Raw genomic sequence first — 143,725 nt, 5'->3', positions numbered from 1 at the left:
CACGCACAAAAATATGGCGCGATTTGATTACCTTACTATTGTGTCCAAATTCTAGAATTCCTTCTGTCTACAATCTTATAGCATGTACTCATGCAGTACGTACTTGAGTACAACTTTAGTTTGCAGTATGTAGTAGGCAGTTTTGGACGCACCCTCTGTTTTCCCTGTATACATATCAAACCTGAAAACTGGTTTTCTGAACATCTTCACCTTGGAAGAAATTTCGCAAAAGGTCCATGACCAAAAACGCAGTTTGTGTGTGGATGAAAGGCCAAAACACACAGAAAAAACTACGTTTTAAAATGCGCGTGTACGTGTGGACATGGCCTTACACCATTGATTGTGAGCAGCCACCTTGAGAAGCAGCCACCTTTTCCTGTCTGTTTTCCAAACGTTTCGTATGACGGAGTATTAGGGCCACATTGAGTGAAAAAAAAATTCTGAGATTTCAAGAATAAAGTCATTGTTTAACGAGAATAAAACTGTAGATTAATGAGAATAAAGTCGTCAATTAACGAGAATAAATTCATTAATTAATGAGAAAAAAGTCATTAATTAACGAGAATACAGTCATTATTTAACGAGAAAAAAAACATAATATTTGGGAAAATATATTACCAGCAACCAACAAAGTGGCCCAGAAGCAACTGCTGTTTCAAGATTCAAGAGCTTTATTGTCACTGTGCAAGCACAACATCATGCCGTGCCACACACATCAAAGTCCTGATATGATAATATGGCACTCGTGCCAAAAGATTAAGTATTTCGTTATTTGTGAAACCTATACTAAAGTATGATTTCACAAGATGCTCCACGTTCCTCATTTTAACGCAGGCAGCAGGCTACTCCTCTGATATTTCCCCTCTAAAAATACATGTGGCCTAAAATTACGACTTTATTTTCCTTAAATAACGCCTTTATTCTCATTAAATTATGACTTTATTCTCATTAAATAATGAGTTTATTCTTGTTAAATAATGACTTTACTCATAATACCTTTATTTTCTTTATATAACGACTTTATTCGTTAAATTGTCCAGGCTTAGGTTAAACTGGCTTTTGCATCTGATATATTTTTCTGTCTCCATCTCTCATGTATTTGTGAGCTTGCAACTCTCTGCAACTGCATTGCATATAGAATCACAGCTACATCTGTTGTCAGACTTGCTGCTGTGTCAGTTGACCTCCACTCATCTGTGGCACTGTGATACACTCTTCTGTCTCCTCACAGGTAGGACTTGATAGTTCACAGGACTTGTGAACTATCTGAAAGGCACAAGGAGTTTTTTTTCTATTCAGATTGTGGTCAACACCAACTTGGGGCTTTTCGCATTTATGCATCTGAGCTGCTCATTTTCAAATAATTTTGAGCACTTACAAAACAATTAGCAGAACCCTCTTTCGTCCCAATTTATACTAAGGCTCCTCAGTGTGTTCCATGGGTCTGGCACTTTCACACTACTTTTCTGAGACATGTTAAAGTTCAAGAGCGTGTTGTCTGTGTTTCCTTGACAAACACCTAACCAGTGGAATAGCCCTAACAGTTTAAAAGAACTGATACTTTTAGCTACGTTGGTTTCACATTCTCTGTGAGGAGCTAAGCCATTGTTGTGGCATTTTACTGCCTTGGATCATAAGCTAATAAAATTTTTTGAGATCAAAATCTATTTTTTCCTGACCAACACACAGCTGGTGGACCATTTTTCACTGTTACAAGCCTCCGAGAGTGGATAGTCTAACTCAGCTGTAAAGGGTTATTGAAAAATGAAAGCCTCTGGTGTTTTCAGTGACCAAATGACCCAAATCTAGCTGCCTTATGCGACTAAACTAGTTTTCCAATCAAATTAAGTCCCTCACCAAGTTCCACAGGTAGTCCCACAAATCACTGGTGTAAAGCTGCCATGAGTTAGCATAAAGATGAAGTAGCTTTATGCTATCTACCTCACCTTCACAGCAGGAACTCTCAGTTATGTTGTAGGCAGTGCGCTCACAGCAGTAAACCCCAGGCTCCATGACAGTGCCACCAAAACATGTGTTCACGGTGTTGTCCTTGCACACGCCCACACATTGTTGCCTAATAGTAAATAAATAGAAATAGTGAATAGTGTGAGGGAACACATTAAAACACACACAGAAATATGAAATTATTCATGGACCAATTTCAGGTATTTTTTTAAAGAATCTCCCAGTCTTATGAAACCACAGTTTGTATTCATTTTTTGCAAAATTAATTATTATTGCCTCTTAGTAGTCTACTATCTTGTGTTGAATGGTACCATGATAGTGAGAAAAAGCACACTTCTCATTTAATAATGTAAAGTTTCCTTAGAAGCTGGTCCTGATCTGTGAGAGATAAGATATTTGTGAGACCTTTGATATGTTTCTTTACAAGAAGCAACAGTATTTAAATTCACCACATACTTTATAACATGGGAACTGTATAATATGGGATATCCACTTTTTGACTGTTTTTATTATTTATTCATTCATTTAAAAAACAGCTCTGAAGAAGAATTTCTGCTCTGTACCACATCCAGTTCAAGTCAAGAATGTGAATGGAATGTGAACCAGAAAAGATAGAAAAACCAGAGGTCTATAGAGATTATGATGTTGAACAGCAAGTTGTAATGAAACCCACGGACAGTAAGAAAAGAGCATCCTGCTAAATATTGGCATTTAGTGTACTTGTGTACGTGACAGGAAGAGATTGATCACGCCCGAAGTCTGTTTTTACAAACTTAGCACGTTCCACAAAGGAGACTTCAAATGTTCTCTCACCCCCCATTGACCAACAGAACATGTAGACTTAAAATGTATGTAAGTATGCAAGTATGTAGATTTGCAGAACACATTGCTTTGGTTCTGACGTGTAGCGCTAAGAAATGGGTACACTTGCTGAAGTTCCTCATTGAAGGCACATTTTCTTTGGGGTACTGTTACATTTTAGCTAAGCTGGCTGCCTTGTTGCCCAGCTCCTTCCCGCGATTGAGAGGAAAATGGGGAGCAAGTGTGGTGTGCTATGCGCAAGGGTGGAAAAAGTAACAGTAGAAGTACTCTTGCTAAAAAAAAGGTACTGTAAGTAAACTGACAGCCGTTTTTGTAAATTGTAAATGAGTGACTATTTTAGTCTTACTTAAGTATTTTTCAGGAGAAATACTTTAACTATGCTTAGAGTACATTTTTTTAGGAAGAGTACTTCTACTGTTACTTTTTCCACCCCTGGCTATGTGTCTTTGTCATGGCAACAGTAAATAGGCACAAGTGCATGGTGAACAGTTGTCACACACTGGTTCTCTCTGTCTCCCTCTGCTGGCCATTTTGTTAGATTTGCATGCACTTCCTGACTCCTTGGTTAACTCTGGAAATTGAATCATTGGTTGCACCTGTTTTGGGGTAGTCCAGTCTAGTTCTGTTCTGTTCTATATAAATACTCCTAGTTTCCCTTGTCTGGAGTGTGAAATTGCATTGTCAATGTTTTGTGTATGCCCAAAGTCTGCATCCTGAACCTGTAATTTGCTTGACATCCTTTGTTTAATCCTGCCTTGTTTCAAATAAAACTGAGGAACCTGCACATGCATCCAGAATCTCCTTCAGTCCATGACAGTAGTGTTGAGTCTATTCGTTAAGAACCAGACAATGTGACAGCAAAATTGTCGTGTTGAGGGAAGTAGTGGTAGGATTGTATAGTTCTGGTTCCAACAATCCAAGATGCACTGTTGGACAGCATGGTGTAGTATAGATTGAGACATGTAGGCAATGAGCCAAACTGTGCTGTGGTGAAAATTTTCCATTGGCAATTCTAATAAGACTGTGTGTAATATTGTTGAATACCTGATTCAATACAACCTACTTTGTTGTTGAGCACTTAAATTAATTGGAATGTTTAATTAATTAATAGAGAAAGCTGATATGATTTAATTGTTAATAAAAATAACTTTAGGATGAATAACAAACTCTGACAGAACTAATCTAGTTCAGATGTAGCAATACATACAGCCATAACTTTAACAGTTGCCTTTGTAACTAGCCACATTACTTAATTATCGTATAAGTGTGTAGTATTAACTAGTGCATTCATGTGTCATTACATAGTATTAATATGGTGCATGCTGGCCACTTACCATTGCTCTCCATTAGGACATATCACACCTGGGAAGAAGGTAAAGTTCAATCAGTACTTCATTCAACCAACCAAACAATAACATTCACGTCAGAAAATTCAACATGTTTTAATATTGTTATGACTTGGTTATAAAGCAACTGCAACTGACCTGTGTCAAGCTCAGTGACTGATTATTTTTTTATCATGAGTGTGTAAGATTACAGTAACATCTGAACAGACATGGTTCAGAATAAGAGAACTGTTGAACCTCCTGTTAATCTTATTATCATAGTTACACAGAAAGCTTCACACTTCTGGCACCACGTTACAGTTGGAGCCAAGAGCAATTAATTAAGGCAAAATACAACCGGTAATGGGCACATGGTAACCACAGACAAACCTATTGTCTGTTGCCATTTGTTTCATTGTATAACAGGCTGATCACCGTAACAGTTCTCAAAAGAAAAAGCTGAGTTTAAATCGGTGCAGACAGAGATGCTGCCGGATTCCATCTCCACCAAATAAAGCTTTTCTCCAAGCATGCTTCTGGTCTGGTTTGTTTACTTTTAAAATCACAAATCACAAGATCCAACAAGGGCAATATTAACATTCCCAAACTAACAGCAATAGACTATCTGTCCAATGTTTGGATGTTTGGATATTAACAGAAGCAAAAAAAAAAAAAAGAAAATCTAGTTTGTTTCTGCAATTGTTTGAACAGCTGAGAGATCAGCTCTTCTTTTTGTATTGATTTTTTTTTTAATGTTCAGTCCAGTACTTCCAATAATCGGCCACAGTGATCTGATTCATACTGGATAATTATGTGCTCCTTCCTACGGAGGCGGCATGCTCAAGTTACTCACAGCTATGACTGACTTTCATCATCTAATAAAACCACATGCTGACATTAGGCATTTTTAAGCTTTCACAGGTTTTCTGCCCGACACATGATGCTGGTGATATCTAACTCACATGCTGGTGATACTTAACGCACATTATCTCATCTAAACTAGGATCAATGAGACATCTGTTGTAGGGACATGTTATTTTCAGGAATTGGAGTTATGTGCAACTTTCCTTGGTCATACGGTGCGGTCATCATGTCAGAATTTTAAATTTGACAGAAAAGTATCTGTTACAGATGAATTGGCTTGTTGTAATGAACATCTACATTTACATGACTGTATTATGAGTACCCTACATGATGAATCCCCCAGTTTACTGAATGTGGTGATCCAGGAACTTAGTTATCTTGGAGAAAAGAATTCGAACAGTATAATTGTAGTGGTTACAGCTGTAAACAGAATTTTCAGAGTAACTGTATATTAATTGGTTTCAGGGGATGAAGTAAGGTTGTGGTTATAGCTGAGTGATATTGGGATTCAGTCTAATACTCATTATTCATGGTGAACCATTAACTGTAACTTATGTACATCACTGGCACAATGGATCTGGAGGTCCCACTGAGGTATTCTTCTAATGGAACTGCTATCATCCTGTTAAAGTTGTTTGCATTATAATTGTTATAATTTTGAATACAGGTACAGTAAAAAAGTAGACAAAACAGAACATTTGTGTTAGGGAATTTAGGTTTGAAAAGACAAAGTCCTTTCTAGTGGATTCATTATCTGTTTTCCTGTCAGGAGACCTTGTTGAGATGCTCATAATATATGTGTGCAATAACAGAGTAAGCCTTGATTTTGTGACTTATGTGGTGTTTTCACATGTATAAAAAAAGGAACCAAAGCTATCCCTCTGCTCTGAGAGAGCCAAGTGTTGAAAAACAGCAAGGGACCATGTTCACTGTGTATTCATATAGTCCTTTATAGTGTAAGCCATGAGGGTCAAAAAGGTTATCACAAAAGGAGAGCTGGGAGCAGGTGAACTGAGAGAGTTTCAAACTATCTTCACAGTATACATGTAAATAGAACAAAACCATCATCCAGTCTTTTATCACTTTGCCTTCAGAGTAGTCTCAGAGTCTTCAGAGTTCCCTTTGAAGCATACACATGTGCTGAGTCACTGTCTCAAATTCTTTAAGAAGAATCATGTCTGACCACAAGTAGACAGCAGTCAAACTAGCATCAATTTCTTATGTGCCCACCTTGTGATTTCACAGACTGAAAGGGTGTAGAACCTTTAGGAAGCAATGTCTCTTGGAATTTAAGAGCTATGTACTTAATGGTTGTTATGACTGACAACAGTAAAGGATCAAAACATGTTTACCATGTTGACAATTTTTTTAGTCTGGAGAGAATCAGCTTTTATTTATTTATGCTGAATAATGATTGTCTTTTCATGTATTTTCAGTCACTGTCTAATTATATAATGAATTGGATTCTCAACTCACACCCAAGTAATACCTCACACATCTTCCCTCTCTCCAAGGCAAAACACTCAACCATCACTCATCTCACTGCCATATAGTCAGTCCATTCAGCATTATCTCTGTGCATAGGTCTCATTACCAATGCAGTAGCCTTGAAACTACATTAAAATGGTACCAGAACCAATATCATACACAACTAAGACTAAAAACTAAATAGCCATTTTCCTTTCTCTCTCTCATACCTACACACATCACATATAGAAACATCTACATGTTGTAAAATCCAACAATACCTGTAATTGACTAAAACTTCTTATAAATATACACATAACAGAACTTTGACACTTACCTTGTGTGTAGATTCTAATGAACATGAGTGAAAAGGTGCACAAGACTGTAAACAAAGAGATGTAAGTTAGGAGAATTATTAATTTACACCAGTTTTTAATCCCTTTAATCTCTTTAACCTCTCTCTCTCATCTCTAATCATCTTGATTAAGTCTGATGCAAACATACCAGTCAATTCATTTAAGGCAACCATTGTGACTTCCTTGTCCTAGGATCACAGAAATGAGTGTATGCACCAGGGCATGGATAAGAAGACATGAATATAACCCCTCCCCTTCATTCAAATATGAGCCTCTGATCAGATTTTAAAGACTGTATCACCAATGTAGTTTTGAACTCACCACTGTTCCTTACAGAATTCCAGATATTTTCTGGGGTGGATCCATGGGTGAATCAGATGCTAAGTATAGAACAAAGTGAACACAACTTTTTTCCATGTCATGTGCTCACCAGACTAGTTTTGATGGTTGATATGTTAAATTGTCACACCCATGTACAAATATTCAACAAGTTTTTTTATATAAATATAATTATGTACCACTTTTTGCTAAATTTACGTGAAAACATAAGGAATTAAACAACTTAACAAATTAAACAATTTTCACTCTCCTGTACATTTCACAGATGTTGCTTTTGATAAAGATCTCCACAAATCGTCAGCAACCCATTATGTGGATAATTACTAAATATTCTTGTGTACAACTACTGTGAGTAAATAAAGAAATTAACACATCTACCTGACAAATGAATTAGAGAAACTAAAAAACGAAGCAGGACACTCAGAAAATGTACCTCCGTTAGCAAAAATGACCTTTTATAGAGGTGCGTTTGAGTCAAGCCATAGTCAAATCTAGTTGGGTGCTTCCTTCAGCAGTGATGGATAAAGATAAAAATTACGTTCTTTTTTCTTCAGTAGTATTTTGCCATTTCAGCTAAAAATGGGCTTCCAGGAGAGGGCATCATGAAAGTCAAGGCAGTTAGCTGCAACCTAGTCTTGAGGATCTAGGTGATATTTTCTCTGAACTCACATCATCCCCAAAAGTGCTAAACAGACCATCTCTGTCTTACTATTCAACATAACTTTCAGTTTTTTTCTTCTGATGAGTCATTATCACCTAAACATGGTCTAAGATCTTGGATGGGATTTAGACTGTGATATGTTATTAGATGTGTAGACATACATATTTAATGGTGCCATGCAGCTGTAGAATAACTATCAAGCCGATGTGGAGGCAATATGAATAATGCCCAACTTAGATGTCAGGGTAACAGCCTGGATCTGTCAAGACTAGCTACAACCTCTCAGCATGGCCAACAAAAAACGTATGCCTTAAGTAATTTTTTGTCATCCACTAGCAACATTTGGCCCTTCTAACTGAAAAAAACCAAACAGTTACTGTACTATAAAACTGAAAGGTGTGTAAAAAATTTATAGGGAGGTATAGACCAAAGATGTGGATTGACATGTGCCGGAACTCCAGCTCTGTTTTAAAGTACCTCTTCTCAACTTGAGTTTGTTCATTCCCCTCAGTGCAGCCACTGTATGTTTTGTGTGCTCCTTGTCATTTGGGCCAGACTCATGGTCATTTGGATGCCTACTCTTGACACAGGTGCCATGAACTGTAAATTTATAGCCAATAGGTTAACACTTCATGTTAAAACTTACATAGAGTGCTATCCATTCTTTCTGTTTACTTTTATCAGGTAAGTAATGATTTTAAGGCAGTGTAGCCTATTTAGAATGGGAGGTTCCTTTGGACAGAGAATAAGAACTAAAATTATGTGTACATGGGTAGTGGTGATAGGGTGAGCTTATGTGTCTCTCTGAGGCATATGGCATAAAATTTTGTTTCAGAAAACGATTACTTTCACCCCTTGTATTTTTAAGTGATCTAAATCAAAGTTAATAATATATTACCACCTCCCAGTCTAGAATTTCTAGAATAAGCACTGTCTAGGATTTGTTGATGTCTGTTCAAATAAATGTAATTCACGTCATCAGCAGGTGAAAACATGTACCTAGAAGCCCAATACACTGACAAATAAGAACAGATTCCTTGTTCTTACTCCCCAATTATCTCAGCTATATACCCAGAAAAGATGATGAAATCGCTTTTGAAATTGTATGTTGAAATCTTACCGCCCCCAGGTTGTTTAATAATAGTAATAAAAACTGTCTTGTTTCACAATCAGATGGTGACACACATCTTTGGCAAATTGTCCAAAGTAATCCAACCAATTTTGAGCAGTTCTTTTGTTACAGGCACATATGAAGCATATATCTTAAAGATATTGTGGTGGTATCCCATATTAGCCTGTATTGACATTTTCTTCTCTATCCTGTGGAAACATCACAGGTATGACATCCAAAGAACAAGTTATGGAAAAAACATGGATTGTATCAGTTATTAAAGTTATGTGGAACAATCATTGAGGTCTTAAGGCCATACCTGTACTGTTAGAGCATAACAGGGTCAGCAGATATGCTTGTGTTCTGGTTGTTTTGCTACAATTGTGGTTAATTAAACCATGGGATTAAACTGTAAATTGAATTCTTAGCTGATATTTAAGTTTGAAATTAAAGTCATGGAGCATTAATCTACAGTGTAAACCTAATTTAAAGCAGATTTGCTTTCCATCAGGTTTTGCATTTCATGCAGCAAGATTACCAGATAAAACTTTTTAACTTTTTGATTTAATTTTGGCTAAAGGTTAACTTAATGAAAACTGTTAATGAACAGACTCGTTGTAACCTTTATCCAGAAATTTGTTGACACCTCAGTCAATTTTGCGGGTGAAACTGTTACACTTTTTTTTTTTAACATTTATCAAAAATGTACATTTTCTGTGACAACTTACAGTACACTCAAAACTACACTGATTTATTGTATTTTGATGGTTGAGATAATCAGTACATTTCCAAGTCACCTGACACTTTTATCATTCATTCTCACCCGAGGCAAGATGACCCACTAACACAGCACAAATATTGATTTCCTTCCTTCCTTATGAAAAGAAGCTGTCGTCACAGATGTGCCCATACATAAATTTTAATTTTAACTTTCCCTTACAGCTGTTAGTTTTCACTCATCATGAGCTCCATACGCAATCCATTGGTTTCCACAGCTGTGAAATGAGTCACCGGTACTAAGTGCATTACTATTTTGAGCCAAACAAATCCATATATAATTGAAGTAGCAGATATAAGTAAATGTGTTTCACGTGTTTTTCCCAAACAAACTCAATAAGTCACTTTCAAACACATTTTCTAATTTTAAAAATAGCGTGGGTGTGTGCGGAACTATGTGCTAACACCATTCTCCCATGAGAAAATTCTATCGACTGGAGTTCTACTGCTGGCTGTGGGACGTGTTAACACCACTCCACAGTATCCGCTTCCCACGTGTTTTCAATAGACACGCCTAGACATACGTCTCCGTTTGACAGCGCGTTTTTTTTTTTTTTAGCTAAACGAGTCACAAACGTCAGTTCCGTTTCATGCTTCCCAGGTTACAGTTATAGTGACCTACTATCCGCTTGTGGTTTTAAAACAATGTTCTTTGTCTGACACCTGAAGGATATAATATAAGTCCGAGAACATATGGTAAATTCATTATCAATATCTAAATCGATATGCGATTGGTTGATCTTAACTTGGGCTTGAAAAGCGTGTTTCAATGGCTACGCTAGCAAGTTTGCCAATTTAGCTAGCTAGCTAACAAAACTCAAATTGGCACGGTAAGTGTATTTGGATTGCTACAGTCTGTTTATATTGATTGTGTTCTGTTGGGAAATTCTCGTCTTATTGAACCACACCATGTGCACAGGTTACTTATCAATTTGGTTCAGAAAAATCAGCATCCATGGTTACAGTGTGGATACGTAATCCTTTCACTGGAATACGCGTTAAGTTAAAGTAAGAAAACGTCTCCGAGTAGTCGTCTATGTAATACAGATACACAATCATTCAGATAAATGTGATGTATCCTTTACTTAAGAGGGTGGTATTCACGGCTATAGATGCTTAGCCATACATCACTGGCATGTTGTTTTGAGGGTTGAACTACGTTCAGTTTTCAGGTTCCTGACGTGCCGTGTTTTACTAATTTAAGAAGTCTTCCAAGGAGGCTACCTGGCTTCAATATGAAAACCCCAGTGAGCGTGTCGCGCCTGCCCAGAGGACCTGACCCGAACAGTCGTGGTTTTGACCCCAGCTCCCCCCGCTATATCGCGCTGTGTCATACAACAGGAACGGATGCCGTCCACGTTGAGGAGGAGCAGCGATTGCGCACGGAGCTGAGAGAGCGATTTCTTCGGAGTCTTATTTTGATGAGCAACAAGGAGGTTTACTTCAGCATGTACGAAAGAGTCCAAGTTCAGGCGAAATTTGGAGCCTCTGACATAGATATACTGAATTTTCAGGTGTCAGATTTGCAGACTCCGCTTGGTGTGCAAAAAGAAGCAATACTCAGGTGCCAGGATATAATCTCTTACTCTTTTGACTTATGATATGACTATATATATTTTGCGTCATCTAGTTCGTTCTTTATGTATGTTGTTGGTTTTCATGCAATAATTGTTCCGTTAGGGAGATATGCCCAAGTGTAGCAAATTAGGTATGCCACAAGGGGGCGGTAGAACCACGAAAAATACTGCAAAGTGACTGGAGTTTGTCACTGTTTACTTTGAAAGAGAGAGGTGCAGAGAAAAAGGCAAGGAAACATGTGCAGGTGGATCTCCAACAGAACTGTCTGGGAATATTTCACTCTTGGTCTGCAGTATGATTAATAGTCTCACTTGGATTGTTTGCTACTGGTTGTTTTTCATGTAATCTGTTTTTCACTGTTTGCACCGAATGTTGTCCCAAGATTTTCTTGTTAAATTTTGAAATAAAAATTGTAACTTCTTGGAAGTCATACAACATAAATACACATCATAAGAGCAGATTTTTTGTAAGCATGAAGTCATATGGTAACTCCACAGTCCACAACACTGAACCCACTTTACAGAAAATAGTGCACCAAAGTTGTAAACACACACACTACAAATTTTGAGTTTGAGCACACTGCTTTGCAAATGAATCTGCCATCTGAATGTTCTTCCTAATCAGCTGTCTACAAATGGATTCAGTCATGACAAAAATGGTGAGTGATGCTGGGCAATATAAAGTTTCCATTTTTATTTTGAACTTTGCATGTTTTAAGTAGAATTACATCAAAACTAAAGAGTAGAGTACCAGTTTTTTAGTTTATAAGAATTCTCAGGTTGATAAATTTGTTTAGGCACTTGAAATATTAGATAGAAATTTTTGAAGTACACTTTGGTGATGGTCTAACTCTTGTAACAAAGGGATACGTCATTTATTGCCTGCTTTAGGAGCAGAAAGTAATTGTGTACAAAGGTCTCTTTTTACACTAAGAGAAGACTTCCTGAAATGAATATGTAAAATGACATATGAGCAATAACATGCTGTACCTGCATATTTTATTTGATAGAGTATTTATTTGTTTTCCTGTTTCTTTAGGCGCAATGATGCTCCCCATCTGAACAGGAAAGTTGTTTTCACTGTGTAGAAGGTGTGTACAAATCCACAATCAATTATTAGGCATTACAAATTCACGTCGATCAAGTTAAAACGATTAGTTTTAAATCACTTTTTACAGCCCTTTAGGCTGTTGTTTGGATATGTTGCCCATGTTCTGGGCCACAGTGGAAAATGTCTTCCCTGATAGCACGCCGTGAGATGACTCTCTGATGCTCGCGACCCCATGGTGAATGTGTCCATAATATATAAATGCCGCGTGCTTATTGACACCATGCTGCCGAGACATCATTGCTGATGCTCAGCAGCTCTTAAAATGATCGAGTAAGCCTGGCTATGCTTTATATTTATGTACAAAAAGAATTGAAAAACCAAGAATCTAGGAAATAAAGATTCTGTCCCCTGAAGTGACTAATATTACATGCACAGCAAATTGTCATTGTTCATGTTACAGTAGGTGAAGTACTCTAAAATATCGTGAAGATATAAGACATCTATTTCTGTTCTCGTGATATTTTAATAAATATGATAAAAAAAATGGTCCAAAATTGGCTCGGTAGCTTACAGGAGCGCCTGAGGTTCAAACAACCATGTCTTAGTGACGTTGTTCTAAGGAGCAAACAGTATCATAAATGCGTTCTGGCAGGCATCGCGTAGACGTCTCAAACACAGTGTAAATTGTTTGTTTTTTGTTTGTATTTGTTTTTAAATCTCAGTTAAGCCTAAAATTGGCATTTAAATTAAAATACCCTCTTTTATGCACGTGACGTTCTGTTTGCCAGGCGTCATGGGTGTAGGTGAGTTGAAATCTTGACCTTTTGCGGGATTAGTTTACAGAGGAGTTTTGAAATGGCGACAAAATGACTCATCTATTATTACACCTGAAGACTGTATTTATGTTACATTTGTACAATTCTAATTTACATTTTAGGTGTGGCAATCAAAGGGAAGAGATGTTAATTCATTAAGACGTTTTGATTATGCTTCCTTTTCCTCTGAGTTTACCAAACAACTGAAAAAAATTGTTTGGTGTTTACATTGTAGTAGAAGCTTTGGTCCAATGTGTTTTGAATGTGGGTGAAAACCTGTTCACAAAGCCTGTAGTCAGGGAGACTATTGTCTTGCACTGGCATTTTTATTGCTGAACAATAAAAATGTAATTTACCTTAACGATTATCGATTATTTGACCGTTAACATCGACGATCACCGATCAGTGGAATTATTAAAACGTGAATCTCTCCTGAGAACAGCTGTATGCGTCTGCTTCATTACGGATAGGTCTCTATAAACTTTATGAATTGTCATTGTTATATCATTATTTACAGAGCTGTTCAAGCAGTAAACAACTAATGAACTAACGAAGTTCATTAGTGAGCAGTGATAAATGGTAATCTGTGTGTCATGCCACAAACTTAAATACGACTGGACATTAATAGCTTTGTTGTCCTCTGTGGTACCGTCATGCTGCAGGGAAGAGTCAGTCTTTGGTGACGGTGTGAGTTTGAACCATAGTTAATGCAAATGTAATGCTTAATGTCAATATGCCAGAGTCAGACCACCAGACTTATTGATCTTTGATTCAAGGCCTCCTTAAATGTGCTTCCCCCCCAACTTATTTCAAGATTGGATTTTTGCAGTATTGGTTTCTAACTTTCGATTTTACAATAAAGGCAAACATATGCTGCTACTGGCATGTTAGCACATGCATGGAATGACTGGTCTTGGCCCTTGGCAGTGTGGCAAGGTCTGTGATCAATCCTCTTCATGTTCACATATTCGCTCTGGATTAATGGCTTGATATTAGAATGACTTTGGTGCTGTCCTTCATCTGAGTAAGGGTCTCTGAGTCATGTGGAGCACAGTTAACAAAGTAAGTAAGTTTTTAACTGTTAATTTCATTTTTGCGAATCTGTAATGTTTTTTTTTGTTTTGTTTTGTTTTCATGGATGTGGGTCTATTTTTCTAACCTAATGAAATATTTAGCATTTAGTTTTGAGGTTTTTTGAGGGGGGTCTCAATGATATTTAATCTGCCTAAAAGGTACAGGAAGTTGTTTACCAAAGTCCTTTTTATAGGAATATCATTAAAGAGTGCGCAACGGACTGTCCCTTTTGTTATACAAGCACAATTACCCTGGCTTAGTGTTAAGGGATGACTCACCGGCTGTGCTCTGAAGTTCAAGAGAAATCCTGTTTCATCATCAGAGCTCTCTGTGATTTAATCAGGAAGCTTACAAGGACACCCAATGTTAATTTCATATTCTTAGACATTCACTGTATCCTTTACTAGGCCACAGCAGCCTCTGTGGATTTATGTGTTCCACCATGCCACCATGTGTTCCAGTCTTCAAATCCTTGTGGCTGTGGATCAGTCAGCTGCCCACATATCTGCTTCAGTGAACTCTGTAGTTGCATGTAAGATGCAGCAGACCAGTCTAGATACCAGACCACAATGGAAACCCTGTTTGGTGAGAGCTCTCTCTCTCTCTCCCTCTCTCTAACTCACTGCTGTTGCTGTCCCTTCCTCCCTCCCTTCTCCCCCTTATCTCCTCTAAGTGTATTATTTTGTTAGATTTTTTTGTTCTTTCCTGGCCTGCTAGTAGTCTGTGGCTCCCTGATTTCCAGTGGAAAAACATCCTTGTGTCTGAGTCGAAGTTGTGTGTGTGTGTGTGTGTGTGTGTGATGATGGTGGTGCTGGGAGGGGGAGTAAATGATGGTACAAGGAATCTGCCCTGTCCAGCGCCATCGGCCAACAGGAAGCACATTCCACTCCGTCCTGTTTGTGGCCCTCTCTCACTTCCTGTCAAGTGCAAGAACATGCCTGTGATAACTTACAAAAATACATAGCCACATCCACTTAATCACTCCCTACCCCTATGTAAGGGCCTCACTCAGGCCTCACTCACTTTCTGAGAGTGCAGTAAGATGCTTTGTTTTTATTTTCAAAGCTTTTTTGTTTATTTGACAAGATGAACGGGTTTTGTAAATACTCGTTTTTGAATGAAATAAAAGTGTATTTTGTCTTAAAATTAATCACACACATCCCAAAAAGAAAGATTAAGCTGGCCAGTAACCCCATGATTAGGTAACGTAACTGGTGTAAAAGTCACAATGATTTAATGATGTGATTAAGTGATACGATTAAGTGATATGTCTACACAGACATCTAATGCTTTGCCAACAGAAGATGAAGGTCCATAGAAGTGGACAAGAAGCTTATATATGCTTCACACACGATGGCGATCACAGAAGAGAACGGTATGACCATGTGAACATTAAGATTAGTCATAGAAGGAATTCACACAGCCAATTGCAGAGTCAATGGGACTTGAAAAAGCTGGCGTTTGACTTCTCTTCCTGTGAAACCCTGTCAGTGTGGAGATCATGGACCATGTCTACACTGACTCACCATCAGATCCCAGATCCCTCTTCCAGCTTCCAGGCATCATTCTTGCTTTAGATGTGGCCACCTGGAGGGACTTGCCTGGAATTATACGGTTGTTGAGAAAATGGGGAATTGTATTTGTGCAAATGAAAAATATCCTATGAGTCACAGATGGGTATAACAGATTTTTTTCATCCCTGAATTCAGTCTGTCTGATGGTCATACATGAATTCTGATTTCTGGAATCAGTTCATCATAGCCCTTGGCCAGTGTGATTGTGGATGGCTACAGTGAATGTATATCCACATGGAACACAGTTGACAACACCAAATGACAGCTGCAAAAACCATTTTATTTTGTTATGTTCATCTTTGCAGAGTTTAGAGGTAAACAGCATAAACAGGATCGAAAAACAGTATGTAAATATCACCCATTGAGGACTTTTTAAAATATTTTTATCTTGCCAATTACAAACAGAACTGTCCTATTTTTAACAGGACAACGACCCCTGGTCTTTAACTCAGAGTCTGTCCTTTGAACATTCTGCATAACATTTGCCTCAGTTGTGAACAGATATGAATGAACTGTACACCTGTTCCTGGCATTTGATGTGGAGCAGAGATGAAGTCTCGCGTGGCCAGTGGCTGTTCTTGCTTGGTCTCTAAGCACTGTTTAGTGTTTTAGATGGTGACCCCTACTCGTGGGGATGTTTACTGGAATGTGCCCATTGTGCAGGCCAGAGGCCGTCTGAGTCACCGTCGTCTGCCCCCAGGTTTGTTTTACTTGCCTTTGGGGAATGTTGGAGCTGCTCCAGTGATTGTGAAGTTGCAGAAGTTAATGTGACCCATGCACTTCCCTGACTCCAGCAGCCTTGGAAGATAAAGAGAGAGTGCACTGAGGGCCATGCCAGCCCAAGGCACCAGGGCACCCCGATAAAACACGAGAAAATCAAGGAAAAGTGAACCAAAAACCACAACAGACCATCCAAGAAAAAAAGAACAAAACATAGCGACAAGAACATGACGATTTGCAACATCAGTCTGACTGAAAGAATTTGAATTTCATGATGAACAGACATCGAAGCTGAAGAAGTGGAGGGAAACAAAAGGTATCACGGCCCATGTGCATATTACCACGTCATGGAAATACATACACAGACAAACTATAACCCCATATAAAGTGTTAATACCTACATAAAGTAAGGGAACTCCAGGTTTTTGTTGTAGTGTAAGACTTCATCAAAGAAAAATACATTTTGTAACTCTCCATTTTGTTATATTGATTCCCTTATTTCTGGCCTATTGTAATTTTTATGGTCTTTTGTGCTCTGTATAATTCATTACTCGACGTAATTAATAAGCATGCTGAAGAAAGCTATCTGTGATATTTTGAATAAGAAAATATTACATCTCTTTAATCCATCTGTATCTCAAGCCTCCCTATTGTTCAACTGTCAGACAAAGTGCATCTAATGTCAAAATATGACAAAAGAAAATGTAATATGAGTGAACAATGAACATTTCAATCTGTATGACATTTTCACATGGGCATGCTTCTGTACAGTTATAGTTTTCGGTAACAAGGACAGAGTAATCAGAAGGAACTGACCCATCTATTTTCAGTGTGCGATGCACACAGCAAGATAACGATGTAGGACCGCAGTCTTGTAGACCGTAAAATGCCTATGCAGTAAATGCCTGATACAACAGACCCAGAGCTGCTGCATCTTCTTGTTATGTATCTGTGTATTGCTCTAACTGTATAATCAGGGTTTGAGCAAGGATCTCTCACCATTTAAATGAACCCCAAAAGGATAAAAATATGTATGTGTCATCCTCAGAGCAAAGCCATGGGTGGATGAGAAGGATTCTGTCTAGACGGGAAGTAATAGAGAAGAGGGGATTCTAATTAGTGTGAGATTTTAGATATCACTATTTATCTACATCAAAGCTGAAAGACTCTCCCCACGCCTGCCTGGGAGTAAACTCAGGAAACTGATCTTAATTTGTTGTTCTGATGGCCAATCCATCGTAGGAACTCTCTAAGGAGAAGGTACTCTAGCAAGCTTATTGGGTGATGGCCTGTGTAGTCTTAGTCTCTCTACAGTCTGCATACTTGAGGCCTAGCACTGCAAGTTACAGATGTTTTATCTAACGGGAAAAGGACCATCGAAGTGAGAACCATGGGAAAATTGGTCCCATGCAACTTCTTTGGGTTATTACCATAGACTTTTGAATGCCACGTAGAGGAGTGGGCTTCATGTAATGGGAAAAATTTTGTGAGGTACACTTTTGTCTGAGCCATGTAAATTTGATAACATAGGACACTGATGATGGGTGGTCTAGAAGGGCTTTAATTCAGTCTCTCATTTCCCTGACCTCAGTTTAAATGTGTTTGAGGGAGTTTTGGGTCATGAGCAACAACTCTGACAAGCAGACAATGAACGTTGTTAAGATCTCACTGTAATAATCCACTAATTGGACAAAAACAGGACGTAGACAAGCAATATCTCTGAAGCAGCTTCCTCTTGGATCAGAGTCTATTTGTTATGCTCAGAAAACCTGACATGGCAGTGCCAAGATTGGCTGTAGTTTTAATGCTTAATAACAGTGTTGCATAGCACTATATTTAGTTTATTTTTTTCCATTTTAGACTCATTGGCATTTTAGGTCTCTCTCTATTCTAACACACCTGATTCAGCAGACCACAAGCTTGATATTTGGAGTCAGGTGTGTTAGGGAAACATGTCAAATTGTACCATACTGTGGATGCTCAGGAGCAGAACTGAGAAACACTCATCTCATCTTCTCCAGATACTCGATTGTTTGCCAAGAGCCTAAAGTCAGCTTCAGTCCTGGTTACGAGTCCAAGATATTGGAGTTCTTATATTGTTAAATACCAGAGGATTTTTTTGTGTTAAATTATGTGGTAATTTACCTGACTTGATTGTTCATGAAGCATATTGCTGGGCAAAAATGAAAATACATCATCAGCTGTGCTCCTGGGACTGGAACTGGGAAACCCCAGGCTTTTACATTTGCACTGACATTCATTTATCAGCAATTTACAAGTGAGGTGGAATGCAATCTTAGTATACAGCTGTTAAAGAAACCAATACAAGTGCTGCAAGGCCAAGTGTACGACAACTGAGCAGATACAAGTGTGAGATAGTTGTGGGATTTAAAAGAGGAAGCTACAGTCAATAAAGCTGGGGTTGAAGTAGTGCTATTAATCTGGAGAGTTACAGGAAGTGCACAAGTGCACTTAACACATTCGGAATGTACAGCATCCAAATACTCTTACATTTTAATTACATCCATAAGGAAAAGATCGTGAATTTCTCAGACAAACATCCACAAGACGTTTTTTTCAACCCAGCTGCTTGCTCCCCACCAGAAACAACAAAGCAATTCCCATCAGCCCACAAATATACACACCCAAATTCCCATCCCTGCCACATTCCACTTCTTCATACCCTGTCCTGTTCGCATTCATCTTTTTTTCTGTCTTTCTTCTTTCACATCATGAAGAGAGCATTTGGAGGGTGAGCTGAGAGGCAGATCTAATTGCTTATAATTTCACTCACACACGCACTCCCCTCCCTTTCCTTACACACTCTAATTTCAATCTCGCTTGTTTCCTTGCTTCATTCTCTCAAAACCATTCTCTCTCTCTCTCTCTCTCTCTCTCTCTCTCAGCAGCCACCCCATTCCTCATGCAATGCTTGATTTACTCGTGTCAGAGCAAGGACACCTGCCCATTTAGCAGAGTGACTGACGTAAACGCCGCCGCCTTCCCCTCTCTCTCCCCTCCCTCTTACAAATTGGGGTCGTCAACCCTCATCACACAAGTGGGTGAATCATCTGCGGGGCTCAGTCTGTGTCCACGAATGGGACGCCGGCTTCACTTCCGTCCCCTTCCTGAATTAACCAGGCTAACCTGACTTTGTCTGCTCTACGCTTTCACAATGCTGTGTGGCACGCCGAGACAGAGGGAAAGAGGAGTAGGAGAAGGAGAGGAGTGAGAAACTGCGAAGGTCCAAGCTGCTAAGAGCACAAGGATAATTTATTGGTACCACACAACCGCTCGAGAATCTATGCTGGAGCTGTTGTCGGGGAGGTTTGGGTGAGGTGGCAGGGACAGAGGGATGCAGGACAATTTTGGCAGGGTCCCAGGGCACGTCTCCCCTGCCTGCTTATTTACTGATGGTATCTCAGAGTCTGAATCTGAGTAAACACTGAGTCTAGATAACAAGCACAAGACATCAAAACTACCCCTTCCTTTCCAGCCATCCTCTACAACTCTTCAAACTCTTCTACCCTCTAGAGTAATGGACTGAGCCCATTGGTCATGTCTGCTGTTAAAGATTATACCTGGGTCATGGCCTGTTCTTAATGGTCATCTTTCATGCTTCATAGTGTGGACTGAACTGTGATTTTATCTCTATTCTTACTCACTATTTGTTCTACTCAGTCACTGTTTGTCTTCAGAGAGTCCCATCACTTAAAAATTGCTACTGGGCTCAAACTGGTCTATCCGCAACTCCTTGAGATCCATTTATACTTGATAAACATAAACAGTGTTAAGTGTAATGACAAATATAGCTGAAGGAGATATCCAATATGATAAACGGACTGATGCCAAATTTCTACTCAAATTTGGAGAGCCAATGAACATCACCCCTTAAAACAACTTAAAACTGTGAAGTAGTTGTGAACAGGGACACTTGTTTCCTGGGACTGCTTGTATTCACTGCATACAGGAATACACTTTTAAGGCCCTCCAGAGACCTGGTGACCTCTTGGGGAACATCAGGACAGGTCCAGACACAGGTGGAGTGCCACTGTGGTTGTGCACCTGCAAGGCCTTTGCTCTCCACTCTGACTTCTGCACATCTGGTCTGTCTCTGTACTCAGACATAAATAACATATTCAGCTTTCTGGAACCACCCTATCCCACCACACAGTGAGTTACGATTTCACATTTTTCCTCTCTTTTCCCCCGTTTTTTTTTTTTTTTCAGCGTGATTCAAGTTCGACTTTTATCTCTCCACCTGTGAGCGAAATGCTATCCTCCCATCTTGTTTTTTTGACAGACACTTTCACAACCAGTGAATTCCACCAGTTCAGAATGAGACCAGCATCAACTATCAGACACAAACACTGCAGGATTACTAGGCCCACAACACATAAGTACAGTATAAAGGGATTTGCATGCTTCAGTTGAAAACCTTCACTCAATGAGGCCTGCTGTTTTCGTGATAAACATGCTATGTAGTTCATTACAACTGTCACTGGAGGGGTAGCCCATAGCTAGACTGTGCTGCGTCAGTTTACAGAGCAACAGATGGAATTCTGATGTCATTTTCCAGTTCTTGTAAGGTGCTTTGGGCCTTCTGACCACATTTGAGAGGAAAGGAAGGAAATGTTGAGGAGTTCCTTCTGCTGAGAGACTGCAGCGCTCCTCTTTGTGGTGTAGAATACATATACAGTAACCTATATTCTGCAGCATTAGGGCCAGTGGATGGAACAAGTCACAGATCATGAGCAGCGTTTGAGGGACAGTGCCACAAGTGTGAAGGTCACTGGGCTTACTGAAGCCCAAACACAGCTGTGTATCTGCTAAGTCACTGAGGTGAAATAGACTCCGCCAAATCCATAATAGGTAAAGGTCAGGAATTTTTGTAAAGAAAAAAAAAAAAAAAATCTGTTCGTCTTTCATTTTTGTGGTGAGCTTGATCTCTTGAAAATCCAGTGGCTTGCGGCCTCCCTCCATCCGTAGGCATTTAGTCTTACCCCATTTATCCAGCCCAATGCATTCTCACCCACACAGCCTTCTGTGTCTTTCTCAAGATCTTCTCTCCCATTCTGCAACCATTTCTTCCCTCCTTCTCTGCCTACATCCCATGCTCTTCTATAAACTATTTACACACAACGGCAGGAGTCGTCATAGCGACGGCGCAGGCTTGGGGGCGAGTTGCAGGTGTTCCTGTTTGGATTTGCGGGTTTTGAGGCGAATTCCGCTGCTCTTTGGTTTCTCTCTTTTGGCTTATTTATTTATTTCAGATGGCTAGTCACCCAGACACGTTTATATGAACTGAGGAGTGCACTTCCTGTTATTTCAAATCCCCCCTCTACAGCCCCCCCTGTCCCCTCTCTGAAACTTCAGTGGTCAGAGCTGCCTATGGATGATGGTTATTTTATGGTTTGTATGCTTACAGCTTCCATCTCTGATAAACTGAAGGATAGATTAGGATAATTGCAGGACAAATGGTTGCATACCAGTTGTGAGAGCAAGGGGACAGTTGAACTGGTTTGCCAATGCTGGTGTTAAAACTTGACAGCAGGAATGTGAACAGGGATCGTAAAAGGAGTATCAGATTGTATGAAATTACCCTCTATCAGTGTAAGCACCCAATTTTGCGATTATTCATTAGGTTTTTAGTGTTTTAGTGACATGACTTTCTCAACGGGTAACTGCAATAAGGGTTCAATACTACAGAACACCACTCGTGTTAAACAAAGAGGCATGCATACAGGACAGGTTGAATTCAACACTAACACTAGCCTTCAGTTAACACTAGCCTTCCATTGTAAAGTGGCATTGGAAATAAAACTGCGGCTGAGAAGTGTTTGGGAGCTGCGTGATGGTGAGGTGTCCTGAAAGTTCATTAAGTATGTGAAGTTTCATGAGACAAGTAAAACTGTATTTCAGTCATGTATATATACACAAGTGACTGGATTGCCAAAACATATATTTCGGGTAACTGCCAAAGGAAACATCAACATTAGGTCTTAATAGGATGTTTGGCGACCACAGGTCCTCGGAACAGCTTCAGTGTGCCTTGGCATTGATTCTACAAGTGTCGGTAACACCACTGAAAGAATGCAACAACATTCCTTCAGAAGAAATTCCATCAATTGGTATTCTGTTTCGGGCATTCACGACAGAGTCTCTGATAAATGCTCCGTTAGTTTGCCACATGCAGACTGAGGGAGTCATAGCCAAAGGTTTAGGTTCTATTCATGGTGCCGAAACCATTCAGTAACCATGTGTCATCCAGAGACAGACCACTCCAATCAAAAGACAAAGGAGGTCAGTCAGAAAGGCTTTGTTGTTACTGCCATTTACATCGCTCTCTAAGGTGTAGAGTGGTCCAAGACCAGGCCAAGAAAAGGTATCATTGTAACGGAGTCACCAGAACACTTGAGAGTAGGAACTGATCACTCAGGCCTCTAGGTTTCCTTTATCTTGCCCCATGCGCTCATTTGCTTATTAAGAACAGAGCGAAGGATGAGTCACTGTACTGTATGACTTTTTTTTCCACCACCCAACAGACCACCTCCTGAGCTCTTTGTGCCACTTTATTCACAACCGTGCATGTTTAGGCAAAATAGAGGGATTATTCACAGTAATCCAACCATAGTATCCCTCTCTGTGAAGTTCTCTAGACTGTTCTTGATGTAAAGGCCTGCAGTTGGCTGATCCAGAATTGCTTGATTATTTTGCCTTGCATCTCAAAACCAACATATGGACATTATTGCCAAGATGTGTGAGCTTTCAACCACTGCTAGTCCTTGACGGGTAAGTCTTTCCATCAGGCTCCCTTGCCAACATCATCTTAGCCACTGTTCCTGGTGTGACATCAGCACATTGACCTGTCCTCATCACAACCACACATTTTTCACAGTCACCATAATCACTCCTCTTTCTATGCCAGCCGGATAATGGGCAACTGGGCATGTTCGTTATTTTTATAGATGACCCCAAGCAGGACAGGTTAATTGTTTAATTAACCAAGGAACCACACACACAGATGGTGAAAGCACCACCCCATCACCACCACCACCACCACCCTTTTAGGACACTTTGCATCTTCTCAGGTTTAAAGTGGAAAAGCACGGCCACTTCCATTGTGTGAAGGATTCCGTTGTGGATATGGATGGTTTGTCTCAGGGCATGTACAGAGAAACAGAGAGGATGTGGATCTAACATGCTAAAGCTGAGAAACAGGGATGCTTGCTCCTGCAGAGGAGCTGTTATTTTAAAGTTTCATAAAAATGCCAAACAAAAAAAGAAAGAAAAAAAAAAGGTTTATCCCTCCGAAAAACTAGGCAAGCCTCCGAAACGAGGGAAGTTTGTTCACAGCTGGGTATACTCTAAGATTGCACTCCTCTGAGAGTCTTTTCTCTCTGGGTGCTATGATAACCGCCAGTCATTGTTCTTTCAAATGTACATATTGCCTTGATATATGTTATCATATACTTATGTGTCATGCAGGGCTTGTGAACATTTTCCCCCTGCTGGTTCTCTCTGAGCAGAATAAGTACTTTAACGTTCGTGCTTTTGCGTTCTATTGGCAACATAACGTTGTTGACCCAATTACAGTGAAATAAAACTGTTTTTTCTTTTTTTTTATGTATTTGTTCATCCTAAGCATTGGAGCTAGTCTAGAGGCTGTCTAATAATCTATTGTCTTTTCATTTGGCAGAAAGAATAGTAAGAGGAACAGAGCTGAAAACAGACCTTTTGAATTTGTTCTAAATCATGCAACAACGTAGTCCCGATAAAGTACGCACAGATCGTCTTCCTATGACTTATTAATATCTTTTTGGCTACAGGAAGTAAAGTTTGTGCTTACTGCTACATTGAACTCATATTTACTTATTTAAATTCAGTGAATAGTTAACAATACAACATAGACTAAAATAAACTACCTTTGTCCATGAACTTGCCTTGCCCAGTACAGATGACGTGTTGCTGTGTACGGCCAAAGGTTGTGTGCCGGACCATGTAGGTTTGAATGGAATTTTGAGAGCCTCTAGCCTTTTGCATGCAACAAAAATATGTATGCATACTAGCAAGTTACCCCAATTTAAGATTCCAGTTTTGCTAGTGAACAATAAATTTTATTTTATTCTGTTTACACACTGGTAAAATGCCTTTCATTTCTTGTTCGTGTTTTTGTTTCCGTTTCCATTTCCGTTTAAGACCTGTTGTCAAAAAACAAGCCGTCGACAACACCTGTTCTTTGTCTATTAGTATGAATGAAGTATAACTGACTCATCTACAAAACCTTCTCCAATTTCACACTAAATGTGCGTATGTGCAAGTCATGGACTTTGTAAAGCATCTAAATTTCTATGCAACGGATTACTAACAGCAAGGGATTTCAGCACAAAGGTGAAAACCAAATAGCCTGAACACATACTCAGAGTCTCCTCTTCTAATCTTCACACAGACACACTCATTTATAAAGTCAGTGCCATGTTAACAAGGACAACTTCCCTTCCACCAGCACACACACACGTACACACACACACACACACATCCTGGTCCATGTTTGCCCGCTCACTGACCTTGTCTTTAACATTTGCACTGATGATATCATTGGAATGTGCTCTGGTAGAGAGGAGGGTGGAGCTTCAGGACGGTGTGTGTGTGTGTGTGTGTGTGAGAGAGAGATGGGCTGTGGGGTTTTATCATGTAACTCAGAGAAAAGGTCTTTGCCAAGCCTATGCTGGCAGAATCTCAATTAACGGGGCACTCAGAGGAAACCAGTCGTCTCACACTGTCTCCTCATGAGGGAGGGGTCAGGAGGAGTAGGCATAGGACAACCAACCCCGCTACCATCTATCTCTCTCTCTTTCTCTCTCTTTCTTTCTCTCTTTCGTTCACTGGGCTTTTAAAAAAACAGTGACCTTAGGGGAAAGGAATCTTATCTCTGCAAAAATGCACTTTGGAATTCCTATCAAATGCAATGCCAAAGCCCCTGTGCGTGCTTGCATGTGTGTGTGTGTGTGTGTGTATGCACACGCGACTACAAGTGTGTGTGTGAGGTTTTTGCATCGAAACCCTGATGTTGACTGTAGTCATTCTTTAGAAATGAATCTTGCTTCTAAGTTTCTTCCACTTGAACTTCAAATGTCAACTTCCTGACATCAAGACCAAACCATAACTCCCTCTCACATATCACTGTGCAATCATGTGTTTTTTTTTAAACACAATGTCTAGTGATGGCAAAAATCATGACATACCAAATGTATCAACAATCAAATTCATGTTAATCAAGAACTTACTGGGTGTCTATGTAAACCTCGGAGAGCCTTAGCGTAATGTATCTGCAGTTTCAGCACAATAACGTGTAAATGTCTGCTTACTCAATACTGAAAATCAGTCATCTTCTTTTCAACTTACCCTGTTTTTCTTGAAGAAGGTCAGGGAGTCATATGTGCAAATAGATGGTGTAACACTTAAGGAAAGGGTCGCCACACACACACACACCTGTACACACACTCACTGGATGACTGCCATAGATCAGCGTTTAGTTGAGTCATATATGAATAAAGTAGGGAGACTGTAAAGCTGTGAGATCCAGGTTTCCTCTGCTCTGAGTCCAGGGGTTAAAATGGGCAGTATATCAGTGACACTGGGTTTCATAACCTTTAGGAGTGAGAAAACAGGTCCAGCACCAGCTGAATTGTATATGATCAGCTCAAAAAGCACATGCAGTCTCACGAGACTTGTATCCCTTCGAAGACAGAGGGGCTTTGTCAAGGTTGTTTTCCAATAAAGACAAATTTTCACTTCAGAACAGCGTTTGAAATGTTCTGACCACTGACTGAATCATTTATGGTACTTTAAAAGAAACCATTAATTTTGCACAGTAACTTCAAATGTCAGCATGACATGGGCTCTTCACAAGTGAAACAAGTAATTCATACTGCCCAAGAGATGTCAGACTGAAGGCTTTTTTCAGAGTAATATTCAATGGTAGGAGTCAGTGTGTCCTAGAGTGACTGGAGGTGTGAGTTTTGTTTAAACAGCAGGGAGTCTTCTGTAGATTAGTGAAGGGGTCTATATGACTTTTAAAGATGTTTAACCTCAGTTTTAAAGAACAGGAGCATCTGTAGAATCGGATAGGAAAAGTGTATGCGTCTCAGTATCCAAAATGTCCAAAATGCAGCTGCCCTACACCTCAATGAAAAGGGGCAGCACTGCAGACACATTCCCACAGTACCAACGTCATTTTACTGTGCCAGTGAACATAATAATCCATAGTTTCTCCCACCATAATGCTATAAATACCCACAGCAGCCTAGGCCTCCTGGCCTGCTGATAAATTTAAGCCTGATTGGTCACTCTTCCAGAAGATTCCAAGTTTAAGCCAGGGATGCTTTTTCAGGCAGGACAAGATTATAATCTGAATACAACGTATATAGCACTCTGCATCGAGACTTCCAGAATCAGATTTTGTGATCATTTTAACCCACTGTCTCTTGTATTACATATCTGGGCTTTCAGTATATCACCCTGTTGTTTTTCTACTACCAAATGCTGAACAATCACACTGTTCCAGAGTCCGGAGACAGAGGGAAGGACAGCCTCGGTGACCCTACATCTTAAATTACATACTGCAGACCGTTCCAGAAAAACTCATCCATTGGTGGGTGAATTGCACTGAGTTGGGTTGGTTTGCATTATAGAGGGTGGGGTAGGGGAAGCTGGAGAGTGAAGTGATTCAACAGATGCAATCCAATCTGTCAGACAACGCATCCGAGGAGACATTTTCTCATTGCCCTGCCAGATGCATACCAATTTGGTCCACGGCACCAGAAGGACAATTGCACCTTGCGTTCTCTCTCTCTCTTTCTTCCTCTCTCTCTCTCTCTCTCTCTCTCCCCTTTCTCTCTTTCATTTTCTCAGTCTTTTTCTTTCCTCTCTCTCCCCTTTGACGTATGTTTTGTTTTTCTAGCAGTTTTAGGCAATTCATTAGTACCAGTGACAGTGAATTAATTTCGTATCATCGTTTATTCACTCTCTCAGTCATAACTTCATCCAGAGTAAACACTGTCACAGATAATGTCTGATAGTTTCAGTTCCGCACTGCATTGTGCGGAATGTATTATCTTTGATGTTTTTTTCCCCCCGTTTCCTACTTTAGTAACATTCAAGCCAAAAACAGAGAGAAAGTAGCTACAGTATGTCAGTCTGATCTATACTATGTATCCCTGTTGGCCCTGACCTTATCTCTCTCTTTCTCTCTCTCTTTCACTCTCTCTGTGTGTGTGTGTGTGTGTGTGTGTATGTGTGCTTTTCTGTGTCTGTGTCTGTCTATCTGTCTGTCTGTGTGTCTACAGATGGAAGATGGGAGGGGGTCTCTCTCTGTGACATCACTATCAGGGAGGATCCAAATGGACAGGAAAGTCAATTAGAGTTTAACTGAGTTTACCAGCTGGAGAGAGAAAGGAAAAAGGGGAGGAGAGAGAAAAAGAGAAAGAGAGACAGAGAGAGGGAAGAAAGGAGACAGTCAGTTAGGGAGCACGAGAGTAGATGAAATTTTTTGTACCAGTTGGTGAAACTTCTACCTTTTTCATTTTTTTCCCCTCACTTCTTTCCTGTGCTTTTCTTTCTTCCCTCAGTTTGTTTGTGTTGAGTGCAGAGGCAGTGGTGTAGGCAGGAGCAGAGAGAGGGAGGAGTAGGTAAGGAACAGAGGTCAGGCAGCCAGAGGGAAGCCGGTGGATTTTTTTAAGTGAGCGCTTATCTGAAACTGACAACAGGATGAGCGCATGAGCAGGGGGGGTCATCCATCCCTCAGCCCAGCATGGAGGTAAACCCCACGTTTTCCCTTGACCACTGCTACATAGGCTAACCTCAGAGAGAGAGCGAGAGAGAGAGAGAGGGTGAGAGAAAGAAAGAGAGTCCGCCGTGTCCACTCTGTCCTCAGGAGGAGAGAGCGAGGGACGAGGGTCCGTAACACTGGAGCTCAAGGATAAACCATGGACTCTGCACACTTCCTATCATACCTGGACGTGAGTAACACTCACACTCAAACTCACACACATACACAGAACTGGTGCATGAGAGCCCTAACCGCTTATCCTGACCAAAAAACACACGCGCGGTGTGGCGGTGGTTTTCAGCACGCAGAGTTCTCTGTGACACGAGCAGACTTTGGGCTTATGCTTATGTGTTCAGTGCCAAAGTCTGCCTCTGTTTATCTCTGTTTAGCAGTGTGAGCTTTGCTGAATGTCAAAATCTCCATTCTCTGTTACTTTTCTCACGTCAGACACTTACATCATGTAATTGTTATGCTCTTACCATACGACTTAGCACTGAGTGTCTGCCGCTATCTGCTCTCATGTGAACATGTGCCTGATTTCCTTTTCCTGCAAGACACTTCTCATCTGACACAAATCCCTCACAGCCCATCAAAGTAGTAGTATCTATGGAGGGAAAATTTAGAGGATTGCAAAGATTTTGTTTGGCTCACTTGAAAAAAGATCAGTTGAAACATTGAAATGACTGATGTCGAAGTAAGTGAGAAAGTTTGTGGGTAGAAAGAAAATCAATTTGTTTTATGTTTTATTACTAGGGTGGCTGAAAAATGGTTTTTTTAACATCTGTGATAATGTTAAGACAATGTTAAAACCAGTCTGTTGAAACATTAGTTTAATGTCAGCGGAATGTTTATGGAGAACTCTGGCAGCGAGTGATTCTGAGATATTGTCATTGGTACAGCGTGTTGCGTGTTGAGAGCTCTGAATGTTGCGCCACAGTTATGCAGGTTTCTGTGAGGTGATGTCTGGTCTGGTTTACTACACTTATCCTTAGGGATTCAACTCGTCTGCTCCGAGCTGAACCTTGGCAGGAATCCGTCCGTCCGTGTGTGTGTGTGTGTGTGTGTGTGTGTGTGTGTATGTATGTGGGAACGAGTATGCGTGGGTGTGTGTATATATACACAAATTATTTATCATTGCATGTGTGTGTGTGTGTGTGTGTTTGTGCACATGTACTCCATGTGTCTGTGGTGATGTTGAAAACACTGCTCTTAAGGTACAGTAGTGAAGTAGGAGGCAGACTGAAGTCAGCACTGCCAGTGTGATTATTCTCTTAATTGGCCCAGCTGGGATGAATTATAGTACTGTGCAAATACACTCCAATAAAACCAGCCTTCAGGCTACCTGACATATTATTCTAATGATTTCATCTCCTCTATGACACAGAGTGGAGCCACAGGTTTCACTGTGTCTATTCTTACGTCTGCTCCATCTGCTAAATCTCATAATGCCCACTCAACTGAGGACCTGCGTGCGTGAGTGTGTGTGTGTGTGTGAGTGAGTTCTGTGTTTGCGATGCTTCTGCATGCATATGAATGTGAATAGCACATTTAAGGCATGTAAAATGCAAACTTTGAGTAGAGGTGTGCTTTGTTGACAAAAAGTAAGAGAATAGGAAAAGAGGGAACAAGAAAGATGGAATTTGGGGAAAGAAAGACGGGAAGAACAACAGGAAGGGAAAGTGAAGGGACAGAGTGTAACATGAAGACAGTGGCAGAGGATAAATCAGTTCTCTACAGAGACACCCTGGCCCCCTAGCCCCCAAGCCTCCATAGCACTCTGCACTCTTTCCGCACAAACAGAGAGAGAAAGAGATGGTTTAAGGAAGAGAGAGAGAGAAAGAGAGAGCCCTGCACTCTTTTACACATAAATATCCAATGTCCAATACACGCAGGAAGAAAAAAATGGACGAGTGAGGGAGAGATGGAGGAAGAGATATGCATACCAAAAGAGACAGATGCAGAAACAGGCAAAGAACGAGAAAAGGAAGAGGATTGAGTATCAGAAAGACGGAGGGGGATAAAAAGGAAGCTGGAGAGGAATTCAGATAGTGTCATAGTGAGGGTCAGAGAGAGAGAGAGAGAGAGAGTGGGAACAGGCCCTCTACATGAAGTATTGCAGCTTGTCCATTCACCATCTGTCCTCTCTGGGGTCAGCGGGTCACATTGCCGTGGCGATGGCACGTGCCTGGCCGTCCTGTGTCTGCCAGGGTCAACCGTGCCGTCTGCCTGCGGGTCAGACAGAGATTTAATAAAGCCAAGAACCCGGCCCCTTCTCCCCTGTCATGCTTCATTTGCCTCCTTCACAGGGGAAGTGACTACGTGAGGAGAATCCAATCTTGAGTGTGACACCATGAAATGTGACTTGGATAAACACTCGGAGAACAGCCCATGGTTGGGTGGGGGTTGGGGGGTAGGGCATTGCTTTTTCTGCTTCTTTGTGAAACTACCGCTCAGTAAGAAACTGAGGTGTTTGAATGGGTAGATGAAGAGGAACGTAATCTGTTTTACTGCCGGAATGCTGTGGCTGTATCCCACTGTCTGACTGACTGTGATTGTCCACTGAGGGACCAGCTTTAGTTAGAGAGTGGTGAGCAGTTTAAGATCATCCTCCCAACATTAACGCCACCCCAATCAAACTCTGTTCTAAACCAATTCCAGCCAAAACCTTATACAATACAACTATTATTAAGACTGAGTGTAAGCCAGTCCTGGCTCCTACTCAAACTAATGGCATCACAAATGATTATTTTGTAAAATGTTGCGTTTGGTAATAAACATGCTTTACACCGGTGACTATGCCGTCAGTGTTTTTTTCTAGATTGGTTGTAGTGTCTCAGGTGGAAAGCCATGGAGATAAATATCATCCAAACCTAACAAACCCCAGTGATTGTAATCTCAGTTTACACTCAAGTGTTATCATACCAGTTAACAGCCATGTTACACACCGTTCCAGGAGGCCTACTGACTTAGCTGAACACATTGTCCAAATGACGAGCCCCTATGTAATTCATGAAAAACAAACTCCAGCCCACGCTGTTTAAAACTGATTTGGTCAAATGCTGCTGAACATTTTTAACATGTGAGCTGTTTTCTTGGTTCACTCAGGCTAATCCATCCCAGGCAGAGATAATATCAGAATGGGAGTCAACAGAGCTAATCTAAAGCTGTGAAAACGAGATAGTATCTTATACAACCTGTTACACAATAACAAAAGAACAGCTACAATAAACACTTCCATAACGCTGGACTCAGGTGTGCATTCAAAAACAAACAGACAAACAAAAAAAGTCTCAAATGTCACAAAACTATCAACAAACTATTCCTTTTTCTGTCATTTCACACATGATCCAAACATTCAACGGTGATCTGTTGTCTGTGTCTCATAGAACAAATTCCTGGTGTAGATAGTGGACTAGTAAATCCAGAGATATTTAAAACTAAGAGTTCAGTCTTTTTCACTTGATCACACTATAGCAGAAATCAGGACACGAGCTGAAATCAGGACAGAAGCATAGCTGAGGAAAGCATAGGTAAGGGAGGACTTTGTGAAGAGGTGATCAAACTGACTATTGCCCAAAGCTGGCATGGGAGGGAGACGTCTGCTCTCTGGACCTTGGACATCTCAGACCAAATCTCATGACTCAATGGTTGATCATTGGTCTGAGTCAAGATCATTCGTTTGGTTGCTAAAACAAAACCAAGGGGTATGTATGTTGATGTCCGAAAGCCAATGCTAATCTTAGCACAGACAAATCTATCACTGCAGATGGACACAAAGTGAATGAATGGGCTGAACATAGTGTGTTTTGATCGCACAATGAAGCCATATCCTCCACTTCACTACTCCAACTTCCCGTATATTTCATGGTTCCACTTACTATTAAAGGAGACCCATAAATTAACAACTACAAAAACGTCGCTGGACTATTTTTATAGCTGCATGTAACTAGCAAACAAACAGCTGTAAATCAACAGATTTGACACTGGGGCAGAGATAAGGATAAGCCGACATGGGAGGGCGTTGTTTTCAGGGTGCCACCACACATATTCAGAAAAGACTAAATTTATTGTTGCTGTTACTTCTGAACCAGTCCATAATTCAGGATGTTTTGACTTCAAGAGAAGGAACAAATCAATATGCTAGCTGACTATTCTGGTTTCAATGTGTAACAAGGAAAAAACAAACAACAAAAGGACCTGAAACAAAAATTTGTCGTTTTACCACTCTTCAATCTTCTTCTTCATTCTGTTCTCCTCTCCCAGGCTCACCATGTTCCCTGCTAACCTCCTGGTTCTGATGACCCTGTTGCTACCTCAAGCCTTATCGGGTCACCAGGGGGGTTCCGCCCAGCACAATGGTGCACTGCCCGGTCCTCCAGACTCCAGTTTGGCCCAGACTATTCAGAACCTACTGCTCAACCGACTGGGCTTGCACTCCCACCCCAACCCTCAGTCCGGCGCCCCAGTTCCCCAGTATCTGCTGGACCTGTACCGCTTTCACTCCGAGCAGTATCACCTGATTGAGGATCCAGACTTCAGCTTTCCCACTGAGCATGTGCAAGGGGCCAACACTATACGCAGCTTTCACCACATAGGTAAAGACAGCCCTGGAGTCTAGTCGAGCCTGATTATACTGGCAGCTACAGGGCTTTAGATCACAGCTAACACAGCACGGCAATGTGTGGAAGTCAAATTAAACTTCTCACACTGCCAGAAAGTCCAATGAAAAATTTCACTCAGCGAGCTCAATGTTTCTTTCTGACTTGGCCACAGTGCAGAGACTTTGGAGGAGGCTGGGAGGTGTAGAGCAGCTTTGAAAAATGTTCTGACAAATAATGTATAATTATGATTGAGTTCTGCCATTACTCACGCCGATGAGATTGGGGTTCTTGTTAGAACACAATGGAAAAAGTTTTTAATAAACTTTTAATGGAATGGAATCACTGTATAGAGGCAAATCACTCACTTAAAGTTCTCACTTCTCCTCTCTCTCTCTCTCTCTCTCTCTCTCTCTCTTCCTCTCCTTTCTTCCCTCACTCATAGAGGCCACAGGTCCGTCGGCCCCTCCAGAGAAAAGGCGAGCATCTGACAGAGTCCACATCTTGTTCAATGTGTCTTCCATCCCCAAGGATGAGACTGTGGTGTCTGCAGAGCTACGTTTTATGCTAGGGGAAGCTGGCAGAGGCTTGGTACCCCACATGGTCCACCTCTACCATTCTGAGGATCCCAGTAAGCTGGAACACAAGCTACTGCAGTCACGACGTCTCACAAAGGACAGTTACACCTGGGAAGTGTTTCCCCTAGGAGGGGAGCTGTTTCTTAAGGCAGCTGATCAAACAGGGAGCCTGTCATTCATCCTGGAGGTGACCCCAGAGAATGTCAGCCATCCCATGGAGGCAGTGGACACAGATGGACACCTGAGGGTGCGAAGGTCAGCTGGACAGGATGAGGCCAGCTGGGCTCGGCAGAGACCCCTGCTGGTGACATACAGCCATGACGGACGTAGCGAGCCTTTCGTAGCTCTTGGCAAGAGAATCCCCGTAGGACGAAAGGGAAAAGGGAGGCAGGGTAGGGGCAGAAGCAGGGGCAGGGAAGGTAGGGCCTGGAATGGAGAGGAAAACTGGGCAGAGGGGTGGAACGAGAGGAGAGTGAAGCGAAATGGTGGGAGAGCAGCCAAGCTCAAAAGGCTCTCGAGGGCCAGATGTCGTCGCCACCCACTCTACGTTGATTTCAAAGACGTGGGCTGGAATAAGTGGATCGTGGCTCCCACTGGCTACCATGCCTTCTTCTGCCTGGGCGAGTGCCGATTCCCCCTGTCTGACCATATGAACTCCTCCAGTCATGCCATGGTACAGACACTGGTGAACTCAGTGAACGGCGCGGTGCCACGGCCTTGCTGTGTTCCCACCTCCCTCAGTCCCATTGCCATGCTTTACTTGGATCAGAATGACCGGGTGGTGCTGAAAAACTACCAAGACATGGTAGTGGAGGGCTGCGGTTGCCGGTAGCAAGGCACAGAGGTAGATAGATAGAAAGAGAGGGAGGGAGAGAGAGAGGGAGGGGGGGAGAGAGGGAGAGAGCGAGAGAGAGAAGTAGAAATACTGGAACAGTGAGGGAGACAAAGAGGGGTAAAGGTAATTGAGAAGACGAAACCGATGTCAAATGGTGAAACAGAAGGTTTGAACAGATGAAGAACTGTCTCATCATGTCTCGAAGCTTTTATTGAAACTGCAGAGTCTTCAAGCATGAATCCTTTCCCATGATCCCCTTGGGCCACCGGCTTTTTGCTCCGTGTGAAGCTACATATCTGTGTGTACGGCAGCATCGTGCAGCTTTCTCTTCTCACTCTGATTAACAAGCCCTCCAAAAACGGTTTTGTGTGAATCACTTACACAGCAGTTGCCTGCGCCCCACCTCACGCCCACGTATTGTGTCAGTGTTGCTGTGTGTCTCTTCCGTGTTCTGTCTCGCCTCCCTCGCCGTCATCACGTCACTGCTGCTCCGCAGGATTCCACTGAAGAGTTTCACTGATTAAAAAAAAAAAACGAGAGACTTAGGTCTTTAAAGACTTTAACCAGAGTAGAAGCTATTTGTACTGTACATGTCTTCCTGAGGACAGTGCATATTATCTCTCTACACTGCAGCTGATAATGCTTTGAATCAGATATTTAAAAACACACACACACACACACACAGACATACACACACACATCAATAATGCTGAGAACCTATTATAGCTATTGTTTGAGTGTATTGTTATTATTTAAGTGAATTTTTATGTTTGATGTTTCCGGTCTCAAGAAACTTCCACAGTGTGAAACAGATGCTTATTAGAAAGTTGTTTCATTAAAAATGCTTTTAAAGTAAATCTAATTTAAAGAATATGTCTATATATGTATATTTAAATAGCAAACAAGTATGGTGTATTTAATCTTGACAAATATTGAAGATGTCTGCTTATGAGATCCTATAGCTATTGCAAAGTCAGTTAAAACTGATACCAGTATCAACAGTGATCATACAACAGAGCTGAAAACAAGCGGTAACATCATTATAATGTGTACTTTGGATGCGCAGATTTCAGCAGCCTTAAAACATAATCTCTGTTAAAAAGAGACAGTTGCTCGAATGTTTCTGCAATGCTACAGACATATCTCCAACCGTAAGACTTGTAGCTTATTGAATTGTAATACACTGAGGCGTGTGTCAAGTGTACTTTGAAACCAATGTTGTTATCACACAAGTCGTGACCAACTGTTTGCTTGTGCATAAATGAACAGTTGAAAAAAAAGTATATCAGTACTGCTTTTGACTTTTGCAAGAGGTTTTGTTCTGAGTTTGGTAAGTATATTTTATCAGTGTGCTGCCTTTCCCTTTGATGAGAATCCGTTAAACAACAGTCTATAAAAAAAAGCCTTGACATTGCCTGAAGGCGTTGTGAAAATGTGTGTAAAAATAAACAGAACAAAATGACAAACCACCCCCCCGCCTCCCAAAAAAAAAACAGACCACAGAGTGTCGCTTTCAGAGAAAACATCACAGAGTGTCACTTTCAGAGAAAACATATTTTAAACTGTTCACCAAATTCACCTCACAGACTGACTCTGTGTAAGTGAGAGTTGTGCACATCCACACTCTTCAACTTACCCACATGATTAGAGGCGGATCTGATTTTACATCTGTGAAACAGGTGTGTACATTCCTCAGCCAATCACAGACATGTAGTATGTTGGTAGAAACAAAATCCAACAGGACTTCAGGAGTGCCTGAAGCATGCAGTACTGATCTAAATTAATTATATCAGTCATGATTTTGGCCTAAGGGCTCTGGTCAGAGGAAATGGGCCACAGATCAATTTGGGTTTGAAACGGAACTCAGGCACACTGCGTTTGTGTGTGTGTGTGTGTGTGTGTGTGTGTGTTTGTGTGTGTGTGTGTGTGTGTGTGTGTGCTGGAGGGAATAGGAAGATCTTGCCATCTGCCAAATCTCTGCATGATCTTGTCAGTTCTCACTGTCCAACTGATTCCCTTACATCTGTTTCTGATTCATAAGTAGAAACATGAGTATTATTCAGTTACCAACCTTTCACTGGTCTCTGTGTTCACCTGCAGTTCACTGTTCACATTATGAATGAGTGGGTCAGACCAGCTCACATACTTTCATGACCACCGGTCTACCGTGATGAAAAGACTCCCTGCCTGTCTCCATGCTTCAGGGACACTGAGCGGTGGGTGGTAAGGAAAGTGTGAAAGTTACAGTCTCTATGGTCAGCTCTCAAGTTTAGTGTGGCACTCATCTCCTGTGAGTGTGTGTGAGAGTGACTGAACTCTTTAAGACTTCTGCTGTATGTATGTTTGTGTGTGTGTGTACATGTGTGTGTGTGTGTTTCTGGATATTGTCCAGCTGTGGCCAGTCCCAGCTGGAACGGTCTAGATCTCCCTTACATATCACTCCTTACCAGCTGTCAGCGGCTCACCACCTCTGGGCTCCTATTTCTGTGTGTGTGTGTATTTGTGTGAGTGTGTGACAGAAAGAGCTTAAGTCTGCATCTGCCATCCTGTACACATTTATATGTCAACTTTTTGTGAATCTGTATGAATCTAAGCATGTCTTAGAGTGTGCAAGCGTAGTGGTATGCTAAGTTGTGGTGTTATTTGGGTGGATCCTCAACACAGGAGATATGGCTTTTTTTGTCAAGCAAGCTAGTCTGTGCACTTGATGGGAGCTAAGCTGAGCTATATGCTGCAGACAAGTGGCCCTGATCCAGTCAAACATACAAAATCGGTTGTTTCTGCAAAAAATCAACCATGAATGCAGCTTCTCCCTTCTCACTGGAACCTCCGTGCAGATTAGTGCATTCGGTATGTTAGTCGACGGCTCAGGACTGTGCTATCACTCACTTACTGTAACGCTGGCTTCCGAGCATGCTCAGGTGCCTCTCTGACTCTGACATATTTAATGTGTTCAGTTAAAAATGAATTAAAAATGCAAATAAGCAACAGAAAACTGGAATTCTGGACTATTCTTTAGAAGTGTAATTGAAATGTAATTAAAGCAACTCTTTCTCTGGACCTGCCTCCCTAACCACACACATGGCCGGAAGAGTCTATGTTGGAAAGCTAGATTGGGCCTCTGAATAACTGATGGGTTTTAAAGACAGTGTCAGTTTCCTCTGCTTAGTCCCACCCCATGTTATGTCATGCTTCTTTATTGGCTGAATAATCTTCCTGAGGGTTGCTGCTCATCCAAAAGCTTAATTCCAAAAAAACCCTGTTCATATCAAACGTAATCAGACAGTAACGCACTGTGACAAAGGTTTAACAGGCATAAACAGTATTAAAAAGGTGACCACCTCCTCTCACTTGACCTTCTTAAATTTTCACACAAGTATAAAAGCAATGACATTCACATTTAATAGAAAAGGCTGTTTTTTCCCCTCCTACACTGGCTGAAGCTGAAATAACGAAGCTTGTCTCTGTTTATTGTATTATGTGCGAGGGCTCTTTCGCTGGCCTTTTAGTTATGATCATATATGTAACAAAACTGCTTATGTAACACAATCAAGTTTGTTTCTTTGGCTTGAACTCGCATGCTTACAAACACATTTTGGACAGGTCATGCAGTTCTTATTGAGCTTGGGAAGATTCTCTACTGAACCAGGTTTGTACATTATCGTGTGTGGTAAGAGTTACGAACGGATCACAGATGTGAAGACTCACCACCACACATTCAAAATTTTAATCTAATTATATCCTCTTATAAATATTGTAGTTACAGAACACAGTCCTAAGGCAAAGGGAGAGTTTTTATTTTAGTGTTCAAAGGTACAGAGGTAGATCCACCTTGAAGAGAAGGTTAGTTCCTTTGGTTCGTGTGTAAGTGTGAAGCCTTGGGCAGACGGAAGCTGGCCCTGCTTGTGTGAGAGGTGGGTGGAGCTTGCAGAGGTGGGGGCAGCGCGGCAAAGTGGGTGGAGTAGCAGTCAGGATGGCTAACGGCCAGCGAGCAGTCTTCAGCCCGTATCCCGTCGCTTCCTGGAAACCCCGTCTGCTTTCCCTCTCGGTGTGAGCCGGTGCTGTGGAAATCCAAAGCTGGATAAAGACTTATGGGCGACAAACACCGAGCCCCCCCACCACCATCACCCCCCCAGCCCTCCTCCCGGTGCTGCCGCCTGCTCCTTCCCCAGATGCCCGGAATGAAAAATGATGTTTTTACAGGTGTCTCTCGATGCGGATGCTGTCCCTGCTCGGCTGGAAATCACATTCGTCCCTCCCCCACCCGCCCCATCCCTCCATTACTCCTCTGTCTCCCTCATTCTCTCTCCTTCTTTCGCTGTGTGTCCAGTGAGGTGGCTGTGATGTAGAGATATATCAATTTAGTACCACGAGTGTAGGTTTTAATGGGCAGACTGGGCTGCAGGCTGTGTTGACTCGGCTGTTGTCTGTATCCTGTGTTACGGCAGGCCTTTGGTGCTCCCTCTGATTAGTTTATCTCTCAAGAAACAGCCAGCATAAAAAAAAAAAACCACAGAGACTCGCTCGTAGCACTGACTGTGGGAAAACACGGTCTTACATTTTACATGTGCTTTAGTAATTAGGTAAACCTCAGTTCAATGAATACAGCAACCGAGCACACTGTCTGATTGTGAGTCGGTCAGCCAGCTATACAGAAAAAGAGAGGAGAGAGAGAGAGAGAGAGAGAGAGAGAGAGAGAGAGACCATGTGCATAACTGTTCACTTGTTTACTTCATAGATGTCACTCCTTCTCCAGATGTTATGAAGCTCATAGAGGAGTAGTGAAGGGGGGATGGGGGGGGCGTCATTGCCAAGACAGAATCATCATAGAACGTATTTTATGGCTTTCTCATTTGATGTGCTTCACAAACAGGGACTGGGGGTCAGTAGCAACTAGCAATATCCATGTAAACAAAAGCAGAACTGCAGTAAACAGAGCAGAACCATTCTGGCTCTTTGCATTTTTACCTTCCTATGACTTCTGTCTCATTCACATATGTCGAAATCTTTCTTAGGCTTCAAGACACACTGTTACTTTTTCAGTGAATATTTTGTCATTTCTAACCCAATGTTTTTGGCCTGGAACCAAGACTCTGTGTGCCCCTCACTGTGGGTGGCCTCGAACAGGATGAGGGTTAAACTGATTTTTCTGTAACATTCAGCACAGTAAGAATTGTACCCTGAACATGGACTTCCTATGTATCTGAGGGAGTTGTTACCATATTTCAATGTGGCTACTGTATAACACAGACTTCCTATTTCTCTCCAGTGAAAGCAAAGGAGTAAGCAGAGGAGGAAAAGCAAGAAGCAATTCAGTGAAGAAAAAAAGTTTGTGTGTTGGGTGGGGTGGGGAGGGGTGATAGAACTTTCCAATGAAGTCTTGATTCAGAATGTGAGCTTAAATAGACTCACTTTTTTTTAACTTCATATGGGCAGCATGATTACTTCTGTTTTTTAATTATTATTATTATTATTATTATTATTATTATTATTATTATTGTAACCATAACTGTAAGGAAATAATTATTGGGGAGATTTGGTGGATGAGAAGAGAATGACTGCTATGCCATGAATAAAATAACTGCTTGAGAAAAAAAATGAGAGTTCATTGAACATGATAGATGGTCACCAGGGGTGACATTATAAAAAAAAGAAAAGAAAAGAAAAAAAAGTAACCACCATTCCTGCCCTCCTCACTCAGATACCCCCCCTCTTTTTTTTTTTTTAGCTTTCTCTGCACTTGAGTTTTTATTCCCAGTGAGTATGAGTAAAGGTACTCATTGCATTTGCACATGGCTTTGACTTCCAAAAACAAGCGCGCTAACAGGCAGATGAATAAGTGGAGCGATTACATCTGAGCAGCACATGATGCTCCTGAGAAGGATTAAAGAGCATTTTATCCCTTCCAACAAAACCAGGAGAAAGAGAAGACGGGGAAGAAGTGGAGGAGGAAGAAAGAAGTGAAGAGGAAGAGGGGGGGAAAGGTCTGGCCTTGAGATTAGATTAGCACTTTAAAACATCTGTGAATTCGTCTGTCTCCGGCTACCGTTTCCCGACAAACTGCTCCCAAATCTCACAATTCCTAAATTCCTCCCTTTAGCTCCAAAATGCCATCTCCTCCTCTTCATCCCCTCATTTTTTGTCATATTCTAACCTGTTTATCTCTCATTGTTGTTGTTTCATTCTTTGCCTGCATTTCCTGTATTCAGTTTTCAATTTTAAAAATAAACAGTCTTCCATATTTGCCTGTAGTTTCATACTAGAGTAAAATTAGGCTAAAATTAATATTAGACATTTGACAAAAAAAGGTTGACTTTAGCGTTCATTTTAAGTCAGAAATATTCTGATAGTTTTTGATTCGCTTTCAGTGAAACTGATTCACAAATTGAAAATGTGTAAAACCAAAAGGTTAATAAAGCAATATCTGTTCCTTCAACTGACAAAACCTTTCACCTATGTGAGCCCGTGTTAAGTATTTGCTAGCATATATGATTCTCTGAAGTCTGGTCAAATAATTGCCACCTGAAGGATTACAGTCTAGTGGGGCTCTTTGAAAATATTCCCATATTTATCATAAAAAGTTTAAGACTTTGAAAACCAAATTAAAGAGGTGAGAGGATGTAAATGTGCCCCCTTATATCCACACGACTGCAAGAGGAAGCATTGGAGGTTGGGAACCAAAGTGTGTGGACATGATAATATAGAGTCTGATAAACACCTTCACGGCTCCAAGGCTGAGCCCTCTAGGTTTAATTACTCTTGCCCAAATGGTTGTGTTGAGCAGGGAGCCTCCTTGAACAACAAGGCTCTCCTATGTGTTTATGGAGGTTGGGGCGAACTCAGGTTAGCTCATAGCATTGTAGCACAGCTCACAGTTATAGCCTCTGTCAGTCTGTTTTATCTGGGGACTCTTCAGTTCTGCCTCCTCTGTCCTCAGTTTTGACTCACTGCAAAATGCTCAGGCCTGAGAATTGTATTAGGCACTTCGAGGAAAAGACAGCAGTTAAAAAGAAGCTGTTCAAGCTGTTAAATTGAATTGAACAGCGTTACTGTCAACTGAGAATACAGGGAAGAATTATGCCTAAGAACAGAATTACTCTCTCCTTACTTTCACTGTTCATTGTTTAAAAAAGGTGCACAGTTTTATAATAATAATAATAATAATAATAATAATAATAAAACACTTTTGTGACAAAGCAGAGAAGAGTTACTCCAAGGCTGACAAATCTTGTGAGTCAAAGTGGTAACCAGCACTATGAGTGAACAACTGGTCACGTAACTGTATCTGACTTGACATCGTAGTGAATCACTGCCTCCTGTTAGAAGCATAGGGTCTAATATTTTGAAATGGCTTGGTTACTGTTTTATATAGGAAAATCATTATTTCTGTAGGCTTAGAAAACATGTAACCTAAACTGCAACACCTCTTTACTCACATATCTTGACTTTTCTAAACATACCACACATGTTAGCGCTATGATATGTTATCTATTCGAGTCAATAAGAAATTCTTAGATACACAGGGAGGATGTAGTGTGTATCTGTAATCTTTGCCTTTTTTCCCAAAGCAAAAACATGTCATCACTAGAAAACACATGTAGGATACATCTTTTGTTAACTTGTGCAACGTCAGCAACCACAAAACATGGCCAGAGTCACGTTCAGGTACGGAATTCACATCTGCATGACACAGATCATGTGTGAGGAGAACAGAAAGGGCAGAGAACTTGATTTTTAGGAGGCTCCGCATCCACCCATTTCTCATCCATTCATCCACTCAGGTTTTGACTTACTTCTAGCTAACTAGCAAATAGGCTAAATAAGTATTGTGTTTAACTGCTTCATCTTTCTTTGGAATTCTTTGTTTATTGAGAAATTAAAAATAAAACTGTCTGAGCTGATAAGGAGCTGGGTTGGGTTTCTGTGACTGGACCGGGTTATTTGTTTGTGTTGTGTCCTAGAAAGCTTCTCTTGATGGCACCTATTCAAAACAAATGAAAATAAAGCAAGTATGACCTGGCAGTGCTGACACTGGACCTGGTCAGTGTTCATCATCATAAAACAACTTTTTGCTTTTTATTGGGTTACAGGACCGTGTTTCACAGGAGAGCAATACAACACCAGCAGGTGAAGATAAACTGCTGGAAAACTGACAAAAAAACACTTGAAAAGAAAAAAAACCCCACACATCTCTTTTGCTGAATCAGACAGGAGGCGACACTGAAAGGCAATGACTGTAGATGATTTGCCAGTGGAACCACAACTATACCCTTGGCCTGAAGTGAAGCACAGATCCAACGATGAGTCCAGGTTTACCAGGGATTTCTGGAGTCTCACAGTGCAATGACTGAGCCATAGATGCTCCCCACCCCTTGCTTCTGGCCAGAGCAACAGCACATTAAGATAAATTACATTTAGTCCATTGCCAAGATGAGAAAAACAAATCTACAAAGATGTTATACTACCTCTGCAGTCTTAGACCAGACACACAAACACACACACACACACACACACACACACACACACACACTGAAATGTATGTGAGGGCCTTGGACTGTCAGCAGAGAAGCTCGGGACCTGCAGCAGGTTATTTTTGTACCTGTGACAGGCAGATACATGAAGGCAATGCTGTGAGGTCCAGCATATGGAGATGAGGTTCCCTGTTACTAGAGCAGACTTGGAGGTTTGGTGGAAACCACCAAAGAATTCAAATCAGATGCACAGTCTTTCCTTCCCCATTCTTTTTTTTTCCCCCATTCTCTTTCTCTCCCATTCTCCAGACCACCTGTGAGAAACTGCAAAACGAGTCTCTACAGATACCCATAGGTTCTGGCATGCCTAGCAACAATGCACTGTATTGTTTAGTGTGGTAACAACAATAACTTGTGCTCCTCTTGGACAGTTACATGGTCTGTTGTGCACTGGCTCAAATACGCTAGCCCACAGTTTATGGCTAGAACTGGACTGGGATGTCCCTTACCTCCAAACCATACAGTTACAACTGCACAGCGTCTTGAGTCTGAAGGTCATGAGTTTGTTAAACAGCACATAGATAGATCTGTATACCATGGAGCAAAGCTGTTCGGGGTATAACCCTACAGCTCGGAACAAATGACAAAAAATCTGCATCTGGTGTAACTTTCAAATAGCCGAGTTAGCTGTTATAGTCATTACAATAGTTGTTATACTGTTACCATGGATATAGGCTCAAAAACCCAACATGTGCTTTGCTCTCCTCTACACACCTCGAGTGGTGATAAATGTGCTACACTTGTGAAGACGCTGTTTACCGGATGCTCACCTGTCATCACTGAACCACTCTCATCATCTAATACGCGTATTACACATCTGAGGATGTTAAACACCTTCTTCTCTACCTCTTTCCTGGCTTGCATATTCAAACTCTGCTCTACTTTAATGGTATTAACAGCCAATACAGACAAACAGATCTCATGGAGCAGATCCTGAAAAAGCATGTTTGTTCCAGTCAGGAGATTAATATTGGTAACAATGAGAGTTTTGGTATGGTGAGGGTCTGGGTGGGCCAGGGAAGCACCCTGTTGTGGCGTCACCCACACACCCCTTAAACAGCTCTATGGGCGAAGCCAGGCGCCAGAATACATGGCCACTGTGCGTCTCACAAAACTTCCCACAAACCTTTCCCAGGGAGGGGAGTCAGACAGGAGCAGGAAGAGCTGCCAAACATCCCTGACGGAAATGAATATTTAAAGAAATGGACGTAGAGAGAGAACGACAGAGGGAGAGAGAGAGAGAGGGACGGAGTGTAGGGGAACTGGGAAGGGGCGGGTGAGGGGGAGCAGGCGTGAGTGATATGGAAGTCAAGGGCAAAACCGCTGTGGTGTCATGAGGAGACAGTTAACTTTAGAGACAGACAGAGAAAAAGAGGGAGAGAGATAAAACAGATGGCGAAAGGGAGGAAAGGGGGTTCGAACACAGGTGGAATGAAGAGATAGAGATAGAGGGAAAAAAAAACGAGCCATCTCTTGTCCTAATGACGTGGCGGAGGAACAGAAAGTGCACTGGCTGTTCCTCATCTATCCCCACACACAGGTGCTCAGTGACAGATCAAATCCGTGTACAGGGTTTTTATATCTCCCCGGGCCCGCGCTGGCTTTTCATAATGTTTGAGGAGGTGAAGCACTTGATTTGAAAACCGTGAAGACATATGGAAACTATCAGGGCCTGCTTTCTTGCTCTGTATTCTCAACTCCCCCTTCCCCCCAAAAGCTCAGCCTACCACCTCCTGTCTCCTTCCTGCTGATAGTGTCCCCAGAAACATAGAGACAGTACACCCCATGTCTCAGGAGCCAGCATAACCACCACTTGAAGTCTGGCCATTTTTAATGCCCATCTCCAACCTCACATTCCCACGTTTAACACACTGGCATCAAGCTATACACACAAGTATTGCAATGTTTGAAAATGTGAGGATATTTTACTGGCCCCCATCAAATTACACCAATCTTTTCAGAACACCTCATATTTTTAAAACGAAGAATGAAAATATATCTTTCTTTGTGTCTGTGGTTAGGGTTAGGGTTATCGATATTTAGTTATAATACTTGGATATCAATGAAAAATGATGACTTACTATATAAATATGTAACGTGTCTGGATGAGGATGAAGGTACAACCAGCCATACATATTTTCCTGTCTGGATACTTTTATTCTTACGTTGGTGCCTTTCTGTTACAGTGGATGTTTACAAACATATCTGGTTGAACTGACCGGTTGAATTTCGTTGATGTCCATCATTATGTATAATAAGCACTAGTCCCTGTCAGTGAAGGACATGTTCAGTTTTTATGCACTTTAGATCTTTTGGTCACGAGGCCCAGGGTATCTCTCTCTTTCTCCCTTTCTCTCACTCTATCCCCAGGTCTTCCTTTCTCTGACTCTTGTTGTCTCTCCCTTTCCCTCTCAGTAAACACAATGCCATCTAATGTCATCTAAAGTCAAGTGCATATCTAGCAGTCTTGGTGTAGACATTTCTGTCTGTGACATAACTCTAGTATGTTAACAATGGTGGTCACAAGTGGGGAAAGCAAATATCAACATCTCTGAGTGAGACGTTCAAGCTGACAACAACAGAGTAGGTAGTTATTATCGGCAGTCTGACAAACAGGTATCCAACATCTTAAAAAAAAATCTGGACATTCAGTGTATTGTTGCTTTAGAACTGCGTGCATCCAAAATTTTCTGGCATGATCAACATGTAGAGATTAAATCTGTGATAAAAAAAAAAGAAACAAACAAAAAAAATTGGACTCTTTATAAACTGTAGAATATGCAGCTTTTGGTGATTCCATTTCAATAAACTGTCATGTATATTTTTAAAAATACATTCTCAAAGACTGAGTGATTATCTGTTTGTTTTCATGAGACTGCATTTCCCCCCATACCAGGTGGTGCAGTGCCAAGACCACTCGAGCACCAGCTGCCAGGCACTTAACACTCTTTAAATCAAGGGCTACAGTTAGGGTGCTGTGTGGGGAGGTTGAGCCGGTCCAGGGTCAGTTTTGAGAGATATCTGAGAGATACTTCATCGGGGAAATAAGCTGTCATGCAATGCATTATTCATTCCAACGGCAGTAGCATTTCCCCTTGTGTGTGAAAAGCATCAGTGATTGACTCTTGGATCCTCTTTATTTAGAAGATTCATTCCTTCCTGGGGACCTGCTGCGTTCACCCCCATCCTTGGCCTGACATCTCCATAAAGCAGGACCAGGAAGAAAAGAACTGAAGCTGGAGTAACAGCAAAACCCTCCAAGCCACCACGTTTGTGGATTTACGATCACTGAGGGGAATCTGAGAGCCTCTGTGACAGCACAGTAAGGAACACAGCTCTAACTCTCCAGCAGCTCCTCATACTCTGCACCTGCCTGGGGCTTTCTCTCTCTTTCTCTCTCTTTCTCTCTCTGACACATGCACCTCTGAGATGCAGATGGTGTCAGGTGGTAAGTACATCTCAAATCACTATAGATGATGCACCAAATGGCTTTTCAAAGAGAATCGACATACCCTGAAAAATGGCCAAAGGGATAAAAATAGTTCGTCCTAAGTTAGTCTCACAGCCAGACACTGAATTCTCAGCTGAAAGGCTGAACCAATGGGCCAAGATATTATCTTACATTGCAAGACTGCCCCTCTCCCTGTCCTTAATTAATGGAGGCCCCAAATTAATGCGGCAAAGGAGGTCTTTACCTCATCCATCATTCCAGAAAATCCATCCAGATGTCCTCTTTATGATGAAATCCTCCAATGCATTCATGTATTCTTTGATACTTTTTTTTTTTTTTACATGTGCCAGTTTTATAGTCATGTACAACCCCCCCCCCCATATTCTCATCATATTTCCTTTGATATTCAAGTTGATTTTACTTTATGGCACTTTTTTTAGCCTTGCCAACCTTCACAAGATCAATTGCTCTCTTTTTTTCACTCTGCACTGAATAAATCCCAGAACTTCTCAGCTCTTTGTCAGTTGAATGGATCTCAGGAGGAGCGTACAGAAGAAATGGCTTGAGTCAAAAACAGCCTCCCACATGACAAAGATCATTGTTGGATCCTTTTGCGATTCTTGCAGTGTGTAAAATAAATCAAGCCCAGACTGAAACAGGGTGCAGGCTTTACAGCGCTTAACCATTGCCACCTGACAGGAAGTTCAAACATATCTGCTGCTTCCTGTGGCGCCAAATATCGCATGTCCACACCTGCCAGAGGATGAGCTGCCAACTGGAAACTAGAGCAGACCTGTCCGACATTGACCACTGTGAAGAGCTCTGAATAATCTGTCTTCCTGTGGAACAGCCATCAGCCAGACTTTTATCAAGCACCTGAACTTCAACTCAAACATTCTCTCTCTCTCTCTCTCTCTCTCATTTTTACATATGGGGGGAAGGGGAAACATACAAAGGATACAGTTGGTTTTCCTCAAACAGGGCACTCAGGAGATTGGCAGTGACAAAGCAAGCCATTAATAATTGCAGAGGAAATAGAGAAAGCCCAGAAAGGACTTCAAAAAACAAGCTGCGCAAGTGCTTCCAATTCCATGTTAAAATATTTACTTTTGTCCACCCGTGGGAGGTCTCCGTTTCCCGTCTCTGCTCACTCTCTGAATGACAGTGGTAAATTAAATCCTTGTTCACTGCATTAATCTGGAAACCCTGAAACATTAGTGAGGTCTGGTAATTGTTTCTGTATGCTGTAAACACAGAGGGTCATGCCAAATAAGTCTGGACATGTTTGTGATTCTCAAACAAATTGATTTAACAGTCTCAAAAGGACTAGCCAGAACAAAGTGTAGGAAAAGCGGAAGGGTTCAGTTGGGAAATGATGGTGTTGATGAATTCACTGAGAAGAAAAGCCATGAAATATCACAGAGAAATGGAAGTATGCTGTTTCAAAACTGGAAATGAAAACAAGTTAATAAATGATTGGAATCAGTGGACAGATAAATTACTGGAATAACTGCACGAAACTAATCGAGTTTAACAGACAACTGTTTGAGCAACATAATAATAAAGACAGTGTAATCTTGTTCAGTTCAGTGGAGGAAAATGTATCCTTGGCTACATCCTGAATCTAAATGCAGATCTTATGTAATTTTTTCCCGTTCTCTTCCTTATCTTAGCCAGTAAAAAAACACACACACACACACTGATGCTGTTTCCAGAGCAACTGGAGAAATCATGTCTTTATTATGAGAACATTCTAGTCATAGCCTCAACCTGACATTTAATTCTTGAAAGACACAAAACATCAAGAGCTGTGCACCATGTCCATCAGAGCAAGCTGAGAATATAGTAAACTACTTCCCTCTACTGGCCAAGAGGTGCACTCATTAGAACCTGGCACTGTACTGTTTGTAGTTTTATGGTTCACTGGTAATACCTCTGCAATCATAATCACTGTGTCAAAAACCACTCTATGTAGGCTAATAAGCTCAGGGTGTACATGCACTTCACTTGTATCACAGGACTCCAAAAACATGCTAAAGATACCTCTAAAAAGATACCTTTGTCTTTGTCACCTTATTTGCTTGAACAACAAAGTCCTGATCTTACCCTGAGACCCATGTGGATCTACTGTGTATCGCTTATCACATTTAAATAAGATTACACTAAATTCACCTGATTGTACTTAGTTTATTTAATGCTACAGTTGTCTTGACCATTGTCCATTGTAGTGTGGAAACATATGAAATTACCTGTGATATTTAAAACTTTCTCTCTTTTCACATTTAATATCCATCCATTGCCATGCAGCAAAACCAAACCCACTTAACACCAGAGTGTTAACTGCCACATGACCTTGTCCTGCCCTGTTGCCCAACAATTTTGTCAAATGTACTCTTAAAAACATCAACACTCAATCTGAATTCATATTAGATTGCATTCTGGAAGTTGAGGTAATTCATTATCTGATGTGATATAGACAGGAAAACGAACTATAAGCTGACTCTGATTGTCCTTGCACTAAAGCAGTCACGTCATATCAGTTGACTTGTTTGTTTAGAATGTTTGAGGAGCCATTTACAGATACGCCCCGGGAGAGCATGAATGCTGCTGTGGCGTGGACACAAAGATGGGATTTGAGCCCATCAGAATCCCGTCTTTCGAATCTGATGTGTGATTTTAAAAACAATCAACGCTGGAAAGCAGTCTGCTCACCTGACTTTATCATTTCTCTTAAGCCTCTCCTTGTAATTGATTCGTACCATAGCTATCACATTGTACATATCAGTACACTCGAAGCAAAGAGCAGCTGTCAGCACTGTCGAAAGGCAAATCCACATCCTAAAGCAAAACTTTGCCAAGCATTTTCCATTCATCGCTATGGCCAATGTCACCCCACATTAAACAATAGGTTGCCTCAGTTTCATTCCAGTTACACTACTTGACAACGCTGGAGGAAGACATAATTTTAATAGTAAATACAGAGTTTGCTAAAACATTCGCAGTGCCCCAATTTTTCGAACTTCACTACGAACAGTTTTTAATATTTTCTGGAGATGACAGACATGTATCACAAATGCTTCCTACAAAGATCCCATTGAAATATGGAGAGCAAGTGAAACTGTGTTTCGACAAAATAAGGTCCTCAATATTATGAAGGAAAGATTGCCTTATAAAACCTATTTAATACTAAACACAAAAAATAATGCGCATATTTAACTTCTGACACTGAATTTCGCCGAACTAAATTTGTTTTGTTAATAGCGTTAGCAATCTGGGCAAGGAAAGTGCATTTCTCAATCGTAAGGCAATTTCAACGAATGTGATGACGTATCGACGTATGGACAACAAACAGTTGTTGGACTTGGAGTAAGCAGCAAAACGAGGAAATTTTCAGTGTGTGCATTCGTGTCGTTGGATGCATGCGAGAGCTATCGTTAACACAAACCCACGTTTTTCATGTATTATAATGAAAAGACGGTAACGGCATAGCAAAGTTTGGAGGGTTTATGGAGATTTTTATGGTCACTAGTAGCTAGGAAGCGCTATGGAAACATGCGCTGGACTATGACGGCTGTTTTTTTATTAGCCTGACCAAGCGCTGTGATCAGATGCTCTTTGGTGAGACGGAAAGTTTAATTTTAAGAACATTTTCGCTCGGCATGTTATGACGGAATCGCGATAAATTGTCTTGGTTAAACTGGACTTCCGAGTTAGTATTCCGGCCTTGAGGTGTTAATTGAACACTTACATACAAATGAAGCGGTCTTGGCGCAAGCTAATGCTAACACCTGATAATGTAATGGAAGCACCGTGAGCGACTAGCTACCTGTCTGCACTAGCTAACGTTAGCTCGGTCGTCACCTCGACAATGTCTAATATGTAGTTGGCATGGTGTGAGAAGTTTGGTTGGTCAAAACATTTTGCAGCCAACGTAGAGATTCATTAGGCTGCGGAAAATAACGCAATTATAATCAATTGATACCGGATTTGTTTTCAATAGAAAGTGCTTCGTACACTTTGTGTTCTAGTCTGTTGAACAAGTTCGTCTTGTAATAACGTTAACCAGCGTTAGTTGCCTTAGCAGAGACAAAGTTATTTTCATCTGTAGGACAAGTTGCTGTACCATTGGCAGTCATTAATTCAATGTTTATCGAGAACTGTCAATTATTGTAGTTGACTCGCTGTTCACACAATTCTTGTGAATTACATTTAACATTAGTCACTAGCTAGCAAGCTCAGATGACATTATTCGACACAATTTAGTGGTGATTAAGCAATGAATAGACAATTCATCACTTTTACTCGCTGTTTAGAACATTGACAAAACTCTGGATTGTTGCATTTTGGATTCCATGGGCTAGTTTCTAGTAATAATTTGATTTAGTCTTGTTAATGAATTTGCGTAACAGCAGCATTTGGAGATCATACGTTCTTTGAACTTTGCATTTTAAGCGTTATTATCGTGATAGAAAGTATTTCAATGAGATATACAATTGTCAGGAAGTCATTGAACTGTTTATTCCAGCATATTTTGAGAGAGAATTTTACTTCAGATTAGCTCAAATTGGGTGCTGGTGATCAACTCGTTCGTGGTGTGTTCCCACTTTCTGGACACGAGAAGATGAGTAGCCAGGAGCAAGCTCCAGATTCGTGCAATGACAAAACCAACGTCGACGACAATATTACCAACATCTTAGAAGGAATCATTCCACGTAACAGCCTTCAACTGATGGATGGAGACGATGGTAAACAAGACGTTAACATAGATGCAGCGGACGCGTCTGTATTTGCCCGATCAACAGACTGTCAAAGTGGAGATAACAAACATACAAAAGACAGCAAGGACCCGAATAACTTAAAGAACAATGGAATAACATTTGCCTCCGCAACAGCCATCCCTGACCGTGATAATGGTTCTAATAATGATGAACACCACCACACTAAAAACAGCGCGGAGTCAGAACCGTCGGTATCCGTACTTTCCAGTGGGAAAGCGGATGATGACGGTGACATGGATATCGGTGTGGATTTAAGTCTGGACGAAAGCGGTGTTTTGGAATTAAAGCCGCCAGCCGAGGAATCAACTTTTATTGAGGAAAGTGCCTCTAGTTGCACCAGTGCAAACTCGTTATCCTTAGACACTGTTACTGACAAGGACTCACCGAAACCTTTAGGAGAGGGGCAAGATGGCTTGCCGTCAAGTTCTTCTAGCACTGGTGCTGCGACCCCTGCTCCTGTCCAAGAGGAGGGAGATAAGGTAAAACATGGGGCCAAGAGGGTGACTTTTCCCTCAGATGAGGATATTGTCTCTGGTGCTGTTGAGCCAAAGGACCCCTGGAGACATGGTAAGTCTGTGTAATTGCTTTTATTATATGTTGCTTGTATTATATGTTATATGTGTGTGTGAGTTTATCTGAATTGTTTGTGTGATTTCAAAAGGAACGTCAGGTGATGATGTAATGAATGTGGTGTAGCTAACATGCAGTAGCCTGGATCACAGGTTTCACGTTTTAGTTTCTGTGCCATTTTTCCCTGTGGTCAAAATATCCATTCCCCATTGAATACCATCCAAGACTTTGTAAAGGGCTACTGTTACCTACTCTGTCGAGAGAGAGGGAGACTAACTAAACCCCCCCCCCCCCCCCCCCCCAGGTCCCCTGTGATCATAATACTATTTGTTCTCACAAATCCAGTCAGGGTTATTCAGTGCTTCCATAACAACTCTACCACGTTTGGAGGCCAGTATGCTATTAATTTCTTCCCCTTGGCATAGAATTCATCAAACTTTATCCTACAATACAATATAGAAGGTGTCATAATCTTGCAAAGTAGTAGGCAGTTGCACATTTAAATGCATATAGCTCTGTTCTTTTCCATTCTCCTTCCTCTTCTTTCTTTTGTTTTTCCTTCACACACCCCCAATGATTATGTTGGGCCTTCCAAAATTTCCTCATGAGAGACTATTAGCTGTGGCATCCCATAGAAATGGAATTGCTGCCTCATTTCTTTTGCGTTCAAGGTGTGTCTGGTTCATCTTGTTTTCCACAAGAACATTCATCAGTCAACACCAGTAGACAAAGAAAGGAGGCATTCCTTCCATCACATTCCATTGTATCCTGCTTTCCTTCTTATTTTGGGCTTCCATACTTAGGTATGCGACGCATCTCCGTACGTGGGTCATGGTGTTGTTGTTAAGACTGACTTTGCTGCAGTTTGAGTTGGTAGATGATTGTTTTGATAACAGTATCAAGTGGGCATCAGCTGATTCAAGGGAAACCCGTCTGAAAATAGATTTAGTAGTTAACGTAAGTTTGGAAAGGACTACTTAGAATGTAATCAGAGGCTATCTCATCAGTCACATGACTCACTGTGTGTGCAGAACCTGGTCTAATAGCCTAGTTATCAAAACTGCCATCACATCAGCACACTGATTCACTCAACCCAGACAGACCAAGATCATGGTCACACAGTTTCTTTTAATGTAAATGTCTGTGATTGCACACACACACTGAACAGTGAGTAGTGAATTTGTCCTCTGCATTTAACTCATCCAACACATCAGTAGTGAACACACACCCCAGACGCAGGAGCAGTGGGCAGCATTCCTTGCGTCCGAGGCGCATTGGGGTTAAGTGCCTTGCTCAAGGGCACACAGCCATGGATGTTGGTCCTGGGAATCGAACCGGCAACCCTCCGGTCACCAGCCCGGTTCTCTAACCTTTAGACCTCAGGAATGTTCACTGATCTCAGTACAGTGGTAAGTTTGCCATGGTGGGTGTTGCAGTTATTAAGTTCTTCATTGTATGTGCCTCATCAAGAAAAAGAAATACCCAAAATCTCAGGGTGCACTTCACCCCCCATCTCATGGGATTTAAGAGTAGTTTAGACTTTGTTGTCAGCTTCAACCAGGTCAGAGTTTTTTAGTGCACTCCTTGGACCTCCAGCCTTTTCAGCTCATTAACAAATAATTGACATTAATCAGTTTCCTTTGTTAAGACTTTCAGAGTAAAGTTGCTTCGTGAATGTTGGATTGTGGGACAACTGTAGGCGGCATCTCACCCTGTAACAGGCACCACCTCAACAATTTGAAATCCTTCCTTTAACTAGTGGTGTGAACCGCACATTACCCTGAAGCTCTTTTTCTCTGTATCTCTTTTCCTTCCTCATTCGCTCTTTTTATTTTTCTTTCCTTGAGTGTCCTCATGGTTTTGTTCACTCATGTCTGACTTGTGTGAGTTGATGAACGTGACAGATCCTCAGAAAGTCCTCACATCCGTCAGTGTCGGAGCCTGAGGCGAGGCGAGGCGAGGCAAGATCCATACCAGTCTGGACTCACTCTGCACCAGCACCGTCACTCAGAACACATGGAATAGCACTTCAACCCAGAGCAGGGGAAACGTGCAAGCATTTAAAGCCTCAGCCATTTGTAGGTTTTTTTCTTTCTCTTTTTTTTTGTAGGTTTAGAGAAGAGCAGTATTTAAGAATCTGCTCCCTAGGGTTTTTGTCAGACTTGAGTTGAATTGAGAATTAATGGTTAATTTGGAGTTTGTTCTTGGAATTGAAACTGGAGTTAGCCTTGACAACAGTTCTCCGGACATAGATTTGGAATTTGAATTACAGGAAGTGGAAGTGGAATTCACTTCAGTGAAATTCCACTTCATACAGTTGTTGTCTCCTCAGAGTGTGGCTTTTTTTATAGCTTGCCGCACATTTTTTCCCCCTCTTTTGTGTTCTGACCAATGTGTCATCAGCGGTTGTTGGGACATTAAGGTATTTCGCATGTAAATTTTCAAAGTGTTGCATATCTACATCTCACGGAATAATTATTCATGCTAACCCAGAGGTACGTTGCTATTGAGCGGCATGTGCCAATTTGCATAAGGAAATGGGCTAATTTGTACCACTTTCCTCCGCATGTCTTTTAGTCATAGCTTAATGGAAATGACAAAAACCCATAGGCTATAATTTTATGTTGTTAAAAGGTGTTTTGAAGAATCCCTCAAGGACATGTTGTAGATATCTGAATTTCTTTCTTTCATAGTGCAAGTAAGGGAGGCTAGGCCAGTTGTTGTAAACTCCACCTTCAAAGTGGGGTGAAATGAACTCCCTCTTAAACAGGCAAACAGATTAAATGGATTGAATTCTCAACTCTGACAAATAATGCTAGACGTAGAATTTGACTGTGTGGGAAATTTGGACAATGTAGTGTATCATGATATCGTTGCAATCCCTCAGAATCTAGAACATTCTGATTATGTAGAGGAAAGCTGCTGTGTTTTCATTTCCACATTCCTGCGCACTTCTTTAAAGACACATATGATGCCAAGGAATGCATTCCCATGGCTCCTCTGATATCTTTGGTCTTATTGCTGAGGACACATCCGCAGGTCAAAGAGTGCAAGGCACAGAGGTTTTGCACAGAGCCCACAAAGAGTCTCACTTGATCTGCAGACCGGGACTTTGGCAAATAGCTTTCTGATAACAGCAAGTCTGCAACATCAAAAGAGTCTGTGTATGGCTGTAACTTGGTGAAAAACAGTGGACCAGCAGGCAATGTTTTGATGTATTGGTTTTCCTGTGTGGCCTGTGTGTTGTTCAGACAATGTCCTGTGGTGTGTGTGTGTGTGTGTGTGTGTGTGTGTGTGTGTGTGTGTGTGTGTGTGTGTATGTGTGAGACAAATATATCCTCGTCTGTACCTCAGTTTGAGTGCGTGTCCGACTGTCTGGTTGATCATTCACTAGGATCTCTCTCCTGTTAGCATCCTGGAAATTTTCATTGACCTTCTTCTCTCTCTCTCTCTCTCTCTTTCTTTCTCTCTCCCTGACTCATACACACCACACACACACACACACGCATGCACGCAATCTTTTTCACCACTCTGTGGATTATAAAGACTTGTTTTTTATGCCCTGGGTGGGTCTCATTAAACATCCTTGTCTTTGTGGTTGGGTCAGACAAGTCAGTTGTTAGGTTCAGCTGACCTGTGTTTGACAGCACAGTCCTTTTCATGTATATTGGTGCTCACGTCATAAGGACTGACCCCCTTTATCAGCCCGATGACACCTGGAGCTGGTCCTGAGATCCAGACACGTTGGCGTGGATGCCCAGAGTGGCGTTAATTGAAGTTCTCTCTCTCTGCAGCGTCAGATAACCCAGAACTCTATCTCACCTCGTCGCTTTTACAGATGAAGGAGACTTCAAACCCCCGAGAGTCTGCAGCCATTTTACACTCTTTACTGCCAGGCATCCTGGCTCCAGAATTAACATGTCCACCTCACGCACGCACACACACACTCACGCACACGCAGCATGCCCGGTCCCCCGTGATCACACAGCTGTTGTGTGAATGACTCTGAGGTCAGACCGTGCGGTGTGTTTGCGTGAAGTAATGCTGGAGGGGCTATTTTCGACCATATCACTCAGACGTTAGCAGCCACATCCCCAGGGCTCTGTCCAAGGATTCCCCTTCTAGTTATGCACATTACGTGGGACTGACACTCTAAATGCCCGAGCCCCTTCCCTTGTTCCTGCTGCAACCAAGGAGACAGCCCTCTGCTTGGAAATGACAACGTTGCCAGGACTTTCTAAGAACTGCAGAGTTCAACCATGAAAAACAGGAAACATTATCACAGCTAACAAAAAGGCACGAATGGCACTGACTCTGTAAGAGCCCACATTTCAGTCTGATAAATCCTTAGAGGGCTCCAGATCTGTTGATAGCCCCCCCCCCCCCCCCCCCCCCCCCCACACACACACACACACTTATCTGTGTGTTACGTAGATACAGTTTGACTCTGCCACGAATTACATTTCGCAGTCTTTACAGAACTTTTTTTTTTTTTTTTTTAAATTCAATTAAGTAAGTACATTTTACCCCTCTGGCTCATGTCTCTGTTCCTCCTGAGAGTGTGGCAGGCTGTGTGTTCATTAGACAATCCAGACACTTGTCACAGCGTCCCCCCGACAAGTCTGTCTGCACTCATGGGCTTCCGTCCCCAGAGCCCGCCCCACTGAAACACACACTGCTCCCGTGCTGTGTATGTGTGTATATGTGTGTGTTTGTGTGTTTGCGCTTCCTGACCTCACCTGGGGACATGGAGACAGATAGAGGGACAGCAACTCCACGATTGATTATTTCTCACAAAATATTGAGATGGTAAAATTAAAAAAAAAAAAAAAATCCTTGTCCTTAGTGTAAATTTTGATATACCAGTTTGCTTCAAACCTTTGGCAGGGATATCACCCAGGTAAAGATGGTAAGAACATTGAACCAGACAGTGTCACAGTCATCAGAGTTGGGAGGGCACCCTCCTTTCATGCTGGGAAGCAGTACTCAAAAAGTAGAGCCTTCAGGTTTTTCTCAGGACTGTCTGGGCTTGTTGGAGTGATGAGAATGGGCCTATTTTTCTCTGCTTTGCTGTGTTTCTCAGATTGCCTTGGCAGAGAATGTAGGCTTGGTGCTGATAGAAGCTGTTGCCAGCACAGCTTACATATACCTTACTCTGACTTATCAGAGCTGCCCATCGGGGAAGAGCCAGAGAAAGCAAGCTGTGTGACTACAGCTTTAATGAGGCCTGGGATTACCACACGTTTAGCTTGAGTAAGACCTCGAGTGTCTGTGTAAGACTCAACGTAATCCTTTGTTGTCTGCCAGATTCTCTCAGTTTAAGCTTTTTTTTTTAATCTGTTGGCTGGAGTGTGATAAGGAACTGGACTCGGAATGGGACAGAACACTTTGCAGTGCATTTTCCTCCTGCTTGGATTGTTGTTTGGATGGTGACCCAAGCTGTGAAGCGGTCAAAGAGATGCTCTGGCACACCTTGACTTATTTATCTCTGAAGAGAACACATTCATTCAGCAGATGCTCTTCAGTACCAGCTTCTCCACCTCCCAACCCACACCTATTCAAGTGCCTTTTACATCAACCATGCCATGTAGCCTACAATACAATTCAAATATTGCAGGGATACATTTTAGAGAAATGCGTTTAGGAAAAATGAAAATTTCCTATCTAAGCATTCTTTTGGCTCATATTACATCAGCTTGATAAACATACCAAGAGATGCAGCATCACAATGGTTTTGTATGAGTATTGATGTATTGCCTTTGGACCTCTGTCAGTGTGTTGGTATTGGTTGAGTGGTTTAGTCATGAAATCAATATGTCAGTTCAGCATTGCATGGGTATGATGGTTTTATATTGATTTGAATATATTGGTTTAATACAGATGTCAATAGAGTGGTTTAGTGTGGTATCCGTAAACGGTTTAGTGTTTGGATATAGTTGCTCAGCAGTGGAATGCGTATATTTTGGTTTATCATTCGTATCAGTGCATTAGTTTTGTGATTGTATCTGGATAAGATCAGCTTATATATAAACAATCACTGTGCATGTTCTCGGTACCATCAACAGAAACTTCTGAACCAGTAGAAGTTTCTGATCCAGAAACTTCTGAACGAAAATTCCCTCTCATTACACAGCCATTTCCCACTCAGCACACGACCAGCGCTGGACTCACTGGTCTTTTTACTGTGCTAGTTGTCATTTTTGGGTTTGATTTCAGTGCGACCGACGTGCTTAAAGAGTCTCCGGCAGCGGAGACAACACGTATGGTTGGGCAGCTGCACAGCCCCGGGCCACAGTATTATGATGAAGGAAACCAGGGCAGAACTGAGATACCATGATCTTAAATGTGGAGTTTACACAAAGCGAAGCCATTACCTCAGGTCATGCAGGTATTTTCTTGTTTTATGCTTACGACTGTAGCCTTGAAATCGATGCAATGCAATCATTCTTGGCTGCCAGTTCATACTTTTGTGACTGGGTCTAAGCAGGCAGCCTCAGAGGTGATGCTTTTAACAGCCCCCACAGAAGTGTCTGTGCACATGAATATTTTATGACAAAAACCTGATTGAATGATCATGAGATTATGGGCCATAGATACTCATGAAACAAAAACCGCCTGTGCGCTGTCTTCATGCGACTGAAGTATTTTAGCTCTTCCATAAGGCTGGAAAACTGCCTGGGTGAGAACATTTAGCCTTAACTCAGATGCAGACTGTAAACACTAGGTGGTGGATCTTCTCAGTGATTTTGGGTGGTAAAGGTACACTCACAAAAAACAATACCGTGGCAGCTTTTCTTCCAGTCGTCTCTCACCACAGCTCTCACTGTGTGTAAAAACGTGTTGCAAAGGGCAGTTTCGTTATTTTGCGTGGAATGATTCCAGTCCGTTCTGTGGTAGGCAGAGAGCTGATTGTGAATCAGTCGTTAAAGAGAGGCTGTAATCTGAGCCCTGGTCCAGTCCCTTCAGAGCCACACCTGAACCAAACCTACGCTCCTCTCTGCTGCTTTCTGCTGCAGCCATTCCCAAGCATGTTCTGCCAGTTCACTGTACCTAACTCCCTTTGTCTGTATTTGTGCACGTGCGTTACTGTAGGTCTAAGTTTATCCTGTCACGTGGCTTTAATAACTACTGTGATAGATATATCATGCCACCCATTTGACTCTCTGTGGGTTTTGTAGGCTCTTACCTGCCCAGGCTGCACAGCCAATAGAAAAGAAGAAAAACAGAAAAACAAATGAAACAGGGTAATCGCGCATAAGCCGTGAACCGCTCCCTCACAGCTACACTCAAACTACAGTGCTCTCTTTACCTTCTCTGCTTCTCTGCCACCTCTGTCCTTCATTCCTCATGGTGTAAATTGCCCTTGTCCACCGTTCTCTCAGTTCCTGTGTGTGTGTGTTGTAATGCAGTATTGATGTAGGATTTGTTGGGACTACCTGGCTGTAGTTTATGGATGCAGAATCCAGGTTAATCAAAGTCCACAGAGCGGGTTAATTCTGTGTCCACACTGATCAAACACAGCTGTGAGCTCCAGAATACATCCATCCCTACACACACAGCACCCAGACCCTGAGCTATTCTCACTGTCTCATGGACAAGCTGGGCCACCATACTTCAGTTTGTCAAAATGACAGTGTTTTTCTCCCATTCAAAGTCTCTTGTCTGTTATGATCAAACTATAGTTCTAGCATTAATTTTTGTAATATTGACCTGGGTGTCGTTGATTTGCATTCTGTCGTGGTGCTAGCCTTTCATTGATTAACACTGCATGTATAGCAGCACTTGTTTCCACAAGTGAGAGTATACTGTTGTCCACTGCAAGTTGACTCGGCTAATAATGAGAATCGACTTGTCAAAGGTTTATTGGCTCTTTGAATCAGTGCCTTCTCTTGTTCTGGTGCTCTGGTCTTCCCCCCCCCCCCCCAACTGCTCTCTTCAATATCACATCAACATCATCATTTTTTGTTTTTGACTATACACATCCTAATCACACGACAGTAGACATGTACAGCTGTGTTATCTGTACTAATGATAAACTGCATGGCTTGACCTCTTATCAGGGTCACTGAAATTTAAGTTTCCCTTTCACCAGCATCAGGCAGTACACAGATCAGGGCAGCTGCATTTAACACAAGCACAGAGTGGGGTGTGCTCAAACACACACACACACACACTCACTCGCTCGCTCGCTCACTCACTCACTCTCTCTCTCTGTCTCTCGCTCTCATAAAAACCTACTCATTTCCTAAGCCATAAAAGTACCAAAAATCTTTTTCAGTACTATTTTTTGCAAAATGTGTGGTTGCTCTCAAAATATCACTAATGAGTTCAGCAGATTTGGTTGCATAATCAAATAGATTTCCTCAGAACTTTGATCTTCAGTAGATTCTATTTGATTTTGAACACTGCATCTCTTACAGACCAGTGCTCAATCACAGTGATTGCTTGGTGAGACCAGAGTTTGGTTATGTGTCACTATACAGTTAACTGCCAAAATAAAGGAAACAGTCCAAAAAGGTGGCTTAATGGGCCATCTAGCCACAAGAAATATGAATTTCATTGTCCCTTGGCATCCATTATACAAAAGAAGGAAAAAGCTCCAGTGATGAGGAGTTTTCGTTGAACGCTCACACCTTGGGGAGGGGGTATTGACATCCTGGAAGGCACCGCTCCGGTCAGGGTGCAAATGCTTCTTCATAGGATATAGGTGATGACTCAGAAAAACTTTGTTTTGAATGGTTTTTAGTTGTCCTCTAAGCGGTTAAGCAGCCGCAAACCACGCCAGGAAACAAATCCCCACCATAACAGGGCTACCAGGACCTTCATCGTGTTACATAAGCACTCAGGCCTGCAGCTTTCTGCAGGGTTTGTGACGCTCATGGTTTGTTGAGAACTAGTTGAAGGATAACACGAGTAGCCATATGACTTTTTTCCCACCACTCAGCAGACTGCGTGTGTTCTTTGCACCGTTTTAATCACAAATGAGCTTCTTTAGGTATAGTGAGAAGTTTATGCGCTGCAGCCTTAACACAGTGTCCTGACCTCTGAGGTTCTCGACGGGCTGTTACAAAATGGTGGAGTCTTTTGACCATATCTGAAGGAAGATGATTATGTCTTTCCCTCAGATCTCTGAGCTAACGTCACCTCAAATCCCCGGTTCAGCTGTTGCGTCTTTGTTGAAGAGGCAGCCACGATGTGGCCAAACCAGAAAAGTCTCAACAGACGGCCCTCTCTCAGAGTCACTGAGATTGCTCCCTCTAGCCACGATAGTCAACATTCTGCACAGCAGAGCCTTTCCAGCATTTTTATACTTGACCCTAAACATAATGAGACATCCACTGCTCTTGTTACTCTGGATTCACACCACGGTTTGAGTCACTTGGTTTCTTAAGGTTTTCTTTCTCTCTCTCTTTTTTTTTTCAGTTGCCTGGGACTTCTGGGTATGTGTGTGTGTAGAGAGAGAGAGACAGAGAGAGCAAGGAAAAGACTGGGAATTCCTGTTTGGGAAGTGGCTTGTTGGGGATGTTTACCAGTGCCAGAGCTCTGTAATCAGTCTTAATGCTTTTCCAAGGACACACTGTACAGCCCCAGTCCCAGAACACGCTTCTCTCGGATTTTATGTGTTTTGAAACTTTGTGTCATTGGCTGCAATTAACAAATAAAACGTGCAATTACAGAGTAAACAAAGCTTAGCTCGCTAAACAAACACAGACTTGAAATGCATATTTTTAAGCTCAGCCTTATAGGGTTAAAAACAGTGGTATTAGCAGAGGTCTCAGGAGGTCAGAGCAGGCCAGCCCGCTGAGCAAGAGACTGACGTTCAGAAAATCCGCCATTTACAAGTCATAAAAAAAAAAAACAAAAAGCCGTCACCTGTAAGTGACAGTCTTAGGGCCTGGCCGTGTGCTTGGCTCCTCAGCCCTGCCCTGTCAGAACTTCTAAAGAGCTTTTTAATCTGTGTTAGAGCATCAGACAGAATGGGAGCGCCGCCGCTGCCGCCGGCCTCCGTGCCCACTCAGCTGGGTAATAGACTCCAGCCAGTCCCTCATCAGTTCACGTCACTGAGAGGAAGCCGCGGCTTCTCGGTCTCCACACACACACACACACACACACCCCCGGCCACACCCCCTCCCCAGCTGTGGTAGACGCTGACTCATTCTCGTGTTTGGTGTGTTTAAAGCCTGTCTACCACTGCACAAACAGAAGTTAAGCCTGCTTTATCTCGTGAGATCTTCTGTGAAAAGACACTGCCCTTAAGGGTTTGTGATTGAGGCCCTGTCGCCGTCGAAGATAAGAGCACAGCACACCTCAGAGAAGCAGCGCCTACCCCTCGTGTAAATGTAACCATTAATCAGCTGAAATATTTTATTACTAGGATGTATACATCTCTTCACTTTTCAGAGATTCCAGGAGTCCACAAGCCACCTTTGTCCCTCACAGGCGATTTATAGAATGAAAGCACAGTTATTCCCGCTCACGTGTTCACCATCTCCACCACCACTACCGCACACACACACACACACACACACACACACTCAGAAATATTTGGAAAACTCCTTAAACCAGGATGGATGTATTAGTGCTCCATAATCTGTTGTGTTTGGTGCAGTAACAGAGGTTTGAATCAGTGGGTTTAAGGCCATACCTTTGTACCTGGATCCCTTAGAATACAAAAGTAGTTGACCTAACTCCTTTTGGACTGGTTCAATAGAGCAGTTGTCTGCTATTCTAATGCTGTACTGCACTGGGGACTGTCAGTGAGAAATGCTGTTTTATTGACTTTCTGGACCTGTTGCTGTTTCTCTCTGACCTGAGGAAAAATAAGGACACTGACGCTAGTGATGCCATTTGTTTTTGAAACAGTATCTCATTTCTTTGTATTTCTAGCTGCCGTGAGCTTTGGTAGCTGATTACAGTGAGTGAGCAGACGTGGTCTGTTATTAGGAACAGCCTCATTAGAGGAGTCTGGGAATAAAATGGCCACAGTTACCTCTCCGACATCCCAGCACCGGTCAGACTCTTTTACCATCACGGCTTCAAGCTAAAGCCTGGCCGTAGCCAACTTGCTTACATGCTTTATATATGTGTGTGTGTGTGACAGAGAGGGAGAGATGAGACAGACAGAGAGGGAGAGATGAAACGGTGGATACTTAGGCCTGAGACAAACAAAGGGTCTCTGTTTGGAGGAAAAAAAGCAGAGAGGTCATGCTCTCTATGTGTCTGATGGAGGTTAATGTGCCTGTATTTCCCAGCTTATGCACTGAGACGATCATTAAGGCCGAGAGTTGGCTTTAATGACCGTAAACCTGAGGCTTTGACTCACAGCAAACCCAGGGAACATGACTGCCCATACGGATTAATTTCACGTAAAGCTTCAGTACCAGGTCACTAATGTATTGTAGATTTAGTCATAAATGTTCAGACCAAACAGGATCTCTCTCTCTCTCTCTCTCTCTCTCTCTCTCTCTCTCTCTCTCTCTCTCTCTCTCTCTCTCTAGTGTTGTTTTTTTTCCATCTGAGACTTTGAGCACTGGCTCAGCAGTGTGTTTGACCTTTAAACCTCTGGTGCAAACTGACTGCCTTCCCTCTGTGGGGGAGGGAGCAGCCAGACATGGTGTGTCTAAGTGTGTGAGAAAATCAGATGAGACTAAATAAACTGCTGACAGCAGCAGAGTCCCCTCTGTTTGATGAGAACCTTTCAGGACAGAAGACACCTTGAGTTTCTTTGTTCAATGCCCTCTGCTCCTCTCCTCTCTACTCCTCTCCTCTCTACTCTTCTCCTCTCTTCTCTTCTCCTCTCAGCTACAACAGTTGGGTTGAATGTGTGACTCATCAGCTGACTGGCGTTAGCGCTGAAAGGGTCTTGGCAGGCTCTAGACTGTGTGTGTGCCTGTGTGTGTGCATGCGCAGGTATGTGTGTGTGACACAAAGGCTCCACTAACCACCAATTATGATTTCAAGTTCTCTCTCTCTCACACACACACACGTGGAGGCAGGCAGTGGCCTCTATAGCAAATGAAGAAAAAGTTTCCCTGTGTTCTCAGTCCTTATAAGGGCCAATCTGAAAGCAATAATTTAAAAGGAAAAAAAAAAAAAAACAGTTCATTTGGAAACCTGTGATTCAGTGCTTAGGCTTGAGTGCCAGTCTCCTCCCACTATGTGTTAACATTGGAGGAACGTGTAGTGAGGTTCTGATATGTGTCTGAATTGTTTTTTGTGTTTGTGTGTGTGCTTTTCTCCCACAGCCCAGAATGTGACGGTAGAGGAGATCCTAAATGCCTACAGACAAGCCTGCCAGAAGCTCAACTGCAAACCCATCCCCAAAGTGCTTAAACAGATACAGGTACAGAGAGAGCTGTCCCCCTACACACTCATACAAACTAATACACTCCTTTTGTGCACCTCTGCTCTCAGTTCCTCCAGTAGAGCGTGTGTGTGTGTGTGTCTTTGAGCATTTGAGTGTATGAATTTGTGCCACATTTGGCTGAGCTCAGAGTGCAGTAACCAACGACTGTGGCATATCCTCATGTGACCTTTTGTGGTGTCTTTAACATGATTAGTTTTACACTTTGATCCTAAAACAATCCCATTTTACAATCCATCAAGCGTTTACTGCAGAGCCCTTCTGGCTAACATCCTATCAAATGCCTCCTGACGTGAACTAGATTTGACTAACAAACCAGGATGGGAAAACATTAAAAATAAAATCAACTACCTAATTTGTACTCGTTTTAGGTAAACATTATGGTACATCAACATAGAATCTGATACGTTTCTTTCTCAGAGAACTTCACAAAGTCTTTGATGCAGTGACCAGGATGTTAATTTGTGGTTTGCTGATACTGTGTGGTAGCTGTCTTTGGCAGTTTAGCGGTAAATAGTAATCTGTATCCTATAATCTTCCCCATAACTCTTTACTTTCACTGTCCAGGTAGAGATTGGTCTGTGTATTCGCCACCAAAACTGAATTTTCATTCGATTGGTCGTGCTGATTTGTTTTTGTTTTTGTTGTTTTTAATAAATTTGGACACAGCAGTTCTGTTTTATGTTATCGTGGTTCTCAATGCTGCTGTGGGCTTGACTCAAATAGCTCTCTGATGGAAAAACACCATGCAGCTCAGAGACGGATTGCTGTAGAATCGTGTGTGTGTGTGTGTGTGCGTGCGTGCGTGCGTGCGTGCGTGCATGTGTGCGTGTGTGTGTGTGTATGTATGGACTGGAAGCAGTAAAAATGCACAAACAATGAGGGAGAAGGACATGTTTAGAGACTCGAACCCTGTGAGACCACCATTTCCTTTTCTTACCATACACACCTCTGTGTACTGCTGTAGAGGAAGAGAATTAACACAGACACACACACACTCTCTTTTTTATCCAGACAAGCTGTTTTTACCTAGACAGGCTACAAAACCATTTAAAATTCCCCCATGGTTCACAGCATGTAAAAGCTGTGGTTTAAGGAAAACTGATTTTTCGTGCCGGTGTTGTGACACAAAATGGTTTACGGTGAAATGTTTTTTCGTTTGTTTGTTTTTTAAGCATACATTTGAAATGTTGGAACATAATTGAAGAACTGCAGAGCTCCTAACTGCTGTGAGAATGAGGAGGGGTCAGTTCTGCACACTAACAGTAGGACAGGAGACATAGATTGATGGATTGATAGAAGGTCATTGCTTTCAGCTGAATCACAGTAAGCCGAGCAGAGAGAGAGAGAGAGAGAGAGAGAGAACATGTTATCACTGTCTGCTGTTTACACAGACACACAGATGCCAACCAACTCCCACTGTCTGATACACCAACCAGCTCAGTGCCTGGCTCTGTCCTCCCACCTCCACCTTTGGCTCCTTCTTTTTCTCTGTCTCGCTGCTCCCTCCTTCTCTGAAGTCTCTCTATACAAGCCCTGGGCCTTTTTTTTCCCTCTCCTTTATGTTGTCCTCCCAGACTGTCCTTCCACTCTTATTTCCTCTCTGTGCTCTCCTTAACCATCAGTGTCTTCTCTGTTTTGTTTGTGTGTGTGTATCTGTGTGTGTGTGTGTGTGTAAGCGGAGACTCCATATAAAAGAGCTGCAGGTCACACACTGTTGTTGAAAAAGGCGCCTGAGTGTTAAAGCTGCCAAGCACACATGGTAAATTTCCATTGGGGGTCCAGTGGGCAGAAACCACCCAGTCACTTATGTGAACTGTGTGTTTGTTCCGCCGTTCAGGACCACAGGGTTTTTTTATTTTTTTATTTTCCCATAATTATACTCGTTTAGTCACTCTTGGAAAAACGTCTTCACCCAGAGTCACGTGAGTCAGTGTAATGATGGCAGAGAGGGGAGACTTTTCAGATTAAAGATGTTCTTTATTTTCACTTCACTGTACGTGGTCTCCACCTTCCTTACACCCTGGGGCATACATGTTAGGTATATGAGGTACTGTGTGTGTTTGAGAGAGAGAGCAGAGGGAAAGAAAGGGGTGAGTGTGTCCACCTAACACTAATATAAAGTTAACTCCCTCCTTTAGTTTCCAGGACTGTAGAGGCCCAGTTGATTGAGTTTTCATTTGATGGAGTTCTCTCTGTGAATTCTTATCCTTCCTCTTTATGCCTTTAAATTGGTGAAACTCCACACATCTGTGCTCATTAGTGAAGATGATCGGCATAAAAACAATCAGCCACAAATAACCTTCCTGCAGTGAGCATGCCTCCTAATTTTAAATGGCTCATAATTTTTTGACATTATGCCACATCTGCTAAATTAGTCTGTGTTGTGATTGTGTGGGCTTTTGGATGGGGTGTTGGAGATCAGGAGAGTGTGCGCAGGTTCTCTAGATAGTGTGTGTATAAGCAACGTGTGATTTATTTATGTGTGTGTGTGTTCACGTGTGTATAGGTTGTTTAGGAGATTTGTTATGCAAATGAATGGGTGAGGGTCTCCATTAGAAGAATATAAAGTGGTTGTATGGATATTGTATTTGTAGAGTCTGTATGTGGCATATAAATTTTGTGTTTGGGCTTTATAGGAGATTCTTTGAGAATGTATTGGTAGTGAGAATTGATCATGTCATTAGTGTTTTAAAGATTCATAAACAGGGTAGGTCACCTACAGTTTTAACTCGTTACATCTCTGAGCATGATAGGATGGTTTTTCCAAACCTGAAACCAAGACTTGGATGAACAGACAGTGGAGACATGGGATATGCGTCCTCTGCTGCACTGCTACTGAAGTGTGCATTCTCCCCAATGCGCTTGTTTTGCTCCAGGCTACTGCTGTGAGAACTGGCCACTCCTTTCCTCCACTGAGGGCTGAGCAGCAATGACAACGCTCTTCATGCGTGAAAATCCACCGCTAAGAGAAGGGTAGACTGACTGACTATGACAGCATCCTCAGAGTGTGAACATCTACCAAAAAGAGACACACACACAGACCGCTCCTCTGTGACAGAAGTAACCTTAAGCGTGGTATTGACTCGTTTGTCCGAAAATGCTGTTCCCCACCTGATTTGATGCCAGGGCAACCTGTGCCCCAAGTCCCAAATTATATCCCAGCAGGGGAAATCGTGGAGGAAATCACGAATTCCCAGCGAGAGGGACTCAGCCAGGAGAGTTAACCACTAAGTTTTGCTCTCAGTGGCTTCAGGAGTTTTGTTGATTGAATTTATGACTAAAGCAACAATACAGTATAGCCTGTTGTGTTTACTCTAAACAGTGTGACCTGACTGTTGCTGTTCACTTTTCCTGTAACTTCATTTGGGATTTTCTTCATTATATTTTCCTGTGCCGAGCATGGATCCATATCTGTATTTATATAAATACATGCTTACTGGTCAGTAGGGCTGGACCCAAATATTTGACTATTCGGATATTCGTTCACTGGGTAGGTATCTGGTTTTCAATTTTGGGATTCAATATTCTTTTTTGTTTGTTTGTTTTGTTTTGTTTTGTTTTTCTTGCTAAATGTAGGCTATCAGTAAAGGCGAACTGAAAATTACATTTTGTCAGCACATTCTTGTACTATATTTTTAGTTGATTGATATTATTACTGTTTAACCAGTGACGTTACACCTGTGGTTTGTTTGGGATTGTCTCAGTTTCAAACAGGGTGTCCCGAGTTCCGACAAATATCTGTAAAACACTAAAAAATGTCCCGGTTTTCAACATTCACTACCAAATTGTCCCGGTTTTCACTACAATTAAAATAATAATAATAACATTATACTTGTTTTCAGTGCTTACATAAACGTTTATCATGTTCTGTCCTACTCATTATTACCTAACCCTATCTAAAAACACAAACAATGCACCATGCATCTGAATTCAACACTGATATGTCTGTTTAAGTGTCAATATATCAATGTGTTGTTGTCAGGGGTGTTGCTAAGGTGCTTGTTGCTGTGTCTGACAGAATCTGTCAGTATGCTAACAGTTAGCTTCATGCTGGAGAGAAAGTCGGTCTTGACTAAAGGCTTACCTGTTTCATTGTGAAGTGGCCGGCAACAAAAAAAGCTGTGTTCTGCACTGCAGGAGTAAATTTCCGGTTGCGCACGGTGGAAATGCCGACATAAAAGATCACATTAATGAAAATGCCTATGGTGCGTGCCTAAGCGCATACATGTGCGTGTGCATTGACATGATGTGCATTTACTTTGCCTGGAACGTGGTTGCAACTCATCCGAATAGTTAAAATAAAAGATAAGAAGTAATGTGGGAATGCCCCCCCCCCTCCCCAACCAAATATTCAAATATTCGCTGGTGATTACTACTGAAGCTCCGGAGCCCAAAAACTGGAATTTGGGCCAGCCCTACTGGTCAGAAAGTGCTACCAAAGGCAAATTGTGGTAACCAATTTTTGGATGTCCTTTGTACCTAACACACAGAGCCCACCTACAAGGCTCTATTTTGTCTTAACATTTAATAAGTGGTTTGGTGTGTTATTTAGGCCTTGAAATTTATGATGGTTCACTATTCACAAGATCGTATGTCAGGTTATATAGGGGGTTTGTATGAGGGTCATACTGGAGATGTGAATTGGGGTTTGTGTCTGGGATGTGTAGGAGATGTGAATTGAGGTTATGTAGGAGATGTGAATTGGGGTTTGTGTCGGGGATGTGTAGGAGATGTGAATTGGGGTTTGTGTCGGGGATGTGTAGGAGATGTGAATTGAGGTTATGTAGGAGATGTGAATTGGGGTTTGTGTCGGGGATGTGTAGGAGATGTGTATTTGGGTTTGTGTTGGGGTTATATTGGAGATGTGTAAGGGGGTTTGTATTGAGGTTATATAGGAGATGTGTTGGGGTTTGTGTTGGGGTTGTGTGAGAGGTCTATGCTGGAAATATGTGAGAGATGTGTGGGAAGTTATGGAGTTATCCTTGGTATCTGTGTGTTGAATGTTCAGACGTCAGTAACACGGTCTGAGAGTGTGTCTAAGATCACCCACAGCTTTGTGTCACATTACTGTCCATGATAAACACATACATAACCAGAGAAACACACACACACACCCCCCAGATAATTTCTTCACATGCACATACATAGATTCACCACTTTAGCCATGCATTTCCCCCTCTTTTTAATATACACACACACACACAGCATAGATTGAAAGACACAAACACAAACTCACACATTCCACTGATGAGCCCACAATTAGGCAGCAGATTTTTTATTTATCTGTCTGCTTATTTATTTGTTTATTTTGATTGATTTATACACAGGATAAGAAGGCACCACGTGGTCTCTTGCGCAGTCAGAAACTCTCTGTATTGTGAGCATGGTGCATGGCCTGTGTAGTGGATAAAGTTTATAAAGGGAGTAAGAATATGAGTAATGCTTGTTGTTTTGTTCTGCTCAGAGCTCTCTCAATGTTCTTCTCTGTTAAGAGAGTGCATATGCCAGGCAGGAGGCGAAGCTGTGATGTGTAATTCACTAAATATACTGCACAGTGTTTTCATAATTGAAGCCCTGACTGTTGTTGTAACACTCTATGTTATTACATAGCTAAGCTTTATGGTTTATGAATGCTGTTGTTTTAGCTGACACGCTATCTGATTAGTTCTTAACTCTGTGTGTGTGTGTGTGTGTGTGTGTGTCTTCTCTTACCACTCTTAGTTAATCTCTGTGCACTCCTTAACAGTCATTTTGTGTGTGTGTGTGTGTGAATCCATATCTGCATGCTCTCCACTTTGCAGACCTATGAATGGTGTTACATGCAGTCAGTACCCTCCGCCTGTCTATGTAATTACACGGTGCAGGCGGGCAGTGTGTTTGGCCTCGGTGTGTTTGATAAAGAGCAGAGAGGAGAGTTTAATGAGGGTCTTGGCAGCGGGGGTGTTTGCAGGGCAGTGCTGAATATGAAGGATAGCCTTTGAATGTTGTCATTACCAGACCTTAATCACACCGAGTGATTAGAATGCCACGCTGACTTTTACATTAACGACCTGCTCTCTGCCTCTGCCGTGTAACGCAGCTCTACCCCCCCACACTTTTAATGTGCTCTGCCAAGCCTGTTATTGCCCTGACCGCCTGCACTGAGGAGACGGAGGTATGTGACGGTCAAACACTGCTCACCGGCTCTTAATGGAATTAAAGCCTTTGATTGGTCAGTGGGAGGGTTCCTCTGCTCCCTGCTGCTTCTCTGCTCTATATTTCATGTTTGCGTAGGATATACACAGTTTGAGTTTCTCAGTTTGAGACTGTTTCACAGTTTGTGTGTGTTTGTGTGTGTGCGTGCGTGCTTGTGTGTATGTGTACGCATGCAGATGATTTTTCAGGTGATTGGCTGTACTTGCAGAAGCTTCATAGTTTGTGATCCCTGACTGACCGCCTTTTGACCTTTCTTTTCTCCTCCCTCTCTTATTTCACTTGTCCTCTCTTTTCACCCTTCTCTTTCTTGCCCTTTCTCACTCCCTCTTGCTGCTTTAATGTTTTGAGTGCTGTGGTCAACTCTGTAAAACTGTACAAGGAACTAGAGTTACTGCTTCTGCTAGATGCTGGGAAGCAGATACAACAAGATGTGTTCATGGCATTAGCAGCTCTGGTGTTTGAACAGTATCTTTCTTGGTAAAATTGTTTTTATAAAACAGGCATGTATCACGTGACATCGGCCAGCAAATGGGTAACATCTAAACAAGATATCTTTTATGCCTGTACGAGGATGCAGAATATTTCTCACAGTCTCGTGTGTAATAAATAAAACACACACACACACAAACAAACAAACAGGGTGTCTTTAAATTAGAGGAGGATAGTTGTGTATTTGCGTGTTTGTGTGCATGGCAAAATCAGAGCCTGCCCAGGAGAACAGTTTGCTTCACACCCACCCACACTCCTGTGGCAGCACTCCTTTTTCCTTTCTGAAGCATTAAGAGTATTGTATCTCTCACACATTCCCTTTCTCTCCTCCTCCCTCTCTCTCTCTCTCTCTCTCTCTCTCTCTCTCTCTCTCTAGGAGTTAAGAGACCTGACTCAGCGAAATGAGTGTCTCGATCTTAAAGGTGAGTCTCCTCCCCACCACACCCCCTGACTGTGTTTGCACATCAACGCATTAACGCGCACACACACACACACACACACACACACACACACACACACACACACACGTACAGACATAGTCACTCTGACTCTGAGTCATTGTACACATTGCTCTCGTGTAACAGCTGCTCTGGGCGGTTTAGCCGGGCTGTTGAATACCTTATAGTGTATGCTGTAGGTTTTACTGTGCCTTTCAGGAGGGTTTATTTACATTTACGAAGCTTAAGTCCACCCAGTGACGTTGGGAGGACTGGACTCCATTGTTGTTGGATGGGTGTAGTGTCAGAACTCAATCAGCATTTATTTGCTAAGATCACAAAAACCAACACAAAAGTAACAGAAAATGTTTGCCAGCAACCTTTTAAAGAAATCCAAAATAATTCACAACATTTCCAGTGATGTACCAGAATACTGAAATGTCTCAGTTCTTATGTTAATGGAAGCCTGTTTACCCTCATGGACCATTTCTCTCTCTCTCTCTCTTTCTGCAGGGGAGAAGTTGGACTATAAAGCCTGTGAATCCCTGGAGGAGATTTTTAAGAGGGTCCAGTTCAAATTGGTGGACCTGGAGCAGACCAATCTGGATGAGGATGTGAGTTCTTCCCTGTCTCTCTGTTCTCTCCTCTAAGGGTCAGAGGTCTTTACTGCTGATGCCAGATCAGCTCTCCAAACCCGCTTTCGCTCACAGTGCAGATTGCTCACAGGTCAAACAATCTCAGTTGTACATCTGTCCCTAGAGCCATCCATATTTCCACTCTCCTGGGTAACTTATTTTCAGACCTTTTCATTGCCTCTCTGACCCTCATCCCAATTATAAGGATCAGCAGGGAACTGATTCAAGTTCAGTTCCCTATCCATACCTGTTATCTGTATTGATGGTTCTGTCTCAAGCACTGATTTTTGCTCAGTTTTTGTGTCTTACATTAACATCAAAGCATAGAAGTGGGGTCAGCTCAGCTAACTTGGCCTGACGGTGCTGTGTCTGCTGCTGAAATTTGTATTGGTTGCTACCGGAAACAGTCGGGCTCTCTGCATTCTTTGATTACATGACAGCAATGCTGGAAGAAACAGCTCATCAGCAGGGAGTCTTAACCAGAGACAGCCACTGCTTTTTCTCATCAACCTCTCTTTATCTCTCTACAGTAATGTGTGAGATATCTGTGACATACCATGGATGTGAAACTGAAATGAGTTTCGAGTTGAATTAAGCCCTGTTAAGTTGTACCCAACAACTGAAATAGTTTGAAAAATGTAAATATCTGTAAACCTCTAAAAGAATATTCTGTCAACACAAATAAATAGGGCGTATTAAAACACAAAGGTTCAGTTTTAAGCCTCTAAGTTGTTCTCTGTTACTGTTTTTAAACTGCCGTTTAAACAGCGGGCCCATCTCTGCTGTGCCTGCAGGCTGAGGTTTAGTTAAATACTGGCTGATTCAGCCAGACCATGGTCTGCACTGAGCGTGCTCACTACTGCCAGTCCCGCCACTGTCTCAGTCACGCTGCTGATCCCTCAGGGCACTTCATACACAGAGAGAGGGCTGCCCTACTCTTTCGCCGCCTGCTTTGTGTTTATTAGCCTTTTTTTCCCCTTCTTCTCCTCTGTTGCAGGTTTGTCAGTACTGTTGAATATTACAGTGTCAATATCAAAGTCTGTTTTGGTGCAGTGTTTTATTTGTTGCTGTTTTGTGTCAGAGGAGTTGGAAGTTCTGTTTAATGACTGGTAGCATATTTGACTTATACACTGAAAGGAAAGGGTAATTGCACAGGACAAAGGCGGCATCTCTCCTAGGACACACCACAGAGTCAGGGCTCAGTAGATAATCATCAGTATAAACATAACTAACAATGAAGTGATTCACACATCATGAAACACAGTGCTTTGTGTGTGGTAAAAGAAGGCTGGATTAGATGAAACAGCACTGATGCGAGTATGGATATGAAACTGCATCAGTAAGTAGAGCTTTTATTTGGCCCGGCGCTTCCTCTACGGAGTCTCACCAGCAGGTTGTTTCCATGGTGACGTGGGTCCTCTGCTGTGTGGCTCTCTTGTTTTTGCTCCAGCCCAAACAGAGGCCGTGTTCCTCCACGGCAAGATCCGTGCTCCACCTGAAACCTCTCATGTAACTAAAGTAAGATTAATAATGTGGATGGAAGGCAAAATACAGTAATATTCAGGATTGGATAAGAGAAGCCCGGGACAAATCAGCAGTCGGGTTACACTTCAAGCACTTTAACTGAAAATTAGACAGCAAGGGCTGAAGGGCTTTTGGCGATGTGTGAATTTTAGGCGAGGAGTCTTTATCTCCCCTGATGTTTTGATCTGCTGTGTCTTCTTTTTCCCAGGGTGCCTCTGCACTGTTTGATATGATTGAGTACTATGAATCTGCCACTCACCTCAACATCTCCTTCAACAAGCACATTGGCACCAGAGGCTGGCAGGCTGCCGCCCACATGATGAGGAAGGTGAGAGGGGGCAGGGGGAGGAGCTACAGCACTGACAGTTACTGATCTCTGTGCAGAATAATTGAATCAGTTTGACAGTGAGGGGTGTGTATATGGGACTAGGTGGGCATGTACTCTACATGCAAATGATAAAACGTGTATTTGTTGCCAATTTTATGTCCTGACTCCAAGGTAGCGAATCAATAAAGTCAGCAGTGTTCAAACAAAGATAGATTTTCATTAACACCCACTAGCCTGCAGTGACAAGCCTGAGTCTAAACTTGCCCTCAGCACATCTCAGCTTAATGTCAGCAACTCCCCATGGCACAGAACAGGGAAAAATCTGTAGTAGGCATGTATATATAGGAACAATCTCTCTGTCACAGACAGACAAACACACACACACACTCACAGACATATCCTGAGGGATACACAGTAGAGGCAGCAAATGCCACGGCACTCATATGTCTTATGTTATATTCCATGCTGCTTTGTGCTGGTGTGTCGTACCAGCCCATTTCCAGTGTAATATTCATCAGCCCTGTGTCACGGGGGAGATCAGCACTCGGGTTACATTTCAAGTTTCCACGCAGTCGTAGCCCACAGCAGCTACTCCAGTTTTCCTTAGATTACACCAATGAGTCTGGTATGAGGGTAGGTTTTTTAGATTACACCAATGAGTCTGGTATGAGGGTAGGTTTTTTAGATTACACCGATGAGTCTGGTATGAGGGTAGGTTTTTTAGATTACACCGATGAGTCTGGTATGAGGGTAGGTTTTTTAGATTACACCGATGAGTCTGGTATGAGGGTAGGTTTTTTAGATTACACCGATGAGTCTGGTGTGAGGGTAGGTTTTTTAGATTACACCGATGAGTCTGGTGTGAGGGTAGGTTTTTTAGATTACATTGGTGAGTCTGGTGTGAGGGTAGGTTTTTTAGATTACACAGATGAGTCTGGTGTGAGGGTAGGTTTTTTAGATTACACCGATGAGTCTGGTGTGAGGGTAGGTTTTTTAGATTACACCAATGAGTCTGGTATAAGGGTAGGTTTTTTAGATTACACCAATGAGTCTGGTATAAGGGTAGGTTTTTTAGATTACACCGATGAGTCTGGTATAAGGGTAGGTTTTTTAGATTACACCGATGAGTCTGGTATGAGGTTAGGTTTTTTAGATTACACCGATGAGTCTGGTATGAGGTTAGGTTTTTTAGATTACACCGATGAGTCTGGTATGAGGGTAGGTTTTTTAGATTACACCGATGAGTCTGGTGTGAGGGTAGGTTTTTTAGATTACACCGATGAGTCTGGTATGAGGGTAGGTTTTTTAGATTACACCGATGAGTCTGGTGTGAGGGTAGGTTTTTTAGATTACACCGATGAGTCTGGTGTGAGGGTAGGTTTTTTAGATTACATTGGTGAGTCTGGTGTGAGGGTAGGTTTTTTAGATTACACAGATGAGTCTGGTGTGAGGGTAGGTTTTTTAGATTACATTGGTGAGTCTGGTATGAGGTTAGGTTTTTTAGTGCCATGCAGAGATCAGAAAACTGTGCACCAAACCACAATGACCGCATTGTTTAAAATATCCCAGGAAGTCCATTCATGTGATTAATTTAATGTTGCATGTAGAAACGGACTATAAATAGGTTACTATAACCAGCAGGAATTTTTAAAAATTATGTATGTTTTTGTTGTTGTTGTTTTGGTTTTGTTTTCTCCGTTGACTTAGTGTAGATTGAATAATACACCTGTCTTTGGGTATATCTGCTTCATGTAATTGGTATATTCGTGCTTGTGTCCAGACAAGTTCCTTACAGTATCTGGATGCCCGAAACACGCCCCTGCTGGATCACTCAGCTCCGTTTGTGGCACGAGCTCTGCGCATCAGCGGCAGCCTGGCAGTGCTGCACCTGGAGAACGCTGGCCTCTCTGGACGCCCGCTCATGCTTCTGGGTAGGAACATGCTTCTCAGCTTTTTTTTGTTTTTTGTTTAATTTTTTTTCTCAAAGGCTATTCGGTACTTTATTTTGTTTCATCGAAACATGTTGCATATTTTTCATCCCCAAGCTGAGAGTGTGGAGTCAGATATTTTGATGTGGTTATTCAAATGATATTATAGTTCATTTAAATTAGCACTTCACAGAATGATTTCAGTTCTGCTCCAGAGTTGTTTTCATTGAGAATAACTGATCACCTCTGAGCTGTGTTTGTGTGTACACGCAGTGACCGCACTCAGAACAGACCATACTAGACCAGCACACAGACGGCTGGAGCAGACAGTGTCATCATGGCAATAAAACCAGTCGTTTTGGTTGAGATAAGTTATGATCCAATCAAGTCAATTAGATTTATGTGACAGAGCTCTCCTTTAGGAGAACAGTGTTGTCTAACCAGACTTAAACGGAGTGATGGTGTGAAAAGTCCTCAGTATTGTTAAGCACATTCTTAGTATCAGATATCTGAAGTCAGTTATGTTCAGGGTTACAGAGCTGTATGCAGATTTGTCACTTCGTGTGTAGTAGATATGAGGATGATACAGTGTAGTGCAGATTAAATACGAGGTGAAAAGGTTTTGTGTAGATTCTGTGTTGTTGTCAATTATATGTCTGACAAATTGAGCATTATTGAATTTAATCAAAGTGTTTTACTCTTTCTCTCTCTCTCTCTCTCGCTCTCTCTCTCTCTCTCTCTCTCTCTCTCTCTCTCGCGCTCTCTCTCTCTCTCTCTCTCTCTCTCTCTCTCTCTCTCTCTCTCTCTCTCTCTCTCTCTCTGCAGCCACTGCTCTGAAGATGAATATGAATCTGAGAGAGCTCTACTTGGCCGATAATAAACTAAACGGCCTGCAGGACTCAGCCCAGCTTGGCAACTTACTCAAATTCAACTACAACATTCAGATACTGGACCTGAGGAACAACCACATACTGGACTCAGGTCAGAGTAGAGTCCTCACACACACACACACACACGCATATACACACATAGACACACACGCATATCCTTCTTCTCCCACAGTGTCTTTCTTTTTCTCAGGACTTGGCTCATGTGAGTGTATTATGAAACAGGAGACAGCTGATCAGATAAAGATTCACTCTTTCCTCTTTTCTATCACACTCTGGGGCCGCTGGGACTGTCTTATTGGACGTGTGTGTGTGTTTGTCCTCTGCAGGTTTGGCATATGTGTGTGAGGGACTGAAGGAGCAGAGGAAAGGCCTGGTCACACTGGTGCTCTGGAACAATCAGCTCACACATAACGGCATGGGCTACCTCGCCGCTGCACTGGTAAACCATCAGCTCTCATAGACACTTTCTGTCACTATCACCTCTCGCAGACACGAACTGTCACCATCACCTCTCACAGACACGTACTGTCACCATCACCTCTCACAGACACATACTGTCACCACCACCTCTCACAGACACTTTCTGTCACCATCACTTCTCACAGACACATACTGTCACCACCACCTCTCACAGACACATACTGTCACCACCACCTCTCACAGACACTTTCTGTCACCATCACCTCTCACAGACACATACTGTCACCACCACCTCTCACAGACACATACTGTCACCACCACCTCTCACAGACACATACTGTCACCATCACCTCTCACAGACACATACTGTCACCATCACCTCTCACAGACACATACTGTCACCATCACCTCTCACAGACACGTACTGTCACCACCACCCCTCACAGACACGTACTGTCACAGTCACCTCTCACAGACACATACTGTCACCATCACCTCTCACAGACACGTACTGTCACCGTCACCCCTCACAGACACATACTGTCACCATTACCCCTCACAGACACATACTGTCACCATTACCCCTCACAGACACATACTGTCACCATCACCTCTCACAGACACATACTGTCACCACCACCTCTCACAGACACGTACTGTCACCGTCACCCCTCACAGACACATACTGTCACCATTACCCCTCACAGACACATACTGTCACCATCACCTCTCACAGACACATACTGTCACCACCACCTCTCACAGACACGAACTGTCACAGTCACTTTTCACAGACATGTATCATCAGCTTCACCTCTCACAGATGCGTACCAACACCATCAACTCACACAGACACATACCATCACCATACACAAAGACAAATTTAAGCCACATTGCACAGGGAGGAAGTCCAAATAAAATCCGTAATGGGGATGTTTGGGAAACCACTGATCAGCTGCTGTCACAAACACACAGTGAGCTGTAAGTCAAGGCTGCTGGGTCTCGTGCGAGACTCAGAGGAGGAAGCTGTGGCCGGACTGGCCTGCGTCTGCTTCGCGCTGATTAAGCTTTCGCTTTGACAAGTCGTCCACATCTCTCTTTTGCTCTTTCTCTCTCTCTCTCTCTCTGTCTCTCTCTTTCTCTTTTGTTTTAATCTTTGTCAGGCAGGTGGTCTTTGTTTGCTCCCAGAGAAATTGTGTGTGCAGACAGAGAGATTGCAAATGTTGGTTTTTCCTGTTGTCTCTCAGACTGGCGTCCTGGTGTTAATTAAAGACTGTTTCAGATGGCTGTAGTGCCTGGGACAGGATATCTCACACACATGCACAGACAAACAGTGACAAGCACACAAACACTCACACACACACTCACAGCTGAGTGTGTAATGCTGTCACAGCAGACAGGGAACACAGTGTACTCCTATATAACCTCTGCATGCATCTGTGTGTGTGTGTGTGTGTGTGTGTGCGTGTGCGTGTGCGTGTGTGTGTGTGTGTGTGCAGAAATATTATGAGTCCTTTAATATGCGTGTGATATAGATGATGGATGCATGTGTGTTTTAAATTAACTTGAAAATTAAGACAGGTTAGATAATTTCATGGGTAATGCTAATGAGCATTAAAGAAACCATATTATGTAAACTGAAATGTTGGCAAACATTACTGGTCCTGTTTGCTGCTTCAGGCCCAAGATTAGGGAACATTCTGTCCCTTCCACAGAGCAGTTTTTGGCTTTGGAGCTTCTGCTGCCCCCTACTGAGAGAAAATTCCTTTTCACCCTTACTCTCTCTCCCTCTCTCTACCCCCCCCCCCCCCCTCTCTATCTCTTTCTCTCTCCCTCTCTCTCCAGCCATGTACTCAGAGTTTGGAGACCCTGAACTTGGGCCATAATGCAATAGGCAATGAGGGTGTCCATAAACTGAAGGACGGATTGATTGCCAACCGGTCTGTCCTCAGACTGGGACTGGCTTCCACCAAACTGTCCTGCGAGGGTAAGCTCTGCGTGTGTTAGCACCCTTGTTTGTCGTGTATAAAGAAGAAAATTCAAATGTTAAGTTATTCTGTCACACACACAGTTTTGTCACTTAAAGTAGGGATACAACACTATGACAGCCACTTTGATGTTTTTGGCACATTCCACATGTGTTGTCTTCCTAGTTTAACGTCTGATTGTATGTCAAAGACATATTTTTACCTCTAAATGCCAGCAGATGCTAACTTTTCAGTAAATATACCGTTTGTGAGCGTATCTGAAAAAAACACAATGTGAGAGATGTTTAGATTGTTTTGGGGAGGAGTACCCATATTAATATCTCTTTATTTACTAATATTATCAGGTCCACCAATGCCAGTACCACTGTCCACAGAATATTCTTTTGACTTAGATAGGAGTTTTTGGCCTGTGTGTATTCCTTTCATGAGTTGTGAGTGCATGTGGGTGATGTACTCCTCGCACTCCTGTGTACTGCAGGAGCAGTGGCCGTGGCAGAGTTCATAGCGGAGAGCCCACGGCTCTTGCGTCTGGACCTGAGAGAGAATGAGATAAAGACAGGAGGCCTCATGGCCCTTTCCCTGGCCTTGAAGGTCAACACCTCACTGCTCAGACTCGACCTGGACCGTGAGCCCAAGAAAGAGACGGTAAGAGAGGAAGAAATAAATGAATGAAACTGGCATTGAACTAGTTTCTTTTATACTGTCTCATTATGCTGTGATCTGCCCTCAGACTGCACAGAAACGCTTGGCATTGACTAGATTTATCTTTCACCCTCCAAACTCTGACATAGCTCCTTCTATCTCCTGTCCTGTGTCTCCTTTCTGGCTCCTGTAGGTGAAGAGCTTCATAGAGACACAGCGGGCCCTGTTGGCTGAGATCCAGAACGGCTGCAAACGGAACTTTATCCTGGCCAAGGAGAAGGAAGAGACGGAGCAGAAGATGCGTCTGTCGGCCTCCATGGCAGAAATTGCATCTGAGGACACGCCTGTAGACGAAGAGGAGGACGAGGAGGCAGATGCATCTGGCAAGCAGGGAGAGGGAGGGAAACCCGACGGAGAAGAGGATGGGAGAGAGGAAGAGGAAGGTGAGAAGCCAGCAGAGAGGCAGGGGGAAGAAAGTGAGAAGGCGTCTGCACAGGATGAATCAGATTCAGACACTGAGGAAGAGGAGGATGAAGATGAGGTGGTGGAGGTAAAAGCCACGGCTCAGACAGCGTCCCAGAACCAGGCCGTGCTTCCAGCGGTAGTCAGCCCCCCCCCTCTGCACCTCTCAGACAAACCTACCCTCCTCGGCCGCACCTCCTGCCGGACCCGCTGTGATCTCTGGGATCACGGTTACGGAAACCACGGCCCCGCCTGGTACCCCACCATCGCCTGGTCGGTGCATCTCTGTCTCCAGTCCTGGGAGGGGCCATAAGATCTTCATGGTGACCCGTGTGGAGAGTCCTCCAGAGCAGCAGCAGCAGTGGCAAAGCCTGCCTCCCCAGGCTCAGAGCAGCTGCCCCCCCACCCCTCAGCAACCTCAGACAGCAAGTCCTAAAGAACCCCCCCAGCCTTCACAAGCACCATTACAACACACACAGACGTCAGGAGAACAGCCTTCACCAACTCTAGTCCAGCAAAGTCCCGAACAGGCTCCCTTACAGACAGCTCCGGTCAGCACTGTAACACAACCAGCTCAGCCACCACAGACGCCGTCAGCTCAGACGGAACTACACACAGACGCTCCTCAGCAACAGGGAGGCACTCCACATAAGGAGCAGCCTCAGCAGAGCTCCTCGGCACAGCAGCAGGTGGGAGACGATCAGGGACACGTCAAGGAGCAGACTCAAGCCTCAGGAAACCCGGAGGAACTCCCGACACAGAGAGAGCACCTGCAAGAGACACACAACCTCTCTGCCATACAGCAGCAGCTGACAAGCCAGACCACGCTATCAGAGCAGCCTCAGTCAGTTACAGAGACACAGGAGAATAGTCAAGAGCTTCAGTCAGAGCAATCACAAATGGAAGAGTCACCGTCGCTGCCCGCAGAGCAGCCGTTAAAGTCTAACACTACTGAAGAGCAGGGGAGGACGGAAGAGCCCGCAGAAGAGCAACTGCCCCCTCAGCCGTCTGCAGGGTCCCCCAGCAGCGAGGAGCAGCCCCAGGCACAGATAAGGCCACAGCAGCCAGGGGGAAATGCACGGAGCCCAACAGATAAACCGCAGGAGCAAGACCCACAGCCACAGGTGGCACCACAGATATCAGCCGGGCAGCCGGCCTCTGAACCGTGCACAGCCGATTCAGGGCATCAGCGCCCCCTGGTGGAGGAGCAGGACTGTAGCTCCACCCTCTCGCCAGAGGACTCTCCAGAGTCCCTGGATGAGAGGGAGAGCGCTGCCATAGAGACGGCTGGAGCCGCTCTGCCCAACGGCCTGAAGCCAGAGTTTGCCTTGCACCTGCTGGACCCTGAGGGACCCAAGTCTGCCAGCTGCATCATGGAGCACGGTGAGTCAGCAGTCTGCAGTGACACTCTATGCTAAGTTCTGACTGGAGACATGTGTGAAAGTCAACTCTTGGCACGCAGCTTTACTTAAACCTTCTCACAAATGTGACTCATACCAGGGTCTTATCACACAGGATGACCTTGTGTGGCTCATTAGATAGTGGGGTTTTATCAGACATTTATGTTTATTGGTTCGGTTACAGTATGGTAACTGGATGTGTATGTCTGTTAGTGAGTGTGACAGCAGAACTCACCTGTGGTCAGGATCTGGAGGAGCTCCTCCTAGAGGCTAGTCTGGATACCAGCAGGGATGCGCCCTGATGCCGTTACCACGGTAACACACTGTTCCTCCTCCATCTTTCTTTCTTCACTCCTGACACATCAGCATTGACTTATGAGCAACCACTTTCTGTAAAATTACAGCAGCTGGACAGCCCTTACATTCTGAGGGACTAATCTTTCTCGCACGATTCTAACGTCATCTTAGAAAACATCATTTATTTAATTCAGTTAATTTATTTAATTCAATTAATTTATCTATACAATAAAATCCATACAATAGTGTATTTTCAATCTCAAAGATTTTTGTCCTCATGATTTTGGCTAGTTGACTCTTAGATTGGTTTACTCAAGCACTGGTTTCTAAAGGGCGGATAAAGTGAGTATATATGGCTCATTAAATACACACGCATCTCTCTCTCCTCTACAGGTCTTGTTAGTTCAGAGAGACACGTGGGCTGATTGTCCATTCAGCTGAGCCTTTGGACTTGGAGCTCCCAGTCTTTAACCCTTGCCCCATGCCATTACCACAAACTTTCTACAGAGCCCATACCGCCTCCACACCACATGGGGAACTGTACCCCCTGCACCTGACCTATTGACAAATTATAGTAATGAATCAATAAAGAGAAAAGACAAAAAAAAAAGAAAGAAAAATGATCATCTTCATGAAACATCATCACAGAAATCTCATTCATTCACTAAGCTAACCAGAGGACACACGCACTTAAATATATAAGATTTTTTTTTTCTTCTGGGGAAAAAAAAAATTACACTATTCTGTCACTACATTCCCACTGCAAAGGAATCCAATAAAGTCAGGCATACCAAAGACACACACACAGAAACACACACACACAACAGTCTTGTCTCTGTGGTTCCAGCGTGACATACTTTGTCTGTTGCACACTGCTCATGACTGCTCCCCTGTGGACAGAGGAGTTTACTGCAGCAGGAAGATTGGATCATCAAGTTTACCCGAATTGTTTGTTTTCAACTGACAAGACCTGAATGTGCAGGACACTTCTTCAGCTTTTGACTGAATGGAGGAGCGGTGGGACGGGTGGGAGGGGGGTTGGGGTGGCTTGATGTGCTTTGTGGATGTGTGTGCACTTTTGTGTGTGTGTGTGTCACGTGTTGTTCTGTCTCCTTTAAGAGAAAACAAAAAAGTTCTGCCAAAGTGACACGTTCACTCTTCATGCGTTACCTGCAGCTTTGGCCTGCTCAGGAATCGTCTCGTGTCTGACTAGCGATGTTCATGAACCCCCTCAGAGCCATCTCTGCCAAACCCCCCCACACATACACACACACACACACACACACTCTGTTAGAGCTGTCTGTGGGTTTCTGCAGTGAGAAGAGCAAAAACACAGCCTCTAAAGCCTTTAGGAAACCTGTATGAATGTTTGTAACAACAACCTCACTCTGTCTGGGCTGAATGATGACATTCTCCAGCTGGAAATCTTCTCCGGACACTTTGACCATTGCTACATTTCCTTCAGCTGGTTATTGTTTTTGTCTTTCCCCTGCTTTATAGAAAAAGAAATGAAAGTCAAAAGGAACCCCCCTGCCAACACATTCACAGGCTCACATGCACACTCACATACACACTTTCACACACACAGTCTATCTTGTACTGGTTATACACTGTGTGTAACCACACTTTGACAGCTAGAGACAGAAAACTATACATTGCCTTTAATAATTTTTCTCCTTTTTGCCAGTTTTGCTGCTTTGCTGAATTGGTTGTTTCTATTTATTTTATGGCTAAATGAGCCTTTTGTGTGATCCCCCCCCCTTATCCTCTTGCCTTTCTTTTTATTAGTTATAATTGTGGGGTTTTGCTTTTAAAAATTTCCCCTCTGGTGTATATTTTCAGATTGTATACAGAGCAATTATAAAGTTTAAGGGTTTTTTTTTTCTTTGGAAGAGGGGAATGGTAGTTGGGGTGAGGTTGAGCTATCCCTCGGGCTTGGGTATTGGGGAAGGGTAAAAAAGAAAAAAAAAAGTGCAGTTGTTGAACTAAAGAACAAAATAGAAAGAGAGGAAGAAAAGCTACTGTAATAATAAGAGGACAGCCTGAAGGACTGGGGGATCTGCTGACTTTCCGTAGAAAAACACTACTTTGTCAAGTGAAGCTACTGCCACTTGGGGTGCTAGAGAACTGCAAGACCACCTTTGGGGGAATGAACAGTTTGGGAAAGAAGAAGAAAAAAATCAAGATTGTAGTGAGCCAAGAGGATCAGGAACAAGTAGTGGGAGAACAGATTGCCAGACCCAATACTCTAATGATCTGTTGTCAGGTCCTCTCTCTGTACTCCTGTCTGTCTGGTCCTTACTCTGGCTTGTCTCCCCTTCACCAATGATGTCTGTGTAGCCCATCAGGACTATCACTGTGAACTGAGAGGTGGGTTAGCAAGTTCCACAAAGCCCCCAAAATGGTTTTCCTCAGCACCCAGATGTCTCTGGCATATAAACAAATCAACATTGCTGTGCTGCCCCCCAACCCAATGTTTGTAATGCTTTAATTTTTAGTCACTTTTAAATTCCTTGTTAAATTAATCAAAAAATGTGCTGGTAAATACAAAGATGTGTATGGCAGATATTTTTTTGTTTCTCTCTCAAATAAATGCATGTGATGATAAAGTGAGATGCGAGTATTTTCCTGAATTGGTCGAAGGTGGGTTTTTTTTTGGGGGGGGGGGGGGGGGGGGGGGGGGTTTGATGTTGCAGAAGGAACTGTCTCGTACTAACCGTATTTGTTGTTTCTGGACATGTCAAACCCAGTGGGAAATGAGCAGCTTCCCATAGTCTATGTCAGGAATGTACTGCACAAGTATTTGAAAAAGCAAACACAATACAACACACAAAAACATCCCTGAGCACTACAGTTTAGATGAGAGTGCGCAGGTAGCAGTTACATGTCATTTTTTTTTTTTACTCTGCATTTCACCATTCAGTGTTGTTTTTCTGCATATGTTTCTATGTCACTTATCTCCCAATAGCACACTGGTCAAACGTGTTGTTCCAGATCATTTAATGGTACAGAGGATCTCTATCACAGGTGTATGGCTTTATGAGCTCCCAAAGGCCATGCACACTCAAGCGAAATAGAGTAACAGATTGTAGTTACGTCATCTTGTCATATAACAAAAATAAAACGGAACGCAGAGATCAAACTAAAAGAAACCGTGGGTTTAAATGTCGAAAGCAAGTCATATTCTCAAATGTCAGAGCTATGTTGTAGATGCACAGCTGTGTGTCTTTATGACACTACGTAGGGGTGCTACAGTGGAGAGAGCCACAGAGACTAACCCCAGAGTGAAAAGGAGCTTTGAATGTTGTATTTGGGTTCAGATGAAAGCATGCTAAACCCCAGGTGGTTTGGTGGTTTTAGGAATTAATGACCTCACTGACCTCCTCTGAGAGGGTGTAGTATGCTGACACATGAAAAAAAGACCCCCACCCTTTCCCCAGGAGTTCAATATGTTTCAGATTAGGAGCTAGCAGGTAGAGGTTTTTTTTTTTTTTTAACAGGACCAATGCATCTAACTGTATTAAAGAATAAGTGTTAAATAATTTTGGATTTTTTTATTTATTTATTTACCTAGTTATTTTCGGTTCCTCACTGAGTTTATGTACTGTTGGCTAACAGTTTGAACTGATCTCGGTGGTCTAGTTCTAAAGTCGCCAGGTCCACTGGAGCAATGAAGGGGTCTCTTACATGCCAAGCCTGAGCCTGGCGGGGTATTTGACTCTGTTCTTATTACTCCAACTTTCTTCTGAAGGTCTTTCACACCATAATCCCTTAGTCAATCCCCAGGTTATGTAATAAAATGAGAGACGATGGGAGAGAATTTTTTTTGACCTCCTCATCTTTAATGTTTCTCCCTACTAGTCGTCCTCATTAACTAAGCTCATGTCTGTATGGAAGGAGATTAGACTGGGTGGTCCACTATTAAACATCCACCATGACATTTAACAGAACTCGACCAGATGTATGGCATATGTAACTACTATGTCTGTGAAATCAGTTTAATTCTTACTGTATTTTTAAATACGTTAGGTTAATTTTAGGTGTTTTTCCGTATATGTCCTTTGACTTCTGTAAGCCAGTCCGCATGCTCATTTTCCATGATATATTAATTACGCTCACAGAGGACTCACACAGTCGGTCACTGGGGACTGACTGGACATCCAGTCAGCATTCAACCCCTATGGAACTTTTCAGATCTCTGTGATTCTCAGTGAGTTAATGTACTGTTTACATGAAATAATTGGTGTCTATCTAATTCTTGGTAAGTAACCTTCTCAGTTTTCTGATTGTGGTGATTTATTTTGGATGAGAAGTGTATCTGATAATGATGATGGGACAAAACAGTAATCAGCTGACATGCCTTTTATCTTTGCCAATGTTTACACTAGGTCTACTGGAATCAGATCTTCAGTTTTGCTCTAAAATTCAGAAAGAAGCACACACACACACAAATGTATCACATTCACAAGTTCTCTTAAAATCATGGCTCAGGTAAATAAATTAATTTATGCTAGTAAATGTTTCGTTTGGATTCTGCATTCCATGTTGTCAAACAAAGTCCAATTATCACCTCAAAAGGATTTCTTCATCCGACTTGACAGAGCGAGCTGACCTACCTGTCACTGGTAAAACTAATCCACTCAACAAAGAAATTCAAGTTGATTGACTGTCGCTTTGAATGAGACCAAAGGGTCATTTTACATCCAATAATGATTTGTACTTTTGTCTTTTTCTCTCTTCAGCTACTTCAACAAAGTCTTCAAGTTTTATTTTAAAGTTGACCACACTGATTCTGTGATGTCAGTCTGTTGGTGATACTAATTACTCAGCAAAAAAATTAGTAAAAAAAAAAAAAAGTACATAGAAATAACACACTGCCTGGATGCTCTAACCATTAACAAGAGATCAGTGAGTTAGAAACACGTCACTAATCATCCCAGACAGACCCAATAGAGAGTGAAGATGGTCTTCTCAGTCAGTATTGTGTTGAGGTGGACCATTAAAGTCTGCTTCCGTCATTACTTATTCACCTATAAATTTGGACCTCATGAGCAAGATGTTCTGCTGTAAATGAATAACTGATCATTAGGGTCATGGTGTAAGAGCTTGTTTGGTACTAGTGCAACTGTACTGGAAGCTGAGGTGTGGATAGTCTGCTGTTGTTTCCTCTAGTCTATAAAAGTGGATTTATGTGTGAACCACAAAGAGAATACAACTCCTCAGGTGAGAGACATTTTTTCTCCAGTGCTTTACTTTAGCTCAGTCTTTTTCTGTCACAGACACAGGAAAGGATGCAAGCCTAGTTTATCATTACATTTAAGAATCAAACCATGAGCGCTGTTCCCTTGATAACAGTCCTCACATAGCACTTTGCATCACATTACAGTAACTGTCAAGCTTTGACTGACGTTGATGTTGAAAATGAACATTTCACATTTTGGGTGTATTTTCTTTGGAAATTCATTGTCTGTGGCAGTGCCGAATTATCAAACTCATCCTCGTTATTGTGTCGCCACTGCTTAACAGGACCTGTGGAATGTGGAGCCTTGTTTAGTTTAGCGTTGAATAGGCCTTTCCCCTCGTGTCAAGCCAAATCTAGCCTGTTGGTTTATTGTCCACTGGACTGCGCTTAATCCCTGAGAAGATTCACGTAGGCTTAAACACTAAAATCAAATAATAAAGGAATGCAGTGAATCAAGGGGCCCAAGTTTCTTGAGTGCCTCTTCAGATACTTACCGCTCAGGCTCAGTTTTGCGAGTAAAATCAGCGCACGTGTGCGGGTGTTATTTGGGTTTACGGTAACGCCATTTCTCTTAGAAGATAACGCACGAATGCCGAAAAACTTGACAATATTTCCGTTGCTACTCGACTTTTCAAAACATCATAGTACTAAATTGAGGATTGCGTACAGAGTTGTTGGATCAACTACTATGGATGTTGCATATTTCCTACTTTTTCTTTATTTTCTCCCTCCCCCTTTCTGGTTTCAACTTTTCGGGTCGTATAACAGAGCTAGCGGTCTACTTCAGAAATAAATTCCTGCAATGAGCGCTTTCTCTGAGGCAGTTTTGAGGATGAAAAAGACCGGGAGGATGTCTTCTCTCACATGACTGCGATTAGTGTTTCGTTAGGTGGGCGTGAGGGAACAGGCAACCCACCGGCTCCGAACATGACTGGCGAACGACACTAGTTTTCTAGTGCCTGTGCTGGTTTAGTCGGGTTAGCACCCCCAGCGTTTTACGGTACCATATGGCATTTGGGACAACCCCTCTCAAAACAGGTGACTATTATGTCTGTTGTTACTTTTCGATATTTAGGATAATTTCAAAGGTTAATTTGTTATTGATATACGGATAAATGGATGACACCAGTGTTGTTTTTGCAAAAAGCGCAAATAACTTGTGAAAGGTAAAAAGCTGGTTCAGCGATTGTTCAAATGCCTGCTTAGCTTCTTTCCTCTTCTGCGTGTGTGCGCGAGACAGGTAGAAGTAGTTGTCATATGAGTTAGTGTAAAATAACAGTCCTAATTCCTGCTGTGTTACGATGTGTAATATGTTCTTTGCCGCTGGTTGATCCTTAGGAGTGCATTATCCACACATGGTCTTTCAGCCTTTTCCGAGTAAGCCACAGTTCATCAAGCTTAGCGGGAACATTTCCAAAAAGAACATTCCAATGTGTGAGGGGAAACCTTGAGGCGATCTGAATGAGATGCATTCCACTGGACATGAAGTCCGGGACAGAGATAACTGTAGTCGGGCAGCATCTTTGTTACTTTGTAATGTGGTCCTTATTAGGGGCCTTGGTTAATTCTTTCGGAACAGTCAAGCAAGTGCTAAACAAAGACTGGAAATGAAAGTGATCTTTACTTTACTGCCCGTGATTTTCACAAAGTAATAAGGTTATCAGCTGTCTTAGAGTACAGGATGTATTTATCTATAAATTAGATACGTTAGTGTCTGTCATTGTATTGATTATGGACACTTATAAATGACATAAGCAGGAGTGTCAACAACACAATGTTTGTAAAGAAAGATTTTCATTTTATTTTAAAGGACGAGGAAGATGTTTCTGAAAATAACATAATATGAAATTTGTGCAGAAAGTAGTTTCTCCAAATGTTATTTTAGCAATTAAATGTAAAGCTGTGTGCAATATTTTTCATAAATTGAGAGCTTTAGATTCATCTTCATTGCCAGTTCTGACTGAAGGCTAATTTCAAATTTTGAATTGCCTTTAGACTAGGCAATGAAAGTACAGCAATCACACAATGTAGTTTGTATCCTAGGTATGGATAACCTGTACAGTAGCTACATACTACTCAGAGAAAGTGTCCCGTAACATCTGTCTCATGTTCAAGAATATACCCCCGACACTGTCAGTCTGTGCACTAGCTTCTCTATGCACACAGTCTATTCTGGTATAGCTGACCTTCGTATGGTTTTCACTAAGCATGAATGCAGATGGTGTTCCATTCTACTAGGAGCATTTGTAAAAGAAATATGTAGATTATGACTAGATAGATACTAACTAGCTGTGAAATATCCCTGATTTGAATCTTGCATAACTTTCAGTTATAGAGGTAAATCAGCTGATCATATATGGTCGAATAAGAGTAGATTACTGCCATACGAACAATACAAATGAACAATCAGTGCAGATGCAGAGTACATCACTGTGAAAAACTATCAGTGGTACCTAGCTACCTAGGAGTCCATTTGTACTGAGTGAACTGTCAGAGTCAGCTGGCAGTGAATGTGACCCAGTTCAGCTTTTTCTCCCTTAGTTTGTCCCTCTAGTTACATATAGTTTTTAAAATAATTATTAAACCCTTTATTAAGGGTTTATTAATATTTAATGTCTTAAATATGAATGAACTACTACTACTACTACTACTACTATTAATAATGATGATGATGATGATAAATTTAATATGTTTATAAATATTTCTTAAAGGGTCACTGGCACCTTTCCCCTTTGCATATGAGTTATGAATGACGTTCATGTACAAACATATTTTTATATGGTTAAGAATAAGTTAAGGTTCAGTTTGTGTGTGTGTGTGTGTGTGTGTGTGTGTGTACTGCACAGGTGAGATGTCAAGCACGCTTGGGCTCCTGGCTGGCTGCATGCACAGATTCATGCTGGTTCTTACTTTGACCCTGGTGATATGTGAGTTGGTGGTTAGCCGTCTATGCAGCTCCCTCATCAATATGGTGGACTGTTTTCATACTCTATTCATACTGCTCCATATGACCCTGCTCTATATGGACACTTCCAGAAGAGTCCCTGTATCCCCACTCACCAACCCATATAACCTCAGTGCTCCTGTTCAGTGCACTCCCCAGCCTACAGTCCAGACTACCTCACACACCAACAGGAACTCCACAGCCCTTCCCAATTTCAACTCCTGCTCTTCAAGTCCTGAAGCCCATGCTGCACCTGTTCTCTCCTGTGCTGGTTTTTGTCCAGAAAATGGAGCCTACAATAGCAGACGAATACAGCCCTTTGGATCTCTGATCTCTGCTCTGTTGCTGGCCTCCCTCTGTGCCTCCATTACATTAGAAATCATCAGCCAAACGCTGCAACCCCACCCCATTCAGCGCCCCCTGCTGGCTGCTGTGGTAGGTGCAGTCAGTCTCCTGTTCAACATTTTGGTGCTGGCCATTAGCTGGAACAGACATCTGGATGTAGGTTTTTCTTGGAGGCTGTGGAAGAAAGACGGCACACTCTCCACGTTAGATGATAAAGGTACTGTGTGTGATATTCTTTGATTCTTGATATTAATGAACTAAAAATGACATGGAAATATTCTAGCATGTCCCTCACGTGTTTACTCAGTTTCACTTCCCTTCTGCCACTTAGCATTAGCTGGCGGTGAAGTCCAGTCCGCAGCGGCAGCAGATGCTGAGGGCAATAGTAACATTTGTCCTGTTTTGGAGAGTACACTTCAGGATGGACCACTGATGTTCTGTAACCCAGCAGCTCCTGCCGTGTTGGATCCTAACGTTGACCTCTCCTCATCCATCGCATGCCCTGATCGTCCTGCAGGTTGTAGCCTCACTCTGACTGAGCCCAACCATCAAGAGAACTCAGTTTCCCATAGTTCAGGGGTGAGTCGACAGTGGAGCGGTGCTGTCAGGGTTGTGGCTGCTGTGATTCAGGGCCTGCTGAGTTCAGTCCTGGTGCTGACTAACGGCCTGGCTCAACTCCTCAGTGGGCATGACTGCCTACACTCACAGGGGGTCTGCCATCTCCTTGTCTACCTGGACCCAGGCTTCTCCATCCTGACTGTGTTTATGCTGCTTGCCATAGCGTTGCCTGATGTGTATCGTTACGGACTACTGCTACTGCAAGCCACGCCGGCATGTATCTGCACAGAGAAGTTGGCCACCTCCATTGCTCACGTGCCAGGAGTGTTTGCAGTTCACGAACTGCACGTGTGGCAGTTGACGGAGGCCTGTGTGATAGCATCGGTTCACATTCACTGCAAGCCAGAGTTCGAGGAGAAAGAATGCAGTGACCTTATGACTGGTGTCACAAAGGTGCTGCACAGTGCTGGTATCAGTCACTGCACTGTGCAGCCGGAGTTCCTCGCCATGGAAACAGATTGCACTTTGGAGGACACTGCGGCCACTGGGCCGCAGAGAACTTCAGCACTGCCAATATGCCCTCCCTGCAGTCTGTCCTGTGGAAAGGATTGTGCTGATAGGATGTGCTGCTCTCCCAGAGAGGAATGCCCTCTGGCGCCCTCTAGTGCACATATAGAGGACAAGTCCCAGGTTATGATAATTGCAAACACCTTCTTGTAGATCAGTAGTTCTCAACTCCAGTCCTGAGGGCCCCTTGTCCTGCACATCTTTGTTTTAGCTCTCCATTATCACAGTTAATTGAGCTCATCAAGGGCTTGATGATTAATTGATCAGTGGAATCAGGTGTGTCACTCCTGTGACAATGAAGAGTTAAAACAAAGACATGCAGGACAGAGGGTCCTCAAGACTGGAGCTGAGAACCACAGTTGTAGATCATTTGTCTGAGACCCTATAATCAGAGGTCAGCAGCCTTTTGTTCCAGAGCTAGCTGGGAACACCTGATGGTGCTATTCAGACAGATGGAACTAGTAAAATAAAAAAGCATTATATCAGGTATGCCTTAACAATATACTCAGTTCTCTTTTAGGGTACAGCTTTTGGGTTTCTAATAATTACATAGCCCTTATATTGCGTTATGTGTGATGTTTATGTACATGTAAGTTAAGGCTTTTAATATATTTGAGTACCTCAGTGTTTTTGTTCCCTTCGATACTGACATCACGCTTTTAACCTAGTTTATTAGAACTCTCAGTAATGTAGCGCTAGTAACAAGTTAATTAGGTTCTCCTCTGACAGGTGTTCCGTTATTAATCTGGAACATTTTTACCTTATTTTATCTCCCTGTTTAATATGATCATAGCTCATGAATTACAATTAAGTATTTAAAATGTCATTTTCCATGAAAACATCCAATCGAATAAACATCTTATTCCATCTGAGACGCTGGTGTGCTGTTTTTATTTTCTGGACGGTGTGGAGTCTGGTAAGAAGTTTACCGAACTATTTTCTAACCCTTTCCCATATAAGTTACACTCCTGTCACCTGATTCGACAACACATTGTAGTTTGTTGAATCCCTCCCTCTGGTGGCAGCTGTTGATTTGATGATCAACCATTCCATGAGTTCTTTACACCGGAAGAGCAGTTCGGCAAACAAGTGAACATCTGGGCTGTCGACATGCTACAGAGAATGGAGAAACTGTGGTTGTCGGTCTTATTCCTCTGCGTGCTCTCGATGTATCACGCCTCGGCCGAAAACGGTGGAGTGAAGAAATTAAAGATGCAGTTTGCAGCGGGACCACTGCTTAAATTTCAGATCTGGTAAGCAATCAAAAAGAAATCGGAAATGTTAGCTAGATTAGGCAAACTGGCTAGCTTCCCTCTGTGCTTGTTGGCTAACGTTAGCGAGGGTTAGAAAAATTAGGTTCTGGTGGCATGGATAATTGAATTAGTCACAGCAGGTTGGTCATTTCACTTAAGGATAATGTCCAGCCATGCCAAATGCCTGAAATCACAGCGTTTTCAAATTATATATTATTACTGAAGGCTCCTCTGTAGTAGCCTCATGTGCTATCTAGCAACATGCGAAGTGTGAGCAAGCTAACGCTTACTCAAGACAATTTGCTTCGGAAAACTAGTAAATTATTACGTGTTTTGGTTCCATGTTATGTCACATTAAGTCGCAGGCTGTTTGGACTGGTTTGACACTTTGACAAGTGCAAACACGTAATCTGTTTGGTGAAAAATTTAAAAGCTTCGGTTAGTCCTCTGTAACTCGACTGCCTAAAAATAGTCACTTTGACCTAAAATGGATACGTGATTTTTTGGTGATAATTCTACGACAGGTGATTCACAAATAAATCAACAGAATTAATCCCTTTCGTCCGAAACGTGCTTTATTGTTAATTTTGTTTTGATCGTTTTCTCTGCTGTTGTGTAATTCTACTCCCGTCATCGGGCATCACAAGTTAGAACAAAGTTATGCGTATTCATTACATTTCAAATTGACGCTCTCGCCTGTCACACCACAGCCAGAATAACGCGGTTCAAGTCTGTATATTTACACTGATGTAGTGGGTTTTTTTTTTGGACCTGTAAGAGTTACCTCTCGGGCCGATTCTTGTCAATCCTTTGAACGTTAATGTTGATTGCTGTGTTGGTGTGATGTTGCGCTGATATCTAACCATTTAGTTTTACGCTCTCACTTTTGCCGTTTACTCTACAGTGTTTCCTGAGGATACAGGCGGGTGTTTGAGGAGTACACACGGGTTTTAACCCAGAGGTACCCAGACATCCGCATTGAGGGGGAGAACTACCTGCCCCAACCTATATATCGGTTAGTTGTGAGGTCCCTTACCTAACTTTGCAGTTAAAAATCCATTTTAAGAATGTCTTGAGGCATGGTTGGAGTTGGCTCAGTCCTTATCTTGACCCCTAAGCTGTTTTTGATTTATTCTTTTTTTCAGACACATTGCTTCCTTCCTCTCCATTTTTAAGCTTGTTGTAATTGGGCTCATTATTGTTGGTAAGGACCCATTTGCATTCTTCGGAGTAGAGACTCCAGGGCTCTGGCTTTGGGGACAAGAGAATAAGGTGAGATCGACTGACAGAAGTGGAATACAGGTTCTGTTGTCTTGTTTAAAATGGCTGTGGTTATATCAGCACCTGCCTGGTTTATATCTGCCAAAGAACACACAGGAGAGACTATTCACAGCAGTGTTTCCTACTGCATGCACGACTGACTCTCTGCAGACTAGGGGCGCATTGGCAGCTAATGGTTTTTAATAAACATCGAAGCCTGTGTCTTGTCTATCTTTATTAACATGGACTGAATGGAATAAATCAGACTTACCATACTTATCTGGATCTCTGTTTCTCTGGTTTTTGGGGCTCCTGGCCTTTTGACACTACTCTCACTGCCCTTAAGTTTTTATGACCTCAGTAAAGTTACCTGCTAAAGGAGATCGATTGATTATATAAACAAATGAACACAGGGCAGTGCTCATGGAACCACATACATTTTAACTGTTACAGCAGCTGACTGCTTTAGTGTAGCGCTGAGTTGTTTATTCCACCCTCAGGTTTCTGTGGTTTTGGTCAGCAGGGGTATGAGCTTTTCCTTGTACTCATGCTGCATTACTACACCAGGCACTGCATACACTGCATTTGAATTTTTACAGTCATGGTTATTTTTTCCATTGTCCACCAAAACACCTGATAATGGTTTGACACTGTAATGTAGATAAATGTATGAAAAGTTGGTGATAAATATTTAATTCAGCTTTCTCTCCTGACAGATATATGCATGTATGATGATCTTCTTCCTCAGCAATATGATTGAGAATCAGTGCATGTCCACGGGAGCCTTCGAAATCTCACTTAATGGTGAGAGTTTGATACTGTATTAAAATTGTGTGTTTCTGCGTGATTAAACAGAGTTGGCTAGAAGGACAGGGTAGATCAGAGACTCTTCTGTAGGTCATGCATGTCTGTAGTGTCAAACGCAAACTATGGACTGCATTGGAAAACTGATTGCTTTATATACAGTGTCTTACAAACTTTCCAGAATTATTTATGAATTAGAGTATGAAAAGCCATTTAGAAACTCTGACAGAGTACAGGATCAAATGAGATGCATGCAGACCACTGCTCAGTTACTATCTGAGAGCTGTCAATGACTGTGTTTACATTCTGCTTTGTAATGTGTGTGCGTGTGTGAACAGATGTGCCTGTGTGGTCTAAGCTGGAGTCCGGCCACCTGCCCTCCATGCAGCAGCTGGTTCAGATTCTAGAGAATGAGATGAAGCTCACTGCGCATATGGATGGTCTCCCTCACCAACGCTCCTAACATCTGTCACAGGAGACAGGGATTCTCAGTACCCCTCTGTAGGTAACAGACACAGCTATTCCAACCTGTTACTCTGAAAATGAAGTCTCTCCTGCACTTTGCTGGGGGTTATTTTAATAGTGTCACCGGGCATGTTGACTGTAGATGAACTGTTTAAGCATCTGTTCAGCCCCCAGTTTTCGGTGAATCATGTTGCTTTTAAAAATTATACCCTGTAATAATATTCTTTCTCGCAAAAGGTTCGATGACCGAACAAATATTCTGAGTGCCAGTGTGTTGAAATGTAAAGATATAAAGAGCCACTGGAATGTTACCCTTCAAGAATATGACTTGTAATGCATGCTGTTATCTTATCACATCTTTTGCATGTAGTTATGTCACATGACCTTGAATGGGGTTAACGTTGAAATGATGTTTATTCTAACACTTTCTCTCATTCTTTTTCCTGCTCTCTCTTGTTTTCTCTCTCTGTCTCTCTCTCATTCTTTTTCCTGCTCTCTCTCTTTTTCTCTCTCTGTCTCTCTGTCTCGCTCTGCCCCCCTCCATCTTTCTCTTCCTGCAGGTTTGTGGTTAGTGTCCTCGGTCAGTGAGATATCACCAATGAAGGTCTGTACTGAAAGCAGTCTTGCTGCTGGTGCAGACTGGAAGCCCAAGGCATCTTCACTGTTCCTGGAGGGACCCGCCCACCTGTAGGGGGCTGAGGAATCCCAGCCAAAGAGCTTTTGGTCAGAGGAGGATTATGAACTGGGTGTTTTTTTTACTCAGTTGTATGGTTTTGAATAGCTGAAGAGATCCAGCTGTCTGTGAGTCTCATGAGTTAAAGTAATATGAAATCAATGGACCCAAGTTGTCTGTGCGTTATGGTGGTTCCAGTTGTCTTTATGTCTGTTTGAGAAAAGAATCATGCATAATTGTTCACTAGTAATTCTAATCCTGTTTAACCTGTCATTCATTTTGTACTTAATAAATTATGAGAAGAAAATACACTGACATGCAGTATATTCATCCAAATTCTAACACTGTACATTGAGAAACATGTTTGTTTTAATTAATATATTTTGATTTGTTGTAATTTTGTATATTTCTTTTTTATAGCTTGAGGTGAGGTATAACTAATAAAGCTGGTGTCCAAGGAATGACATTTTCATATTTCCATTCAAGTTTGAAAGCTATCAACTAAAATCGTGAGGTTAAAAATAGTAGAATCACCAGCACCTTTTCCATCTTGGATCCCAAATAAAACATTAGGTGTGATGTTTTTATGTCAGCTCAATAAAAAAAGAACATTAAAGAATGATAACATGTTTGTGTGGGTACTGAATTTTCTGTAATCTGGTTCATGAATGATCGACTGATGGGCCCTTATTCAATAATGCTATGGGTTTTATGTACATTCGCACCAATACTTGCTTCCATTTAGGACGTATCGTGATGAAGTACGCGAGAGCAGGATGTGGCAGCTCATTGGTCAAAAGGAGAGGTGCGTGTGACGTCATCTTTCTCACATGTATGCGGAAATGTTACTACTCTCCAAAGCTACGTTAGGACGTCTCACTATTGAAATTAATGTGAACGATACGACAAAGTAACTAAAGCGACTTCTAACTTGGTCTGTAATCACATTTTCAAGTTGTGCCGTGGCTCCACTGCATTGTGCTTTTTCAGTATGACTGAAAAGGCACAATGTCCGTCAGAATATCGTATCTCAGTCAAAAATAACTTCCACATGGACTCCATGTGCAATTATGAACAGTGCTAGATACCGAAGTACGGCTTACCAGAGCAGCAAACAGCAAATTTGAGGCTGCGGTGTAAATTTTATTTAAAAGTTAAAAGTAACTGTAAATATAGTCCATATGTTTTTGCCTAATATGGGAAACCGTCTTGGAACTAAAAGAGAAAAGCAGAGCATCTCGCTGTAAGTAGGCGATTCAGCTCTTCACGACAATGAAATGGATTCGTTATCGCCAGCACATGCTGCGGACACCTCTCTCTCAGATGAACAGTTGCCACAACAAAGAAACGGTTTGCGCGGAGATGAAGCAACGGGAACCGATATTTATGATAAAACCCGTCCGAGTGGCCAGGTGATTGGCATCAGCTTTTGTAGAGACACACCACTGCTGTGGCGGGTAGCTGAGTTGAAAACAGCCCGTGAGGAATTCGGGGTAATAGGGTCCCTGGTTGGGTCATTGGCCAGACAGCCACGGCAGAATGTACGTTTGGGAAGACCGTTAGAGCTACTGAACGAAGAAGCACAGTTGCTCTCACAGACAGGGAAAGCCGTGGCCTTACGCAATGTGGAGGTAACTGCTTACCCGTGTGGCATTACGCTATTTACAGATTAAATTTAAGTGGTGATACAGGGTTAACATACTCTGTGTTGTTTGTGCTACTCTAGACAGCTAGCTTTCTGCTCTGTAGTCATGTGGCCGTATGACAATATATATTATCTTAATTCTTACTCGGTATCTTTATTTGCAGTCTGAGGAAGAGGAGGGCAACTCGGAAGCTGTGCAGCGTTACCAGGCTTATCTGGATCGTAATTATGAAGAGCAAAAGGCCTTAGCACTGGAGGACAAGAAAGCAGTCCTGCAGAGAGTCAAAACTGAGAGACACAACTGTGAGCGAATCCTGAAGCCTGTTATTCCATGCAGTCTTTGATAATGCACTTTACAAACAGAGATATCAGTGTGTTAATGTGTGATTTCACAGATGTCCAGAAATTTGTACAGGCATACTGTACCATTTAGGCAGTGTTTGGCCAAGTTTCCAGAAGAACTACTACTGACTTTGTTTCCTCTCTTAGGTAACACTGGTGGTGAAGATGTAGAAAAAGCAGTACAGAAACGTTTGGACTCTCTGGACAAAAGCTTCTCTTTCCCACGTTCTGCCATGGCTATCCAGCTGTGCACAGCTAGGGCAGGCCTAAGTCACTGCCCTGAAGAACGTAGCTTTTTGGCTGCTGATTGGCCAATGCCTCAGGATGCCAGGTCTCAAATGAGGTTCGGTGTGTTCAGGGATCTACGGAGACGGGGCTTCTATCTTAGCTCTGCTGGGAAGTTTGGGGGTGATTACCTTGTGTATCCAGGTAAGTTTGCCCTGTGAAAACATTACACATGTTCTTGCTGTTACCAATCAATAGCAGACATCATATCAAAGTTGAAGTGTTGTTGACAAGTACTGAAGACCTTTGTAGAGGAAGAGGCCGTATACAGTTTTGTTGACATGGAACATGTTCCTTGTTTCCCAGTGAGAGTGTTTTGACTGTGTGCATGTGTCTGATCTACATGTCATCCAGCTCCTTCAATGTTTCCACAGGCGATCCTCTTCGTTTCCACGCACACTTCATTGCAGTGTGTGTTTCCATGGATGCGCAAATGCAGCTATACGATATTCTGTCTATAGCACGGCTGGGGTCTAACGTGAAGAAAACAGTTCTGCTGTGCTCACCTGGTAACAGTGAGGAAGAGGAGGAGGTGGTGTACACATCGCTGCAGTGGAGTGGTATGGCTTAGAAATGCAAGCTGTCTCAGAGCTGCGATGGTTACAGCAATGACAGTAGTAGCACTCAAAACAAGGACACTCTTCATCTGTGCCATGAGAAAAGTGTGTGTGTGTATTTGTATGGAGTTAGTGTGTGCTTTTGAACAGGCTAGTACAGGCTAGGAGTATGAACACTGGTCTTACCACCTGTAGTTTAAGTGATAATAAAATGAATAAATGAATAAAACATTGTCTAAATTCATTATATTTCTGTGCCTGTGTAAGTCTATAATGTTCTTATGTGGAATTGATATATTTTCCTGTGAATACTGTTTTGGACTGTTATAGGAGCCGTCATTTTGACTAAGAGAAAACCTGGACATAAACACAAACAGCTTTGACAAAAGTAAAGTGTGTGCTAAACTTGTCAGTGGATGACAAGATAGAAAAAGTGATTATGTTCAGTGCAAAGGGGTTGAGATACTAGTGGGCATTGTGATACAGCAGTACATACACCGATGAGCCAAAATATTATGACTACACACAGGAGAACCAAATAACATTGATCATCTCCAAACAAGGGCACATGTCAAGGTCTGGGAAGATTAGATGGTAAGTGAACAATCAGTTCTGAAGTCACAGAAAATTTTTATGATGGTTATGGGAGGGGAGGAATGTGTCACAACACACAGTGCATCACACCCTGCTGCGTATGGGGCTGCGTAGCCGCAGACTGGTCAGGCTGCACATGATGACCCCTGTCCAATGTTGAAAGCTCCTATAATGGGCACGCAAGCGTTGGAACGTGACCTTGGAGCAGCGGAAGGTCGTCTGGTCCAATGAGACCTGTTTTCTTTTAGATCACGTGGATGGCCATGTACATGTGTGCTGTGTGCCTGGGGAAGTGATGGCACCAGGATGCACTGTAGGAACACAACAAGCCAGTGGAGGGAGTGTGATGCTCTGGGCAATGTTCTGCTGGGAAACCCTGGGTCTAGCCATTCACGTGGATGTCAGTTTGACACGTACCAACTTCATAAACATCGTTGCAGACCAGGTACACCCCTTCATGGCAGTGGTATTCCCTGATGGTAGTGGCTTCTTTCAGCAGGATAATGCGTCCTGCCACAGTGCACACGTTGTTCGGGAATGGTTTGAGGAACCTGATGAAGTGTTCAAGATGTTGCGCTGGCCTCCAAATTCTCCAAATCTCAATCTGATTGAACATCTGTGGGATGTGCTGGACCAACAAGTCCGATCCACGGTGGCTTCACCTCACAACTTAAGGGACTTGAAGGATCTGCTGCTAATGTTTTGGTGCCAGATACCAGAGGACACCTTCAGGGGTCTTGCAGAGTCCATGCCTCGGCAGGTCGGTGATGTTTTGGTGGTACATGGAGGACCAACGGCATATTAGGCAGGTGGTCACAAGTTTTGGCGCATTGGTGTAGATACATGAATAGAAACACATCTGCAAACTTTTTAACTAGTCCATCTATTCTAGATTCAAACAGGTCTTAAAACTGTTTAGTGTTTTAAGAACTCTCGCATCTACAGTTGACACAATGCATCTTCAAATACTGATAACACACCACATTTTCATCCTTGCTTGTTTATGATTTTTTAATATGTAATGAGCATTGCTGAACTTTCATTTGTGGACAGTCATGGAGATCCATCTCACAATTCCATTTTTGTAGTGTCTTTCACAACAGGCACTGTCATAATGCAGTCTTCCAGAATACCAGACCTGAAATCTGTTATTTGACTAGATAGTTGCATATAAAATGCTTTTCTCTAGACACACAGTACAACCTTATATGTTTAGTTAAATTATACATCATAGTGGAACATGAATCCAGTATTCAGCAATGCGTTCTGCATTCAGATATTTAGATATCTATGTGGAACTATTATTGAAAAATCTCTGTTCGTGAAAGTGGTGTCCCAAGATAAAAACCTTGGGCGTCACTTACAGAAGAGTACTTCTCTGTACCATGCAGCACAGCCGGACTATTAACGGGCGATACGCTTTCCATGTGGGAAACTACCGTTAAGCAGAGGCTTCTGAGGTTCTGTCTCTGTGCTGTAAACAAAGATATCGATGTGATTTACTGTAAATGCCCCACTTTCGGTCTGTCAAGATCATCTTCCCTCCTGTCAGTTCAAGAACTCAATCTGAAATTTGTGAACGTTCGCAGAAAATTCTGAAATATTCAGTTGCAAAAGAATTAATGTATACGTGTGGTACCTATTTTCTTTTCGGTTATGATGGTGATATCTTAAGTATGATTTAGTTCTGACATTATTTCAACAAGAGTGATTTGACGTCTGTGTTGTATATTTCACATGACCATCTAATGACGCAGAGAAGCTATATTCTGTGATTAACTAACGGAATGTAAAATAACCTAGTGAAAGATAGCGGGTAGTGAAGCCTCGCGAGATTAAGATATACAGACAGATCAAATCGCAGACGAAGAAGCAAAGCAGAGAAGGGGATCCTGAAAAACTATTTAATAAATATCCTCAAAATGTCGGGGCGATCAGTTCGTGCTGAGACACGTAGTCGTGCTAAAGACGATATCAAGAAAGTGATGGCAGCGATCGAAAGGGTCCGTAGATGGTAAGTCGAAAACTGATGAGGGGGTAAGTTTGTCTTTTCACAAAAAAATGTAACCTTCAGCGTTACAACAACAAACTTCAGAGTCCATCGAGAGAAAGGATTTGAATGACAGAAGAATGACATTTAAGTGGACCAATAATCGGACGTTCAAACGTCTTGTCAGTGAGGGGTGGGTGGGGCTTCATTTCAAGAGCTTGCCCAAGGGCTTATGAGTGTGCATAGTGAAGATGGTTTGTGCATAGTGGTTTCCGTAAACCAGCTACACTAAAAAATTTCGAGTCACTCGAATTTTGAAACAGAGAATCCAGATGGATGTTCCATCCGTTCCATTTCTTAAGTATCTGATGTGAATCTTTATACAAAGACATACTATTCACTTCCACAAGTGTGTCAGATGAACACAATCCAAAATACACGTAGTACTCATTGATCTGATGCGAAGTTAACATACGAGAGCCAGTATGATCAAACACACGACTGCGCGGTTATTTATTTATATTTTTACGGTCAATTAATGAAGTTTTACCATAACCTTAATTTCATTCTTAGACAATTGCTGATGCCTGTACATTGTACGTGAATTCACTTGAACACGACCGAGCTCTTTAAGATTGTGATTTATTTTCTTTAGGGAGAAAAAATGGGTAACTGTAGGTGACACCTCACTACGGATATTCAAATGGGTGCCTGTAACAGATACAAAACAGGTAGGACCAGGGCAAATAAAATGACAACACTGTGATATACCATTGTATACCCATGTTTTGTGGTATTTTAGCTGGTCATTGCTCTTTTTTTTGCCCCTCTAACCCCTGTCTCTTGCAGATATACAAGACAAAAGGTACAAGTGTTGGAAGAGACCTTAAAGGCCTCCCTACTGATGTGGTTCTGGAAAATGCACGCTCAGTCCTACTGGATTTTCAGGGTGATTAAAAGTTTTAGAAACAGTTTGCAAAAATGCCCATTTAATGTCTCACTTCAGTCACTAATGTATCCCCAGTCTCATTCACCGTTTAACATTTCTCTCAGATGACAACAGTAACCAGAGTTTCCTGTCTGATGCATACCAGACTAGTGCTAAAGTGGACAGTAGCAGTAACTCCAGCCCACAGCATGCCAGTGGAGCTGTCAGTCCTTCCCACAATTCCTTCTTCCGTACAGAAGACTCACAGCCTCCCACACTAGGACAGGAAGCCATGGAGGGTAAGAGAGGTCAGATGTCATTTTCACTGCAGTAAATCAGTGTTTTCCCCATGCTTACAAACCACATGTACTGTAGGTGTATATGCTCACCAAGGCATAATATTAATTGTGTGTGCCAAATTTGGCCTTTGTGTCATTGTAAGCATTGTTACATCTTAGTAACATTGTGAAACACCCCTCTGTTTAAATGTATTGTTTTAGTTTGTTTATTCCTCTGAGGGTGGGTTTATTGTTTTTTGTTTGAATCTGCATGCACAGAGCCGTCACTGACCAGCTGTGAAGGCACTGACGAGCCCCCCACTCTGATAAAGGAAGACTTGCTGTCTGCTCAGGTATTTCCAGTCCACTCCCACACTCTCTGACATTTTACAGACTCATATTTACAGGCCATGTGATTATATGATCAAAGGATGTATACAAAATGCAAGACTGATTTTGCATTTCTGCAAGAGATGTCAGAAATCCCTCTGATCGCACAGCTGCACTGAACATGTTGTATTTATGTGAATGTGTGTGTGTGTTACTTCTTAACACAACAATGAAGCAATAGAATGTATATTTTGAGGCCACTGATATCACTGTAAATATGTTTAGACATGTTTGCACTACATAAATGGACACAGTCAGTTGTATTTTTCTCTGGAACACAAAGAATGTCATTGGTTTTTCTCTAGGAGGAGGATGTAGTTGCGGGAGCTCCACCACTTAAACGGGTTTGCACAGAACAAAACTCCACCCTTAGTTAGTGCTACTATAATATTCTACTCTGGTTATCCTTTATTCTTGACTGGATATTTCTGCAAATGACACTCCGTTAAGCATGCATTCTGTTCATCAAATGGCTGCGTGCTGTATTTGTACTCTGAAGAAAGCTTTGCTATTGCGTCGACCCTTAGTGAGTTTGTTTTTTTGTTTCTTTAAGTTACTTGTTAATTATTGGAAATCTGACAATCCAGAGATGCAATCAAATGTTATATTTGCCTAAGATTTTACTCCATCTTTATCTCAGCAGTTCCCAGTTTCTACTACTTACTGTCAAAGATGCCATGGATTTTTAATATTTTCAAGTGTCTTCGCTTTCTTTAACTTGATTTGTCTGACTTAGCTTGTTTAAAAAACAGTATAAGATTTTTTTTTAAGCCATTTTGTTTATGTAAATATTTTTTAAAGCATACCTACATAAATGTTGCACCACAGTATGCGTGACATATTATGCCAATATATACACGTTTTTTTTTCTCCCCCAAACAGTATCATCAATGTGGTATTATTATTTTTTTATTATTATTTTTATGCACAATACTTTAAGAGAAATCTTAAAGACCGTTTTAAAATAAATGCAGAGAGTAAAAAGTACAAAAAAGAAAAAAAGAATGACAATATGCATGCTTAATTATTTATAATGTATGCTGCATTAAGAGAGTAAAAATGTTTTACAGAATAGTGATAGAGGGTGTTTTACAAGTTTTGGCCTTTGTGAAAAAATATTTTTTACAGCTGGAAGAATAAAGTATGTGTAAATAATTGAAAATACAATGCTTGTCTCTTTTTGTCTCTTTATATAAATTATTTTTCAAATATAAAAGTAAGAATGAAGACTAGGCTAGCTACATTACACCAGCACAGTTGGTGTAACCTAGCTTCCTTTCTGTCAGTGAAAGGTTGATTTAATGGGATACTGTCTCCCTGATAGTATTGCCAAAATGTTACAAATATGAATGGTCTTAACAGCAGAAATATTGACAGTATCTGTGATAACTGTTCAGCATCCCTTTGTTTATGGCTGAATTCACCAAAAAGATCGACCTCGCTTCATTAGTAGTATGCTTATTTCAGAGCTCCCCCCAGTGGACACTGCAATGAGCGCCATATCGTGTCGGGCTTCTTTCATGATGGATTACGTGACTGATTGTTGAGAGTAAATTATGAGTGAATTCGCATCTATAAATGATAGGCTAGGGTAAACCTGCTCTATATAATCTGAACTGCACCCAGAGTGGTGGAGTTTAGGAAAATTACAAATCAATCACATCACGTGTGAGCACCTCTAATGATTAAATACTGGTTTTGGTCTTCAGTGTGTGATTGCTACAGTTTGGGAAATTAATAATCACTTGAAGGTGTTAGATAACTACAAAAAAAACAAAAAAAACATTCAGTTTATGGGCTAAAAATATTTGAAGTGAAAGTCTACAGTTGGCCGTCGGTACATCTTTGTTATTTTATATCTTCACATTTATGTTTATTTTAGATGTTGAAAAAATTCCCCACAAAGACGGGATCTGGATATTTTCACATTAACCCCTTGGCACAAAGCGCTGATTTAATGTTGACTGTCTCTTTAATTGAGTTTTGAGTGTCGTGTGCACACACGCCATTGTTTCCAAACCAATTTTAGAAAGCTACCCCCCCTACAGTTGAGCAATCAGTAAACTTCCACAGACTAATCTTCAGCTTCGCAGCATCGTAGAATAAATCAATTTTTTGTGGTAACAGACGTGTTTTGATCGACTGAGTCTTGATAAATTCGGATATTTCTGTTGATTTGTCACCAACTGACCTTTAACCTTTCTTTTCAACCTAACACTTTATTCTCTAGTCGGGGCGTGGCTCCACTGTAAAGGGGCGTGATTTTCCGGAAAATAGACGTTACGACAGACCAATGAGAGTCTGCTAAAGTGGGCTCTGTGGTCATGTAGCCAATTGATGAAAAGAGTGGGTGGAATAAACCATTTCGACGCGGCTTGCTGCCGGGGTAACGGAGTTTTGAGGTTGTACGGAATGTTGCCGGCGGAGTAGGAACTCCCGCCATTTTTCAACCAGGTATTTAACGCTGTTGTTTGTTTTTGTAACTAATACCCCCCAAGTATCCCAGAGGAAGCGTGAGTTGCTGAAAAGGAGGTTTAAGAAACAACAACATTGCCAGGCGTGGAATCCAGATTGTACAGAAACCAGGGCAACTTAGAAAGCGCGCCAGACCCCCTGACGGGCGCCTCCGCTTTACCGCGACTTGGAATACTCAGTAAGGCTGCTCTTCTACCCCGGCTTACTGAAGTTTTCCTTGAGCGCAAGTCAAGTCGTCAAAGACTGATTCTCGCCGTCCTTCCCCAAACCACTCGGATGTTAGATAACAATGACACAACCAGCTCCACGAACCAGCACAACTACGAGGCGATGTGACTAGCCCGGGGTATCGTGTGTTGTTGTTTTTCAGCGAAATTTACGCAAAACTAGCTAGCTAGCATAGCCTAGCTCGATGCTACACGTTGAATGCTCAGGAAACGTGGGAAAGGCTTTGTGATATCAGTGGATTCCGGAATTCATGCTTAGGATCTGCGCTGTTTTTCCGTGGAGTTCTGTGCAAGAAGGAGGATTATTTATTTGTTCGTTACTGCTGTCGTCACCTACTCACGATGGCACCGTTGCTGGGCCGGAAGCCGTACCCGCTGGTGAAGCCGCTAATGGAGCCGCCAGGCCCAGGAGAGGAGGTCTACGTTATTGAGCACACCAAGGAGGCCTTTAGGAACAAAGAGTATCCTTTCTCTCTGAGCAAACGGCGTTAGCACACGGGCTACATTCATAGCCATGGCTTGTTCAAATACGCGTTGCGATGTACATCAGGGCTTCAATCGCATTTTGTTACACAACTACCGGCCTGTTATGTGTCGAGGATGCCTTTTGTGATGTTTGTTTTTCCTGATTAGCATGACTACAGTGAGCAAGTTCATCCCATCCTTTTGCTTTCACTGTCAAGCTAACCGGCTAATGGGATAACGTTTGTAAGCCGGTCTGATTTCACATTGTGTTATTATTAACTCACGTATTGACAATTTCCAGACTGACACATTTAGCGGGGTTTAGCGGTGGTTGTTAGTTAGCTAGCTAGCACCGACAGTCAATGAGGCGCCATACGTAGATGACATCTAACCGGCTAACTAGCTTCGCGTCCAAAGCGCCGTCTGATCTGAGCTTGTATAAGAGACTCAAGGGCCCGTGTGCGTCAGGTTATGAGCTAACACACATGCTAGCACGACGTGTTCCCGTACACTTGCAGCCCAGAGCATGGTGGAGGTTTGACAAGCTAAACGCTCTTGCGTTCGGCACGTGTGATCGTATAACTCGCCAGCCAGTTGTACGATAGCGAATACAAAAAAAACAAAATACTGTAGCTTGTTAGCTGTAGCAGCTACACGAGAGCCTGATTGGCGTACTGTGCAAAATAAATTAGATCGCAGAACACGTTAGATTTGCCCTGTATCGTCTTAATGTGACTAGTGCAGTAACTTACATTGTCTTTTCGAGGTCATTTGCTTGGTTACAATCTGTAGCGCTTGCATGGTCTGAAAATAGGTTGCCTGTGCGCCACGTGAGTTGTGTCATCATTGCAAAAGGTGGGTTTAACTGAACTTGGGGGGGCCCCCTTTCACATACAGATTTTTAAATGTTTGTATGCATGGCAGTGACCTTTGGTTTATGTTGGTACATGGCGTCACTTCCATTGCTTGACATTTAACAGCATCCGAAAAGAGCATAATTACTGTCCAAAACTGAGCATAAGCCCTTGATGCTACCGTCCAGAGTCGCACGTTATGGTGTGGTTCATAAGATTTAAGATCTTACAGCCACTTCTTAATGCCATCTCTTAGTAATGCCAAAAGCATGAAAGCTCACTACATGTATACATATACAACAGTATCCCATATAACCCAGGACCTAGGCTGATTGCATATTTTCAGCTATTGCAAGTATGATGCAAGCATGTAAATGGTCTTGTTTATGGGTATGGAAGATTTGTGGTGGGAGATGTTCCAGGTCCACTGAGACAGTGAAACTAAGGAAATGACTAACTCTGTGTTTCTCATGTGGCCAGGCTGTATGCCGTCTCTGTCCTTGGGGTTTTCCCCTATCATGCTGCTGTGTTGGCTTTCAGGAGGTGCCATCCACATTTAGTCAGGAGCTCAAAGCCTGCTCTGCGATGTGGGAACTCACTACGGTGGAGTTTCTTTTTTATGTAATTAAAAAGGGAATAAGGTTATTGCATCAAACATGTTTTACAGCAACTCCAGCAGAATAAAGACCTTTGGTGAGATGCAAGCCCTGGCCAATGATTGGCTGACAGAAGTTATATTACATCTGTTAATACTGTCCGTTCCTCTTCTTGGATGATAAGCGGATGGAGATCTTGCACCGTGCTTAATGCAATTTTTACAAGGGTGATTGCAGAACCCCCGTCTTAATTGCTCCTGCCTCGTCCCTCATGATAAGATTCAAATATATGCTAGTAGTGGGACGGGAACTCGTGCTCTTTCTTTAATTATTGAGCTTCTTTGCTACACATCTGCATTAATTATGAATGAGCGCTCACTCTCTCTCTGTCTCTCTCTCGCATGGTGCTAGACGGTAGCACTAGAGGGAGCTGGTTAAACTGATCTACTTTGTGTCAGACATTGCCTGGCCTCTTTTACGATACACAGACCAAACGGTGGAACAGGCTAGTTGTTTTGATAGTATTGTTTTCTCCTCTTCCTTTTTGTGTCCAGATCTGTTGGTCCTCTCTCTCTTTTTTTTTTTTTCTCCCCACCACTTTGTGTGTTCTCTCAAAGTCTTCAATATTTACTGTCACTTATTGCGTTTCTCTGAAATAGTTTTGTTGGCCAAGTTTGTGGAAAAGCCCTGTTTATCATTGTCTCCGAGCCTCGTTGTGCCTGGATTCGGTTTAATGAGCTGTAGCCTATTTTGAGAAGCATGTTTGCTTGTTTGTTTGTCCTTAACGAGGTTGTGCAGAGAATATGAGGCGCGGATGCAGAGGTATGGGGAACGCATCTGGACATGTAAGAGCACCGGCAGCAACCAGCTCACGCACATGGAGGCCTGGGAGGAAGAGCAGGAAGTAACTGAGCTGTGAGTAACATCAGAACAGGAGAGCAAGCCAATCGAAAGCATTGTCACACCCTGTAATCCACCCACACAATCTTATGTGTCGTGTTTCTCTCTCTCTTTTTTTTTTTCCCCATTTATCACTGTCCTTGTCTGCCTCCCTTTCTCACTTAATATGTCAGTACCATCTCTCCCTCTCTCTTTCTTTCTCGTTTTCTTTTGTGCTTTCTTTTTGTAGTCTGCTCTGAAGTAGTCTTGTTTCTTTCTGTCTGCCCATAAAGACAGTTGCAAGCATTTGTATTGTAGCAAAGGCAGAAAGATAATCAGAGATAAACTGCTAAACTCTCCTTTCATCCTGATCTGAGTCAAATGAAAGTCACCTGATCCTCCCTCTCTCATTGGCTGTTCTGTGGCATCCCTCCCCTCGGTCCAATAATGCGTCGTACAGACTGAGAACGTCTGAGAATCCTATGGGCGTAAATATGTCAGCCTCTCAATTTCATCAGAGGGTTTCTGTAAAGAAAACAACAAGCCAGAGGGGAAAATCCATGACCCTTACAACTGCTTGCTGGCTCAGTGTGTTTAGATGAGTCATGTTATGTAAGCAGTCTGTGTATATGGTTTGTCTAACACACACACACACACGCACACCCAAAGCAGGCGGAGCAGAGAGCAGTACACAGGGCTACGCTCTGCTGCTGTAGGCTCAGGCTGGATCAGGAGTTGTATTTAAAGATGGCTATTTTTACTCTTATAGTCAGTAGGTCTGTTTGCATGTGTTATCGCCCTCTGCTGGCCGTTAAGTGAAACAAAGGCCACAGATGTGGGCAGATGTACATGTACACTATTTCAAATGTTAGATCTTATTAACGAGCTGATGTAAGGATGTGTTAACACTTTGCATTGTGTCATTGAATGTTAGGCTATGTCAGTGATTTGTAGTGACTGTAACGAATGTGTTGAACATGGTTCTCCTCCGTAGGCTTCAGGAGGAGTACCCAGTATGGTTTGAGAAGCCAGTTCTGGAGATTGTTCACCATAACACAGTGTCTCTAGACAAACTGGTGGACTTGGCCTGGGTGGAGATTCTCACCAAATACGCTGTTGGGGAAGAATGTGACTTCTTGGTAAGAGCGAGCTTGTTGCAGTATCCTAATCTGAAACTGTTCACTTAATGTTGATAGCACAAACACAACTGACCCCCCCCCCCTTTTTATTTCAACCTCTCCCCTTCATTCACTCTCTTCCTCTGACCAGGTTGGTAAAGATAAGAGTTTGCGTGTGAAGGTGGTGAAGATTCACCCGTTGGAGACTCCTCAGGAGGAGCAGGCGGAGAAAAAGATGGAAGGAGCATGTGACTCACCCTCAAGCGATAAGGAGAACGCCAGTCAAGAGAACCAAAAGAAGGACCCCCAGCCCAAGGAGGAGGAGAACAAGAGAGACAGTCTGTGTGAGTCACTACTGTCATAGCTCTGTCCTTATTCATTATAGCTCTTTATGGCCCCAAACACAGAGTGGCAAGAGTTAAACAGTACCGTACACTACAGCAACATCACATAAAAACAAGATACCACTAAAGATCCGCTCAGTTGATTTCATCTTGTGAGTGTGTATGTTGAGCGGTCAGCTTTCAGTCAGTCGATCCAGGCTAAAATCTCTTTCTCTCTCTCTGGATTGTGTAGGTGACCGAGCTCGCCGTTCCCCCAGGAAACTGCCCACCAGCATGAAGGAGGAGAAGAAGAAATGGGTGATGCCTAAATTCCTCCCACACAAATATGATGTCAAACTAATCAATGAAGACAAGGTGAGGGGGGGGGGGGGTTCACTGTGCTTCTCTCAATGGTCTTGTTAGGTAGAATCGATGATCAGTGTTTCTGTCTGACATTAATGAGTCACACCACAGGTTACATTGGCATGCTATAGATATACTCTGTGGATCACAACGTTGAGAGGTGGAATCTGAATAACAGTGGGGTTAATTTTAGGAGCAGATGTTAATGGTAGGAATGTGTTTGAGGATGGGCTATCTTGTGGAGTCTTTCTTGTGGTACTGTAGTTTTCTTTCTCTGCTCTCCTCTCTCAGGTCATTAGTGATGTTCCTGCAGACAGCCTATTCAGAACGGAACGTCCTCCAAACAAAGAGATCATGCGCTACTTTATCAGACACTACGCTCTACGTCTGGGTTCAGGCGAGAACGCCCCCTGGGTGGTGGAGGATGAACTGGTGAAAAAATACAACCTGCCAAGCAAATTCAGTGACTTCCTACTCGACCCATACAAGGTAAAGTATTGGAATTGGAACAGCATCATTAGTCTTTTTTCATTTAATATAGTTAAAGTGTTTATTACAAGTATTAAACACAGTTTTATGTTCAATGTTTGAGGAAGTGGTTTTAAGTCTTTATGTCAAATCACCTTTGTGGTGTGTGTGTGTTAGTTTTTGGCTGAAAATCCTTCATCCAAGCGGAAGAGTCTTGCATCTCCTGAGGGAAAGCCCAGTAAGAAGATGAAGACGTCAGAATCTGGACCAGAGAGTGAAGGTTTGAATGAGAAGGGTGAGAAGGAGAAAAAGAGGAAGAAAAAGAAAGATGCACAAAACATACCTCTCAGCCCAACACTCTGGGGCCACATGCAGGTTTGTCATAGTTTGGCCTGTTGCTCGCTCAGACAAAAGTGATTTTTGGTGGTAAATATTATTTTAGACTGGCGCAGAAGCTATGATTTTGCTGAATGCCTATATTAAAGCAATCCAAGAATGTTTCTGAATGAAGCTAGGTAGCTAATGTTTTGAAAGTTGCTGACTGGTTGTTAGAGGTATAATATTTTTCAATATTTCATAGGTAAAGAAAATGAACGGTTCTCCATTGAAAGTAAAGAACTCTGGAACACCCAAGAAATCAGGCACAGAGGCTGTCCTCTCCACTCCAAAATCTAGTAAAAAGCAAGGCGACAAAAAAAACAGTGATGCTAAGAAGAGCCGTAAGAGTGGAGCGGCCAAGACCCCTAACGGCCAGAAGGCCTCCAAAAAAGACGAGAAAGGCTCCGGAAGCAATAAGAAGCCCAAAATGAAGCAGATGACCCTTTTGGATTTGGCCAAGAGCCCCAGTGCAGCGGCCAGCCCTAAAAAGAGAGCCAGGAGCTTGACACCAGGAACGCCCAAACTGGGCAAACCCCTGCCCCCCATCGCCCTACACCTCATACGCTACTATAAGGAGAACAAAGGCAAGGAGGACAAGAAGAACGCGCTGTCCTCTCTCATCTCCAAAACAGCCAAAGCTCTGTCTGCGGAGGACCGCGGCCGTCTGCCGGACGAGCTGCGGGAGCTAGTGCAGAAACGCTGGGAGCTTCTGGAGCACAAGCGCCGCTGGGCGGCCATGAGCGAGGAGGAGAAACAGGAGGAGCTCAGGAAGAAGCGGGAAGAGATCAAAGAGAAACTACGCGAGAAAGCGAAAGAGCGCAGAGAGAAAGAGATGCTGGCGCGACGCGAGCAACAGCGTCGATACGAAGACCAGGAGATCGAGGGCAAGAGCCTGCCCACCTTCCGCCTGGTTGACATGCCAGAGGGCATGCCCAATGCCCTGTTTGGTGACATCGCCATGGTTACCGACTTCCTACACTGCTACTCGGGCCTGCTGATGCCGGACGACCAGTACCCGATCACGGCCGTGGCTCTGATGGAGGCGTTAGCCGGCGATAAGGCCGGATTCCTATACCTGAACCGCGTGCTGGTGGTTCTGCTGCAGACGCTGCTGCAGGACGAGCTGGCGGAGGGCTACAGCGAGCTGGACATGCCTCTGTCCGAGATCCCCCTCACCATGCACTCCGTCTCGGAGCTGGTGCGGCTCTGCCTGCGCCCGTCCGACGCCCACGCCGACGAGAGCGGGCGGGACTCGGAGGACTGGCCCCCCGGCGGCGGGTACGACGACGTGGTGAGCAGCGAGTTCCTGGAGCGTCTGGAGACGTCGGAGATATTCGAGTTGACCCCGCAGGAGAAGGTCAGCCTGCTGGTGGCGCTGTGTCACCGCATCCTCATGACCTACTCGGTGGAGGACCACGTGGACGCCATGCAGCAACGGTCGGCCGAAATGTGGAAGGAGCGACTGGCCACACTTAAAGAGGTCAATGACCGCAAAAGGGCGGAGAAACAGAAACGCAAAGAGCAGATGGAGGCGAAGAACCAGGCAGCAGGCGGTGGATGGGTGAAGGTAGAGGGTGGAGGAGGTGGAGGAGAAGGAGGGGCAAAGACGGAGAAAAAGAAAGAAGGGAAAGAAGGGGGTGGGAAGAAAGAGGCAGCTAAAGTAAAGGTGGAACCAGAACCAGAGGATATGATCAGCACAGTGAAGAGCAGGAGACTGATGGCCATCCAGGCCAAGAAAGAGAGAGAGGAGCAGGAACGACAAAATAAAGGTGAGGAAAAGTATGAAAAGAAAGAAGAAGTGAACAGGAGGCAGACTGAGGAGAGTGGAGAACGTGGAGTTTATTCATTTAGAGTATTTGAGGAGATTAACCTTAATCTCAGAGCATGTATGTGCTGTGTTTATTGAATACGATGTGTGTTTCTGCAGAGCGGATGGAGAAAGAGGCAGAAGAGGAGCGCATCAGGAAACAAAAGGCTGCGGCAGAGAGGGCCTTTCAGGACGCCATCACTAAAGCCAAACTGGTCCTGAGGAGAACGCCACTCGGGACTGACCGCAACCACAACCGGTCAGCACACACACTCACTCACATGACTTTTGTTGCTGTCTTAAGCAGACTGAAAGGTGCCCCCTGAGTGCAGGATGAATCTGTGTGTCCGTCCTGTTCCTGTGTCGTACACTTTGTTTTACTCTAAATGTTTCCTATCACGTAACAGATGTGATTCTTGGTAGGCTTCAGCTTGTGTGTTTTCCACCTTGATCATTGAACAGTCTGGTGTTCTTTTCATTTGATATTTGATGACATAACTTGTTTTGTTTACAATAACGTATGTGTGTGTGTAGGTACTGGCTGTTCTCAGATGTAGTCCCAGGCCTGTACATAGAGAAGGGCTGGGTACATGAGAGCATTGACTACAGCTTCACTCTACCTCCTGAGGAGCAGGAAAAGCAGCCTGCACAGGAGGAAGAGGAGGAGGAAGAGACAAAGAAAGAGGAGCAGGATGCAGAGGGTGAGTGAACCGTTTACAAGCCGGTCTGTGTTACCAGAAAAAAAAAGCCAAACCAAGAAACAAACAAATCTCTAATTCTAAATCTCCAAATTCATGTCACACTGCCATGCCAAGTGAGTTCAAAAGCTCTGTAAAACTGAAATAAGTAGACTGCTGTGCTAGGGTCTATGGAGTGATTAGTGTTTATGTCGCCCCCTGGTGGTCAGATGGTGATAAGGAGGAAGAGGGCAGCATAGCCAGCACGTCTAACGAAGGCGGGCAGCAGGGCGCCGCACCCACTAATGAAACCTGCATTGAGACAACCGTACCCAAACAGGGACAGAACCTCTGGTAAGGCTCTCTTTTATCCTCTGTCTGTCACTAAACATAGAGTTTATTATGTCCTGTTTCTCTATCTATAAGTCTAATGGTCTTTTACACAAGGAATCATCTTTTGTCATCTCCCTGTGAGCTAGTTTGGGATGATTACGTGTGTGTGTGTGTGTGTGTTCATGTGATGTTGGGTAGGAGTTTTCCAGTTGCAGTTTTCATATCTGTTGTATGAATAGAGGAGAAATGAGCCAAACTTCTGACCAGTTCATTAGATTCACAGTTACGTCGAGGATAATTGCATAAACTGTTTTAGTATTATGGTGAAATTCAGAGCATACCATCTGCTCTGTTTAACTTGACAAATTTTGTTGAAACCGTTTGTTTCTATATCCTGCACTGGAAACGGTAAACTGTGTGTTTTGGCAGAGGTTCTTCTCTTTGATGAAGCGTTTGGAGAAACACTGAGAGCTCAGGCAGGGATGAGAAGATGTAGCAGCCGTAGGTGGAAAAAGCCAAATGTTTGTGTTAAAGATGAAGCGTTACATCCCGTAAAATAAACTCAAAGACATGTGGCAGTGTATTAAGTGAACATTATGTTATGCAAATAAATTATGCCGTGATCCCATTGCAGACCGCTTAGTCTTTATCTGAAAGAGAAGAACTGGACATTCTTGCCTGCTTGACGACTATTTAAACACAATTACTCAAAGAATAGTGCTTTACGAGTGTGGACTGTGTCAGACAAATTACTGGGGAAAAGTGTGGTTTACACGCTGCACACTACTAAGCCAATCACATCACTGTTTCATCAGCAAGTCGTTATGCGCTCTGTTCTGAAAAGATAACCAGACAGGAGTGTAGAGAATAAACAGAATCAAAACAAGCACGGCTTCACATGGCTATGACCTCAGCCGCTTCCACACTGTTGCATTTGCACTCAAAGTGGACACTAAACTTTGCGTGTGAATGTCTTGTGTTCAAGCAGAGCAGTTGAGGAACCTGTGACTATCCACTGCACTTTGCCCTGTTTGAACTTGTGTGTGTTGTTAGGTTTGTGTGTGACACCACAAAGGACCTGGAGGAACTGATTGAAAGTCTTCATTCACAAGGAGTCAGAGAAAGTGAGCTGAAACTCAAAATGCAACACAAGTAAGTAACCCAAACACACACACACAATGTTACTCTTCAACTGAATTTGTTCTTCTCCGTTTGGTTCTAGACACAGATATCTGTGACCTATGATTTCTTGATTTGCCTGTGAAATTTTCTCTTGTGAAAAGTGCAGCATTACATTTATAGGTTCCTGGTAAAAATGATGAAACCTCTTCTGGTGAACATTATAAATAGAAAGGGTGTGTGTGTCTGTGTAGGTACCAGGATCTCCAGCACTCCATCCACCTGGCCAGAAAGGCCAACCCGGGACTGAAGACCTGTGACGGCCATCAGGAGCTGCTCAGATACCTGCGCAGTGACATCATTGAGGTGGCCTCACGCCTACAGAAAGGAGGCCTGGGATACATGGACGACACCTCTGACTTTGAGGAGAGGGTGAGTATTCTCATTACTTTCCCTTGTCTCTTTCCCTACGTGTTTGCTTTATTCTTTTCACATGTTTAGGCTGTGTGTGTAGTTTATATTGACTTGCTGTTCCTGTGACGACCCAGGTACGCTCTCTGGAGAAGCTGAAGGATTTTGGCGAGTGTGTGATCACTCTTCAGGAGAGTGTGATTAAGAAGTTTCTTCAGGGCTTCATGGCTCCCAAACAGAAGAAGAAAAAGAAACAGGCAGGAGAGGAGAGCAGCAAGGCTGAGGAGGTGGATGAGGAGAAAAGGCTAGCTGAGGAGGCCAGGGTAAGTGTGTGTGTGTAGGAGGCCAGGATGAATATGCATATGCAGGTGGAGAGGTGGGCTTGTATTTTCTCTTAACCAAGCCAGCCAATCATACTGACTATGTTAGTGGGGAAAATCTCTCTCAGGGATCACTTGGGGATCTTTTTCTCTCTAACTGAACACCTGGCCTGTATCGTCATTCTCAACCAGTGTCACTCTGTCCTGTAGGTGGCCACGGCGGTGGAGAAGTGGAAGACCGCGATCCGCGAGGCTCAGACTTTCTCCCGCATGCATGTGTTACTGGGCATGCTGGACGCCTGCATTAAGTGGGACATGTCTGCCGAGAACGCACGATGCAAAGTGTGCCGAAAGAAAGGTGAGTCGTTCAGCCAAACGCTACAGACGTCCAGTCTCATGACTCCTGTTCGGTCCCTGCCACCCACCCAGATGTAGTAATGCTTCAGGGACACATTAACACTGAACCATCACACTTAGGATATGAACCCAGAACCCCCTGGTCATTAGTGTGTCTCTCACCACTACAGTATGAATGAATGTTTAGGGTTAGAGTGGTGATGTGAGTGTTATGGAAGTGAAGTAAAAAGTTTTGGGCTGAGAGCACTTGCCTAACTGGGTGGGCATAGTATTATTGGATGTGTTTCGCTATGAACTAGGATTTATTTAGGCTGGGAAGAGAGAGGCCACTGTTAACCATTACCAGTAGGGGGAGCCAGAGGATCGTATTCAAAAAGCCCAACGCGGACCGAAAAGGAAAAAACACAAGGGAAAGAAGAGACAAAGTTTGCAGCAGTTCTCTCAGAGGGTCCTGGAGCTGAAGTTGTGTTCAATCTGTAAGATGCTAGTTTAAGACAGCAGATAACTGAACAGATCACACTTATACTCCACTACTACTCCCTATAGGACATGACAGCTTTGTTTTATTGAGAAAGAAAAAAGAAAACAGGGAGGGCTATTGAGAGACACACCCTCGGATTAGATGATGAGTTAAGAGAATTCACAGAGCTGAAGAGTAAAGCTGCGGTGGAGTGAAAGTAAACTCTCTTTTTTTTTTTAGGCTAATCCAACATCACATTTTTCAGCGATGAGTGTAGAGTTAATGGTGTGTTTCCCAGCGGCGTGAGGGCTGGTTCTTTCTCAATTAAATATGAGTGGGAGGGTCAGCTAGGGCCCTGTCTCTCTCCACTCCTCTGTGTTGTTTAGTGTGGAGGAGTGAGAATATGAGGCCCGGTCTCTAACAGCACCTGTCACTGTGTAAACTGAGCAGACCTCAGGAGGCCCGCTCTCCATGTGCTCTGGTCACATGAGACACACACACACACACACACACACACAGAGTAAAACTGTGTTGTCCCACATGTCCATGTGTCGCTGTAATCTGAGACATGCAAACATTAATTCCACTAAACAATGGCCGTAGCCTGAGCTCACCTCATGCCCGGCCTGCTGTAGACAGGGACGCTGTTATTATCTTACTGTCTTGAAACTGCAGGCCGTGTAATGTGAAGGCTCTGTCTTCATTCGCTTATCTTTGGAAAAGATGCCCATTTTCTGTTTATCAATAGACTAACGCATGTGGTGTGAATGTAGATTGAGCTTTGTGTTTTTCTCTTTTTCCCTTTTTTCTTTCTTTCCCTCTGTCTTACTCAGTAGGTGAGGATGACAAGCTGATTTTGTGTGATGAGTGTAACAAGGCTTTCCATCTGTTCTGTCTGCGCCCGGCGCTCTACCGCATCCCTGAGGGGGAGTGGCTGTGTCCGGCCTGTCAGCCAACCATGGCCCGACGCTGCTCCAGGGGCAGGTAAGACTCTCTCTGGTCGCCGTGGCTACCATTCAGCAGTATCACTCAATTCCTCTAATCCCAAAAAACAACACAGGACAGTAGTGGCAGAAGAGAAACTCATAATCGTAAAAGAAAGGCACCAATTTATAGATAGGTTTCTGTACTTTTAACATACGTTTATGTTTTTTGTTAAGTTGGAAAAGATTTTAAAGTATTAAATGCTTTGGGCTTTTGGGCTCTTTACACTGACAAAGTTTTGGAGATCTGTGGAGCTAAGGTCATCTTTTTTTCCATGTGACAGGAATTATAATGAAGATTCAGAGGAGGAAGAGGGCTCAGAGGAGGAAGATGAAGAGGATTCTGATGAGGAAGACGAAGAAGAGGAAGAGGAGTATCGAGATACAGGGCACAGCTGTAAGTCATTAGTCCTTTTGTGGGGGGGGGGGGGCTTTAGATGGCAGAGGAGCTGATCTGGGCTGAATCAGAGAGTCTGTTAGATGTGTTTAGACATAGAACTTTAGATGTCATTATTTACAAAGAGCATGGGATTCAGTGTGTCAGTGTGTTAAAGTGAAAGTGCTACGTTTTTCCTCTAGAACCCTGCAGACAATTTGGGAAAACAGTCATGTATTCAGTGTCATCACCCTGGTGTCAAATCGTGTTTTTTTTTTTTTTTTTTTTTTTTTTGTTTTTTATGTAGTGTACAGCACAGTTAATGGTGTTGATGAAACCTTTTGTTTTAAACAGTGAGGCCAAGAAAAAAGCTGAAGCATTCGGGACGTTCCAAAGTCCAGAGTAAATCAGCGTCTAAGAAGCACTCGCCCCCAGTCTCCAAATCAGCCTCCAAACAGAGGGCAGCGCCAAGCAGCCCTGCTGATGTTGACGAACTGGTGAGTATGCCCAGGCATGCAGAATACACCGAAACCAGGCGTAATTAAAGGACGAATGGTTTAATGGACTTTGATCCATGATATAAGTCTTCTTTTTTTTTTTTTTTAACAGTCTCCACCAAGAATTATAGTCTATTGTCAAGATATGCGTGCTGATGATTTTTAGATGAATGTGATTTTATGGTCACGTTGATTGAATGTTTGTGACATTTTGTGATGTTGTGTACAGGTGCGTCAGTGCTCTAAGACTGGGGTGAGCAGACAGGTGCTGGAGTTGGAGAAATGTGAGGAGATTTTACAGAAGCTCATCAAATATCGCTACAGTTGGCCTTTCAGGTACACAGTCTCTCACACTCACACAAACACACACACACACACACACTTGTCAGACTGTGTCCTGACCCTTTCTGTGCTCCCGTGTTCTGTAACAGAGAGCCTGTGTCAGCAGAGGAAGCTGAAGATTACCAGGACATCATCAGCAGCCCCATGGACTTCAGCACCATGCAGTCCAAGTTTAAGGCCAGTCAGTACCGCAGCACCCAGGACTTCGTGGAGGACATCAAACTGGTCTTCTCCAACGCCGAGGAGTACAACCAGCCCGGCAGCAGCGTGCTTAACTGCATGAACCGCACAGAGCAGACCTTCACCGAATTACTGCACAAGATCCTGCCGGGGGTCAGCTACCTGCGCCGCCGCCAACGCAAACGCCCCAGCCTCACGCCCGCCCACACCGAGGAAGATGAGGACGACGAGGAGGATGAGGAAGAGGAAGACGAGGAAGAGGAAGGAGAACGAGGGGGGCGCAGGCTGCAGAACGGCAAACGGAGCAAGGCAGAGTCAAAACGGGAGGAGGAGAACGGCGGCGGACGCAAGACCAGACAGAGCGGACAGCGGGGTCGAGACGAGGAGGAGGAAAGCGAGAGCGAGGAGGAAGAGGAGGAGCAGACGGTGAGGAGAAAGAGCAAGAGGGCGGCGGCCACGTCCAAGCGAAAAGATTACCGGGAGCAGGAGAGTGACAGCGAGAGAGACAGTAGGAGGAGTGGGCGGCGGCGGGGGGGCAGGGGGGGTGCAGACGATGCTGAGGCCAGCAGTGATGAGGACACGCCTGGCCAACGACATTCCAAACGACAAAAACGCTCAATATGAAGACCAGGGTGCTTTTTATTTGTGTTTTTGATTTGTTTTAGTTTTTGTTTTTGTTTTCTTCTCGAGATCGTTTCCTCCTCCGAAATGTCAAAACACCCCTCCGCTCCTGGAGCATCGGACAGAATCCTCCTCCGGTGTAGATTTTTATTTAGCTTCTTGTTTGTATGTTTGTTTATTTTGATGTCTTATGTTCATATTTTGACAAACGAAAAGAAAACTGATTTATATTTGTAAGGCAATTACTATTGGTGATACTTTTTTTTTTTTTCAACTAGGAAAATTTACATTGTAAAATTGAGAGGTTATCTCAGCGAGCTCTTAAGACTTCTTTTCTGAGTTGCCCCACTCCACCACACACCCTTGTCCTCCAAACTCAACCAGTCCCCAGGCCCAATTCCACCCCCCTCACTCTTTCTTCCAGTCAGTGGGTATTGGTGACATGTGTTTGGTCTGGCTGTGAGTACAGAAACATGACTGAGGAAGGGAGCTGGCTACAGTGTAGGTTTCTTCAGTGGCTGTGTCTGCCACATTAGCATGACCCCCCCAGCCCACCTCCAGTGATGCATTCTGCACTCCTTTTGTGGCGGGAAAAGACTCCTGTCCGGTCAGTCAGCGCTTTCAGGTGTGCTTCGCTCAGAGCGCCTGTGACGTCTTTCTCCGGACAACTTTTTTTTTTTTCACACTCTCTAATTAAATACACGGCCATAGACTGTACTTGAAATCATCAATGTTTTTTTTGTTGTTAATTTTACAATAAAGACACAAGGAAAATCCCTTTCTTATTGGTTTGAACTCTTCAGAGGCATGGACTTGTACTGAAATTGCAGTCAAAACAGGATAAAAATCAATTGTCAGAATCTGCTCATGTAACAGAATGGCAGTTCTTATCCAGACTTTTCCCTCTCCTTAATCAACACCTCCTGTGTTTTAGATTAATACTGCCTTCTTTTCCTGTCTGTCCCCTTTGGCTCGTGTTATGATTCAAATGATTATCTGTTCCAGTGTGAATAAGACCAAGTCTCAGAGCTCAGAGTTTTCCCCCCAGACTCTAACCTGCCCATCCTGAGAGGATGTCAGTGGCTGTTACTGGCCCACTTCAGTTTTTCCATCTCACTCTAGCTGTACAGAATAAGACCTGTGTTGCTATAGGGTTAGACGTTATTACTTGGATTCATTCCCGCTCATGTTTTGTTTTTTCTAGAAATGACATCTGGACCATAACCACACTCAATCGTCAGACAACACTTCCCTCCCTGCTCTTCTCTTTTCATGTCTGACAGATACAACCTGAATTTGATGTAGTCATGTGTTCATATGAACCAGCAGGTGGCGCTTTTCTCCCATGAGACTGGAAAAAAGTGGGTATCCCTAAAAACTGAAGTAATGCCACTGAGATGTTTGTTGTCTTTAACTAAATGTTGTATAATAATGCCCAAAATCCACCTGCCATCAATCTTGAACACACAGCCCCTGCCGTGTTCTGTGTACAGATGAAATGCACATCGACTTTTTTGGTTACATACTCAGACACAATTACCTCAGTGTATTTGATATTTTAACAGGCGATAGCCCAATGCATGCTCAGTTTGCTGAGCCAGTTGTTTGAGGATGGTGTTGTGCAGAAGTGATGACCTTGTACAAAAGAAAAGGAAAAAAAGAAAACAAAAAAAAGGAGCTGCCTGAGTTTGTATGTACAGCGCGGAACAGATCCTAAGAGATCATGAAGACTAACATAACTGTCTTGTCATCCTCTTATGCAGAGAAATACTTCAGAAAGAATTCAGTGTTGCAGGTGCTTGCGCGTGACACTTCTTCAGTTGTCATTTAGGTAAATTGCAAACATGTCAAATGGGGGCGGGACGCTGTAAAGTGCTGTGGCTAATGGTTCTTCCAGGACTTAGCCTCACTAATGTAAATGCTTTCTTTCACTGCTGAGGAACTGAGTGTCTTGGACAGCACTCTTTTCATAAATATATATATATACATATATATTTATAGACTCCAGAACTGAGTCTGGGCTGGATCGGGTGGGTGTGGGGGGTTGGGGGGGGGGGGGGGGGGGGGGGCTCCCTTTTTAAGAATTCCAAATAAAGGATATTCATTTGAATTTTAGATCTCAAAACCCACCCCACCTCACCCCATCTCCTCCTCCCTCTTTTGTTTTTGGTTTTGAAGGTGTCGTTTTCCTCAGTCGTCACTGCCAGTTGTAAAACCTTGTGATATATTTGGGTTTTTGGGGCGGGGGCTGGGGAGGGGGAGGGGCTTTAACAAGGGGTTTAGGTGTGGGATTGGAGGATGATTTTTGTGTTTTCTTGACTTTTTAATAAAACATTGTACAATGTTCTAGATTTCTGTTGGTCTTTGTTTTTTTTTTCCTTCCCAATTCTCCACTGTTTCCATAACTTCCAGTTTTACTATAATGAAAGTATTAATACTGTATGCTATGAAAATACAGTTCTATCCAGAGCACACAAAGTGCTTTGCCACAACGGGGACGAAAATGTAACCGTCATAACGGGGATGAAGTTTTGTCTCCCCCTATCCTGTCCCAAAAAATTCTGTCTCTCGCCTTCGCTGTTCTTTTAATCAATCCAGCCCACGTGCATTTAGGGGCCCTGATATAGCGGAGAGTAGGCTGCACACCATTCAGCCTTTTAATTACAGATGAATACTTTCCAAAGAGTTCTCAGGTGGCGGCAGGTAATTAGACTTCCCCAGGCTGTCTGACTCCAGACTTCCCACTGCTATGGAGGAAGAGAGAGAGGGATGAGATGAGAGTCCGGACAGAGACAGAGGAAGATGGGGTAGATGGCAAAGGCAGCGACGAGATGAGATGAATGTGTTGAACGATGTTCAACCCTTTAGTGAACTTTCCAGGTCACGGCAAATTCTGCAGCTTTGCAGAAAGACGACGGGCCTTACCCCTTGAGCCCGCGAAACGGTGCACATGTAGCCAACCTGTTTCAAATATCGAAACCAGTGTTATTTGCAAAGGTGTGTAAATATTTACAGCTTAATCGAATTGAAACCTTGTGTGTTGAAATAGCACCAGGCTTCACTCATCAGTGCCCAGGTGTTTTGTCTTGGGCCAAGGGCTTGAGTTTTCTGCAAGGTGAGCTCCACATACACTGCACCAGTGAACTGGATAATTGCTACCACTGCGATCTTCATTTGGCAACAGTAAGGCTGCCTCGCTGGGGACCTACTGAAGCATGACAGAATACATGCCCTGGAGTAGTTCCACTTCAGTGGGCCCAAAGGCACAGCCCATCAGGACTGTCACCTCACATGGGGTCTGACTGCTGGATCCTTTCACAGGTCTCCTGATTCTGAGCCAAGGATTACATAATGCTTCTAATGATGTAATCGATGAATTCATCGGTTGCTTTCACCACAATTTTAACCTCAACACACAGACACCTCTTCACACTCTTGTAAAGTTAGAGACAATGTGTTTTTTTCTGTCTCACATGGTTCAAACATGCTGAGCTGTTGTCTTGAAAATATATGTAGTCCTATCGGGACTAGACCTCAGAGAAATGTTTGCTGATAAAAAAAAATAGTGATAGTGTGTAGGGAGAGTTAATGATCTGACATTTAGACCAGAGTTAATTACGGAATGGAACAATACAAACTGTCCATGGAACATAGAGCAAGAGACTAAAAACTGATTATGAAGCATGGGAGGAAATCCTAAAAACTGACTACTGAACATAGAACAAAAATTTAAAAACTGATTGTGGTTCATAGAACAAGAGCCTGAAAACTAATGAGATCAGAGAACATGTTCAGAATGATGGATGTATTTTTACGTGTTTCTGGGAGTGATTTTCTGACCAGTTTATTTAGGATATAACACCAACACAGAAGAGGTAATCAGGATGAAGCTGCTCATGTGCTGGCTCTGACTGAGGTGTTCACTACTTGTCAGACTTGCTGTGTTCTATATGGTCTTTTTCTGGCCTCTTTCCTGTGCTTCATCACGGGGCTACAGTGCTTCTCTTGGATCAGTTATTCAGGGGTTGAGTGTGGAAGTCAGAACCTGGCTAGGTATGTTTGATGCAGTGAGTGAGGCAGTTAGCGCTCTTAGCAGTGGCAGCACATGCTAAAACAGTCTTCCTTCTACAAAGCAAAAATGTTTTTTTTAATATACTATTCACATAACATCCTCCTCTCCAGTTGCTTCTTCTTCTTCAGCGTTGCTCTTTTGATGATGAAACCGAAAGGACATGGAAGTGGAAAAAAAAAAAAAAAAAAAAAGACGCCTGGAGAAAATCTCTGGTCCCCTGGGACTTTGTGAAACAGAGAGAATTTTCAACCACTTGCTTTTTCTCTCTCTCTTTCTCTCTCTCTCACACACACACACACACACACACACATACTGCTGTTCAGAACAGTCTGTGACAGCCTCTTGTAAATGAGTATTTAAGATAGAAAAGTTTGTCACTCAGAGTGTATTGGCTGGCTGTGTTTTATACATGATGGTGGATCTGACACCTTTGCTGTGTACCTTGTAGGGAGAGTGCTTCATTGGAAAAAGGCCTTGTCAAGGTAATGGACCCGCTCATAAAGAATTAAGACAACAGACTGTGTGACAGAGACCCTGCCTCTCCCTTAGTACCGTCTCAGACATACCACACACACGCAAAAAGCCAAACAAAACTTAGTGAGCCATTAAAAATATGGGCAGAGGCAGCTGTCCAGCAGCAGCTTTAGGAAAGAGGGAGGATTTCTTACAGAGGTGTGAGTGTGTAACTGACACCCTCTCTGGCGTGTGTGGGTGTATGAGAAGCGTCCGCACTCCGAATGTTTAAAAGTGTGTGTTTGAACACACAAGGTCTTATGCTTATGAATGTCTCTCGTCTCTTCGTATCTGCATATTCACATTCATATGAGTTGTATATGTGTTGGTTAGCCTGTGTGTATACATACACTCTAAAGGAACAGTAAGAGACTAAGAGGCTCAGAAAGTACTCTTTGAATGTTGGGTGGTGTGTGTGCATGTGTGTGTGTGTGTGTGTGTGTGTGGGGCAGTAATCCGTTACAGATGTGGAGGTAAGCATATCCAACCAGGTTGACTTGCCTGTGTAGCCCAGTCTGGACTGCTTTAGTCTGGGTATGGCGACAGCAAAGCCAGGACAGAGACACTGAAACTCAAATAGGTCTAACAGCCATCACTCAACATTCACACTCAATGTGTTTCTCAGACACCAGGGTCTGAGAGAAAGCATTCAGACAGGTGACCAACATCTAATTCCACTCCATTCCATTCCTCTTTCTTTCTCTCTGGCTTACCTTCCATGCCATTCTGCTTTTTACATGGAAAAGTAGTCACCCAGTGGCCCATGAGAGACAGACATTCATAACTTTAGTGTTTTAAACCAAAGACAGTTGATAGATGAACTGAGTAAACTGCTTTGCCCAATCCTGTCCAAACAGCACAGATAACCTGAAGCACAGATTAGCATCTGTGTTGTCACAACATCTCAGATATCAGGTACAATCAAATATATCTCTTCCCATGTCTGTTTAGCTTCCTGCAGCCATTTGTAGTGTGTGATTACTCAGGAGGCAGTTTACTGAGCGTTACACTACTTACACACAGTAATGCAACACGGTCAAGTATCACAAAATAAATCCATACATAATTAGAAACATGTCCATGTGTTAAAGAAGAATCTGGTTGGTTGAGCATGCTCAGTTAAGTCTTATAACATGTCAAAACACGCTCACATAGGTGTGATGAAGGCCCAGCATAAAACCCTAAGAGAGAGTGTGTTTCATTTACTGAAGGGATGAATTTAGTGGCAGTGTTGGCACCAGGAGGTCTGTGCCTGTGAACCCGTTCTGTTCCAACCACGGTTACACACCGCTGCCCCATTAATTTCACGTAGAACTTTTCCGGTTGGGGCAGAGCTGGAAAAGCCAGCGTCTTACGCCCTGAAAATCTTTAATAGTATGGGAGGTGTTGATGTGTGGGGCTCCGAACGGCATCTCTTCTAAAAGGAAAATGATTTTTAATTTGTCTGAATGTTTGTATAACCCAGGAAACTGTAAGAGAGGAGGTGGGAGGAAGGAAAGGTTTGTGAAGTTAACAGCCAATCAGCCTCAATAAAGATGTAATATGAACCACGTGTAATATATGTGATTAAAACAAAATTCTTACCACGTTTGAACGAACACATCACCTTATTTTTTTTTTTTAATTTGTAGATTGAGTGAGCAGGAAGAGGACGGACAGGACACCATGTAATCGTATGTGACCCAAAGGAGTTCTGCACAATTGAGAAAAACAAAACAAAACAAAACAAAAACAAGGACCAGAGAGGAGAAGGGAGATTTCGTACCCTGAGCACCATCAGTTTGGCCTGGCAGTGTCCCCTTAAACTGCCCCCCCCAAAATCTCAGCCAGTGCACCCCCCCAATATAAGGAAAACAAAGCCGTGCCCTGCCTGCCTGCACCTCAGGCATCACTTACACTTTTAATTAAAAGCTAACACCCGAAATAAATTGGGCTGTGAAGAGCCTGTGCCCCTCGCCCCCCTTCACTACTCCTCGCGCCCTCTCATCCAGCAACCCGGCCAGGAAAGCCAGATGTTTGCCCCGGCGCGAGAATAAATATCCAAGTGCCGTTTGTCTTCTGTAAGAGAATCCGCGAGCTCCGCTGTTCTGTCGGATTAACAGCACTCAGGCAAAACACCGAGATCCAGTTTCATGTTTTACCACTTCTCTCCCTCTCTTTTCTTTTCTCTCCCTTTTCATCACTTTCTCACTCTCCATGTCTTCTCTCTCTCTCTCTCTCTCTCTCTCTCTCTCTCTCTCCCCCTTTCTCTTTCTCTGTGTTTTTCTCTCTTTCTCTCTCTCTTTCTCTATGCTGTGGTAAACTCTCTTTCTCCCTCACACATCTTGCTCCTGTGTTTTCTCAGCACCTCTTGCCCTCCTGCAGTGTTTGTTTTAGTAGCACAGCTCAGATGACTGGTTTGATTATGTTGCTTTGTGTGATAGATGTGTGTGTGTGTGTGTGTGTGTGTGTGTGTGTGTGTGTGTGCGCGCGCGCGTGCGTGCATGTGTGTGTGCATATGTACAACAAATCACAGAAAAAAATGTTGGCGGCAGCAATACCGAGACTGTATCCAAAGTGTTAATCCATCAACCTGATCCTCCATCCACTCAAAATGCATACAGACACACACACTCACACCCCTCTTCACCACTTTCGTGACATTTGAAACTCTGCAGAAGTCATCTCAAGCTTTGCTTAGTCCATGTGCTCTCTCAGCATATTGCGTTCCATTGTCTTATGGACACACACACACAGACACGCACACACAAAATGAGAAATATACTCTAACAGCACACACCTGTATATAATATAAAATCCCTCAAACAAACAAAACTCTGGGCTATGAGGCCAAAATAGAGGTTGAAGTCTGCTTTCTGCTGACACATAACATGCAGCATGGCCCCTGTATATTAGCACTGCCATCTGCTGCCATAAGAACCAAGGGACTTGAAGCTTCACCACAGTGGCCTGTGGCCCAGGACATCAGATCAGATCTTCTGATTTCAGATGTAATCATTCCTATGATAACTACTGACCCTAGATCAGCACTCAGAAAAATAGCGTCTCTGTGAATATGCATCTGGCCTGGATGTCCTGATAGTTCTGGGATATGTTCTTCACTAATGCTGACACCAGCCCCCCTGCAGTGCCTGCCCTCTCTTTACGAGGCCAGACTCTTGGCCATAAACAAAGCCAGATGCAAAAACACAAAGCACACACACCTTATTAAAAGCCCATAGGAAAGGTGTAATTAGCATAGCAAGGTGAGTCACGTCCGGTGCACAGCGTGAACCGTGACAAGAGAGGACCACTCTCTCACACAGCTTGACACCAGCCTGGAACCTGTGGAAACTGGGAGAAAGAAAACAAGAAGTCACATCAAGCAAAAGCAAACTTAACCATCATTTCACTGTTAGGTCTTAATGTCTGTTTTACACTATCATAAATATCCTTTTATATTACATATTAATGTATTATATAATTAATTTATTCATTATTATATCCAGATAGATCTGTATCTGTATATCATTACAAATCATCTGTCTGACATCCAGCTTAAATGCATTGTCCTAATCCTTTTTTGGGATACATTCAAATCTTATTACAACCTTGTGTCACCATAACACTTAAAAAGTGTTTTTTTCCTCAAGTTTAGTTCCAAGACTCATTAGTTTTTCAACTCTGTTTCCAACTACTGCAGGACTTGGTGCTATGGATAACAGAGTTTCCAGTGCTAACACTCACAGTTCACATGGCTATTCTCACAGCCTGGGTAGTAACCTTTACCAACCGCCGGCAATAACCACGGACTGCTCTTAAACTGTCGTGTGGCTGCAGAGTTGGAGAGTTGATTGGCTTTGGAGTCTGGAGACTGAAAAAACTGGACTAACTGACAGGGCACAAAAGCACCAGTGTGCCTTCATGCCCCAGCTGGTTCTTCTTAGAGCTGAAGCCATTCACGTACAGTGATCATGCTGTGTCAACAGCCGCAGCCGGAAAAGGCTTTAATCGATGATAGGAAAGAAAGGGGCTGAGTGTGGATATATTTGAACTGCCTAAGGCTGTCTCACTGAGTTCCCCTCTCTCTTTTAGACCGTCTCACTGCAGGGCCCTGGTGCACGCGGGGCTGTAGCTGCGGCCGGCATGCTCAACTGAACAGTGGCGTATTTGATTTGTAACCGTACACTGTACGGTAGGGAGCACAAAGAGAACAGTCACACGGCCGTTGCTGAAACGTTGATTGGAAAATGGACTTTTTCAAAGCGTGTGGAAGCTTTCAACGTTGACACACGCTTTCAAATACAATCAGAGTGACTAGCAGAACCGTGCCGCCACAATAAGATCATGACGGAGAACTTGTATGGGTGCTTTGTGAATGGTGGTAATGTTAAAATACTGGTCTGTTTATCCTGACGCATGCTTGGCTGAACTGTTTTCAAAAGCTGATGGCCTTACCTTTTTACATCCTAAACCTGTATAGAGGACAGTAATCATACACACGTCCCACTTTTTCATGTGCTGGGACCAAGACCTTTTACTGTAAGGGAAAAAAGGTAAGTGTACAGGCACGTCCAGCGTCAGAGTCAGGGGTTGAACCTGACAAAGACCCGTTAGGCTCAGAACATTGTCTGCTGGTTTGCACTTCACATTAAAGGCGTATGATTTGTATTTCCATGTACAGGTCTGCATCCTAGACCTAAACCAGGAACTCAAATATTTAAACTTATGATTGCCAGCAATATTTGAGTGTCAACAGCATACAAGGCAGGTCAGTGAATGACCTAAAAAAAAATCAATCCATCAGTTTCATAGATTCTAACCTCAAGTAAGTAACCTACTCTGAATATATGATTTACCCAAACTCTGAAGACAATTGCTTTCAGTTCTAGTAACTACCAACAGAGCTGTACTGAGTTCAGATCCCAGAGAGAGGGGGTGCCATGCACAGGTAGACAGAATATGGCTCATATGGTTAATTTAGACTAACTCAGGACTAACTCAGATTAACCTAGACTAACCCGGATTTACTCAGGTTAACTCAGACTAACTCAGGCTAACTAAGGCTTACTCAAGTTTACTCAGACGTACTCAGATTAACCCAGACTAACTCAGCCTAACTCAGACTCATGTCTCCTGCTTTCTGCTCAGGCCATCACGACTCCATTTCATGTGCAGTTAAAGAATGCATGAGTCATGTCACAGGCACTGAAAAATGCACTTGGTAGAAAGTACCAGAATGACCATGTAAATAGACAGCAGAGCGCAGTGTTTTGGGTTTCCCTGCTGTCTCTGTGTTTGATGGCAATGACACATAAGGATGCTGAAGTGGGTGTAATGATGTGACAGTAAAACATCATCCACAAAATAGTCACAGCTTTAAAGTGAGAATCAGTGGTACTCACTGAGGTGTGTTGGGATAGACAGATAGAGAGAGGGGAAAGAGAGAGAGAGAGAGAGAGAGAGAGAGAGAGGGAAACAGAAATCAGGGCAGGAGCGTTCTGGGAAGAGGGCGATTAATACTTGTTCTCTTTTTTACTCCTCCACTTTGCCTGGCAGTGTTTCTAAAAGCAGACCATGACGCCGCTTCATTTGCTGCTCTTTGTTGTTGCTTTTTCCACCTCCTCTCTCTCTTTCTTCTACTGCTCCTTTGCTCTCTCTCACTCTCTCTGTCTTTCTTTCTCTCTCTAGAGAGACTTTGGTACTGGAGATTAGAGAGGGGTGCTGCCTAGCAACCAAATCAAAATGGCAGAGGTCTCTCTCAAATGCCTGACCTACATAGCGGCTGTACCCGTGATCGCTCTACGCCACAACCAACGATGAAAGACTCCATGCCAGCCTGTCATTTTGTCACTCCGACAAACGCCGACACCATCCGCTAGTGTCGCTTTGCACCGAGGGATAAAAAAAAACAAAAAAAACAGTCACAATAATTTCTCCCGGCAGTAACCGCTCAAGCTACAAGTCCTATTTTCTAAAGTCAGAATCCACAACACCATGGAAGAGACAAATAATATTGTGGATGAATGCAGATCATATTTGAGATGAATACAGAATGACAGCTGTTGTTTTTCAGTGAGTGCAGTGAGTAAAGAGAAGGCGTCTCAATAAGCCTGAACCGTTAACCTGTCAGTCTTCTCACCAGCTCCTAATAGTCTAGATGAAAAGGACTGCAGGGACGTGGGGTTTGGTCACATATTCTGTTTATTCCTTGTTGATCAAACAGATTTGGAAAGCAACACATGAAGATTTCAAACTAGCGTCAATTAGTTGCTCAGACGAAGCTCTCTTCTTCCTCTGATCTTCTCTCTTAAGCTGAAGCAGGCGCGGGGTGACTTGGTAGAAAATATTCCTAACTGGATGATTCTGGCTGAAACTTTAATCTAAACAGTTTTCAGCCTTTGTTAGGATCAAGTGGCTCTCTCTGTCTCTCCCTCTCCCTCTCTCTTTCTCTCTGAGGCAGTCTCTCTCTGAGGCAATGTGCTCTCTTTAGGTTAGAGACAAGGGCAGAGAGAGGGAAAGAGACATGAAGAGGATGAGAATAGAAAAAAGGATTTTTATCAGCCTAAAGAGAGTATTTGAAGGAAAACACTTTGCTTGAACATGGCAATGTAAATTTGTATTTTACATCACTGAAGACATAGTTACAGAACGGGAGTTGTCATTAAAAAAAATAAAGATAGAAAGGTGGATTGAGAAACAGAGAGAGAGAGAGTGTTTGTGTACGGTGAGTAAGATGTGCTGTGGGTTACTAAACCACCCATACCTGACTTACTAATTTCCTCCGCTTATTTCTGAGAGCTTTGGCCATCAGTATTACAGAAAATGCTAACAAAGAGCTCCCTGTCCCAAACCCACCAAATATTCCAAATTCTGGGTAGCTTTTAGGACTATTCTGAGAATTTCTCAGTTTGTTTGACTAAAAAATATCTGCAAGATACAGTATTTTCACTCTTATTTTGAAAACACCAATTTTCCAAAACATCTTCAAGCGCTGCCTACATCAAAATTTGTCCTAATGGAACAGTACAGGTTTTGTATGACCATATCAAAATAGGGACGTGAGTGAGTGTGCATATATTTGAATGTGGGGTTTAGAGAAAAAGAACAAGTGGGTGTAGCTTTGTGTTCCACTCTTAGAGTGTGCCCTGGCGTGAGTATACAAGCATACTAGGACTCAGGGGGAAAACAAGGGCTGTGTAAGTGTTCGTAACTTAGAGAGTGTGTAAGTTTGAGTAATCCTGTGAGTGTGTGTGTGTGTGTGTGTGTGTGTCTGTGTGTGTGTTTGAACCCCACAGTTCAGAGACTAGCGTATTTTCATGGAAAGCATCTCTTTGGAACCCTGCAGGTTTTCAATGCGCTCATTTACACATCAAAACACTCCAGGAAAGGGATAGCGCTTGTGGGGTGGGGGAGGGAAGAGAGAGAGACGAGGGAATGGGTGTAATGAGGGTTTGCTTTTATTCTGCTCTCTCTCTTTCTTCTTTCCTGAAGGGTGCATGGATAGTTGGGGGAGAAATAGGTGGGAGTTGGGGGCGGGGGGAATATCCCATAATGATCTGCTTTAAACAGACGTATGACCAGACGGTGCCTCTGTAATCAACCATGCAGACAATCACCCGGCTACCCAAACGAGGCCTCTCAGGAGAGAAACCCAGCTTCCTAAACCAGAACACTCAGAACTTAAACAAGCACCCAGCAACCCAAACCAACTCCGTCAGTCCTTAGACAAGCACCCAGCTACCCAAACCAGCCCCCTCAGTACTTAGACAAGCACCCAGCTACCCAAACCAGCCCCCTCAGTACTTAGACAAGCACCCAGCTACCCAAACCAGCCCCCTCAGTCCTTAGACAAGCACCCAGCTACCCAAACCAGCCCCCTCAGTACTTAGACAAGCACCCAGCTACCCAAACCAGCCCCCTCAGTACTTAAACAAGCACCCAGCAACCCAAACTAGGCCTCTGTCATGCAAGTTTGGATAGCCCTAAGTTATTGAAATGTAGCCTCTAGGCTCCACTGCCTTAAATCTAAAGCAAGCAAGCAGGCACGAACAGGGCTAATTATTACAGTGTAAAAATGATTACATAAAAAACTCAGGGGTGTAAAGGCAGAGGAGTATATTTGGTTCATTTTTGATATTGCACCTCATGTAAGAGGCGAGGTGTACGAGTGTAAAAAGCAAGGCTGTTGCAGATGTGTGTGTGTGCATGCGCGTGCGCGTGTGTGTGTGTGTGAGAGCTTGCGCATGCATTGCTCTGATGTTGACCTCCGGTCTATGATCTGAGAGAGGTGGTTACAAAAGCACCTGCTCCACATCAGCTGTTAGCAACAGGTTCTGGCCATTTAAACTACTGCCACTAGAAGGACACAAACACACACACGCACACGCACACACACGCACACATGCACACACACACACACACACTCATGCCAGTGACGGTGAGATGGCTAGCTGTAGTACGGAATACTAGTGTGGCACATGTGAAAAACTTCCTCCAGAGAAAGAGCTGGAGCTGAAAAATACCAACACACACACACACACACACACACACACAGAGTCAAACAATGTCAGACCAACCCAGACTCTTTCAGCATGTTCTTTTGAATAAGTGAAAAATAAATGGATAGTTCAACTCAGTAATTCTGTCAACTCACGGTAAGTATTCCTTTCTGTTTTGATTATTTTTAGAGACAAAAAAAAATCAATTCCATTATTTATTCTGTACTTTCAATGTCTGCTGGACAAAACATGTACTAAACAAGCAGCCTCACATCAAATCGGTATGTCTGAGCAGAGACATAGCCATTGGAGGTGACTGACATAGGACAGGCCTGTTTTGGAAGCTTTCAGTGCTTTTAACCTGAGAGAAAACAGAGATCAAGGTGTTCATTTAATTTCACATCACTGACTGGAAAGACTATTGAGATGGTTGTTTATGGAGGTGCAAAACTGATTTCAGAAATTTCAAAGCCTGACACAAAGTACCTCACAGAAAATTGGGGAAGATTACTGTTTAGAGTATTTGAATGTCCATGAAGTGAATAAAAACCAAATGAGAATGAGGCAAAATTGTCATTACTTGAGTATATGCTATTTTTTAATACTTTGCCAACCAAAATGTAGGCGCAGAACTTTGTGGTAAGTGTAGAGGTGAAGGAGAGTGTAAAAATACTACAATATTAAGTAGTACAAATGAAATATCGAATGGGCATCCAATATAAAAGAATAATCCTCTTCAATTAAAAGCTATAGGCATTTAATGAGCACTCTCTCTCCGTTTCTCTCTCTCTCTCTCTCCAAGACACACACACAGACACACACACACACACACACACACTATTACATGTCCATCATTTTACGAGGCAATTCTAAATCAACATGCCTCCGATAAAGCGTCGCCTTTATTTCCTTGGATAGTTTACTTCAAAGGAGCGGAGAGGGGGCAGTGAGGAACGCCACGCAACAATACGACTGTCGGAGGGAGGTTAGTCTACTCATTAATGAAATATATTACGAGAAGAACCTCTGCATTTAAAGGTGATGATGCGTGCATTAATACTGAGAAATCCGGGGGACTGTCTGTCGCTCGGTAATTCTCTTTGAGGCTCAGTCCCCTTAGGAAATCTTTGCAGTACAACATACAAGAATAAGGCTTTCTGGTTGGGAACATGAAAGAAAACGGATGCGAGTGGTTCCTTTCTTACAACACAAACAGTTAAACCGATAGATGTTACACGAGAGTCCCAGGTTTTAATAAGACAGTGCCGCGATAACTTAATTGATCAGCATTGAAATCAAACAAAGCCACATTCGCGTGTTACGCTGCCTCAGTTTTCAATGGACAATTCAGAGGCAGTCTATTGAATATTTCTGAAAAAGTCTCTCAGGTTGCTATTTGCATATGAACCGGTGCAATCTTTCAAATGCAAACCGAACTACTTCATCTAAATATTTGCACACTGCTCTGGCGCACCTTTCATGTTTTGAAATACACTACAAGTAAAACCAAAGATGTTCGCGTGTTGCTCTGTCCGTTAGATTAGTTTCGGGGTTTATTGCAAGCGTGGCTTTGGCGGAAAATGAAAACATTATTTGGTTCTCCAGAATAATCACATTAATCAACGGAAGTCCGCCAAAAATGTATACGTACCCAAGTCTAAATCAGTAGGCTACAGAATGTCGTTACTGAGTGTTCTACACGTGGGGATTTTATGCACGTAACTTGAATCTACTATGCAAGTTTGTAACTCTGAAACTCAGAAAGACTTAAGATTTCTTTGACCTGACATGCAACGTCAGCTGGCTAAGATATTAGTTTCGATAGGGAACAAGTTCATATTCACACAGTACAATAGGCTACAGTCCGTGCGAATCGAAATTTTATCGAAAATAAAATAATAATTACAATAATAATAATAAAACCTGACAGGATGTCTAAACCTAACTAAATTGTCGTTCTCCCACCCGTTTAGACGTTTTATTTTTAAGTTAACTCATCAACAGACAATTGTCCAGTCTCCACAATACAGTACAGTCCCTGGGAACATAAAAAGTATGAAAGGGTCAAAATGGAGCGGTTCAAAATATATAGTATATTTTATTGCCTTTTAAAAAGAACGCGTGAAGGCACTTTTTCACTTGGCCATCTGAAGTGTAACTTTACTGACCATTGAGTATTCAATTCAGATCAACTAAAAGTAACCAAGCCCAACCGAAATTAAATATATATATATATATATATATATATATATATATATACAATAAATAATATTTCTTAAACACTTTACTGATGTTTTTAAAGCCATTTTTCGATAATGAAGAACATTTTCCTGTTTCCCAACATGCAAGTCCATTTTGCTCAGCAACTATGTATGAGGGAGTGCATATTTGAACTTCTTAATGCATTTGCATTTTTACAGAAAGCAATATTTAAAGTTCCCATCCCCCCTTTAAAGTATCAAATAACAATTATGTTCACCGTTTATTGAAAGACTATGACTTGGGCTTTCTGTGTCCCCACAGTTTAAACACACAGACTGTTATTTAACACTCACAAATGTTGCCACAGTCCAGCTCTCATGTTGCCACAAACAGAGTGAGTGTAGTCTCTCAGTCTCTATACAGTACAGGTGAGGTCACCAATCTCCCTTTGAGCCCTTACGAGTATCAGCACACTGAAAACATACCCTTTAGTGTGTGCTGCTCTCATACATGTGTGGGGCAGTCTGAATATGGGTCTGTTTTGGACATGTGTAACACCACAGCCGGTGCTTTGTAGTGGCAGTGTGTACTGCTGCAGCTTCCACCGGTACAGGGCTTTCTGCTAGTCCTGTCTGTCAGCTTCCTGCTGCAAAGCCCTTGCCAGGTCTGCAGGGTTTTGGAGCTCCACACCCACACACCACTGGTGATGCCAACCACCAGTGACATGAAGATCTTTAACATAAACACAGCCACCGTTGGAACAGATGATTCCAGAGAGCAATCCTCATTCCTCCGCCCTGGCAAAGTTACACACTTACTCTTCAGGCCCTGGAACTTCCAGTAGTCCATGTTGAGACGCTCGTAGAAATAACAGATGATGACGCAGGTGGCGGGAACAGTGTAGAGGATGGAGTAAATGCCGATCTTTACCATGAGCTTCTCCAGCTTTTCCGTGTTGGTACCTTCAGTCTTCATGACCTTCCGGATGTGGAAGAGCGCCACAAAGCCAGTCAGGATGAAGGATGTGCCAATGACGAGGTAACAGGACAGCGGAACAAGCACAAAACCCGTCAGGGCCCCTACATCCATGCTGCCGACGTAACACAGTCCTGTCAGCTCATCCCCAGCCACCTTCCTCATGGTGAGGATGACAATGGTCTTGAGAGCTGGGATGCCCCAAGCTGCCATGTGAAAGTAACTGCTGTGCGATTCTATTGCCTCATGGCCCCATTTCTTGCCAGCAGCCAGAAACCACGTGAGCGTCAAGATGACCCACCAGATGGAGCTTGCCATGCCAAAGTAGTAGAGAATGAGGAAGACGATGGTGCAGCCGGTGCTTTCCAGACCCTCTTGGATGATGTAAAGCTCACCATTCTCACGGTCACAGGCAATGTTCTCAGCGCCCGCCACTGAGCGGATAATGAAAGCCACAGAATAGACGTTGTAGCACATGGAGAGGAAGATGATGGGACGTTCTGGGTACTGGAAGCGGTGAGGATCCAAGAGGAACGTGAGTACAGTGAAAGCTGTGGAAATGAAGCACAAAGTCGACCACACGGTCATCCAGATGAAGGCAAAGTCTTTATCCTGTCTGGACCAGAACACGTCTACAGCCGAGGAACACCGAGGTGCGCAGGTCTCACTCTTTTCCACATACTGGAACTTCTCTGGATTCTCACAGGTGCCTAGGCTCCCTGCTGAACGTCCGCTCCCTGTGCCAGGCTGCCGGGGTCTAGGAGGCACGGGAAGCATGCCCTCCCCTTTCTTGGTCTCAGTCTTTGTGTCATTCTCGGGAGCCTCCATACACAGGGCATGGGGATCATTTCTAGTTGGAAGTTTAGAACAATTCAGAGAATCAGGCCAGGCATAGTTGAATTTCTCCATGATCGGAGAGCACTTTTGTCTGGCCTGCTCACACATGGGTCTGCAGGCAGGGATTGAGGTGGACACTTTGTCTGTGCACATGGGAGCATACAGGGAGCAGAGGAAAAAACGCAAGTGAACGTCACAGCCATACTCCACAAGAGGGGCAAATTCATTCAGCTTGATGGCTGCCTCCTTCTGATTCTCATGGCCCATGAGGTTGGGCATTCTAGTGAGGTTGTACCCAATACCTTGGCACATAGGGATGACAATAGGCTCACATTTAGCTGGCCTCCCCCGCTCCAAGTCATAGCTGCCTATCTCCAGACTGGAGACAGCAATCACCAACTGACACCAAAGAGAAAACACTATCTTCAGAGGTGATACCCTCATGCTGGCTCCTCTGTTGCCTGGCATATGAAGTCTCGAGTTGTATTATAATATTATGAAGACGCTATGTTTCCATTGCCCGAATTAACTTAAAGTCGATGATAAATCACTTCTCCCTATGCGTTATCTTTCGCTCAGACAGCTGATAAAACGCCTTGTAATAAGGCTGTGTTGCCTAAACAGTCTCGCTTGTATCAGACGACTGAACACGCTTCTGAGAAAAACACAACTCCTGCGGGATGAATGAAGTGCGATACCGATATCCGCTGCTGGTTGATAAATATCCTCGGTAATTTCCAATGAAAGCGACAAAACTCAACCCGTTAATTTAAACCTGGTGCGCACAACACAAAATACATGACGGCACTGAATGATAATATATCGTCTGTAGATGTTCACATAAGCCATTCATTGTTCGAATGCGTGCCATCCGCTTTGGAAGTCGTGAATCCGGTAAGTAGCATGTAGTGGTTTCCGAAGGTCCAAATGTTTATCTTCGCCTTCGTAGGTTCAACCTCCACTCTCTGCTGGCGCAAACTGAACTTTCTCTTTCCTCATCACTGAGTCCTCTAAACTGCGGGGGTGGGCGATTCGTGACGCAGAGATGTTGCCCGCCCATCTTCAACCCCGAAAGCACTCGGATTAGTGTTTTATCAACTACTTAGGGCTCATATAAGGACTATGATTCCCCTAACTCCTTTCTTAGAGCCATATACAGTAATGTAATCATGTTACGTAATTGTTAAACTGTCATACAAGGTAATTTAGCACATTCATTGATTCTTTTATAAATATTAACTGATCAAATCAGAGTTGATTTGTACTAATCAGTCCCACTCTGTAAAACGAACAGGATTCATAGTACAGAACAAGACTAAAATCAGCTGATATAAGGCAGCACTGCAAAAGGTAAATCTGTGAACTGTACACTGTATGTAGAGCGTACCCACCTGATGCTTCGATATGGGTTCGCACCGCAGCCTACCTTGCCTGGTGTTTGTCAGAAACATGCGTTACCAAACGTAAGACTTGTCCTGATTCCACCTGAATTTACTGTCTCTGCTTTCCAGACATTTCATGAAGATTTTTGTTGGAAGTATGGCAAAGAAAGAAAGAAAGAAAGAAAGACGCTTCAGTAGAATGTTCCATCGTTTTAGGTAATTCGAATCAACTAGTTTTCCAGCGTAGAAATTAATTAAGGCATTCCAGCTATGTTTTTCGTAGGAAATTGCAGTGAAAAGACGCGTGGGGTTCCTTTTAAATTAAATTAAATCAAATTAAAGACCAATAGAAATGCTGAACTATCAGCTTACTGAAATACAGCACCGACACCGGTAAAAATTATTTTCGTTGAACGTCGTATTTGCTTTGAAAACACAAAACTTCATACCAGACATGTACAGAAGCAAGAAGGCAGTTGTTACCACCTAGTGGCTGTGTAGCGTACAGCGCTTTTACAGCAGTAAAGGCGATTGAGCTCTCACGAAATCGCCCGTCAGTGTGTCCTACGCTTCAGTGCAGTTGCCGTAATCATGTGGGCAGCCAGGACTATAAGTTTGATCCCAAAATGATCTAAAAAAATTTTTAAATTTAACCTTACTGAAAACTGTGGTCACGACCTCTGATTTAGGTCCTTATGTAGGCTCTGATATAAAGACATAAGCACATTAATTACACTACATAGACATTAGATATCAGAGTTTAAATTCGATGGTTATCTAAGACATCAAGTAATCTTATTTAAATTAAACAGTTATGTTTTCATTCGTGGGACTGTGCATCGGCTCCTTTATAGTATCTAGAGTCCATCTGACCACAAATGTCTTCACCCAGTTCATTGGCAGAATAAAGTCTTTACACTTCAAAGAGAAGTGTACTGAGAACCGTCTATTTGTTTTTCACAAATGAGGTTGCGTTAGGCATTAAACCGCTCTCATTGCTTAGTGTTATAATGTGGCTGTTTATCAGATCTGGCTTCCGTGGAGAGAGCCCCTGCTCTGCCTTGAAGTCACACAGAGTGATTCTGATAGCTATCCAGCCCAAAGAGGAAGTACATTCCAGACTGTACGACAGGGCGATGTTATCAGGTGCTTTTTTAGAAATCGCATCCATTTTTTTTTTTTTTTGGAAAAAGTATCGTCTTATTAGCACATGCACTCAGCAGGCTGTTTTTTTAGGGGTCTGTTTTTGAAGCTGACGTTTGAAAAACTTCAGAGAGGAAAAGGACAAACTGAACTGGAAAGGGCTGCCTAGATCCCTAAATCCTTCTCCCAGCCTATGGGACCTTCAAAAAGAGCTTATTTGAGATCTCTATCAGGATAAAATGACCTGCTCTGCATGACACCTAGTAGAAAGTTTTTCCACCTGCTTTACCTTGTCAGTCTTTTACTTTTGTATAGTGAAAAACTTTACTGTCAAGTTGTTAGACAGACCCACGACTAGAGCCATTCATTCTAAAAACAAACACTCAAAAGAGATAGGGCCACCATGACAGAATATCCTGGCTCTGTGTTGCTGGAGGCATGTGTATCCTCAGACACCCGGTCTAATGTATCTCAGTGCTCTTTAGCTGTCACCCTTTATCAAACCACCACTCTGGACTGTGACACCACTCGACCCGAGCATAACCCAGGCCTCAAAATCCTGATTCTCTGGAAAAGCAGAGGGGACACCATTTGATAAGAGTGACTGACACACGAGAGCTTTTAATGGCGCTATGGTTTGGAGAGAGCTCAGTGTGTTTAATGGATCTTTGTCATTGGAGGACAGACTTGGAGTAGTGCTTGACTCTCAAGCTGTAGGTCACTGTTGACTCATGAGATACTCTTGAAGAATTATTTGTGGTTGTGGAACCAGGTCCTGACCCAGGATAACAGAGGCATGAAAACAATGCAAACGTACTAACAATGAGAAGGAGAGAGGGTGGGTTTAACCCCCCCCCCACCCCCCCCCAATGCTTTATCTCTACAGGAAAACAGAGAAGCTTTCAAGATAACTATCAGGTAGACGCTGATACTTTACACAAAGGTTATATCAGTGAGATTACTGATTGTTAATCTACCCTCCTCATACAAATATGTGAAGGCTGGAATTATATCCCTTTTATAGAGTGTGGACAAACTGTAAAATGCAGACATGCAGATTATTGTTCTGCAGTTTCTCTGAGTGAAAACTGTGGTCTAGCGCTCAACATAATTAGGTGCTGATAGTCATATGGTAATAAATATCAATCTTTTCCAGACAGAGTCCTCACTGTGATTATGCACTTGTCTTTTGAAATGACACTGAAGGAGGACCACTACGGAGTGACAGCTGGGACTAACTGTCTCTCAACACTCCCTAAAATAGAGTTAAATGGAGTTGAAACCAAGTTCATACTCTCATTTCCTGAGAATACAGATTAGGGCTCCTATGTGGGCTGTCCCAGGGGAGAACAAGAGTCAGAATTAACACAGCCCACAAAATAATCCTAGTCCCACTCCTGTGAACAATTCCACCACACACACACACACACACACACACACACACACACACACACACACACAGACACAGACACACACACACGCACACACGCACACAAACACACAGACAGTATCACAGACAGACAGTCTTCATTTTCTGTACTGGATCTCAAATTGCCAAACTGTCAACATTATAACTATCCTTCATAATAACATAAACTCATCTTTTATTTCACACTCTCATCAGAAAAGTTTCCATTAGGGGGCTATGTAATTATAGTCTTCCCATTTGTCTGATCATATATCACTCACACATACACAAAAACACACACAGTGAGACAGAAGGAGCTGTCGTGAGTGTGTGTGTGCGCGCGCGCGCGTGTGCTTTGACAGGCCCGACTCAGAGAGGATGGATGGCTCTGATTATTACTATGTAATGTAATGGGAAACCTGTTCTCCGCCAGAGACTCACATCTGGAGCTGTCCTGAAACACACACACCACACACAATGCCATATTGTTACTGCTTTGATTATGTAATTAACTTTACTGCAGTCACTCTGCCCCAACCTTCCAGTCTTTCTCTCTAGGGAAAAGAACAGTCAGGCAGTGGTAACCCTCTCTACTGTGATACCTCACTGTTTCCACTGAGTGTGTGTTTGAGAGCAAGCGTGTCTGTATTATCACTCCACGGTTTCACTCTGTCTGTATCATTTAGAGAAGGTAAAGAACAGAGAGAGAGAGAGAGAAAGAGACTTTATCCTTTACCTGTGAACCACAACGCATTCCTCCACACAATCTCTCCACACATCTGTGTTCTCCATCCCTCTCACATACACATAGAGAGAGAGAGATAATGCTCTTTACAGCTCCTGTGGCAAGTAGACAGAGGGGGGAACAAAACGGTCACCTCAAGCTAGGAGCAAAAAAAAAAAAACCCCTTAATGCGCAAGAGGAAAAGAGAGAGAGAGAGAGAGAGAGAGAGAGAGACTCATGAGCGCCACTGTGCCTCTGAGGCGGGGGACCCCAGCTGCGTGGTCTGACTCCTCAGAAATATGCACAGTTAATGAGGTGCCAAGGAAAGCAAATATTTTTGAGGGACTTCAAAAAAATAATAAATGGGGAAGGAAAAGGGGCCTTTTGACTCTGAAATCTCTGAAACGAGGGATTCATCGGCTACGGACCTCTCGCCCTAGTCTCCCTGCGTATCAAAATATACATAAGAGTACCAAGTGCTGCTGACGAGAAGTACAGTGTGTCTCACACCAAAAACCTTAGGAGCTGGCCACTCATTCCCCTCTGTATCCCTCACCTCAAAGTTTAAAAAAAGAGAGAGAGAGAGAGAAAGCAAACAAGAAAGAGAGACATGAGAATTGGTGAAGAAGAAACAAAGTGAGAGGGAGTGTTTGGGCGATAAAGGGAATGAATGAGAAACTGTGGAGGGGAGGGGGGGGAGAGAATGTGATGAGAAATATCTCAATTTTCAGGAGTTAGCCTTCACCTCATTGTTTTTGAAAGCTGAACTTTCTGGGCAAACTCTCGGCTTCCTTTAGTCCTCCACAGGGAGCAATGTAATGGAAAGCAATACAGCCATGTGGTCAAGTTTGTTCCAAGTGAGGTGTGCGAGCGTGCATGTGTGTGCGTACGTGTATGTATAAACGTGCGTCGAGGTCAGAGCGTGGTCATGAGGGGGTTAAGGGGTGCTGCCAGGGGGGCATAGTGACCATGCTTGTATGTTTTTCCAGCCCCTCAGGTTTCCAATGGACACAGCGAGGATGGGCGGCGGAGAAAAGCCGTGTGCAGGTCTGCCAAGGCCGTAGAGCCAGTGAGGATGTTCCACATTCTCCATTCCCAGAATGCGAGTTCTCAGCAAGCCGTGTGCGTTTGTGAACAGTGGGGTCGGCTGTATTTCACTACAGGGTCACAGTGAGCTGAATCGGAATGTCCAGCACTAATTTAGTGCTCAAGATCAGACAAGTATAATGAGACAAGATGGTACAGGGCAAATTAGAGCCAGAGTAGTATGGGGATGCTACCTTGATTGGCTGAGTGTGACTTTCAGACATTTGCATTCCCTCATTCATTTTATTCAATGTGACTGTACAGTTCTATGAACTTTTTTATTACTTTTGTGTGTGTTTGTAATTTTATGTTTTGTGCCCTATTTATAACTCATGACACAGTTACGGAGTTATAGAATCTCATGACTTTGAATGAAGCAATAACAATAGTCTTTTTAAAATGGATGGAATAGCATCTGTAGATGAATTAGATGTTCAGGGCTGTTAGTGTCAATTTCTAGGGAGAGAGAGGGAGAGAGAGAGTGAAAGAGTTGGCAGCATGTGTGTCTGATTGAAAGAGGAGAGGAGCATCACAGTGTGGGTGGCTCTGCATGTCTCAGGCATCCGTGAGTAAATCAGCTCTGCTGTCAGAAGGCCATGAATAGCTGCCCAATAAGCTCAATTAACAGAGAGATACTCTGAATCCATGTCCTTCCATCAGCCATCAGCACCTTCACCGCACACACACACACACACACACACACACACACACACACACACCTCCCAACTCCTGGACTTCTATATGTGGAGAGGACACCTGACTGTCTGTTATCAGTCCAACACAACACACACACACTCTCACTCACTCTCTCTCTCTCTCTCTCTCTCTCTCTCCCCTTCTCTGTGTCTCTCTTTCTGTCTCTCTCTCTCCCTCTCTTTCTGTCTCTCTCTCACACACACATACACTCCTTGTATTGTCTCACAAATGGAAGATCTATTAATACTTCTGAACCTGGCAACAGACGTGGGAAAACAAGCCTGCGGCCCACTCTTTCCTATCTGTCTGTGAGGGTGTGTGTTTATGAGCGCAAGTGAGTATGTGTGTATACTAAAGTGTGTGTGAAGGTATGTGTGTATACAGGTTTGGGTGTGTGCACTTTACAAGGCTGTCGCTTCTTAAGTTTCCTCAGACTGAAGCTCATGCAGGAACAGTGTAGTCACTAAGAGTGTGAAGGCTGCTCTGACATTACAAGTTCTCTTTGTGCTGTTTTAGCCATTGGCAATCTTAAATGTAGCTCCATAGGAGTTATTTACAGACATGAAAAAACCCAAACAAACAAACAAAAAAAATCACACAGAAAACTGTGATTTACTTTGAACAACAATTCACAAATCCTGAGGTGTTTGGTGTTGAGCTTCAGAATTCCAGATTAAAATTCCAGAATTCCAGCATCTCAGAAACAAGCATCACCCAGGATCTTTACTTTTGGTGTAGACCATCTTTCTAAGACTTGAAAGGAGTTTTTTTCCCATAGCTTTTATTA

The 143,725-nt window shown here is 42.9% G+C and overlaps 8 protein-coding genes across 11 annotated transcripts; 7 read left to right on the top strand and 1 right to left on the bottom strand.

The window, feature by feature from the left end:
• Window positions 1–10,321: 10,321 nt before the first annotated feature.
• gemin7 (gem (nuclear organelle) associated protein 7) lies at window positions 10,322–11,624 on the top strand. Of its 3 annotated transcripts, none has more exons than XM_030766968.1 (2): window positions 10,322–10,517; window positions 10,892–11,624. In XM_030766968.1, the coding sequence occupies exon 2, from the start codon at window positions 10,923–10,925 to the stop codon at window positions 11,286–11,288; it is 366 nt and encodes a 121-aa protein (XP_030622828.1). In that variant the 5' UTR covers window positions 10,322–10,517; window positions 10,892–10,922; the 3' UTR covers window positions 11,289–11,624. The 3 variants fall into 3 exon arrangements, with proteins under 3 accessions (XP_030622828.1, XP_030622829.1, XP_030622827.1); XM_030766969.1 differs by having other exon boundaries at window positions 10,860–11,624; XM_030766967.1 differs by having other exon boundaries at window positions 10,853–11,624.
• A 16,687-nt stretch (window positions 11,625–28,311) lies between these two features.
• Window positions 28,312–35,073, top strand: bmp16 (bone morphogenetic protein 16). The gene is made up of 4 exons (XM_030766961.1): window positions 28,312–28,518; window positions 32,592–32,923; window positions 33,372–34,348; window positions 34,405–35,073. Exons 2-3 carry the CDS (start codon window positions 32,599–32,601, stop codon window positions 34,334–34,336), a joined length of 1,290 nt encoding a protein of 429 aa, XP_030622821.1. The 5' UTR covers window positions 28,312–28,518; window positions 32,592–32,598; the 3' UTR covers window positions 34,337–34,348; window positions 34,405–35,073.
• Window positions 35,074–49,687: 14,614 nt separating this feature from the next.
• On the top strand, window positions 49,688–84,282 carry ppp1r37 (protein phosphatase 1, regulatory subunit 37). The gene is given in 14 exon segments (XM_030766954.1): window positions 49,688–51,666; window positions 63,915–64,012; window positions 71,097–71,142; window positions 71,671–71,771; window positions 73,525–73,644; window positions 75,425–75,575; window positions 76,398–76,553; window positions 76,789–76,901; window positions 78,728–78,869; window positions 79,349–79,515; window positions 79,706–80,136; window positions 80,138–81,357; window positions 81,588–81,689; window positions 82,065–84,282. Coding segments are annotated over 13 exon segments (3,558 nt in total). The 5' UTR covers window positions 49,688–50,942; the 3' UTR covers window positions 81,677–81,689; window positions 82,065–84,282.
• Window positions 84,283–92,400: 8,118 nt separating this feature from the next.
• selenot1b (selenoprotein T, 1b) lies at window positions 92,401–96,262 on the top strand. Of its 2 annotated transcripts, none has more exons than XM_030766963.1 (6): window positions 92,401–92,580; window positions 93,485–93,595; window positions 93,726–93,852; window positions 94,557–94,644; window positions 94,983–95,145; window positions 95,670–96,262. In XM_030766963.1, the coding sequence occupies exons 1-5, from the start codon at window positions 92,438–92,440 to the stop codon at window positions 95,105–95,107; spliced, it is 594 nt and encodes a 197-aa protein (XP_030622823.1). In that variant the 5' UTR covers window positions 92,401–92,437; the 3' UTR covers window positions 95,108–95,145; window positions 95,670–96,262. The 2 variants fall into 2 exon arrangements, with proteins under 2 accessions (XP_030622823.1, XP_030622824.1); XM_030766964.1 differs by having other exon boundaries at window positions 94,983–95,149.
• Window positions 96,263–96,989: 727 nt separating this feature from the next.
• tsen34 (TSEN34 tRNA splicing endonuclease subunit) lies at window positions 96,990–98,748 on the top strand. Its single transcript, XM_030766962.1, has 4 exons — window positions 96,990–97,413; window positions 97,592–97,730; window positions 97,917–98,198; window positions 98,429–98,748. Exons 1-4 carry the CDS (start codon window positions 97,060–97,062, stop codon window positions 98,623–98,625), a joined length of 972 nt encoding a protein of 323 aa, XP_030622822.1. The 5' UTR covers window positions 96,990–97,059; the 3' UTR covers window positions 98,626–98,748.
• Window positions 98,749–101,090: 2,342 nt separating this feature from the next.
• On the top strand, window positions 101,091–103,217 carry bcl7bb (BAF chromatin remodeling complex subunit BCL7B b). The gene is made up of 6 exons (XM_030766966.1): window positions 101,091–101,219; window positions 101,851–101,926; window positions 102,045–102,144; window positions 102,249–102,422; window positions 102,681–102,754; window positions 103,097–103,217. Exons 1-6 carry the CDS (start codon window positions 101,128–101,130, stop codon window positions 103,166–103,168), a joined length of 588 nt encoding a protein of 195 aa, XP_030622826.1. The 5' UTR covers window positions 101,091–101,127; the 3' UTR covers window positions 103,169–103,217.
• A 2,095-nt stretch (window positions 103,218–105,312) lies between these two features.
• baz1b (bromodomain adjacent to zinc finger domain, 1B) lies at window positions 105,313–119,826 on the top strand. The gene is made up of 21 exons (XM_030766953.1): window positions 105,313–105,954; window positions 108,207–108,323; window positions 109,282–109,426; window positions 109,557–109,749; window positions 109,982–110,103; window positions 110,383–110,580; window positions 110,737–110,934; window positions 111,140–112,504; window positions 112,544–112,706; window positions 112,865–113,003; window positions 113,279–113,445; window positions 113,652–113,775; window positions 114,808–114,906; window positions 115,128–115,305; window positions 115,422–115,607; window positions 115,815–115,962; window positions 117,258–117,405; window positions 117,689–117,801; window positions 118,135–118,277; window positions 118,507–118,613; window positions 118,709–119,826. Exons 1-21 carry the CDS (start codon window positions 105,836–105,838, stop codon window positions 119,421–119,423), a joined length of 4,887 nt encoding a protein of 1,628 aa, XP_030622813.1. The 5' UTR covers window positions 105,313–105,835; the 3' UTR covers window positions 119,424–119,826.
• Window positions 119,827–135,191: 15,365 nt separating this feature from the next.
• On the bottom strand, window positions 135,192–136,943 carry fzd9b (frizzled class receptor 9b). The gene has a single exon (XM_030766956.1). The coding sequence runs from the start codon at window positions 136,941–136,943 to the stop codon at window positions 135,192–135,194; it is 1,752 nt and encodes a 583-aa protein (XP_030622816.1).
• Window positions 136,944–143,725: the final 6,782 nt, after the last annotated feature.

This window comes from Chanos chanos, chromosome 2, assembly GCF_902362185.1.
Source record: "Chanos chanos chromosome 2, fChaCha1.1, whole genome shotgun sequence".
Lineage (NCBI taxonomy): Eukaryota > Metazoa > Chordata > Actinopteri > Gonorynchiformes > Chanidae > Chanos > Chanos chanos.
Note: the sequence above shows the minus strand (reverse complement) of the source record. Positions and strands in the feature narration are given on the sequence as shown.

Excerpts from the sequence above, each read along its gene's own strand:
- gemin7 (XM_030766968.1), top strand. The coding sequence starts at position 10,923 with ATGAAAACCCCAGTGAGCGTGTCGCGCCTGCCCAGAGGACCTGACCCG.
- bmp16 (XM_030766961.1), top strand. The coding sequence starts at position 32,599 with ATGTTCCCTGCTAACCTCCTGGTTCTGATGACCCTGTTGCTACCTCAA. Across the intron at positions 32,924-33,371 it reads ACGCAGCTTTCACCACATAG|AGGCCACAGGTCCGTCGGCC; the intron begins GTAAAGACAGCC and ends CCTCACTCATAG.
- tsen34 (XM_030766962.1), top strand. The coding sequence starts at position 97,060 with ATGGATTCGTTATCGCCAGCACATGCTGCGGACACCTCTCTCTCAGAT. Across the intron at positions 97,731-97,916 it reads CAAAACTGAGAGACACAACT|GTAACACTGGTGGTGAAGAT; the intron begins GTGAGCGAATCC and ends TTCCTCTCTTAG. Across the intron at positions 98,199-98,428 it reads TGATTACCTTGTGTATCCAG|GCGATCCTCTTCGTTTCCAC; the intron begins GTAAGTTTGCCC and ends ATGTTTCCACAG.
- bcl7bb (XM_030766966.1), top strand. The coding sequence starts at position 101,128 with ATGTCGGGGCGATCAGTTCGTGCTGAGACACGTAGTCGTGCTAAAGAC. Across the intron at positions 101,220-101,850 it reads ATCGAAAGGGTCCGTAGATG|GGAGAAAAAATGGGTAACTG; the intron begins GTAAGTCGAAAA and ends TATTTTCTTTAG. Across the intron at positions 102,145-102,248 it reads AGTCCTACTGGATTTTCAGG|ATGACAACAGTAACCAGAGT; the intron begins GTGATTAAAAGT and ends CATTTCTCTCAG.
- baz1b (XM_030766953.1), top strand. The coding sequence starts at position 105,836 with ATGGCACCGTTGCTGGGCCGGAAGCCGTACCCGCTGGTGAAGCCGCTA. Across the intron at positions 109,427-109,556 it reads GGGAAGAATGTGACTTCTTG|GTTGGTAAAGATAAGAGTTT; the intron begins GTAAGAGCGAGC and ends TCCTCTGACCAG. Across the intron at positions 117,406-117,688 it reads CGACGCTGCTCCAGGGGCAG|GAATTATAATGAAGATTCAG; the intron begins GTAAGACTCTCT and ends TCCATGTGACAG.
- fzd9b (XM_030766956.1), bottom strand. The coding sequence starts at position 136,943 with ATGAGGGTATCACCTCTGAAGATAGTGTTTTCTCTTTGGTGTCAGTTG.